This window comes from Gasterosteus aculeatus, chromosome X (genome assembly GCF_964276395.1).
Source record: "Gasterosteus aculeatus chromosome X, fGasAcu3.hap1.1, whole genome shotgun sequence".
Classification (NCBI taxonomy): domain Eukaryota; kingdom Metazoa; phylum Chordata; class Actinopteri; order Perciformes; family Gasterosteidae; genus Gasterosteus; species Gasterosteus aculeatus.
The window spans coordinates 9,148,171-9,289,125 of record NC_135698.1 but is presented as its reverse complement, the minus strand read 5'-3'; the positions used below and the strand labels follow the sequence as shown (position 1 = coordinate 9,289,125).

Below are 140,955 nucleotides of genomic sequence, written 5' to 3'. Positions count from 1 at the left end.
AGCGCAGTGATGGTTCAGCCTGAGAGAGCACAGACTACCTGAGCAGGCCTGAACATGGATTAGCTTATTACAGGTCCTGCGCTTACTCTCGCCCTGCAGATGTAGGGGAGGGAATCCAAAGGGAGGCCAGGTGATGTTCTCAACGGGACATTTCTTATTTTAAAATTGGTCTCACTGTTGTCTTTGTTTTTCCTTTCTCCTGAACTTACTTGTTGAACCATCGACTGAGTGATTTCCGTTATTATGCGGAAGTAAGCGTCCGCGTGGTTTGCTCTCCGTCACCATCACTTACGCCTAATGTACTTACACACATGCATACACACATACATGCAATTTTAAATATTTATCAAAACAAATAACAATCCTGGGGGTGAATAACAAAAGCATCTTGCCAACCCCTCAAACCTTTTTGAAAAAAACTATTATGAAAGCATACTAATGCCCAACCAACCAGTGCAGTTGATGTCTGAAATGTTGTGTGATATGTGTGTATCAGTCTGTGTGTGTGCGTGTACCTCGTTAGGCCCACAGCAGAGGATAGTAGCCTTGCCAATTACACCAAATTCTTCTTTGTTTCCCTCTCCTTCCACCCCCCTCGCTCTCGCTGCCTCCATCCTTCCCCAACCTCCCCAAACAAACACCCTGATTTGCATATTGCTTAATGGATTGAAAATCATGGTCCCCCACCCCCCCAAAAAAAAAAATTAGCTTAATTGAGGTAATGCATCATATTGTCGGCTGGTTTAGGAAGGACAGTCATTTTCTTTGTCAAACATTTTGCCTTTCCTCACCCATATGCTCACACTGAGCGGAGGGTCCATGGAGAAGGTGAAATCCAAGAGCGACGGGAATGTCATAATGGAGTTTGAGCTTTGTTGTATTGTGTGTATTTCCAAACTAAAGAGCGCATTCTGTGTTTCAGGTGTTCTGATACGAGGCGGCATTACCCTCCCGCCTGGCGATGGACATCAATGGGGAAAATCATGAGCTATAAAGCTTCCTATGTGGCTCAAAATGTGGGGCCAGTCCCTCCGGGGGCTTTAACACAGGTTAAGGCATGTATAGCTGTAAACCAGTTGGCAAAAACAAGTGGTGCTAATCTGCTGAGACGGAACAACTGGGAGAAGCACCATGTCACACTGCAACCTCTGATGTGTGTGTGTGTGTGTGTGTGTTTGTGATGAGATGAGATGGCCAATGGAGACCCTGAGAGAGCAGGTTCCCATGACCCGTACAGTCCAATAGGAGGTCCCTTCAACACCACTTTGCCAATGAGTGCACACAAATAATCACACAATCATCACACAGACACACACGCACACACACAATGTGACCACACACAGACTTGATTCAGTCAATCCAATCAGATCGCAGACAAACTTGGCAAGCACCATCCTCTCTATCTCTGTTCTCTTTTCATGCTGCTCCTGAAGATTCTATCTGCCCCCAAGAGAATTCCCAGGCCTACGCATGTGCATTGCTCAAATTAAACCGCACACACATACAATTTACACAAAAATTGAGCAAGCGTTGAACAACAAAAGACGGAAACCCACCAAGAATGTATTTCGACTCAAGTGCAAAGCAGTTTCTGACATAACATTCCACCAAATCCTCAACATTTAATGAAATAAGTTCAAAGAAACTTTTAAAGATACGTTACACGTCTGGACAGCAGAATCTTTGACAGAGAAGCTGTCTGGTTTGAAATCTTCTGAAGTTATCATCTGAAATAATGTGAATATTTATGAGCTGAGAGGAATGAGACACAGTCTTGTCTAAAATATGAATTTCCTAATCAGAGCTAATAAATATTTGACTTGTGGGGTCTATTGCGCAGATTAATAGATATTCAGGGATAAATTCTTAATGTGTAGTAGGCCGTACAGTATGGTTCCCCATTAGGACCCCAGTCATCTTTGTCACTTCCTGATGACGTTGTTGCCTGTCCATTTCGTTTCAGAATACTCCCATTTAAATCAAAACATTAAATACAGAATGGTACACTCTTAATCCACTAAGTTTAGGATGAATTGGAAACTTTTGCATGAATGGCTTTTAAGGAGTTTGCAATGACGAGTCTAAGGTTATTGGGAGATATTCTGCATGTGTGTTCTGGCTCAGTATTGTTTGGGATGCAGTGAGGTTTCCTTGATATGAGACGTCAGCATCCCTCCTTCTCCTTTCTCTGCAATTTTCTTCGATTAAATTGAATTACCTTCCTCTGACCATCAATCACATTGTTACTCCGGCATGGGGAGAACGTTAACAGTCCCCTCAGTGTCCGCTGGTCAGCAGAGAGACGGAGATGAAGGAAAGAATAAGATCTATGAGGTTTTATCCCTGTGATTGTGATTGTGAACAATTGTGATTGTGAACAATGGGTTTTAATTAATGTTTCAATATCACTGACGGATCAAATGACTGCATTTTAATTCAAAAGGTGATGCTCATGATCTCAAACTCACAGACAGTCAACAGCTGACTGCAGTTCGTCTACACTTGTCGTGTGTATCGGTTCTTTGTTTTAATTGTAATGATTGTCATTTTACTATTTGGATTCTCTTCTACCACATCAATCAGCAAAAATTTCGACGCAGCTTGTTTTCATAGAAAAAGCTCTGCTGAACCAACCATATGGAACACAGTCGAATTTGGCCAGTGACATAACAGGACATTTAGTAGAAAAAGAAAAACATTTCTGGATACAGTGGATACAGACCGAAGCAGAGACGGAAGAAAAGTTAATACTTGACTTGTTTCCTTGTGTCTGCTCATGATGTAACCAGCAGCTATATTCCATTCTGAATGCTATATTATGTAGATGATATAACAGCTTTTTTATTCCACCTCCAAGTGGCCAAAATATCAATGTGGTCAAAGTTGAAAAACACATCGGATTGGACGCATTGTCCCACTTCTTCTTTTGGGAGTGCGCACAATGGCATACATTTCTATTGTGCATGTCCACGAGCATGTTTGGTTATCAGCAAGTATGAAAACAAAATGATTTGAAATCAATAGAACTATTGATATCAATTGGACTATTCACAAGTAATAATTATGTATCCTTATGGTATCCAAATCAGTCCCATTCGTAATGTATGGACACAAAATTCCAGTAGGTTATATTGGGGTTAAATTAGGGCGGATTTGGTGCCTCCTGTAGGACAAACCCTTTTATTGCAAAACCGCATGATTCCCACATTTAAAAGAAAGGAGAACAGAGACTATATGATACAATTTATTTTTATTTTTGAGGGTTTGGGGAATGGTCAGGAGAAGTTCCATGCACGTTATCAACAAAAACAGCATTGTGCACACAAAAACAAAACATTATGCTGCAGGTATGACATGACAGTGATCAGCGGTTGTGCATTTCTAATTCCGTCAAATTTACAGCTGCTCTTGTCCTTAAAACACGTAGACATACATACTTACATGAACACATTTGATGCCGTGCACCACGGCTGCTCCGTTTTAAACAAGTGTATTTTAACAGCCTTTATCTCTTAAGTAGAGAGGAGGGGGAAATAGGAGAGGGGGAACTGAGAAAAATGTAGTCAGGAATATAAAAGAGAGGAAAGAAAGGTAGCCAATCTCCTCGGGTCTAACAATAGAAACCCAGAGCCAGAGCCGAGTCGATTTGAAATCCCTCACAGGCCGCCTATAAACAGGACCACATGCTGAGAGTGATAAACCGGTGGATTTATTCATCCACCTCATCTTCGCCGTAGCTGTCCACATGTTTGCATCCATCCCAGCGAAGATGGGAAAAGAAAGAGGCTTCTTTCACCGTGTGTGTGTTTGGTTTTTAAGGCAACCAACACCAATTATCGTACCGACTGAAACACAGGTAACATGGACTAAAAATAGTGCACATGTAGAGTACATGGAAGTCACAACAAGGGGCCCCACCTCAGAGGAGTCTTTCCAAAGTCATTAAAGCGCGTGTGGGGAGGCGGGGGGGTGTAAGCCAGGGACAAGAATGAGACCAGATAGGATTGAGGAGAAGCATCTTCCCTTGGCTGACCGTTTAGTATTCAGCTCAATAATCTAACATTGAATTTAATATATAATAAAGGTGTATTGGATATGTTAAGTTTAATCCTCCACTCAAATTCTACTTGCTGGCCATACCGGCTTTGACAATGAGACACCTCTGTAATTGTGCCATAATTGTACTGCAGGAATAGGTTGAAATTTTCGAAAATGAATGTTTAGCCTTGTCAGGGATGGGTGGAGGAGGCAGGACTCAAACGCAGACTTTTTAGAAAATAAAATACTTTAAAAGTCAAAAAGGCAAAAGGCCAACAGGCAAAACCGCACACAAACCAGGGGAAAAAAACGGCAGACAGGAACTACGACCATCCACGACGAAAGACAATGACGCGACAAGTGACAAAAGAGACACACTGCTTAAATACACTAGGGAGGTGCAGCTGATTGGACACAGGTGGAAACGATCAGACAGTCACAGGGGATCACAGACGATGACAGGACAAGGCAGGAAGTGAAGTTACCAGGGAGACAAGAAGCAGAAAACTACAAAATAAGACAGGAAATAAAACCACATTTTGACAAGCCTATTGCTTTCTGGCAGAGATTCTACCGGATCCTAAGATGAGGAGATCAATATACCTCTCTTTATTTAATGGAAAATATAAAGTGACCACAAAAGCTCACTAACTTATCCATTATATTTTGTTTTAAATGACTGAATCTGTCACAGTTACTGATACCGGAGTACGGGAGAACCCAAATGCACGACTCGTACACGATGGACAAGACAGGAGGGTTTTAATCAAGGTTCAGGCAGGGTCAAAACCGGGAGATCCGTCAGGAGGCAAACAAGTCCAGAGGGGCAGGCAGGTAATCCGTAGACGAGGACAGGCAGGGTCAGAATCAGGAGGGCACACAGACAGGCAGACAAATCCAAAACGGGGCAGGCAGGTAAATCGGGGTCGAGGAACAGACGAGGTCGGAATCGAGAAAAACAGGATGGCTTCGGGAAACGCTGGAAAACTTGGTAGAACACACAAGACAATCTGGCAGTGAGCAACAGAATGTGACTGGCTTAAATAGTGAGTGACTGACGAGGGAAGGCACCACAGGTGAGGGTGAGGAGAACCAGGTGCAGGAAATCAGGTGACGAGGTGGGAGGATCTGAAATGACAGGAGAGTTAGTGAACATGCAGTGGAGATGAATAGACTATGATGTGAACACCCAGTGAAGATGAAAAATAAACTATGATGTGGACGTATGTGTGACAGAACTCCCCCCTCTAGGGACGGCTCTCGACGTCCCACTGGGCTGGTCCGGGTGTGCTCTGTGGAAGTCCCTGATCAGGGAAGGGTCTAGTATGTGGCGTGACGGGACCCACAAGCGCTCCTCTGGACCGTATCCCTCCCAATCCACCAGATACTGCAGCCCCCTACCCCGTCGACGAGACTTGAGTAGGCGCCGGACCGTGTAAGTTGGGCCCCCGTCAATGAGCTGGGGGGGCGGAGGGGGTCTGGAGGAGGGTTGAAGTGGACTCTCCAGGACAGGTTTTAGCCTGGAGACATGAAAGGTGGGGTGGACCTTCATGGCCCGCGGCAACTGGAGTCTGACTGCTGCAGGGTTGACGACCCTGGAGACTGGAAAGGGACCCACAAATCGAGCCGCCAACTTCTTGGACTCCACTCTGAGTGGAAGGTCCCGGGCGGACAACCAGACACGTTGTCCCGGGACGTAGCAGGGTGCCGGGGTGCGACGTCTATTAGCCGACCGTTGATACCGGTCCGAGGTACGCAGGAGCGTGGAGCGGGCTTGCTTCCAGGTGCGCCGACACCGCTGAATGAACGCCTGGACAGAAGGGACGCTTGCCTCCAGTTCCTGCTCCGGAAACAGCGGAGGTTGGTATCCTCTAGAACATTGGAAAGGTGAGAGCCCGGTAGCCGAACTGGGGAGTGTGTTGTGGGCATACTCGACCCATAGGAGTTGCTGGGACCAAGAGCGGGGGTTGCGGGAAGAGATGCAGCGTAGAGAAGTCTCCATCTCCTGGTTCATCCGCTCTGCCTGACCGTTGGACTGTGGGTGAAATCCAGACGATAAGCTGACTGTGGCCCCCAGTAGCCTGCAAAACTCAGACCAAAAATGAGAAGTGAATTGTGGCCCCCGATCGGAGACCACATCGACGGGCAGACCATGCAGGCGGAACACCTTCTGTAATAGCAATTCTGCTGTCTCTTTAGCAGAAGGCAGCTTAGGTAGAGGGATGAGTTGAGCAGACTTGGAGAAGCGATCAATTACCGTTAGAATAACTGTGTTACCGTCAGATGGGGGTAGGCCGGTTACAAAATCCAAGGCAATGTGGGACCAGGGACGATGAGGGATGGGCAGGGGGTGAAGAAGACCGGATGGAGCCTTGTGAGAGGGCTTATGCTGAGCGCAGATAATGCAGGCACTGACGAATTCTCTAGCGTCCTTCTCCATGGTGGGCCACCAAAACCGTTGTTTCAGCAGAGCTAGCGTGCGGATCACTCCCGGGTGACAAGCCAGGCGGGAAGAGTGACCCCACTGCAGGACCTTTGAGCGCAGATTCGCTGGGACAAACAGAAGGTTATCGGGGCAGGCACTCGGTGCCGGTTGCGCTGTATGAGACTGTTTTACTTCCTCTTCCACCTCCCAGGCCACTGCCCCAACAACACATTCAGGGGGGAGAATGTTCTCCGGACTCTGAACGCAGCTCCTGGACTGGTACTGACGGGACAGGGCATCAGGTTTGGCATTCTTCGTGCCCGGCCGGTAAGTTAGAGTAAACTCGAAACGGTTAAAAAATAGAGCCCACCTTGCCTGTCTGGAGTTCAACCGCTTGGCAGAGCGAATGTACTCTAAGTTTTTGTGGTCAGTCCATACCATAAACGGCTGGTCAGCTCCCTCCAGCCAGTGTCTCCACTCCTCCAGTGCAAGCTTTACCGCCAATAACTCCCGATCCCCGATGTCATAGTTCCTCTCCGTGGCAGACAGTTTCCGGGAGAAGAAGGCGCATGGATGAACCTTCTGATCTGTAGACGACCGCTGCGAGAGAACTGCTCCTACACCGGTGTCCGACGCATCCACCTCCACCACAAACTGGCGAGCAGGGTCTGGGAAAACAAGGATAGGGGCAGAGGTAAAACGTGTTTTCAATTCCCCGAATGCCCTGGCCGCTACCGAGGTCCACTGAAAGGGCACTTGTGGGGAGGTTAGAGCGGTGAGAGGAGCAGCCACAGCACTGTAGTTCCGAATGAACCGCCGATAGAAATTGGCGAAGCCCAAAAAACGCTGCAGTTCTTTGCGGGTGGAGGGTTGGGGCCAGTCTGCCACCGCCCTGGTCTTCGCAGGGTCCATCTGAATATTGCCGGCTTTGATGACGAAGCCCAGAAAAGATACTTCCGAGGTGTGGAAACTGCATTTCTCTGCCTTAACGAAGAGGTGATTCTCAAGGAGTCTCTTGAGGACTTGCCGTACATGTATCACATGCTCCTGTGTAGACTTGGAAAAAATCAAAATATCGTCCAGATAGACAAAAACACAGACATTGAGCAGATCGCGGAGAACGTCGTTTACCAGCCCCTGGAAAACAGCTGGGGCATTAGTGAGGCCAAATGGCATGACCAAATATTCATAATGTCCACTGGGAGTGTTGAAGGCCGTCTTCCACTCATCCCCCTCTCTGATCCTGACCAAATGATACGCGTTGCGTAGATCTAGTTTGGAAAATACAGTTGCCCCTTGTAGCAACTCAAAAGCAGATGAGATGAGTGGAAGTGGATACCTGTTTTTGATGGTGATGTTATTGAGTCCCCGGTAATCAATACAAGGTCGCAGGGATCCGTCCTTCTTGCTCACAAAAAAGAACCCCGCGCCGGCCGGGGATGACGACGGTCTAATGAGACCGGCAGCCAAGGAGTCGCTGATGTACTTCTCCATAGTCCTAGTCTCAGGGGCCGACAGAGAGAATAGTCGCCCTCTTGGGGGCGAGGTGCCCGGAAGGAGGTCTATAGCACAATCGTACGGGCGGTGAGGCGGTAGTGAGGTGGCCCGAGCCTTGTTGAACACCTCCTTTACATCGTGGTAATCCTCGGGTATGCCCGTGAGATCTGGGGACTCAGGAGACACGGAGCGGCTAATGGCAGACGCCGGCTTTAAACAAACCGCGTGACAGTGAGGACTCCACCCAAATATAGTCCCAGTAGCCCAGTCAATGTGCGGATTATGCCTCCTAAGCCATGGAAACCCCAAAATGACTGGTTGTTGAGGTGCATGAAGTACATGAAAGGTGAGTGCTTCACTGTGGTTACCTGACATCTCCAAGCGCAGCGGGGTGGTTTGATGAGTCACCCTGCAGAGTAGCCGACCGTCCAACGCCGTGGCCCGGATGGGTCTTTCCAAAGCGATTTGCTCAATCCCCATCTTGAAGGCCAGGTCTTGGTCGAGGAGATTGGCGTCTGCACCCGAGTCAATCAGAACCGGAACAGTGTAGCTCTTATCCTGGAAAAACAACTGGGCATGGATTTGGGGTCGAGAGGGCATTTCTAATCTAACTTCCCGGCTCACCAGCGCCCTCTGGTTGACTGGTGAGCCCTGTCTTTTACTGGACAAGCGTTCACATAATGACCGCTTTGACCGCAGTACATGCATTGGTTGGCCTGCAGGCGGCGGTGCCTTTCAGCCGGAGCGAGTCGAGCCCGTCCCAGCTGCATTGCCTCTGGCCCCGCGATAGACTCAGAAGGTCCACCCTCGGTTGGTGCCCGTCGCGGTTCCGGCCACTGGCGCGGCGGTGATCCTGAAGCTGCGCAAGCGACCCTCTCTCTTCTCCGCTCCCGCAGACGGCCGTCGATCCGAATGGCGAGGGCGACCAGCTCGTCTAAACCAGCAGGGAGATCCCGAGCTGCCAATTCGTCCTTTACGCGGCTGGATAATCCGTGGTAGAAGGCATCGCGAAGCGAGGCTTGGTTCCAGTCACTCTCCGCTGCCATGGTGTGAAAGTCAATGGAATAGTCGGAAACGGATCGTATTCCCTGCTGCAGACCAAACAGTCCCCGGGCCGCCTCTCGTCCGGGAGTGGCATGGTCAAAAACCCTCTGCATCGCCTCGGAAAACGACGCGACGGAGGAACAGATAGAAGTCTGTTTAGCCCATTCGGCCGTTCCCCAATCCCTTGCTCTCCCTGTGAGCAAGGAAACAATGTACGCTACCCGGGACCTCTCGGTGGGAAACGCGGACGGCTGGAGCTCGAAGGCGAGCGAACACTGTACCAGGAACGGACGACAGGAACCGGGAGCGCCGGAACAACGCTCGGGTGGAGGAAGACGTGCGTCGGACATTGGAGCGGAGGTGGGTGCTTGGGCAGCAGCGGGGGTGACGTCCGGAGTACGCGTCACCACGGCGAGGTTCCGCAGGTGGTCGCGGAGGGACTCCATGCTGCTCTCATGGCGGGCCGACATAGACTGCATGGCCTCAGCCATGAAGTGGAGCTGCTGCTCATGGCGCTGCAACATGTTGCTTGGATTCGGGGTTTCGGGCTCGGTACGTTCTTGGTCGGCTGGGTTCATGTTTGGCCAGATTGTACTGTCACCGTTACTGATACCGGAGTACGGGAGAACCCAAATGCACGACTCGTACACGATGGACAAGACAGGAGGGTTTTAATCAAGGTTCAGGCAGGGTCAAAACCGGGAGATCCGTCAGGAGGCAAACAAGTCCAGAGGGGCAGGCAGGTAATCCGTAGACGAGGACAGGCAGGGTCAGAATCAGGAGGGCACACAGACAGGCAGACAAATCCAAAACGGGGCAGGCAGGTAAATCGGGGTCGAGGAACAGACGAGGTCGGAATCGAGAAAAACAGGATGGCTTCGGGAAACGCTGGAAAACTTGGTAGAACACACAAGACAATCTGGCAGTGAGCAACAGAATGTGACTGGCTTAAATAGTGAGTGACTGACGAGGGAAGGCACCACAGGTGAGGGTGAGGAGAACCAGGTGCAGGAAATCAGGTGACGAGGTGGGAGGATCTGAAATGACAGGAGAGTTAGTGAACATGCAGTGGAGATGAATAGACTATGATGTGAACACCCAGTGAAGATGAAAAATAAACTATGATGTGGACGTATGTGTGACAGAATCACTTAAAATGGAAGTCAAATCCCTGTCTAAGACTAGATCTATTTAAATTGAAAGAACCACTAGTCTCATGTTGACGTAGTTTACGTTTAAGTTCAAGTAGGTCTATGAACCCTCAGGATGAGATCAATATATGATCAAATTAGATAAAGAAAGTGCTTGTGCAACACCTTCAGCTGTGACACAGTGGATTGAAGTCAGCCCTCAATCATGGATCAAGGTTATGCAAAAAGAGCCCCACTGTGCATAAAAGTGCATGCCGCCGTTGGGAAAGTAAATCAGTTGAATATGAGAGCATCTCCCCCCTCACTCAGACCGTGTTCATGAACTCAAACTATAGCGCATGACTCATCTTTCCCCAGCTGAAGCATAAAAATATATTTACTCGCAGATGGAAGAAGGATTCCGTAACATTTTACTTTCTGTACATAGGTTTGACATGCCTTGATAAATAGAAGAAGAAGAATTTATATTAACAATGTAGACTAATTTGAAAAATGTATTGTGTGAGACACTCCTCCTCTCTCTAGGCACAAGGACAAATGCAAAGATGCATACAGATGTGCAATAAACGCGCGCATGCACATGGTCAAACAATCATGTCACAATCCCCTGGACATCTTTTTTACAGCAGATCTTAAGATAGAAGGAGAAACACGTGGCACCCATACAAGAAACACACACACAAATATGCACACGCGCTTTTCAGTGAAGCCTTGACATTCCTGCAGTGAACCCACAGAGAAGAGGTTGCTGAGAGAGAGATATGTTAGCAAAAATAAATTATTTTTTTTTCAGACAATATCAAGGCCAAACACTGGCTTTTATTCATCATGTTATCAGCCAATGGAAAGGCGCACATGTGTTTGTAGGACACTTGTATCATTTGAATTATTAAACTTTCCTGCTCATCAATAGGAGCGCAACATGAAAGGCTTTCTTTTTCAAAAGCAGGATTTCCTTTATTGTATTTCACCATCCAGTCAAATTTAAGCTCCATTTCTCTGTATTTTGCAGGACAAGATCCTTTACTGAGTCATGCGATACAGCTTGTAGACCTTTTGTTAACGGCTTTCATCCCTCAAAACAAACGAACACCGATACCAATTCCATACCGGTGTTCAATTAATAATTTTTCATTGCATTACATTACTTTACATGTCATTTAGCTGACGCTTTTATCCAGAGAGACTTACAATAAGTGCATTCAACCATAGGGATACAAACTCAGAAGAGCAAGATGTTCATGTTAATACTTCTATTTGGGGTTTCTACTAGAACATGTTTATTAATGTGTTAAAAACTCTTTATTCTTCTCATACTGTCCGTCTCACTATACCTGTATTCACCCCCTTTATGAAAAACTGCATTTAACCGTGTTTCAATGGAATTGCGTTGCTAGGCAACAGCTTGGGTCTATTTTAACTTCCTGCCAGCTACTGCATTCACATACACTGCAACCGGAAATTTACTGGGACTCATTTACAATTTTAAAACTGTAAAATGAGCAATATATTATATAGCTGTGATGTCACAACCGTACAGATTACGACTGTTAAAATGGCACAGTTTGTGAATATGTCCTGTATCTACAGATCAATACAGAATTTTTCAAGGTGTTATACAGTAATTAGACCTGACTTAAATAATAAAAGCACAAGAATCTCACCACCAATACTGTTACAACTACTGATGATAGTTGATGGTCCAATACCAGCTGGCCCACCTCCATCCCCTGACATCACGGACCTGACTACAATCTGTGCAACGCGCTAAACAGCAAAAGCATCCTCCCGGGATCTCTATTCACACTCATGGTTTCCATCTGTTTTAGTAATCCAATCTCCGCTGTCAGTCTAACTTTGTGTTCAGTGTTCAGCCCGCGAGTAAGTATCATGTCTATCATAACTAATACAACGCACACGGCTGATACTAAAAGTCCCAGAAGGCATTGCAACAGCTACACGCGACATGACTAGCGACTCTCTGCTGGAGAAGGAGGCGGGGCTACCCAGCGGGTGCCCTCATTGAAACATCTACCCATACATTTGTATTTATTTACACAGCTGTCCATCAATCCGTTCTTCTTTCAATCTAGCAATCCATCGATCCGAACATCTATCCATCCAATCTTTATCTTTGGATTCCATGCCGGCCTGCTGAATATGTTCCATTTTTGTTCATCATTCTAAGAATAACACCATCACAGCAAGGGCAGATGTCCATTGTGTGTATGTAACAAGGCGATATTATACTACGATTGTGAATTTTTTGAATAGAATTCTGAAGGCAATTTAAAGTCCATCAGCTTACTGTAAGTATTCCTTTGGTATTACTTAGCAAAAATAAGCAATGTCGGGCTTTGGTCTTTTATTTTCCTCTGGAATTTAACATAGACACATGCGGACGCGTATGTACACCCACATGCACAAACATACAGATTCCTGAAGAACGGTCCTATCTAGATTCCACTTTTTGAAGATCAAACCCCTTACGTCTCTGTGAAGAGACAGTTCTCTGACACTGCCCTTTAGCGAGGAGGAGGAAGAAGGTGAAAATAAAGAACGAGCGCTCAGGCAGAGGCAGGAAGAGGTGAAAGAGAGGTGGAGAAGACAGGGGAAAATAAGGTGATGTTTTTCTGTTACCACTCAAATATATATATATAGATATATATATATATGGTCATATATATGTATATATATACATGTATATATACTGTACATATAAATAATGACAAAAACATTCTAGTCAGCGTAAAGAATCCATCCCAAAAGTACAGTCAGAGCTGCATGCAGCAAAAGACTTGACTTTATCTATAGATGTCCTTAATTCCTGCAGATATTTTAAGATTGATCAGTGCTGTGTGACTAATAACCTCCATCTTTGCCTCTTTGTGTTGATACTTCTTGTATTCTATTGTACCCAGCTTGCATTTTAACGTCAGTTTGACTGTTTCCCCTTAAGCTATAACAAAGCGCCCCCCCCCCCCCCCCCCCCACACACACACACACACCTTCACATGTAGGTGGCCTGACAGCACATTGAGATCCTCAGACAATAATAGTGAGAGTTTTACTAAAAAATGTTAAAACAAAGATAACCGATAACCGCGTTTTGTTATCTATTGATTAGCAACAATTTAACAGCATTGTAATGCAACAAATGGAAATTATTCTCTTCCACCTGCATTGTTTAAACAACACGGAAAAAACTCCAGCCGCTCTCAAGCTGTGTGAGGCTGGTCCAAAATTCAATGGGGCTTTAAAAGAAACATAACATTTAGGATGATTAATTGTTTTTTTTGTTTTTATCAGTGTATAATCACCTGAAACTGGGAATCATAGAGTTTTTGTATGCCGATGTATCACAGCTTTAAGACAGATCGATCCCACCATTTTAGCTTAGAATGGGTGTATTTGCTAATTTGCAAAAGGTATGGAGAGCTGTGATAACCGAAGCCATTAAGGTTCATCGTGTGGGAGCAATTAGCGTCAAAATTGCATGGCAATCCATTCCATTCTAGAGTTGTCAAAGCATTTCATTAAAAGTAAAAAATCTCAACCTGCAGATGGCCTAACGTATAAAAATCATGTGTTTCCGATAAAAATCTTTGAGATGTATCCGTTTGGATCAAAGTGGTGGATGAAATTCCCGTCCCGGGAGCCACTCTGCTTTTATGACTAAACAACCAGATAAAAGCCAAAGACTTAACGAGACTATGTAAATGCAAGGCGAGAAAATGTGAGTGAGACGGTCCTTGAGTGAGAAAAAATAGACAAAGACATAAAGCTCAACGGGAAGACACACAGACTCTTTTATGCATTTGTTTCCACTTGGCCCGGCTAAGCAGCGTCCTTTTTGACTTTTTGTTTTCGCCCATAAGAAGATTTGCTGTAAGAGGTGACGCAACACTCCCAGATTACAGTGTATATTGTCGTTTTGATGCGTCGTTTATCACATCCTTGGCGGCCTTATTAGATTGGCACTCATCCCTCGACTGTTTTACAATAGCTCTCTATTTGTGGATCAGCTCCTGCTCTTTGAATACTGACAAGCTAAATCTATGGATGGGAAATGCCCCTCGTATTCTTACACTAAAGGGACAAACATGTCGATCAAAAGACAAGTATCAGTGAACACAGGCAATTAGGGTGGTCCGATTGACCCGCGGAAGACAAGGTGACTTACTGTGCTCCGTTAAGCTTTTCCTGGGTTACTGTCTGTGTTCCCTGGATTGACTGTCACCTGCAAACTCACGCTCCCCAGCATTTGTGGTACGATTCCTGTGTAGTATCATCCATACTTCATGGTACATCATTTGGCTTCATACCCTGTTCCACTTGTTTATGTAAATGCTGATATGAGTATCTGTCACTTCACTCAATACGGTTATGATTAATATATGCTGCCCCACATACACAGCTAAGAGATCTCTAAGTCTGCATGGCAGATGCTGCCAGTGGTTTGATACAAACGCGAAAACAGGCTTGATTTTTTTGTGTTCATGTTTAGCAGCAAGCATGAGGATTTTAGGTGTTTTGGAAGCCTGTTAGAGAGAGAGATTTAGATGAGATGAGTCATGAGATGACTACTGCCGCATGAGCAAACTGTAGATGGAAGTAGGTTTTACTTTCACACGTGTGTATCTTCATTGGAATAACGGATAACAGCATTCTCATGATTGTCATGCGAATACGAATGCAAAAGAGCAACACCCGTGTGTCGTCGCACACTGTGCTCCACGCAGGCACATATTCACACTGCCGAGGTATAATCCAGGTGTTTTCAACACGCTAATCTCCCAGAGAACTGTCTTGTTCCTCTGTGCCTTATTGTCAAGGTAGCAAGCTGCATATAAATATATATACATGTTCGCCTGAAGCATGCAATCACCTGTGTGTGTGTGTGTGTGTGTGTGTGTGTGTGTGTGTGTGTGTGAGAATCACTGGTGGCAATCACAGTGCTTGGATGATATTAGCGCCAGCAGGAATGGCTGGCATCTCAGTGCCGCCATAGGGCTGTCTAACAGTGCAGAAAATAAAGGCTGGGAAACTCATTAAGACTCATTTACCACGTGTCGCTATACCGAGTGGCCCGACTTAGACACGGAACTCACTTCAGATGTGCTCCCGCACACAGATCCGTGACCCAGCGTAGCTTGAGCCCTTAAATGGTCCACTTGACTACAGGAGGTAGAGGAGGTGAACCATATGTTAATGGGATAGATAAGGCTGGCTTGTTTGGAGGAGGTGTTATTGACGTTGATATCAATATGAGTAAAGATGTGTGTATCCTATAGGTGGTACATTCGATCATCTATTTTAAATGTCACCCTTACATCAATGCCTGGCATCCAATACAATACTTTTAGCATCTGTTCTCTGGCTCACCTGCTGCAGCCCCATAACTGGCTTGTTTAACTTGATCAGTGAGGATGCCTAAAGCCCAAGGCACTAAGACAAGATTTACACATATTCCCTCATCACACACACACACACACACACACACACACACACACCGGAAATGAAGAAAAAAAAATCAAATGGGCTTCAGTAAAATGTATGTACTATGTGTACCTATGCACACACTTTCATGAATACAATGGATTCTAAACTACATGTACTTTGTCATCTGTAAGATTATGTGGAAATGGAAATGATTTATCATCCATGTAAATTTGCTTCACTCGTGGTAAAACGCCTGTGTATGCGTAAGCCGTGTGTTTGGGATTTGAACGTATGCACGTGCTTCACTCGAAAAGGCTTCACTTGTATACTGTGTTTGTATATTTATGTGTTGTGTGTTTTTGTCATCAGATTGTAATACCAAAGATGTGGCTGTTATATAGATGCATAGATTAATCAAAGTCATTGAGGTTACTATACATGTGTAGATATATTTAAATATATATCATATTGCCAATAGAAGCCAAAGAAATTACAAATGTATCTTTCTCTTCCTGGCCAGCTATTACTTCATTACAACGTCACTTTACCTCCATAGTATTGAAAGTTGTGAAGGACAAACCGTAGACGAAGGATCATATTTATTGAAAAACAGTTTGAGATACGTTGTTGAGACCCATTAATGAGCTCAGAGGCAACAAAAACGCATTCCCCCGGGAGGGAACGTCCTTTAAAAATAAAAAAAGAGGAGAAAACCGCAGCTCTGAGTTGACATTTAGTGCATTTTGTCACGGTGTGGTTCACTTCCTGTCTTATTTTGTAGTTTTCTGCCACTCGTGTCCCCGGGTAACTTCACTTCCTGCCTTGTCTCGTCATCCCCTGTGTTCGTCTAATAGTTTCCACCTGTGTCCAATCACCTGCACCTCCCTTGTGTATTTAAGCCATGTGTCTCTTGTGTCACTTGTGGCGTCATTGTCTTTAGCCACGCATGTCCTGTCTTTGTCTTGGATGCCCATAGTTTCATGCCTGAGTGTTTTTGCCCCTTGGATTTTGGACCATTGACTATTAAAGTCCTCTGTGTTCCTGTTGAACTCTGCGTCTGAGTCCTGCCTCCCACCCTTCAACCCTGACAGAATGACGCGACCAAAGAAGGGCTCAGCAGACCCACTGCCAGACTACGGTCCGGACTACCTGGACGTAAGGAGTCCCTTCTGGCAGCGGAAAACAAACTGTGTTTTTGGTCCCAGGAGCTATCAGCTCGCCTGCCTCGAGCTCAGGGACCTCCTTAACCCTAGGAGGAGCAAGCGGAAGAAGCGATCTCCCGTTCCCGCTGGGCCGCCGCAGCGATCTCCCGTTCCCGCTGGGCCGCCGCAGCGATCTCCCGTTCCCGCTGGGCCGCCGCAGCGACCTCCCGTTCCCGCTGGGCCGCCGCAGCGATCTCCCGTTCCCGCTGGGCCGCCCCGACTCTCACCCATGCCCCCGACCCGACCAGTTCCGGCCCCACGCTCCATGCCCCCGACCCGACCAGTTCCGGCCCCACGCTCCATGCCCCCGACCCGACCAGTTCCGGCCCCACGCTCCATGCCCCCGACCCGACCAGTACCGGCCCCACGCTCCATGCCCCCGACCCGACCAGTACCGGGCCCACGCTCCATGACCCCGACCCGACCAGTCCCCGCTCCGAGACTCATGACCCCGACCCGACCAGTCCCCGCTCCGAGACTCATGACCCCGACGCCCCCAGTCCCCGCTCCGAGACTCAGGCTCCCTCCCTCCCATCCCATGGTCCTCTCCCACCCTCCCGTTGGTGATTTGAGGGCCGTCTGGGATCCGGCCCTTGAGGGGGGGGCTACGGGGTGGGTTATGGGGGGGGCTGAGCCGCCGCCGACTGCGGAGGTGTTCCGTGTCCCCGAGCCGGACCCGACTGCGGAGGTGTTCTGTGTCCCCGAGCCGGACCCGACTACGGAGGTGTTCCGTGTCCCCGAGCCGGACCCGACTACGGAGGTGTTCCGTGTCCCCGAGCTGGAGCAGACTGCGGAGGTGTTCCGTGTCCCCGAGCTGGAGCAGACTGCGGAGGTGTTCCGTGTCCCCGAGCTGGAGCAGACTGCGGAGGTGTTCCGTGTCCCCGAGCTGGAGCAGACTGCGGAGGTGTTCCGTGTCCCCGAGCCGACGACGACTGCGGAGGTTTCCCGTGTCCCCGAGCTGGACCTCACTACGGAGGTTTCCCGTGTCCCCGAGCTGGACCTCACTACGGAGGTTTCCCGTGTCCCCGAGCTGGACCTCACTACGGAGGTTTCCCGTGTCCCCGAGCTGGACCTCACTACGGAGGTTTCCCGTGTCCCCGAGCTGGACCTCACTACGGAGGTTTCCCGTGTCCCCGAGCCGACGACGACTACTACCCCGGACGTTTCCCGTGTCCCCGAGCTGCCGACGACGACTACTAACCCGGACGTTTCCCGTGTCCCCGAGCTGCCGACGACGACTACCCCAGACGTTTCCCGTGTCTCCGAGTCTGCCATTCTAGAGACGTTCCGTGCCCTGCAGTCGCCGCTCCGGAGCCGGATTGGTGACCGCCCGCCGGGCCGACCCCCCGAGGCTCCCCGCTCGTCTGGCCGCCCGCCAGGCCGCCCGCCAGAGTTTCCAGGGTGGTCCGACCAACGTCTCTGGTTTCCCTCCCCACCCACCCCTTGTTCGCTCTAGTGTTGGCCGTCTGGAATTCGGCCCTTAAGGGGGGGGTACTGTCACGGTGTGGTTCACTTCCTGTCTTATTTTGTAGTTTTCTGCCACTCGTGTCCCCGGGTAACTTCACTTCCTGCCTTGTCTCGTCATCCCCTGTGTTCGTCTAATAGTTTCCACCTGTGTCCAATCACCTGCACCTCCCTTGTGTATTTAAGCCATGTGTCTCTTGTGTCACTTGTGGCGTCATTGTCTTTAGCCACGCATGTCCTGTCTTTGTCTTGGATGCCCATAGTTTCATGCCTGAGTGTTTTTGCCCCTTGGATTTTGGACCATTGACTATTAAAGTCCTCTGTGTTCCTGTTGAACTCTGCGTCTGAGTCCTGCCTCCCACCCGCAACCTTGACACATTTTAGGAGCTCCTCTGAGGAACTGTCAAGTCATGAGTTCACTTTCACTGCAACTCATTCGTGCACAGTATCTTTGAATAGAACAGCACAAATAATTGAACACATATAATTACACATCCACAGATACAGGCGCATATGGTCTCATCTGTAGCCTGCCGATGTTTGTAATGATTAGAAGGAGGGAGGTGAAATTAAGCGAGGATGGGAAGAAGAAACAAAGAGAGGGGGACTCGGAGAATAGTTTAACTCTCCGGAGAAAAATCAACAGCTAAAGCACTTCCGTTTTTTTTTGCGATGTGTTTGAATTGGTACCGAGGGAAAGTTTCACGCCAGAGCAATTGTCTTGCGCTTTTTTGTTTAGTCGTAACATGCAATTTTAATACATAAAGGAACTGAGTAGTGTGTGTGTGTGTTTGTGTTTGATCTTATTGTGCATTTGAGTATTACCCATAACACTGCAGGGTAATTAGAGTCCCTGAAGGGCTCTCTGTTGTAAAAGAGCAGAAAAAGCTCTGCCGTAGCCAAGCTTTCACCTGGACTGCTCTTCAAAGTGCCCCTCTCAGAGTAGCCGTCCTGGAGCGACTGGCACCGGCAGAAATAGCCAAAGACACGTAGGTGGAAAAAGCTGAAGGTATCCACATAAAAAAAAAACAGGGAGGGGGCTTCAGATTCATCTGATGTCACTTCTCAGGACACCAGTTCTTCTTAGTTTTGGACCTGTTCCCAGGCAATGTGATCAATGAGTCTTAGATATAACTTCCTGTTTTCTGTGCAACCGTCTTGTTGCCACGTTGCAAATGGCAACAGAGCAAAGAAAGGGAAGAGAATAGAGAGGAAGAAACAGACCGAGGAGGTCTACTTCTGTTGAAAGGTTTGTAATTAGCAACTGTGATAATTAACCAAATGGGGGATTTTTGGGCGATTATTCGTGTGCTATTTAAAGCATACATGCAAAGGCAGATAACAAAATACCAGGCGTGAAAACGTTGATTAAAAGATGAGCTGAAAATACATGTTGACAAGTGAAGATGTGGCGTCTTCCGAGTGGACCGAAGCATACAGGGACGAGGCATGCAGAAGTTTCAGTGCCACTGGTTTGAGGACTCTTGATATTCAGGGATGGATCACCGCATTAATAAAACATCCTCTTTTATCAAATAGCAGGATTAAATATTAAAACGTGTGATAATGAACTATCGAGTGTCAGGAGTTGAGACAGACTCTACGACCACAGGCATACAAACATTCACGCTCATACTTACACACACCATTAGTTGATGTGAGAGGGGTGAACCTGCCCTTTTGTCATCTTGCCGCACTTCTTGTGACTGACCGGCCCCCAACAAATCCTGGGAAGTTTCATCAAAGCTGACGGAGGAGACGTCTCACTTTTCCCCCTGGCTTGACTCCAGTGAGGAGAAACCCAGCTGCTATTGTCACTGTTAGATGACTGTCATTATCCTAATTGTCACTCGGATGTCGGAGTCAGTGTTTAAGTGTACGTGTGTGTGTGTGTGTGTGTGTGTGTGTGTGTGTGTGTGTGTGTGTGTGTGTGTGTGTGCGTGTGGCTTCGATGAAATTTTAACATTGAAACAATACATTTGTTTTGAATAGCTGACTACTGAATTCTATTAAGCAGTAATATATTGTTGAAATTACTTTTTTATGTACTACTTGTGTATTCTATGTATTCTACTTGTGTATTCTATGTATTACTTGTATGAATGGAAAAAAAGACAGGAAATCATTGGACATACTAAAGTATATTCAGCACGGCTTAATAGCCCCAAAACCCACGACGGACTAAGTGCCGGGTGAACCTTCGTATCAATGATCATTGTGCTTCTTACTATTTCAATGTTTTTGGGAGATTTATGTTTTTGTAACATAATCAAACTGTTCTGAAGTAAAACTCCCAGAAAACAATGTTAGCATTTTGTTTCATGAATACTTTGATCGAATTTTGAGTCACAGTTGTAATTAAAAGCACTGAAAGACATTCAGGAGCACGTTAATCTTAATTGGATGTTGGTTTTAATAGCGATAACGTCTTTGCAATTTTGATCAGTTTACCTCCAATGATTCCTTATTCCTTATATATTCCTTATCTTCTGACCTTTAAAAGGGAACCAGCCATTCACATCATGACTTATGGTTGACCAACTATTTTTAATTCATTTCAGTTTTGTTATCTTAAGCAATTCTGCTTGGGTACGGCTTTAAAAACCATTGTCAGTTAACGTAAAACTTAATTATTTTTCTCACACTAGCCTTGTCTTTTTTGAAAGTCCAATCAGCGTAATGACAGATTACTTTAATGAAACGCTGCATCCACTTTCAATGAGAAACCCCCATCACTAGGGAGGCTTGAAGGCTTTTAAGGCAAAAACAATCAACAATCTGATGTCATTAGAATCGGCCAATTTGATACCAAGCACAGATACGACCTGTTCCCAGACAGGCCGAGATCTCCGACAAGACAGTTAAATGTTTAAACATCCACCCCTAATTCTTTTAATGCTTCTTGCCACTTGAAAATGCATATGAATCAATCTAAACTACTACTGTTACTAAATTCAAAAGCAAAAGCAGAAAATGGTTTTGGATTTTTGTGTCGGTTTTAGAAGCCACTAAGAAATTCCAATATCCTGGTGAGAAGGGGGCAGAAAGGGTTGCAGAGGTGCGTATTTACAATCCATCATCCTCAGCATTTTTTATTCATCTTTTTTTCTGCAACCTTGCAACCAATCCAAAATGTCTCATAAAAAAAAACAAAGCATGAGTACCTGTTGGGACCGACAGACGGCAAAGTGTTTGCTCAAAGAAATTGTTGGTGGTCCGTCTAAAATGAGAAACAGCCTCACCCTTCTGACACTGGCTACAACTAAAGGTGAAATCTTAAGGAGCACAAAGTTGGTGACATTATTCTTCAATATCTAGTTCAAAAACAAAGCTTAATAAAAAGGCTTTTTAATTATTGTTTGCAAGACAGTATGTTTACACATTCTTAAACAGTCTCCACTTGACCAGTGAGTTAATGGTGAGTGAGTGAGATATCATCTTTGTGTTTGTGTGTGTGTGTGTGTGTGTGTGTGTGTTTGTGTGCGTTGGGGCCTCTGCTTACTGTCGCATTGATTCGGCCTCTCCTTCCTCTCACCCATGTACACTTATTGTCAGAATGCTGCCGCAGATCGCCTCATATCATTAATTAATTATTCACCAGTAGCCTGTTAATGTTTAATGAGTGAGGCTATTGCGGTCAATTACTAATGAATTGTGGTCGCGGTGAGAAAGCTCATAGGAGAGACCAAATCAAATGCTGTTTAGTCTGTATGTGTGTGCACACATGTGTAGATGTGGACACACACATATGCATACAAGGACACGTGTGCTCTGGATTTGCATATATAGTAAATAATTTACACTCATTATTTTATTTTTTTTAGTGATTTTTACCCCAAAACACCCAGATTTATTCTAAAGTAATTCTCAGATTCCAAAGGCTGCTCCATTCTGTCACAAGTAACACAATCCCCTGTTATTTACAGTAGTTTACATATACTTAAAAACCTCAGACAAAAAATGGGGGGGGGGGGATACAAATTTGCTCCTGATTTTGCACAAGTCCTTCAAAGAGAATTATTATTGAACTTTCTTTCCACTGTAGCACATAGAGTCATTTTTAATTAGGATTGTTGCATGATTATATTGGTTTTAATTCAAATGTAACCTTTTTCTCTATTCAAGTTTATCAAAAACGATGAGCCAGAGGAAAAAAAAAAAAACATGAACTTTCGGCAAGGCAGCAAATAAAGCTGTATTGGAAAAAGGGTTGCGTGAGGTGAGTCTCTGCTCTAGTAGCAAATTATTTTTCTGCATGTTTGTATATATGTGTTTGCTCATTTGTGTGTGTTGGACGGGCGAGCAGACGAACAGGAGTCAGGTCAGTGCACGTCCTATGAAGAGCGTTTGGCCTGCGGTCTGTTGGACATGCCTCTGTAACCAAGATAATTAGAGACCAACCCCCTATTAGGAGCCACAAACTGCCCAAAACCAAATTACCAGCAATATGTTATTCACACACGTTTGTTCATGTAGCAGAGATTTGATATGCGTCAAACTTAATTTCCAGACAGCCGTTGTTTTAAAAATCCCTTTATTGATCTTATTGATCATAATGTTTTTGCTATTCTCAGAGCAGGCACAGTATGTGGCCATGGGTATGGCTGGTTCCAGCTCAGATGGGTGAGCACGTTAACCTTTAACTAAGAGGTTAGTGGTTAAATCCACGGCTGGCTGCAGGTTTAAGTTTCCTTGAGCCCACAGCTCCTGAATGGTGGGTTGATGCCAAGTAGCAATGTACATTATTTTCATTATAGAAATTCTATAAATTAAAGTCCCTTTAACTTCAAAAAGATTATATACAGGTGGGCAATGACACGGATCCTATTAGACTCATTTGGGAAGGAAAACCATCAGGGTATAGTGTAGGACCTTTCTTTTGATATCACATATGCAACCTGCTGATTTTGTGTTGTGTGATGAACCCATTTAACGTTAAAGACTAATCACTAAAACATATAACATTATGTTTAATGCAGTTGTATAATCCTTTTCTAAAATGTGGCTCTCAGAAACGTGGTCCAAAGACCCGCACACACTACTCTCAAATGATTACCACTGTAATTTGCGATGAGGCAAATTCAGCAATCATATTTTGTATAAAAATAGCTCAAAATGGGAATCATCGACCCAATACAGAGGATTTTTTTGTCCACTTGGCCACACCACAAAGGACCATACTGACCAAAGCAAATGGAAACTAGCAGTTGTAACCAGCCCCGTTGTCCAACCAACACTGGGCACACTTCTAAGCACACTCACTCCTCTGTGTGAAGCTCCATCCATCACCAGGCCACGACGGGACAGAAGACCATGGGAAATGAAGCCTGACTAATTCTATTAGCGCGGGGATACAAACAATCTGTGGGGAATCAAAGGAGAAGGAAAAATAATCCCAGTGGACCCACTTCCTGCTGCATGACCTGGAGCAGTTCGCTCCAACAAGGCAAAACGTTACATTCAGGCACACATTTCCAATACAAGCGCTCTCTCACTGGCCATTACGCTGTCCATCGTTTCATATGGCAAGGTTCAAGCTTTTGATCATATCTGCTCTCTGTCACATTGGTTCCTATCTCTCTCCCTCAATCATTCTCTCACTCTTTCTTTCCCTTTCTTTCTTCCTTGTTGTGCTGTGGCTTGGTCTGTGGGGAAAGGCCAGGCACAAAGCTCTCTCGCTGAGGGACCCTTATGGGACAAAGCTGGCTTTCTGGGCTTTCTGCATATATGCATGCCATGCAAACAATGAGGCCTTTGTCAGAGCAGCCAGCATCTCCGAGCTAGAACGGCAGGGTTGAGGGATGAAGTTTGGGAAATTTGTGACTGACACTGGGCACTGGAGTGTGTGTGTGTGTGTGTGTGCACTTCCCACCTCATGTCTGTGCATGCATGTGTGTCACAGAGGTGTGAAATGGATGCTCTTACCCTTACTTCTTCAGCCGTCTAATCAATCTCTGCCCATCCAAGGCTTTTCCTCAGAGACAATCTTCTTACGCCATGCAGTGTCACACAGTAGACACGCGTAAAACATATGAGCACAACGTTCGGCCTGGAAATCTGCATGTAAAACAGGCAAAAACAGCATGCAGCGGTCTGCAATCAAAACAGCTTTAGCGAGGCCTCAGGCCGAGTATCTCTGTGCACTTGACCAACTTTACAATACGGAAATCAGGCTTCTAGACTGAGTGCCTCTCTCTGTGTTGTGTGAGCTTGTAAAAAAAAACAGTGTATGTAGCCTGCATTGTGTGCGTGCGTGTGTTTGTATTGTGTAGAACGAGAGGACACTCTGAGTGAAGAGGATTTTTCTGTTTAATAGGAGCTGCATACTTGTATTCTAATGACGCCGTGTGCACTCAAAAACACGTGTAGATACACATGTCTGTGTGCATGCACTGATACAGACACGCACACCCACTGACACACACCACTGAGTTCCACTGTTTCTGTTCTGAGGATGGACAAAGGGGGGAAATAGGCAGTGAGGCATCTCTCTTGAAGAAGATTGAGAGTATGTAGGTGAGGTATGTGTCATGCATGATATATGATGTCTGGCAGGCTTCGGGTGTAGAAATGTAGTCACCAGTGTGAAGGTGTTTGGATTTGGATGTCCCGTATCGCTCTGCAACAGAGCCGCCCATGCCAAATTCATCATGTTTAATGCTGCTCGCAGTCTTTCTTTGCCAGTGACATCGTAGAACGCAATATTGCATAAAAGTATTGATGAGGCTTGCATCAAACAACACATTATGTATAATTCTGTCTTTTTCTACATACATGCACTTTTTTAAGTGAGCTTGATGGATCTGTATGTTAGTGCCATTCTGTATGTCATCCCCCCCATCCCCATTTTTGTCTCACTCTACTGTGTCTTCACTCAGTAAAGCTGGAGTTGTTGCTCTGAGTGGTAAACATGTGCTATGGGGGAGGTCGGGGGGGGGGGGGGGGGGGGGGGGGGGGGGGGGTGAATGGCTAAGTTTTCTTTTTATCCAATAAAATTGTCTCCTTGCCGGATCGATTGTTGTTGCTAGGAGACTGAAGCATCCTTTGGCAAGGGGCTACGGCTCTGCACGTCTGTTGTTTCCTCTCTCTCTCTCTCTCTCTCTCTCTCTCTCTCTCTCTCTCTCTCTCTCTCTCTCTCTCTCTCTCTCTCTCTCTCTCACGTGCACGCGCAGTAACACACGCACTCACACATAGACGGAGCTGGCGCGCAAAGCAGTGGCGACCATCCTGTCCTTCTCTCTCTCTCTCTCTCTCTCTCTCTCTCTCTCTCTCTCTCTCTCTCTCTCTCTGTGTGTGTCAGTGACTCCTCCGAGCTATCAGGAGTAGACTAAGTCAAACTTCCACCGTCCGGAGATTCGTGTGCAACCTTCGAAGGATCCAAGTCGTCCAGGTAGGTCAAAATATAGTACATTTTTTTCCCGGTGCGTAAACGTGTTGCAATGTCATATTACAGGTTCGGCGACAGAGTGCAGAGAAAAAACAAATTGTCAGTCCGGGACCGTTCGAGTGCGCGTCAGCCAATCCTGCTGTGGGGAATTTGCTTTGAACTTTGCGCAGGATTTAAAAAGCCCATTTGTACATGCATGCATGTTCCATTTTTACAGATGTTCCTTCCGATCGCATGTTACGATAAAGGATCCAAACACCCAGCTAATCTCTACATCGGATGCACGAGAAAGATACAGAAGGTGAAACAAACGACTATTGCAATTGCGTATTTTACCCTGAGTGGAGAAGTTATTTAGGTTCAGCCAGACCGATCAACAAGCCATTTGTGCCACGGCTTTTAAGAGATGGGGGGGACGATGTGGCGTGTGGTGCGTGCCGGAGATATAGGGCATACAGGTGGATCTGATGGCCGCATGCAGTCAGTGCTTGACGGCAGAACGACTTTCTGTTCGCTTCTCAGCACACACACACACACACACACACACCTCTCCGCAGGAGCCGAGGCACGTGGCATCTACATTGAATTACGTGGACAGACTCTTAGCACCAGCAGTTTCATATTTTTCACAAACAGTAAAGGTTTTAAGATGTGATGGAACTTTTCTGCTTCCCAGATTGTTTTTTGCCTTTGAATCACACACGTAACGTGTTTGAATAGTGAAGGGGGGGGGCTTTATTTCTGCAGGCTGTTCTCCATTAGACTCAACAGTGACCATGTATTCTATTCAGTTAAATTAGTTCCTAATATTGTAAAAAAGAAAAGGAAGAAAAATAAATTACGAACGAAACACATACATAATATGCTAAATCTCCTTCATGATCATATGAATTACACCTCAGATTAACATATTTCCTTCCACATGTTGATATTCATTGCTATAACTATACCTATGAATAACTTTATTTCCACGCACATTTCTTCTCTTTTCCAACTGAAAGAAATGCAGCCAATTATGATGAGATCCTGTTCTGTGTTACATCATCAAAATTTGCATTGAAAACAGATTAAAAAAAACACATAGTGTATTTTTCTCTGTGATAATTATAACTTTATCGAATCAACATCAGAAGATAGTTTACAGCAAGATTAATGAGAATTTCAAATTAAGAATTTTTCTTGGAATGATCTATTAGAGAAAGAACAAGCATTTACTCGGAGGAGAGGCGGGCGTGACTTGTAATGGTAAAATATATTATAACATTGTTTTGTGCTGAAGCCGTGTCTCAAGTGTCCTGTATTTGACCCTGATGTGCAAAGAGCAGCATGATACAAAATGTTAGTTTGCAGCTGAGCCCTGAGAAGGGGGGGGGGGGGGGGTCGACTCAATCTCATAGAAGCTTCAAAACAAAGGACTTCTGTTCATGGCCTTAGTTCATATCTTATTCGGTACGAAAGTTCCGGATCCACGTTTTACTTTATGTCAATTAATTATGATTTGCACCGGCCACTGAGGAGGATCTTGTGTGTGTGTGTGCTACCCTCAGCTTCACCTGGGTTCTTATCTCAACCTGCTTTGCAGCTTCTCGTAACTGGCACGGAGAATGTCCTTCACATGTGTATAAAAACTCAGCGTTCTTACTGCTCGGAGATGCCATTTCCACAGAGCACCGTGATACGTGCCTGTGGATTTGACCTCCTGCTTGCAAGCAATAAATGGACTTTTTGCAACTTTGATCATTCATCGAGACTCTGTTTTATCAGACAAATCATTCTTTTCTACCGAGCTTTTATTAAAATATTCCACAACAGACTACTGCTAGATATTTGAGAGGCTGAAAATGGATTAAATGGACTTAAAATGACAATTTTATTGATGCATTTGTATGGTGTCAGTAAGAAATGGAATCATTAGAGAATGCATTATCTGCATTATTTTTAATTTCTTTACGGGTGGGGTGAACCCATATTTATTTTGAATACTAATACATTTTAAGAACTCTGTATCTAACGTTGGTTTGTCTCTGACTTTGTTTGTCTCTAACATTACTGATCCAATGCAAAGTGTTTGTGTGTACATGCAGATTGCACATGTTTGTGCCCAAAAGAGTGTCCGACCTGTCGCGTCATTAAGTGTAATTGTATACATGTGTTCATTCAGTTTGAACATTGATGATTGTCTCTCTCTTGTCTGTGTGTGTGTGTGTGTGTGTGTGTGTGTGTGTGTGTGTGTGTGTGTCTTTGTTTTGTGCACGTGTGTTCAAAAAAATGTTCATCTCTGTGAGATTCAAGGAACAATCGTCTGTCAGGGATTTGATCTGAAATGTAAGCATTTTGTGCTGGTGAATGTGCGTATAAGCTTGTGTCAGTGCATCGTTGTGTGGTTTTGTGTACGTGCACGGCCTTGCAGCTTCCACTCAGCACCACTCACTAGACCGCCCACAGTACAGAACCTCATTGTTAGCATTGTAGTAGCTCTGTGCACACAGGAAAAGGGATACGGTGATGTCCTCTAGTCGCAGACGAGTTATGTGTGGATGTAATGTGTAAACGTGTGATGTGACAGAGATTTTGGAAGCAGAAGCCGTGCTGATCGTAGATTATTGCGGTTTGCTGATGGTTATCTGCGGTTGGTTTTATCTGTTTTGTAATGTGTTTGATACATACAGAAGCTGTCGACCTGTGCCAACATCACACAGGGAGATACGATCAAATGTGTCTCATTAACTTCAAAGCCCACGTTTCAAATCCTGAGCCTGGGCTTAAAGTTACAGAACGAAAACATACAGTCGGGTCCTGGGGTCCTTTTCAAGGAGGTTTAACAAACTCTGAGTCAAACCCTAAACTCTGAGTTGATTTACCCTGAGATGGGAAACTCTGAGTTTTCACTTAACCCGCTTCTTGAAACGGACCGCTGGAGGGCAAAAGGCTGCGTGTTTCTGTGATGGACATCTCTCTGGCTACACCTTTGTGTTTTCACATACTTTCATGAAAAGTTTTAGTTTGATGTGTCCTTGATGTGCTCCAATGTCCAAAGGCTATTTTTAAAGATTTGATTAATATATTTACCTGACTTTGATATAGTTATTAAAAGTATGACACTTTTAAGTAAACTTGCATAAGAACTTGAGTCTACAAACCTTTTTGTTAATTCTTATAGTGTATTTTAATTCATTATTAGTACAAGGAGTTAATTGTGAAATGTACAGTTACACTTTTATTCAAATCAACCTGTGGTACAAGACATTTTCATTGTAGTTTAAAGAGTATTTTCATATTGTTACTTTTTTTATTGTAATTTAATTATTAGTTTTACAATATACATTTCACTGAATGTTTTTCATGTAGAACGATACAGCAGCTTGTTTAAAGTCTACTAAATGACTTCTGAAAGTATAACTCAAGGCAGTGCTAACATAGCCAAATTAAGATATTCATTAGATTTTATATCTCAATAATCATGTATTTTGTTTTTTGGTCAAATCGATAATAAATACTATCCATAAACAATATACTGCTGATCTGAAATGCAACCAATGGTTTTACATTATGTACTGTGAATTAAATACTTGCTGAGATTTAGTTTTTAGTTTTTCAGCTACTTCATAGTGAAACTGGATCTTTCAGATTATTCTGGATTTCTGAAAGGATTTTTTAAGAGAAGAAAATGTATTTCACTGATTATAACCACAGTGCAAAAAGTGGTGCAGTAAAATATCTATAAAGCATTACAGATATTTTACACAACTATTTTGTCAATATTAACGAATGTTTAGCAAAACACTTGACTTAACAGTGGTGGTGATGTGCCTTATTCTCCATAAATAATACATTTAGTTATCAGTGCACTCTAAGCGTGTTAATATGGAAATATACTGAAGATCAGCAAGAGTTTCTTGATGCTGCTGTCCATGGTGCTGAATACACTTTAAAGTAACTTGACTGATTTGGCATTTTGTTAGCAGTTGTCCGTTGAAATTAACATCAGACTAAACTCAATGCTTGGAAAGATTCCACTTAAATACATTGTCGATGATTTGGGTTCTTTCACTTTCTGATTTTATGTGTTTTGTCAACGCTGAAGACAAGAAGAGTCTAATGCACAACGAACAGGTAACTTCTGGTTTTGTGTTCGTAACAACTGTATAAACAAATATATATCATAGCTTTCTCGTAATAATCTAATCAAATCAGTCCAAAAAAAGAAAGCCTCCCATGGAGCCTTATTTTCATACATCCTTCCTAAAGCTTCAGACGCTAACATATCATAATTACACCTATCCATTTTTTATCCTTAGTTACGTAAACATCTTCAAGTAACTAAAAGTTTTTGTCCTTCACACAATCGTAAAATTTAATAATAAAACTTCCAACGGCTTTACTTTGTTACAGCCTTGTTCCATAATACCTTAGCGCTCCCAACTTCCAAGCAATTAGGTGTCACCCAGTAGGACGCTCAGTAGGACTTTCATTAATGGTCAAACACGTAACTTGTCGACCTTTTCCCCCAAATAAAAGCATTTTTCACATCGGCAACAGTGACGCTTATTGTAACAGTAAAGTTCCTTTCTGCTTGTTTTCAGCGCATCCCCGTATGTTGGAATCTGGGAGATGAGACATCAAATTTATCCCACTGACTAATCTCCCAGTTACTAGGTGCTTGCTAGTTACTAGTTCTCATGTTTCAACTCAAAATATAATTCTTTCTTATTTTTAAGTTGCTGGTATAGGATGTTTTATTAAAATGAACAAAATCAGTCACTCTATATATACAGTATATATATATATATATATATATATATATATATATATATATATATATATATATATATATATATATATATATATATATATACACTATTGTTAAATGCTGCTGATTTTGTCAGCAGGATTTCAATTATCGCAACATGCATATGTGGACTGTTTTAGCCGTGTGGTAAAATGAAACTAGTGTGTTGGATTGAGATTCATTAAAACAATCAAATTAATATCACAAACAAAGTCCTTCATTCCAGGCCTCCTGAAGTTCTTTTGGCTTTTGAAGTTCTTTCATTATAACGGCTGCTCCGCTCCACATGTTTCTCATGCCGTTAGGCTCCGCTGAGGAGACGGTCTTGAACACACTGGCTTCCTACAACTCACCTCTCATCAGCAACAACAGTCACTCACAAAACACACCGAGGCGTGCACACACATGTACGCACACCGACACGATGAGCACTGCACTCTCTGTTCACTGACATTCATCCATCCCTACATGCACAGACTGTCTCCGACACACACACACACACACACACACACACGCGCGCACGCTACACTCTGGGGATGAGACAGTGAAAGGGCAGTGGAATGTACAGCTGTGATGGTGTGTCTCAGGGAGGGATCAGACTCTTTAATAAATGATGAACTTGAGAAGGGAGACAGTGTGTGCGTGTGTGTGTGTGGGGGGGCGGGGGGGGTCTTTGTCTGTTTGTGTGGCTCACTGGTCAACCACTGGCTACATTAAAAAAACACCACACTGAGAGCAGGCGACTCAGCGGCATCACGCCAAGAAACTTATAATGTCTGTTAAAATGCGCCCGTCTATTCTGTTTTAACTGACTAACTGTGCAACAGTTGAAGTATCTAATAATTACAAAATGTCTCAGTCTTTCCAGACAAACATTCAAAATAGCAAATCCACAGTTCAATTATTTTATCCATAGCACTATAAATACAAACGTTCTGTTGCATAAATCAAAGAATTAAATTATTTATGTTTTTGTGAAACCCTACAAATGGCCCTATTGCATAACCTCTCCACAGGTTGTGATTACATCACAGACACATAACTTTCCATCAGGTAACTACTGTTAAAATTCACGCCTAACTCATGGGTTGTGCGTTCTGGAACCGACCACACAGCTTTTCCGTACTCGGTGCTGTGCTCAATCACACCAGCTTGTTTTAGGGGGTTTCCTTACCTCATAACCTACAAAGTGATACATACGGATGTCCCTTATGATTAATATATATATATATATATATAATATTTTGACAATACACAAGATAGCAGACTTTGATCAGCAACTTTGATCAAATCTTGTAAACACCACCCAACCTGAATCAACCATTAAGAAGTCTCATGTCTCTGTCCAAACCCACTCGATTGATTCACCCATCTGGTCTGAGGTAGTTAATACTCTCCATTACTCTCTACCTGTTCGTTGCAATGCTCTGTTCACCTCAGGTTTTGACTGCAGTGACGACGGACTAGTGGGAGGTGAAAATGAATTAAGTCGGATGCAGCAGCACCTGTGCCACAAAGCGGTTGACTGATGCTACGTGATGATTCCCAGGGTCATTACATGACTGTTGATATATTGAAGTTGATCTATGCCATCCACGGAGAGGTAATTCTCCTTCTGACAGGCCCGCCGCCCTCCACAGAGATGGAATGTGCCTCTAATGAATGCCTTCACACAACCCTGGTCTGTTTTAGGCCGAGTAGCCATTTTTAACCAGGACGTGATTTGTGCACCACCAAAACTCTGGGAACAACCACTGTGAGGTCGATGGCGACATAAATGAGGGAAGGCTTTACAGTGCTGAAAATAACTATATTTACTTTTCACTTCATGTAATGTATTAATTTCTCAATTGTTTTTTGATTTTGATCATATTGCAGACACTGAAGCCAGATGTTGTCGGAATCATTATTTAATACAAGATTAAATTGTGTTTCATGAATGTAACATTTACCACACACATATCATGTTTCAAGTCATTTTGGAGGTCTCGCAGCCTCGCAGTCTCTGAAGTAAAGTGTTGTGAGTGAAATCAACCACAGTGCTTAGCCCTCCCATTGTAGATTTAGTGTGTTGTGCTCAAAGGTTAAAAGCTCTTTTAGTGTACAATCCCTTTGGAGTGCCCACTGAACATGAGAGCACAGTCTACTCTGTGTGCACCTGAAGCGCACCTCTTCTTTTGGAGGTTAATTCTTTTCATTGCAAATGTACTTCTTTATCTATCACAGCAGGCAGATTGCACGCTATAAAACGTGGAGCTGCAGTTCTTTTGTCGAGCAAAGATCAATGAATGTGTGGTTAAATCTTTTCAATTTTCTGCTGTCCAGAAAATCAATGTCTGTTTCAAACATGATAAGGCCTTTGTCCTTTGAACCTAATGCAGGTCACAAAATTGACTGATTGATCACATGTTTGATGCACCAGTAGTTATCTTACATGAGAACACTAACCACTATTGGAATTGGTAAAGGCCTACAAAAGCACTTTAACCCAATTATTATATCATTATTATATATTATTAGCCATTGTGATCCTCCCCCTCAGTCATTGTATAGAACCTCCAGAAGTTGCATTATTGTTTATCCAACAGTAATTGGTGTGCTTTAAAAGGGACGGTGGGATGTGCATTGTTTCTTGCTGGATGTTAGGCTGTTGTGTTTTGTCCTATTTATGGATCATCAGTCTTTCCTGCCTAAAATGCATTTCGTAAATAATTGATGGTCACAGCCCCTTTTAACTGCGAGACTGTCAGAAGTCCGGGACACCGCGTGTACACACACACACACACGTGCACGTAATTGCTATCGGAGGGTCAAAGAACAAGTAGTCCGCTTTTCGTACATCTCAAGAATGAAGATGGAAAGAAAACACACACACACACACACACCGAGAGAGCTGGGTTGTCTGTCCTCTCAGTGTGTTGCGGTCCATCGACCCTGCATGGCTGCTCTCAGCTGGATACGTGTCATCCACAGCAGCCCTGCCGGTTAGGGGGGGAGCGAGGCCTGTGGAGGGAGTTGGAAATAAATGGGAAGTGCGGAGAGGAGCACCAGACGGTGGGAGAGGGGGAGAATGCTGGGGAGGTTTCCTGAAATGAAACGGGATGAACCACGAGCAGCCAAAGAGGAGCGTGGCAGCTGCCCGCTCGCATACTTTACAGCGGGGTCAGAGGTGAAACGGGGTTGTCTGTCCAAAGTTACTGTGCATCACAGCTCCCAGGGAGAAGGTTCAGTAGGCAGCCTCCCCTTTTATCGGATGCTCTCTCTCCTCTTCTCCGATTGACAGGCGTGTTGTTTTCTGCCCGTTGTTTACTTGCCTCATGTCTGTCTCCCTATGTGTCTTTAATAGGTGTCTGTGGTGATGTTGCCATGTGCCAGCTGCCATCTGCTCTTATCGTGCTTTATTCAGGTAAGACACTGAATGCCTTACTGTCTATATGGTACGTATATGTGGCTGTACGGAACCACTTTCTTGACTCATCGATTAACTTCTCCAAGAATAACGAAAAAAAAACACCACTTTATATCTTGTGTTTAACAGAAAATCGCTCATATTTTGGGGGGAAATAAGTCATTCAGTGTGGAAACAACATGGAAAATGACTTATAAAGCTCAGTAAACCAAGCACAAAATGACTGATGTGTAATAAGTACATGTAAATGTGATCTTCATACCTGAATTAACTGACAGAATAGGAAACAAAAACCTTTTTAAAGAAATTGCTATTCATGCCTAGTGTTTTTAATATAAGGATACAACCATCAGGGGGTCACCTCAGGTTACCGTAACAACTGGAAATAGGGGGAAAGAGCTGGCCTTGCCAGTGGTAAAAAATAGCCGCCTACCTAAACCTGAAGATTAAATAAACCAACAACAGGCTGAGATAAACAGTAACATGACATCATTGGACCATAAGCACCACAGAGTATAAAACAACCAGCTTTAAACCTACGGGGAAAAATCAGCTTTCTTTGAGTCAAGACACTTAAACATGTGAAGTTTGAGAGGTGGTTTCTAAGCGCGAAGATTTACATGCACGGGGTTATAATAATTTCACATTCTAATGCCCAGCCTATTAATGTGATAGGGTTTGTAAACCAGACCTCAAACTCTTCTCACCTATTTGAATGCTTATGTTTCTCTGGCAAAAGAAAGAATGTGCACTCTATGAACTAACATCATCTGAAACCAGAGCATCAAAAAAGAGAAAAGGGCATTCGGAAATATAATATACTGTAAGTTGTTTCATTCTTAAGATATAGTTTACGTGCTTCCCAACAAAGAAGCAAAAAAATTCAAATGAACAAGCCTGATTCACTACTGTACTCTATCCTGCTTGGCTTGGCAGTATTATGGCCAAAAAAAAGGTTTAAAAGTTTAAAAAGTGTGTTTGTGTGAAGAGTGTATTTTCCAACAGCTTTTCAGTAGAGTATTGGAAATCATTCAAATGGATTCTGCTTTTTCTTCACAAACATACTATAGACTCACCCTCACAAACGTTGAGCATGTGTGATAGCTTGGAGAGAGGATATAAATCTTTCATAGACACCCTCTACTTCCTTTCCAAAAAGAAATATTTCCAAGGAATATTCATCAAATACATGTCAGGTAGTATCCCGTGGGATCTTGACACAAAACAACTTTTAAAGCAAAATTGTTAGGTACTAGAGTGACTTTAAAAGACCGCACCATATTTTACTTTTTACTTTTCCTTCAAATGGGGTAGTAGCACTAAAACCTATTCTGTAAAAAGAATGAATTGTACATTCATCGTATATATCCTGATTACGTGTCTTCTACTTGTTTACGGAACACAGTAACGCAGATCTTTGTTCGTTGGGAGGGAAAGGAAACATAGAAATAGTCTATGCTTTTAGGTCAATCCCCTCCAAGCAGCGGAGGTGGAGGTGTGTGTTTGTGCCAGTGTGTATGGCTGTGTGTGTGGGGGTGGGTGTTTGTCTGGGTTTGTGTGTGTTGTCTGTGTGTGTGTGTGTGTGTGTGTGTGTGTGTGTGTGTGTGTGTAGGTGTGTGTGTGTGTGTGTGTGTGTGTGTGTGTGTGTGTGTCATATTACAGAGCAGAGTGGTAAAGGCATGGCAGCCGCCTGCAGAAATATCTGAGCTGCCTGCATCTAAGAGAAGCTTTCATCCTCCTACCTGCCCACCAAAGGGTGGGGGAAAAGGGGGGGAGGGTACACAGTCTCTCTCACTCAATCACACACACACACACGCACACACACACACACACACACATTGGTCCGGCCGGAGATGCCAGCAATCAACGGAAATTTCATAACTCGCTTTCTCCATTATCCCCGTCTTAATTCTAGGGAGACTTGAGAAGAAAAGAAGGCTGCTTCCCACTCTGGGCTTTACCGTCTTAACATTAGCTGAATAGAAAAATGTATCAACACAGAGAGAATAAGAAATGGAATACACTAAGAACAGGTTCATTATTATATCTTACAAATAAATCTTTAAACAATTGCACATCTGGCACTGCATTTGCATACAGCTGTAGCCCATTTCAACATGGTATAAACGTGCAGTATATCTTGATTTATCAGCCGGATTATACCTGGAGGTGATATGGATTGCGTTGTAACCGGATGTGTATTTTGTCACATTCAAAGGCTAAGAATTTACAGCCTTGCTAGCAGCCATTTGAGGGTATAAAACACCCATTGGTGCTTTGAGTTGATTCTCAGCATGCTAAACAGGTTCACAGAGACCATGTTAACATATTGATGTTCAGCAGGTGTACTGTTCACTCTCTTAGCGTTTGCATTTTAACATTTGCTTATTTACAAAATTCAAAGTATGACTGTTTCTTATGTGAATATCATTGTTTTGTAGGTTCATACAGCAAATTATTGGAATGAAAAATGTATTTGATGATGGTTTTGCATGGAGATCAACGATATTTAAATTCATCCCTCGGGGACAATCCTTTGGTATCATACAGGACCATTATCCATCTAAAATATGTCAAAAGACCCTATTAACCATATATTCCTTTCTAAATTGTTCCCTGAGAAAGGTTTACCCAAAGCATGAGAACACACACACACACACACACACACACACACACACACACACACACACACACACGTCAAAACATGATCGCTTTAATTGAGTTGTAATCTATGATAATAGCATGAGCCGCTGTTAGCCTCATTGATGTCGGTTAGCTTCTTTCATGGTAAATATGGATTCAGTCTGCACACTGTAATCATGCAGAGAAGAGAGGAGCAATGCATCTGATAATGCACACACAGATATACTTGGGGGCACGGAGAATTGTTGAAAACGGGGATCAGATTAGAGAAGTTTTTCTGATCTGTAGCATGAGAAGGCTGGGCTCATGTATCAACCAGCCATCTAAGCTGCCTTATCCTGAGACAACCAGGGGCAAAAACACACATACACATTCACAAGAAGAAAGTTCACTCCGGGATGTAGGAGGGGCGGGACAGCAGGGGGGTACCAAACAACTCTATATCCATTTTAGTCATGGCCTGGCTTCGGCGGAAACAACTTTAAACCCTTTTAAACAGTGTGCCCAAACTTCACTGAAGGGCTTCCTTGCTGTTTTTTAACACCTACAAAAGGTATTTCATCATGCTAACTAACTCCAGTTAAATCTTCTCTCCTCTCCGCACAGGAATGATGTCCAGATGGTGTCTCCCTCCATGTGTGGTCCAATTCACCGCTCCCTGACCGCTTTGTGGGCCACAAACCAACCTAGGCACCCACGGCCACTATTTGACTCAACCCCACTGTGCACCGCCCTAAATCCCTCAGTCCCAACCTTCACCCTCAGCCCCCTACATCCTTCTGCCTCACTTTCTGTTAAGCCTCTCCTCATATTCTGACGACCGTATCCCTCCCCGAGCCCAACATGTCAGCCCGCGTACCCGCTCTAATCTTAGTCATGATGTTTCCCGGCGTTTTGCTCTCGGTCGGAGACCCTCCTCCGTCCCGCCGGGAGATCCGCATCGAGGGAGATCTTGTGCTGGGTGGTCTGTTCCCCGTGCACGAGAAAGGTGCCGGGATGGAGGAGTGCGGGCGTGTGAATGAGGACAGAGGGATCCAGAGGCTGGAGGCCATGCTGTTTGCAATTGACAGAATCAATGAGGACAGCGCTTTGTTGCCCGGGGTCTCTCTCGGAGTCCACATCTTGGACACTTGCTCCAGGGATACGTATGCATTGGAGCAGGTACACCTACCGTGCAAGTGTCACAAAGGGGGGAGGGAAGGAGGCGGGGGGCATTACTAAGTTTGAACACAATTTGTTTAGTTAGCTGTCGACTTGAACTTTAGCTATATTTTATGTTTTAAAAGTTGCACCGCAAAGTAAGTTGTGCAATAAATGTTTTAAATTAAATAAAGGCTATATGGTCTCATTAAAAAAGTAAATGTACTCAGAAATTCTATATCAGCCACGATGGAAAAGTCAAGAAAAGTCCTTGATTGAGAAATAGAGATGGAAGCCATTCGGATGTGAGAAATGAGGCAGATTTATATTTAAAAAAAGCCTTTTCCCTCAGGGTTTATTTACAGAAAATGTTTTGCGTCTTTGCTGATACAATGAGCTCTTTGACTGATGGTACAAACCCTGAATTCTGTAGGTGGCAGCTTCATGGCCTGGTTCTCCACATCCCAGCAATATCTTATAATGTGGCTTGATGTCAGGGCTTGCTCATTTGCAATCTGGACCCTGTTCCGAAAGCATCTAAGAGCTGCTAGTAATGGGCTAGTTACATGAAGGCAATGAGCTTTTATATATTCACTTTCATAGAGATTGAAACGTTACATTATAGAAAAGTATCAATCAGTCTTTATTTATGTTGCAGATTTCTTTGAAAGAACATATTTCAAAGTGAGTTAGAGGCCGAATAAGAGCAGAAACATGGTATAGATCATACTTTTTGCACAATATTTGCGATTAAATCGACGTGGGTGTGTTTCCCATAAGGCTCTGGAGTTTGTGAGAGCCTCCCTGACCAAGGTGGACGACACAGAGTTTATCTGTCCGGATGGATCTTACGCTCTGCAGGACGACAGCCCGCTCGCAATCGCTGGGGTCATAGGTGGATCCTTCAGCAGCGTCTCCATACAGGTAACGTGCAGCGTGCAGGTACCGAGGTATTTTTCCAAACCGACTTTAGCGTCATCATCTAAGTTCGACTTGGTGGCTTCCTCTCTCGTCTTTAACTCATGACCAAGCATGCAGAACCTGACTTGCATTGATGTTGAGGGGCGAACCCATGTCTGTCTGTCTGTCTGTCTGTCTGTGTGTGCGTGTCTGTGTGTGTGTGTGTGTGTGTGTGTGTGTGTGTGTGTGTGTGTGTGTGTGTGTGTACTTATTTCTTAGCATCAGGTTTTCTATCGGCGTGTTCTTGCGTGTCTCCTCGGCTCATGCAGCTCTTGTCACAGATCTGGGTAATTTGCATAGTTTAACATAAAACCTCCCTCTCCCTTACTCCTATGTGACTACACAAAAGCATCCTCCTATCACTTCTTAAATCCCTGATCTCTGCAAGTTTCTCTTCTTTTTTTTCATTGTCTCTTTTCCTCTCTATCCCTTTCTTATGTTGATGTCTTTTTTCTGTCCCTTAAATATTTCCTCTCTTCTTTCTCATCACAGCCTTTTAGTGTTTTTTTGTCCTTCTCTATATGCATTCAGAGGCATCCCTTGCGGCTATTTGGGAAGAGCTCAGTCTATGCTGACCTCAGCCCCCTTCTTCTCCTCCTCCTCATCATCCTCCTCCTTCCTGGGGCAGCCATTGTTAACACATCTGCTCTGTCCTTCATCACACATAATTACCCCTTGCTTCCTCGCAGCTCATTCTCATTGCCCCTCGTTGCTGTTGTTTCTTTACCTGTCTTTTTCCCAAATGCAGCACTTTTCTTTTTACGAGAACCAAACTGTGCTTTGCATTCTGATCTCTTTCCTGAAAAGCTAATCCGGACGCTCCTCCAGGAGACTCTACCTGGCCAACCTCTGTTGCTTCTAAATGAAGTAATAGGGAATTATTTATGTTTAACAATGCACAACTAAACTCCACTCTGTTGAGGGCATTCACGTAGCAGGCATAATCCCTTTCCTTCATACGTACACGTGTGTGTGTGTGTATGTGTGTGAGTCTCTATGTCTGTGTGTGTGACTTGCATTCCAAGCAGAAAACACACAGCAGCCCTCCACTGCACCAATTTTTTCTCCTTTCATTTTTTTATACTCGTCTCTCATACTCAACCCATTCAGTACATCTCACTTCTCCCCCTCACTCTCTTTCACAGGAAGAGAGCAGCGTTTCCCTTCCTCTGCATGTACCTGCACGCAGGCCTCTTAGTTAGTTGTAGTCATTGCTCAGTGGCAGGTGATCGAGCAATGTGGGTACATTTTGCACCTCGACCTTCCCTGACATTTAAGTCAGCTGGCACCCTAAAACCCTAAAACCTACCTAAAATACTCTAAGCAGGCATCCATGTGTGTGTCATTGCAGGGGCCTGTGCACATGTACAGCAGTTCATGTGCACATCAGTGTGTACAAGTGTGTTTTTCTAATCTTCTACATTATTAGTCTCATGAGATTCTGACATGTTGTCAAAACAGCTCATCAAATGAGCTATGAATGGAATATAGAAAAGCCCAGAGTGATGCGCTCTAAAAGGATTAACTTGAGGCGAGAATAGGAGGGCTAATAGGAGGGCTATGTAGTTTCTGTTTATTTGTGCGTGTATGCATGTTTGAATGTGAATGTTTACACGTCGTTGTGTGCATGAGGATGTGTAGCAATTATATTCGTGTTGGCGTCTGTGACTATAATTGTAATTAAGGGAACATGAGCGAACACCAATCTGCAGTAAAAGGGAATAATATATGGACATCAGTAGACCCTAGATGATGTCCATCACTAATGCATGAGTCAGGGATTTATGGAACTTCCATGTATGTGTGTGCATGCGGAATGTGTGTGCGGTTTTGTGTTTGTCCATGCTCACATGAGCCTAAACTTTTGTCTTTTTTCTTTAAATAATCACATTATGCATGAAGGAATCCCTGTCAGCACAAACCTTACAAATATGTTCCCGTTTTTAATTTGATGTTCATAAAAATTAAGTCCAATTATTTAAGTGTTTTGTTCTTACACACAGTCAGTTGGTCAAAGGAATAATCAAAACGGTGATCAAAATCAGTCAGTCAGTAAATTAACTTCTCAGTCTAGCTTTGCCGAATCCAAAAGGCTTATTTAGTTCTATGCAAATAATATAAAAATATTAATTATCTCAAGAAAATTTGCCATATAATGGGTATCAAGAATGAATAACGGTTAAATCAATACGTTCATTCGTTAAAAGGGTTTAATTTGCAAAAAGGTTTAGAATTATTTCGGATGATTTATTCCTCATTTCACTGCGTCTCCCCACAGGTTGCCAATCTTCTCAGGCTATTTCAGATTCCTCAGATAAGCTACGCTTCGACCAGTGCCAAGCTCAGTGATAAGACCCGCTACGATTACTTTGCCCGCACGGTGCCCCCCGACTTCTACCAGGCCAAGGCCATGGCCGAGATCCTCCGCTTTTTCAACTGGACGTATGTGTCCACTGTGGCGTCAGAGGGTGATTATGGTGAAACTGGCATAGAGGCCTTTGAACAGGAGGCACGCATGAGAAACATCTGCATTGCTACTTCAGAGAAGGTAAGACGTGAAATAGAATACGAGTTTTTCCCAGCATGACAATTAACAACAATTGCTCGAAGCAAGTCGCCAAAAGACACCACTTCCACTTGTGGCGCTAATGCCGAGTGTGCACCCACGAGGCCCTACTCATGTCTTATCTCGTCCTACACACAAATGGAGGTGATATTACACTGGCGTAATCACTTGTGAACCAGAAAATGAAAGCATATCTAGGTACTTTCACAGTCACTTTGCTACAGATAAACACAGAGGCGGAGGACGACTGACGACCTTTATGTGCTTGTTTCTTCCCTTTGGATGGTGCTGATAAATCGCGAACCAATTGACAGGAGAAGGAACATTTTACAGCACATCCGTCATGACACCAACACCTCTTTCTCTCCAGGTGGGGCGTTCTAACGCCAAGAAGTCCTATGAAGCCGTGATCCGTCAGCTCCTACAGAAGCCGAATGCCCGCGTGGCCGTCCTCTTCCTGCGTAGCGACGACGCCAGAGAGCTGTTGGCAGCAGCTGCCAGGCTCAACACCTCCTTCATCTGGGTGGCCAGCGATGGCTGGGGGGCCCAGGAAAGCATCGTCAAGGGAAATGAGGTGACCGCCGAGGGGGCCATCACACTCGAGCTGGCAGCCAATCCCCTGCCGGAATTCAACCGCTACTTTCTCAGCCTGAACCCGGTGAAAAACCATCGAAACCCCTGGTACAGGGAATTCTGGGAGCAGCGGTTCCAGTGCTCCTTGGGTGCGGGCGGAGCAGGGGGAGGAGGAGGAGGAGGAGGAGGCGGAGGTGTTGGACTGGGAGGGACGTCTCTCCCGCCGTGCGACGTGGACTTGTCGTTGGACAAGAATAACTTTGAACCAGAGTCCAAGATCATGTTTGTGGTCAACGCCGTGTACGCAATGGCTCATGCGCTCCACTATATGCAACGCAGCCTGTGCTTCAACACCACCAAGCTGTGCGACAGCATGAAGGCGCTGGATGGGCGCAGACTCTACAGGGATTACATCCTTAATGTCAGCTTCACAGGTAAGGGAGCCGGAGCGAGCGTAGAGTCCGAGATAACTTGTTCACGGCGGATGGATGGAGGGTGAAAATAAGTGGATGAGAATGAGTTGAGGAGGAAAAAGGGACAGAGAGAGAGAGATAGCCAGGGGAAAAAAAGCAGGAATAGTGTACCCACTTAGCAGTCCTCTCATGAACGACACCAGGATGTTGTCCTTCCGCAGTGCATAAAAAGTACCGGGACAAATCTGCTTAATTGCTATGTATTGTCTGAGCCAGCCGTGCTATTGACACCCATTACCCATCCGTAATTGATACGCCACTACAAAGTTGCTTTGAGGGATGAGAGTTGCAGCTAATCCGTCAGCCATATTCTTGTGTCTCGAACTAATGAGATTGTGTGTGTTATAATAGCTCCTATAGCCGGCTGCCTGTCTGCATGTCAGTCTCTGCAGAGTAGAGAGAGGAGAGACAGCGGATCGGCTTGACTGACAGATGGCGTACAAAGGCAGCGGTATAAATAAACCGCTGCGTCTCGGGGACTGACACAGGTTTAGAGGTGCTTATTCCTCCACCAACCGTGACCAGGAGCAGACATCAAAACGGCCTAACAAACAGCGCTAACGCGGCAGCTTTGCTCACGAGACGCTGGGGAGCGAGCAGCAGGGATGGGTGGAGGACGAAAGAATGATACCCCAAATTAAAGGAAGGGGGAGTGAAGCTTGCAGATAAGCAGAACGACGGGTAGACTCAAATGAGAAAATGAGAGTTTCGGGGTAAGGTACGAGGTGGAAAGACAGAAAAGAAGTAAGCAAGGGAAGAGGGAAAGGGGAACACTGAAGCAATGCCAGAGTGGGACAGCGCGCTTCGGCAGAAGATGAGGATTCTCTTTGAAATTCCCCATCTTCATTTCTGCCACAAATCAAAGGACTTGGAGCATTTCTGCATGAGAGAGACCTAAAGAAGGATAGAGGACGAGCGCTAGTAAGATAGAGAGGAAAGGATGCATACAGAGAGGGATTAAATAGATATGCAGATTTACCCACTGAAAGTTCAAAATGTGAGCAGTAAGTTGCAGAGGAGAGAGAGGTGTGCACCCAGTGCGACTTCCTCACATCATTATGTCTGATCACCCCTCTTACTTACATCCCCCTCTCTCCCCCCCCCCCTTCTTCTCGCCGCTGATGCATGTCCACGAGGCGCGTGTCTTTGCTCCGCAAAGAGAGTAACAGCATGTCAAAGGATCTCGAGCTCTTCACAGCTCACTGTTAGTGTCGCCGGCGACAGCATGGCCAACAGCTTTATTGGTTCGGCCAAAAATAAGGCATTCAGTCTGCGCCGCCGAGACGATGAGGATGATCGTCCCAGATAAACTGGTGAGCCGTGGCAGCGGTTTGCTTTTAAGTGACGCTCTCACGCTGCCGCTCATACGAATCTTTCCATCTACAGCATGTAAGTAAGCTGAGGTGAGTTGAGGTTGGATGTGGGGTATAAATACTGCGGCATCACCATCCGCAGTGCTCTCAGTCTGAACTGTAGCAGACAGAAAACCAACACTGCTGCACTCTCTGCCGTCTCCCTCCCTCTCCCACACACACACACACACACACGTGTTCATATGCATTGCATATCAAAGTTGGGTCTCGCTTTAGTTGATAGCTTCACAATACTGTCCCCTGTCCTAAACTTTACGATCACAACAAAGGCTGTGAAAAGGGCGGGGTTTTTTTGTGGTGTGCTACTGACAGCGCATGTGGTGCACTGAGCAGCCTGTTGTGTGGTGAGGATGGTGTTCTCTCATCTGGTCTCATCTCGCCAGTTGCTATGGTAATGAAGCCGACGCTATTGCCAACTGTTGAAGTGATCTGATGGATCATGGGAACTGCTCCCTGCCATCTAGCAACAGACACAGAGGCACAATTGTGCCCCGCTACCCCGACTTTCAGCACAAAAACAAACTACGTCCTTGAAAGAGACACATGCTGTCAGTTGTTTTCTTTTTTTTTTTACAAAAACGTGGCTAGAAATACTTTTTTTTTCTAGTATAAAATTGCAGACACCCCCAACCCACACACTTCTCAAAGCCATCATTCAACTCCCACCCACCCACCAAACCGATCTGCAGCAAACATATCAGTATATACACCATGCAGGCAGTCTTCTGTTCAAATACTGATGATAGATGTGATATTCCCCTTCCCTAAGCTTTTGTGCGCGTGTGCGCGCGTGTGTGCGCGTGTGTGTGTGTGTGTGTGTGTGTGTGTGTGATACGTCTGTGTTAGCAGAGGCGGTGTGCCTTCAGGGCCATATTGAGCAGTGAGCTTACTGCAACGTTTAGATCCTAGAGAACAACCTTCCCTCCTTCTCTCCCTCGTTTTCTCTCCATAGTCTTTCTTCTCGTTCCCGCTGTCGTTCTCTGTCCCTCTCTGTCTTTCTGTCGCTCTCTCTTTTGTTTAAACTCCATTCTCTCTCTCTCTCTCTCTCTCTCTCTCTCTCTCTCTCTCTCTCTCGCACGCTTCTATATCTCTACATTCAAAAACAGCACATCCCACTTGGACTTCACAAGGTTGCTTTCCTGCCTCCGCCGCCTCTCTGCTCCGCGTCTGTTCCTCCACTCCTTCCCTTTGCTCATGCCTCCACCCATCCTTCACCTTTTCTGTATTGATTCCTCCTTCCAAAGGCTCTCCTCCATCCACCTGTATCTCTGCTGCTGTCACACCCCATTCTTTTCTCCCTCGCTATCTCCTCTCTTTTTACTCTATTTCGTCTCCCTTTTCTCCCTTGTCACTTCCCTGCTTTCTCTGCTCTTATCTTGTCTCTTGGCTCATCCCTCCTCCCCGGCTCCTCCTGCTTTTGGCCCGCCATTTCTGTCTTTGTCCCCCTGTATCTCGCCACCTTTATGTCCGTCAAGCCGCAGCTTTCGGCTGCTGCCACCTCTCCTACCGCACACGTATGCTCCTTGTTCTCGACTTCCTTCTCTCCAGCCCGTCTCTCCTCTGTTCCCCCTGAGGCGCGCCGGACGTGGCCTCAGCAGCGCCTCGATCCCCAGCGACTGAATCTACAAGGAGAACAAATAGAGCTAATGGGATCTGTTTGCGTGTGTGTTAGGCACATGTGAGTGCATCCCCCGTGTCCGTATCTTCATATGCGGAGGGACGTGTGTCTGTGTGGGTCACAGGTGTGTAAGGTCGTGAACCCTGTGCAGCAGGAGAAAGAGGGATATGCAGGTTTGGTTACATCCTTTTTAATGCAGAGCAGTTGTGTTTTACCTGGGAAAGGTGTGCATCGTGTTTAGTTTGTCAGGACAGAATCAGTAAGTAAGTTAATCAGCAATTCAGATGAATTGACACTTGGAAACAATTATCTTTTTCCTAGACATTACAGCTTTTGCATTTTTGGTCCCACAGTCATGAAAACATGTTCCCTCCATCTCTCTTTCTCAGATGACTTATTCCTACTTATTCCTCCCAAGCCTCTTAGCCCCTCTCTCTCTCTCTCTCTCTCTCTCTCTCTCTCAGTCCCTGCCTTTAATATCCACAATCCCCTTTGGGCTTCGCTTCAGCCCGACATGGCCGAGGACATAATTAATTTCACAGCTTCTGAATGAAAAGCTTGTTTTCACCAAGCTTCTAATTAAGTTAGAATAATAAGGTGTTTCTCAAGTTAGTTGGAATGCTTAAAATAAATTCTTACAAAAATTAGGGATCTGGCAAGGCTGCGCTGTAATCTCAGTTTGTCTCACCTGACTTTATTTACATTCATTCATTTGTTGTTATCTGTTTGACATTCTGTGGCACCAGCTGTTTTTTTTAATATATTGAGTAGATTTCCGTCAAAAATTTGATAATCTAAAAACAGCGTTGTTCAATTGTTGTTGTTTTTTTTTTTTTATCGTATCCCGTGTGCCTCTGCTACACGTGGTGAGTGATTTGGGGGAGAAAATCCTTCGGAAGGTGTGGTCCGCAATTGGATCTCGGCAACACTTGGCAGGCGTGGAGAGTCCCGTAAAAAGCTGTGGATTGTGGGCGGAGCTTGCAGGTAGCCTCAGCTGGAGTGGACCGGGCCAGTGGGAAGGACTGTACGGATGAGGTCAGACAGAATTATTAATCATCACTGTTTCGGGGCTAATGTTGCGTAGTGGTTCAGACACAACAAGAGAGCCCTTAAGCTGCTGAAAGGGAGCAGGCACCACATTCAATTCTTAGAATGATGAAATTGGATCAGTCCTCGGTTCATCGGAGTTACATCACATAGAAAACCGATGTACAAAAGGCAGCTGCGGGAAAAACTTCCTGTGAGCTTCCCCGTCCATGGCTTGTGTTTCTGACAAGATGAAATTGCTTTTTTGTATCGCCGTATGGCAGCGCAATGTCAGTGTAGGTGCACAACCTTGACTTGTGAAATATATACTGTTGGATGGATCATCATGATCCCAGAAAAATCTAACCCTGCTTAATTTCACAATCCTCTGACTTTTCCATCCTCTGGGTATAAACTGACCAGATTTTTGAATTGTGAACAGGACTGAGGAGAGAGAGTGGTATACATCTTGTCTCAGCGCTCTGCGGTCTTGGTGGCCTTCACAAGCTCTATCGTGCACTCTCAAACACTTTTTCTGATAATCTGCTCGCCCTGTCATGTCAGCAAGGTCTCTGGTGTTGGATGAAGGGAAGTAACGTCAGTTCTCTGGGTCTAATGCTTCAAGAATGTGATCTATTACAGTGAAGTCAGGGACAATGGGTCTGCGTGTTGTTTTTGTTTGTGTTGTGAACGGTCAGCTCTTTACATTCCGTAGGTAGATGCTGAACAACCTTTGTCACACACAAATCATTACCTCACCTGCACAACCTACGCCCTGATATACCTTTTGTTGACCCTTTGGGGTCAACCAGAAACATGTTCAACCCGACGGCCTCCAGTCACACAGAGTTCAAGTGTGTGTGTGCGTAATCAACAAATGTGGAAATCTATAATTATGATCATTTGTGTTTGAGAATGCTCATAAGCTGATAATATTACATTCAACATTATCTATCCCAACATGCATATTCAGGAGATATAAAATAGCTCCACACTCTTTAGTCTGTATTACATGTAATTACCATACACAGTTAATTAGGCTTGAACCCACAACTAAGGCCCCAATAAGGAGCAGTTGTGATAATTAGCTGACGGCAAAATGTTTCTGAAAGTGTGTGTCTGAGAGGACAAGGGCCGGTTTGTCTTATTGCTCAGTGTTATTACCAGACTTTATTATCTGTCAACTTGCAATATAATGGATCCCTATTTCTCCGCTGTCTGTAGATATTATCGCCATGTTATCGAAATCATTTTCATTTAGCTGTCACCGAAACTTTTATCCCCAAAAACCCCAAAGAAGGCTTGACACTTGAAATTTCCTGCTGCACCGAGAGAGGGTTGTGCTGTCTGCGTGATTTATGGATTTCATAAACCCTAACCCCCCCCCCACTGCCTACGTTCTCCTCCCAGCGCACGGAGCTCGCACTACAATCGCATCGCTTCAGCCCTCGCCGGTGTTGCGTGTCGCCAACAGCGGGGTCCGAGCTGTGGTTCTGTCAGCACAGCCCCCCACCCCCCCACCCCCCCACAGAGCTCAGAGCAACGCCTCAACCATCCCACTGTGACGTGAAACCTAATGGAGCTTCCAAAGGCACGCGCGTCCCAAAATCTGCATTTTGATTCACTCCCCTGATCCCGAGCTGCACTGTTTGGCAGGTTGATTTCTTCACTCACCCAATGACACAGAGGCACGAGGAAGGCGGCGCAGTGTCGTCAGTGCTGCTGTGCACCGAAGGCCAGGAGCCTTGTTAGGCGCCGGAGAGCCATGTTTTTGTAAACCAGAGCCACATCATCGCTTGACAGCGGAGGCAGCGGCGCGTAACACTCGGCATTACAAAGCGTGTTGCTCGCTCCGCCGTGAGGACAGAAGCTGCTGTGCGGGAGCGACGTGCGCTGTCTGTGTCACGGCGATGTCCGCCCCGACGGTGCCTGCCACGCATAGAGAAGTTTCTCTTCTCTCTCAGTCCACGGTCGCTTTTCCCCATTTTTTCTTTTTGTTGTTGTTGTTGTTAGTTTCAGCTTCCTGCCAATTTTTTTTCGATCTCTTCTGTTCCCACATCCTCGGGGTTGATGGTAATCCTTTCATAACAGCTTGTATACAAACCAATTTGGCAGTTTCAGCAGTGTGCCTCCCTCACATAAGAGACCCAGAGGCTAACTCTATCAATGTGTGGGTTGCTATATCAATGTCCTGGGATTCAGTCTTCCAACTTCATGCCTAGGCTATATCATTTTATAGGCAGTTTATTAATGATGCATTTGGTAATAGACTTTGTGAGATTTGAATTCGTAGTAGCGTTTGGTCCGTATGTGACCTCAGGGAGGGATGGGAGGCCATTGATACACGCAGACATCACCAAGCATACCAGGCATTTATAGCCTCTTAGCAAATACTTTAGCAACTGGCCGGTCTTCAGCGCTGAAAGGACTATTTGAATGGCCTTCGCCGTCTGCTCTGGCCTCCTAAGGCTTAACTGACCACGGCTCATTGTTCCTGTCCTCACTGTCGCGTATATGAGGCATCAATGAGGCATCAATGGAATGATTGTTTTCGTGATTGTTTAGCTTTAATCTCCTTTTTTTTCCCCCTCCATTTGCCTCATCCCTTTATTTGCCGCTCTTTTGTCTCCTCTCACCCCCTGCAGCCCCTTTCTCTCCTCCAGGCAGTGAGACAGTAGTGAAATTTGATTCCCAGGGCGACGGCGTCGGCCGGTACAACATCTTCAGCTACCAGCGCACAGCCGACCGCTACGGGTACGTGCCAGTGGGGGACTGGGCAGAGAGTCTGACCCTGAGCAACGATCTCATTCACTGGCCCAGGGTTGCGGTACCCACCTCGCAGTGCAGCGACCCCTGTGAACGCAATGAGATGAAGAAAATGCAGGCAGGTAGGAGACTGGATTCACGACGATGTTCTCCCTGGTCACATCATACCACACCCAGCAGCAGCGTCTTTTGAGAAAATCTCAAGACCGACAAGTTCTGCTCGTTCGTGTTACTGCTTTTCCCAGGCGAGTACTGCTGCTGGATCTGCACAGCCTGCGAGCCTCATGAATACCTGGCCGACGAGTTCACCTGCTCGCCCTGCGCTCCTGGCCAGTGGCCCACCGAGGAGCTGACGTCCTGCTACGACCTTCCCGAGGACTATATTATGTGGGAGGATGCCTGGGCCATTGGTCCAATCACCATTGCCTGTTTAGGGTGAGTGATATAGGGCTGTCAACGTAAAGACTTGTGTGTGTGTGTGTGTGTGTGTGTGCGAGTGTGTGCGTGTGTGTAAGTGTGTGTGTGTGCGTGCTCGTAAAGTTTACGCTGGCTTGGAGGAGGGGAATCATCCGTTCCTCCATGGAGTGACTTTCTTCTTCCCCAATTTGCGAAAGTTGCTCCCGCATGCCATAGCAGCCTACGATAACATTAGCAGGTCTCTGGTGCTTTTTGTTGGATTTGGCGACATTAGTTAGTCGTTATGATCCTAACGCATTTGGTCCTGTGATGCTAAAATGTAATTAAAACCTCATCACACAACTTTGTTATTATAGCTACATTACTAGAATTACACAGCGCTACACTGCAAAAATCAGCAATGCAGATTTTTATTGTTCTTTGGATTATCGACTGGTGAGGATACTGAATTGAACATGCAGCATAACCGTGTTAGCGTGTTGTGTACATGTATTTAAGATCCCCCTCCCGGACTCATGCTTTTCATACATAAACATGTACAATAATGTTAACAGATTTTCATGTGATTCGTTATGTATAGCTCAGCCCTTCTTGTTTAACAATATCAGCACCTATTAAAACTGCGTCTGTGAACCGCTTTACTCCACAGGTTCATGTGTACCGGTCTGGTGTTCTGGGTGTTTATACGACACAACAACACGCCGCTGGTGAAAGCTTCGGGCCGAGAGCTTTGTTACATCCTCCTCTGTGGAGTCTTCATGTCCTACGCCTTGACTTTCCTCTTCTTGGCCAAGCCCTCTCCGGCCATCTGTGCCCTGCGGCGCCTCGGCCTGGGCACTTCTTTTGCTGTCTGCTACTCGGCCCTCCTCACTAAAACAAACAGAATCGCCCGGATTTTCAGCGGCGTGAAAGACGGAGCGGGTGCGGTGAGGCCGCGCTTCATTAGCCCATCTTCTCAGGTGAGTGATCGCAGCATCACGTCCATCCGTCTGCATCACTCACATGACCGGACGGACGGACGGACGGACAGACAGCCGCACGTTCATGACCTTACCCTTCGTTCCTCTCTCCAGGTGTTCATCTGCTTGAGTTTGATCTCCGTCCAGTTAGTGATGGTGTCGGTGTGGCTGCTGCTGGAAGTTCCCGGGACGCGGCGCTTCACGTTGCCGGAGCGACGACAGACCGTCGTCCTCAAGTGTAACGTGCGCGACTCCAGCATGCTGCTTTCACTGGTATATGACGTGCTCCTGGTCATCCTGTGTACTGTGTAAGTGGGTCATCGATGGTTGCAATCGCCTCCGAGAGTTTTGTAAAAAGAAAAAAAGGTTCCAATTAAAGTGCTTTGTGTTCTCCAGCCTGAGAACTTTGTTCACTGTGTTCTGTGCAGCAACCGTTTTTGTGTCAATATGATTATGTCCCTCTAGGTATGCCTTCAAGACCAGGAAGTGCCCGGAGAACTTCAACGAGGCCAAGTTCATTGGATTCACCATGTACACCACATGTATCATCTGGCTGGCCTTTCTTCCCATCTTTTATGTTACATCCAGTGACTACAGGGTATCTTCTTCCACACACATGCGCACACACACACGCTTCTCTCTGGCTTCTACAAAAGAAATTGTTAGACAACATTGAAGACAATATAACTGTGTTAGCATTTCGTTGTTCTGGCCAACGTGGTAACACAAGCACACAGGTCACGGAGCAGCGACATCACAGGTAGAGAAACGACTTAAACAATTTCCAATCCAGCTGGCGAACGTCGCAGCTCTGCAGTATTGGCATGACAGACAGACAGGCTCCGTCAAAGTGCTGACACGTGTCCGGATTTAACAGCAAAGGGGGTGAGGGGGTGAGCGGAAGAGCGGGGGGGGGGGGGGGGGTGTTCATTTGATCTTTAAGATCATGCGCACACACCTTAAGAACACGCTCCGGCAAACACACACACTCTGTATTGAAGGGCATAAGAGAGGAATGCTGATGCCAGGGCAGCTCATTTGATCCCTACAAGAAAAAATGTCTCTCTCGCTCCCTCTCCCTCTCTCTCTCTCTCTGGCCTTGTAATCTGACTTTAGTCAAGGAGAGGCACAGCACCAAAGCCCCCCCCCACACACACACACACAAAGTATCACTCACTTTCTTCTGTGAGTTGATGTTATTGTGATAGGGACCGTCACGCACTGCAAACACAATTTCAGACCGTCCTTAGATTAGATTTAGCATTGATGTGGTACAATGTGTCTCAGAGAATGAAGTAAAAACCACCACTGAGATACTGTTATGCTCGGCCTCCGTGGTCTCTGCTGATTAAGTCGTTTATTGATCCATCCTGTGATTGTTATCCTTTTAACTGTAGCAAGCTGACGGCCACAAACTGGTTGTGATTTCTATTCACAGGCCTCATTGGCATCTTCACGCTTTACAAGGATCCATTACACTTTTTAACACTCATTTAAAAAGTCCTTTTGACAGATGTTCCTTATCACAGATTATCATCACCAAATTAGCTCTTAAAAGCAATTACTCTGTACCACATTAGCATAAGATGTATCCATCACAGTCTGGCTACTAATTACCGCCCCATCCTCTCTGCTCTGCAGGTTCAGACCACCACCATGTGCATCTCGGTGAGTCTGAGCGGGTTTGTGGTCCTGGGCTGTATGTTTGCTCCCAAGGTCCATATTATCATGTTCCAGCCCCAGAAGAACGTGACCAGCCACAGGCTCAACCTCAATCGCTTCAGTGTCAGCGGGGCCGCCACCACGTACGCATCTCACGGTAGGTTACATCCAGTTACCTCATTTCAAAAGAGACCGGGGTTTAGAGCAGCACTGTCTTGCTCTGCTTTTATCATGCAAATAGCATTAGGTTTGACGCATTCAATATTTGGTCGCCCTGCGTTGCACCTTTTGCCATAAGGGACACGAAATCTTGAACTATAGACTATTTAGGTGTTTGCTTTAAAAATGTATTACAGCCAAGTTACAATATCCAGAGGCAACATAGGTCTCTAAATGTGCAATGCTGTTCCTCTAAAGCTGTTACCTTTACAGTGGGTTAGGATTGACAGTTTCAAACGTAGGCGGGTCAGACTGCAGAGAATGGCGTCCTGTTTGACGGACCAGGATGTGGTGGTGAACGGTACAGTGAAAGGACCTTGGATCAAATAGGTGACCTAAAATTGAAACATATTCCTGCCCAATTTACCTCACATAAAAGATCAACTAAAGGTCTGGTGGGATTTTTTTTTACAAATTACTTTTGCAGAGTCGCCATATTTATTACCATTAACCACCAGGCGTCTAGACCCTAATCACCCTTACGATTGTTTGACATTTTGGTGATGTGATTTAAATATAATGGCATAATATGATACAAGTCGATTATGAATTATTATATGGACCAATCTGATGTCTTGTGTGTTTTTCCAGCATCTGTCAGTGCCCACCAGGTCCCGACCGTGTGCAACGGGAGAGAGATTGTCGACTCCACTACTTCCTCTCTGTGACCACATCCAGTCCACTCTCTGAATTTGCCCCTGCGACTGTTAGCCAATCCATGAGCATTATCCCCCCTACAAACCCACCATTCCCCATCATTCCCCCCCATTCCCCGATTTACACACACAAAAACATACGCACACGTACACACACACATGCACAAACAAACAAACAAACAATCTCCTTTGTGGACTTAGAAGTGTATTGTTTCAAAAATGTAGAAAGTGTGTAACTATAATTAAATTATTTTCTAGGGATGTACATACATGGAATCAACATTGGTGTAAGTAGAGAAACAAAAGAACAAAAAAAGTTTTTAGGAGGAATTTTTGGAGCCTTTGTTTTTGATAGCTTTGTTATGATGCGGTGTAAATAGACATGTGCGTCATCATGGTAGGAGGGTGTGTGTCCCTCAGTCTGGATGCACATATGTGGCTCTGCTTGACTCACCTGCAATATCCCACAGACTTTTTATTCTCATGCTTTTTTGTAGGTCTCATTGTAATAACCAATTATGTACGTATTTCTATTGTGTATCTGTACATTTGTATATTATACTACTGATGGTTCAAACAGCACAATGTTGACAGTCTTGTAAACCTTGAATGAATGTGGGCAAAAACATAAAGTGCACGGTATAGGATGGCTGGAACAGACGTGTACGCAAATCCACCAAACTCATCAACTTACTGTTACACTGTGCCGGAACAATTTTCACTTCATCGACTCACCTCCTGATAGATTTTCTTTGCATCCTAGATCAATATAAAGAACCCACGGTAGCTGTTTTTGCAGGGAAAAAATATGTTTTGCTTTTGATACAAATGTTCATTTTTCTATTTCTAATCATGGAATCCCTTTATCTTAATGACCAGAGTTCCAGACGTGTGTTCACCAAGGAAACAGACTCTCAAACTGCCTCTTTATTCAGAGGGTTGTTGTATTGGATTTTTAATAACAACTAACAACAGGACTGAAGAGATACAACACATCAAATGTGTTTATTTTGCTTCAAAACTGTCAATACAGAGTCAGTAAACAAACAAACACAAATTGCTTTCTTACCCAGTAATTATAAAGTTGTGCTCAGACAGTTCAACCACTAATGGAGGTAGAAAGTTCTTCTTTGCTGAACACATTTAGAATTTTTAAATGTGAAAAGTACAGGGGAGTGGTAGCTTTTTTTGTTTGTTGTGCCCCTCAGATACAGTATGTGGTGATGTTTTTAATATGGCTCTGTGCCTTAATGTATGTTTGGTAGTGCTCCAGGTAGGGATTGAAAATAGATCAGTTTTACATTACGGGATGGAAATTACTGGAAAGTGTAAAAGTGACCTCAGTGTAGAGCACTTGTTTAAAGGCAACGCCAATTAGTTTTCTTCCCTAGTAAGCCTTCTGCTATTGATTGTTTACCTAAGTGTTGAAACAGTGAATCTGAGGAATTTAGGTTGAAATGACTTTCTCTACCCCTCCCCTTCTTTGTCCAGCCTGTGATTAAAAAGAAATACGAAATGGACATTTCTGACCGAAAACCGATCATAATGAGTTCACTTTACTTTTTTTTTTTTTACAGCTCGGCTGCACCGATAAAGACAGGAAAGGGGAAGAGAAAAGCTCACATACCGATAAGGTGAAGTTACTGAGTTGTCGACTTATTGAAGTGTGCAGTTTACATGCCTGTGTTAAATGTGTTGACGTTGAGAGGCACAGCGGAGCAGCTGGCCACGGCTCACCAGAGGAAACAGAGCACACAATGTCAGCTGTCTGCAGATACTCCATCTAACAAAAGGATGTTAGAGCAGAACTCATGCAGAACATGCATTGCATTTATCAGAACATCCCACCCGACTACAAACAGTAGCTGGAAATACAAACAGACTCTTTGCTGGGTGACAGTTGTGAGGGGGCGAGATTACCTGACAAAAATATTTATTGTGTTTTTTCCAAGAAAGTCTAAATAGCCTAAACTACTTTAGCACTGGGTTACAACATCTCATTGCTAAAAAATAAAAAATATAAAGTGGCCTCTCGGAGGACAGGACAAACCGATCTTAAATGAGAGCATACAACAAAATACTGTCTCAAATGTTTACACATTATACGTGTCAAAAGAATCACCTTTTTTTTTTCGTCTCCGGACAAGCATTGCAGATGTGGTTTCTCCATGTTAAAATTCACAGAGCAGGCACCGGCAGAACGGTCATACATTCATCTCCTGTCCGGTTGGCACCTTTTGCACCGCCGTTCTCCAACAGCACCCTTGTCATTTTTACACTGAATGACAGATTGAAAGAATTTGAGAGGATGCGCCAAGATGAGCCAACCTGCATAGGGGTGTGTGTGTGTGTGTGTGTTTAGGTGCAGAGAGCATAAGGAGAGAGTGATGTGGCAAAGCAGAGGGGAGCTGCTGCTAGATTATGTAAAGCACTCCCACAGCACAGAAGTCACAGCGCTTCTATGGAGGCTGAAAGCATCTCGGAGATTCACAGTCTTTGTTAGCAGAAGGCTTAGCCATTCACTCAGTGGTCCTGCTCCCACAAGATACACCCCGCATGGCAGGTTGCTACGGACAACCGCCGCCACATCCGGAATGTCTATTTGTCCGCATGTAGAGGAGGGCGGGAAGAGGGGTGAGGAGAAAGCGAAAGACGGGGGAAATAGAAAAAAAGCTGGTCGCTGGTTGTGATTCAAATTGGCATCTAGTGATGAGATTTGGCTGAGCCGTGCCCAGCACTCTACTCCTAGCTTTTAATGGCCACACAAATAGAGCACTTAACCCGGGTTCCCCTCTCATTTAGTCCAGGCTACTAGTCTCGGACAACAGTCCCACACTCTTCCACTGAACCCGGCCTCTTTAAACCCACCTCGCCCCTTGAACCCTCATCTCCACTCTGTGTGTGAAACTTACTGCTGAGTCAGCCTCAGCCAAAGACCACCTGAAGCCAAACCAACCGATTGGGAGCCCGGCCCGGCCCCCACACTTAAAGTCTGACACTCGTACCTGGGTGCCCACCGCGGCACATACCGATGAGGCCGACCTGAGGAAGTTGGAGGAGATAGATGAAGAATTTAGAGAGTGTATAGAAAAAAAATGAAAATCGCACATAGAGAAAACGGCATCCTGTTCAAATTCATTCACATTTCTCACTCCGCTGTGCTCAGTTTATCACATCATGTACACAGTGACTCTCAGTGGAAACTTTTTTAAATGGCTTCACTCATGAATATCCCTTTCATTCGGCAAGCCATCCACTACGGACGTTCTTCCTCTATTCAGCCTCTGCCAACTGCCATGTGCTCCACAAGGGTCTCTGTGCTGTAGCCCCTTGCTATGTAACAGAATGTGTCCTTTGGCCTCTCGACTTTGAAACAAAACGAGATCTCTGCGGCAAAAATGAAGCTGAGGTCGAGCTAAACTCTGGAACTGATCAATCAAAGCAATAGTTCCGTGTTTATGATACATGCAATACAGAGGCTGTGATTACGTCATAATAAATAACAACAAAACAGCTGAGGTCGTCTGCTCGTCCTTGCGTGTCCAGTGTCTCCCGCTGACGAAAAAAAGTGTCTCAGTGTGTTTAGGAATCTCATCCAGAATCGAGATGGTGAAGAGTACACCGATTTGTCTCCACAGCATCATTGACAGCCACACCGCACTCATTCACACACCCACACACACACACACACACACACACACACACACACACACACACACACACACATGCTCTATTCATAGCGTGTGCTGGCAAATGCTGAAAGATGTCTTTAACACTTGTGCGTAATCTGTTCCCTAAGTGATGGCACTCCAATTAAAACATCTACTCGAGTGTTCACTGCCTTAGGACAATGCACTCCGGTGTGTAGCTCCACTTTCTTCAAAAAAGAATGAAAGACAAAAAGAAAGAAAGCAACAGCTAAGGTGACGTTTGTCAGAAGGTTTTCATCCTACAGCGTCAGGTTGTTGATTCATGAGATGATAACACATTGCAGGTACTGGATGTACGCACGGCAATGCTACCCTCGTCTCTTATTTTTGGCTCCATCATACTGCATACAGTTCTTTCTTTTTTAGAACTACATGGTGACTCTTTTCTTAAAGCCTGGCAAAGCTCGCTACCTGGTGGTAGAGTTAGGCAATTACATAAGTTACCAGGAATAATGAAGTACCTCAACAGAAAATGGTATTCTTTTTATTTTGATCTAATCTTTGCTTTTAGTGAAAAAATGTATACATTAACCTCTGTGACCTCAAACTGTTAAGTTGACTGCAGTAGCTGCATATATGTACTTAGTGACTTTCCACCACTTAGTACTTAATAAATCTTAAGATGGAAAGAGAACTACTACTACATTACAGCAGTTTTTACACATAATGTATTTCCTTTGGTCATTAATTAGGATGTATGGATATTTATATATGCTTGAGTGTAATAATGCAAATTCTGACCACAACCCACATACTAACTTTTATTGTTTGATTGAAGAGGTCTTTACCAATAACCTCAGCAACATTTGTTGCAACAGTTTCGCCTCTGTGGAGAAGGAGCTGCGCCCTCTAAACTTTCTTATTTGATCAGAAAGATTTCATGGGAATTCTTTTTTTTCACTTCATTTTTCTGGAACACAGATGCAACATTAAGTAAAGGCTTCATTCAATAAGGTACAGGCACACATAAATCAAATGTGTTACAATAACCTGTTTCAATATGTTTTGTTGTTAGTGCTTGATAATTAGTTTCAATGTAAATTAGTGAGTAATAAAGTGAGTATAAAAGTGAAACTAAACTTTCACAACTATTTACAGAAGACAAAAAATGTGGGGTATATCATGAATATAGTTTCAAATACAAGACAACTTTTAGAGGGTATTGAATTCTGACACCGAACCAGTGATGCGACTTGTGCTGTGATCATTTTGAAACTATACATCATGTTAAATTAGTATCAAATTGCTGAGCCATTTGCTTGTAGGCGAGGACATGTGTACTATATTTAAATCAATACAATCCTTTTGAGACTAATGAAACTAACTTGAAAATAATCAGTAGAGACAAATGAATCAAACTGGATCCACTTATACATAAATACATAATTTAATCAACATAAATAGACAGTCAACAACAAAACCGTATCGGTGTAACATGACGTCTTCATGTCAACTTGGTCAGCAACACTTCTACCTGCTACAATAACTTCAACTAAGCAAATGAAAAAAAACAGATGAGAAGAGAGACACACACCTATAGAGGCATTAGGCACTCACACTGAGATGAATAATGAAAAGAGAAAATCAATCAAATAGCTATTTGTCTTACCCTGAGCTCTAACAGCCTTTCTGACATCAGTTTGAATCAGGATATTAACAGAAGTGTCCATCACACACACACACACACACACACACACCGGCTTCCCGGTACTACGCTCAGAGTTGGACAGCTCCGTCTCGTCGAGCTTTAAGGCCACCGTGCTCTTGCCTTGTCTGGACCTGGCTATAGGTGCGTGACGTTTGTGTGTGTTTAAGTTTGCATAAACACGTGTTGTTCCAGGCACCAGAGCTCCTAAAGGGGGGGGGGGCGGGATGTTTAAAGGGGGTTTCTAGGGGTGAAAAGTCTTTCGGGGGTCCGATCTCTCCCCTCACTTTACCACCTCTCTAGCTCCATACCAACGCTTTCGAATGAGAGGAGTTTAGCTGCACATGTTCGTAGTGCTCTCCGTTTCCCTGGGAAAAAGGACAAAGCACGCATTATTTCTGCAGTGTATAAAATACTTTTGTCAAAGCGAAATGTTCCCAATGCTAATTTAACGATGATCAGACTCGCACCTTGGATGCTATGGCTTTGAGTTTGCCAAGTAGAGAAGGTTTTGTGTACACGATTTCATCCTCCATGTCTCCCTCGTTCTCGCCCTCCATCACGGCACAGCTGTCCGCTCCTGGCATCTCACACTCCTTATTGGCAGATATAACCAACCGCGAGTACTTGTACTCCAACCTGGCAAAGAGACAAGTGACAGAATCAATAGTGTGGGTAAAGAAACGACGAACATTGGCAACATTTGCAATGTGACCAGGAAACCCCTTGCAGAAGGTGAATAGATAAAGCAAGAAAGGAAACTAATGGGGAAAGTAAGGAGAGAGGAAATGTGGTAGGCATGAAGGAGGAAAACAGGAAGCGTTGTGGAGTTTGGATGGCGATTAGTGGGACAGGAAGGACGGCGGCAGAAAGTAAAAGAATAAAAGATTAGGAAGGTTAGGAAGGAATTCGTAAAAGAAGTAGACACAAAAAAGCTTGCAGGAAGGAGAAAGGGGATTTGTACCTTTTGTTCTTCTTCCAGAAGTAGCAGGTGAGCGAGACGAGCAGCACCGCAGTGAAAGCTCCCAGACCGGCACCGAGCCGGACCCAGAACTCCACGCCCTCGCATGGCAAGGTCTTCTTTTCAGGCAAGGACAGACCTCCCACGCACAGCTTTGGTTCAGTCCACACATACAGCAAGTCCTGAGGTAGAACATACATACATACATACATATGGCAGCAAATAAGCAAAAACACACACTGAATATTGTAAAAACTTTCCTCACAAAATTTTAAAAGTCAGCTTTAAGGGTGTTTTTTGTCCATATGGGCCAAGGCTTTATAAAATAGCCTTAAAATGATACACAGTCAGTGGGATGTGGGTGAAAACCCCTCGAATTAAAGCTGCCAGCGCATCGTTTCATTTTAAATCCATTGTGTTTCCCTCAAGAACCAAATGAAATTCCCAAATCCTTGAGCAGTGAATACGTCCACACACACCCACACACACACACACCTGGTGTCCTCCTTTGCAGGCTCCCTCTATCTGATGGTAGTCTCTCTCTGTGCAAGTAGGACACGCTGCTGAGCTCTCCCACAAGAAATGGAAGGTGCAGCCATCGCACGTCCCCGCCGGGCACTGACTGCAAATAGCAAAAACACAAGCCGTCACCTCAACAACGACCACCATCACAGCACAGAGCACAGCGCTGCGGCGCGGAGACAGGAAACCGCCTCAGCGACGTAGTACCTGGGAACGGCGAGCTCTCCTTTAGTGCTCTTCTCTGCGTTACAGCGAAGTGTCACCACCGCGCTGCGTCCCGACTCACAGGAGGAGGTTGGCTCCAGGGACCTTCGCAGAGAAAAAAAAAGGAACGCACAAAAAGACGAGAGCGCACGCACATTACTTGTAGCGCTCTCAGGTTAGATCGATTAAATTGAAATCGTGAAAAGTTACCTGTAGTAGAAGTTAACGTCGGGGACTTTCTTGGTGGTTTGGGGGTACAGCTCTGGCCTCGCCCTTATTCCATCAAGTGTACTAGCAACTGTCACTCCTGTTAACGACATACAGCGGCATTGTTTAATGCGTGTGTGTGTGTGTACAATTAATGCGTCTTTTATTTTCTCTCTCCGGTCTTATTATTTGATAAAAGACCCACAAACAGAAGCCCAAACGCAGTTGTCCGTCTGCGTATCGTGCTCACTAACCGAGTAACGTGTCGGCCAGGTTAATGGACTGGGAGGCGAGGGCTGTGTGGAAGCCCCGCCCAGTGGCTGGGATTATTGTTGACTGACAGATGAAGGTCTTGACAGCACTGATTCCTTCGCCTTTCTCTCTCTGGGAGTCGGCGATGGATAGGTCTGTGACGTTGTCTGTGCACACCGCCATCTGGCAAAAAATCAATCGGCAGGGGCGTCGCATTGAGATACAGAACCGCTTTTTACGCTGCGTGTGAGTGCATGTTTTGTCTCGTCACACCTTTCCTCCACACAGGCCTATTTTGAAGAGGTGGAAGTACTTGGTCCCTTTGGAGGTAAAGCTCGGCCCGTTCATCAGTGACCCAACAGACCCGAGGAGGCTCAGGTCATAAGTCAGAGTCACATTGCCCTCAGTGTGGGTGAAGTGGCAGTCACTGTAACATAAACTGTGGTCCTGAATGAAAAAAGAAAGAGACAAGGACACCAGTATATATGGCCGTGTGTTATATGACTAACACCAAAAACAATAGTCTGATTCCGTTCCCCAAATCAAACCTTGTCGCTCCTGCTAGCCGGCCCGCAGGGTTTGCAGGCGTCCGGGCCCGGCGTGGCGTGTGGGACGAGGTGTGTGTTACGGGGGCACTCTGTGCACCGGCTGGTGCGTGCGTTGATGTAGTGTCCCGGTGGACACGGCACACACGTGGAGCTGGAGGGCCGGGTGCTGAGGGCGCAGGCCCGGCACCTCGAGGCCACGCCATCCACCGCGTTACTCACCGAGACGGAGTAGATCCGCACCACGTCGTTGACATACCGGCGTACCTGAGAGAGAGACGGGTACAGAACAAGATTGCTTGTAGGTGTTGTGGACCTGCTGTGTGAGACTGACAAAAAGCTCTACACACGTGCGGATGGTAACATAAAGTACGTGGTGCATTATATAAGATGTCGTTCTGTCTTTACTTTAAACCGCCCACATTCCTGCTACACGGGTGCTTTAAAAGACCAAGTTAATGATTCAAGCTACACTGAAGTGGGCACAGAGATAAAATGTCTGTTCGATTTGTGGTTGAGTCTAAACTCAAACACCACGGCGGAGTGTATCGTCATTAGCAAACAATAGGGAGTGTTCGGTGTACCAAGTGGGGAGTGGATTTCCAATAACATACTGAGAGGAAGTCTTGTTTCTGTGCTTGAGGGAATCAATCCAGGCAGGACGCCTAAATCTTAAAAATGATAATACTTTCATTTTATATAGCGCTTTTCTAAATGCCAAAAAGGTGCTTTACATCAGGGCAGAGACAGACAGAAGCAAGAAAAAAAAAAAAAGAATCAAACAGAGCAAATCTTGAGTCCGTGGCTAAATCCTGGGTCAGTATATACTTTGAGCAGTGGACTCATACTTACATCTGAAGGTTGGTTTGTCCTCTGGAAAGCCCACGTGTAGGACACAGAGGCATTCTGGGTCATGACGTGTGTGTACGTCTGTCTCGTTTTCGTTCCCTCCCACGACTCCACCACCGTAGTACTCTTCCTGTTTACATCCTGAGGAACAATCATTTCCACTGTACTTACTGTAATTCTCCCCCCACAAAGTAAAAATGCACTTGTAGCGGCAAACATCAGTCAAGCGCTGCCTCACCATCATGAAGTAGAACTCGCAGTCAGCAACACACACGATTTCAAATTCAAATGTGATGCGACCGAACTCGGTCCCAGAATGGCTGGACATGGACGTAGGAAGCCTGGCGGCGAAGGAGGAAAACAAACAGGAGTCCACCACAAAATCAAATAGCCGAGCGAAAAGAAGGATCGAGACTAAAAAAAATAAATTAAAAAACAACAACAACATGACAACACTTACTTGAAGCCAGGGATGTGGATGTTGAGGATGAGGTAATCGTTATCCGAGCTGCCTGCTCCACTCTGGATGTGATCACGCGCCACCTCCCAGCCTTAAGTACAGGACACATCCAAATTACTCAATCATGTCGATATGTTCCTTTAATTAATTCATTCTTGCTATTTTATCTTGTGGCAATAAATGGCTTCTGATTGTGATTCTGAGACACGTTCAGAAACAAAATGACCAATGAGAGACAGAGAAATAGCACATATTGCCAAAACACACTCACCATTCATACCATCACATTTGGAGTTGCCAACATTGAAGCAGGAGGTCTTCATGTTTGCAGGAAGAATGTTCCACCATTTATACTCGTAACCCAAGGTGGGCTCAGTGCCTGCTGGACACCGATCACATGCTGGGGGACAGACACAATGAAAAGACCAAGTTGAAGGCCGCCTGCGGCAAAAACAAAAGAAAACTAAACAGGGAAATGACAGGCGGTACAAAAAAATGTAGAAGTCAAGAAAGTTCTCCGTACGTTTCATCCCATCGGAAAAGGTCCCAGGTGGGCACGGTGAGCAGATGGCGGTGTCATTGTTGTAGAAACCAGGGTTGCAGGGGGGGCAGGGCTCCTTTTCTCCACTTGGAGGCAACGGCTCGGCTCCCGTCACTCCGTCCAGACAGATTTTAGGCTCGATCCACTTGTATATGACATGCGTCTGAAATTACACAGCGATGTAGGGTGATGGACAAGAAACTGGGATTACAGAATTGGATTTTTCTTTGTGTTATATTTCACTCACCTTGCCTTCATTGTCACATGCTGTGTGGAACTGGAAATAGTCCTTCTTTGAACATGGAGGTCTGTACTTACAATAAGCAGATCCCTCAGCTTAGAAAAGGAAAAGGGTTGATAAGGCAAAATGAGATGACATGAGCCGAAGAGGAAAAAAGGTGATTAGAAGATTTTATGCAGAACTCAAAATCAATATGTGAATGCAGATAATGAATAAAACAATCAGATACAATAATGTGCTCATGGAGAAAAGCATCTAACGTGAAGCACAGGAGTCTTACAATATGCATCAAGAGGTTAAATTATTCAATATGTTATGAACACTGTAACCTTATTACAATCAATTCTCATCGACTAAACAGGAAACGCATTAACAGCATCATCTGAGGACGTGAAGATACGTTATATCACAGCAAATTAAAGGAAGAAAAATACTTTGCATAACTTTCATTTCACGTTAGAATATCAGAATTGTCAGGTCGGTCATATTTCATAATAACTCATTTACTACCTTCTCTTGATTTGGAATAGCTAGCCTGTGTAAATGTATTATAGTACATCCTTTTAAAACACTCCAGGAAGCATAATACTTCTATCTTTACAAATAGCATATTACAAAAGAAAATTGTAAAATATATAGAAACTTTAAGAAAACACAAGAGCACACTTTCTACATCATGTGCCGAAATCTGCATTTCCCTTGACATCACACCAGTCCTCCACACAGATCTAACCAGCACGTTCCTCCTCTCTGAGGTTTGAGTAATGTGGCTGAAAATAGGACGCGTGCTCTGTCTTTCCTCGGGCTGCTGTTATCTCTCTGCGAGCGGCGCTGATAACAAGAAGGCTTCTAACCTGACTCTCTGCCCCTCGTTGTTTCAATGATTCAGCGCTCTACGAGTTCAGAACGGAGCGCAACACGTGCACGTATTTCCTACCTGCGTACTGAGTGGTGGCGTTACAGGGGGTGCAGGAGCTCGCTCCGTGCCCGGCGTAGGTGTCCCGAGGACAGGGCTCGCACGCAGTGGACCCGGGAACACGGCTTAATGACCCCGGCTTACACGGGAAACACTCCGACGTGTACGCCACTCCTGGTACAAGGAAATGAATAAACATTGTTTAATCGGTGCATTGATTTGTCATTGAAGTTGGGATAAGAGGTGGGAGTTTCTTGCTGACCTTCTATTTGAACATTTTTCAGCAAAACAGGCTTCACCCCTTTGGCCATCATCACTCCACCGGTCCTCCAGTACAGGATGTTGGTGCCAGATTTGAGGTTCACCTAAAACGCATGTTTCCATGTATTATCAGTCATGCTGTGACAGTAGAGAGCACAATAACGTGAGGCTTTTTTTCTGATGTAGAGCCAATTAACGAGGCATAACATCTTACAAAATGCACCAAAACACAAAGATGATCTTGGATGAATAATAATTAGGTCTGAAATTAAAACAAAAACACAATCGGCGCTGCTTCCCTGAGTTTAATGCATTTATATGCATGAACAGGTAGCTAGCGGCAAAGATGTCCATCTTCTGGCATGCATCACTTACGGTGTGGGTTGCCCATTCACCATGATTGGTGAGCTTGAGCCACTTCGCATCCGCTGACTGATCCATCTCCTGACATTGGTCATTCTGGATCTAAACACACAGAAATAATCAATGTTCTTCAGCTGAATCTCTCGCCTCTTGTACGGCAACCTAGAGTTGTATGACTTCAATATTCATTTATATACACTTGCACCAAAAGTGTTCATGGGATTTTTAGACATTTTTATTAGAAGTACAAAACGGATTGCATATTTGAAACTCACAAAGAACTCAAATAGCAAGTTGTTGTCTGCATACTGGTACTCGAAGCTGACAGAGCCTTGTTTCTTCAGATGAACAGCATAGATGAGAGAGACCGTGCATTCATCCCTGTTGGACTCCAGATAGCTTCCCTGAGGCACCCAGGTAGAACTGCAAGGGAACACATGTGTAATTGGTTTTGCACTTTCGATTCCGATTTTTTCTCGGCGTCTTTAACTGCCCACCTGTTGCAGGTGAGCCTCTCATCTCTGTGGGCGTTGTACTCCAGTGAGGTTGCCAGGCTACTGAATCCAGCAGGCATGGAATCCCATTGGTCAAAGCGGATGCCGCTGCCGAGGGAGTAGCTTCCCGCTGCGCACGGGGTGCACTCCTGAGCCGACATCTCCAGGAACTCCCCGGCCTCGCAGGAGAAGGCTGGAGGACACGGAGTGGCGAGGCACAGCGGGGGGGGGGGGGGGGGCGGAAGGAAGAGGAACACAAGTCAAAATGTAGAACTGCACAGTGTAGATGAACGAGGAGCAGCCGTGCAAATCGCTGCTGCTCTCCGTATAATGCAGCCACAGTGATCGGGGACTTAATCCTCACATCCTGTTACACACTGGGTCTGTCTCAGCGCGTTTTGCTCCCCCAGCAGCCCTCACATATCCTGCCAATGTTTCACAGTCTTTTCCTCATACCTGAGCTGGTCAAGATGCCATTGTGAGGCTCCACTGTGAGTTAACAACCAGTGCTAGATGTGTGGGTGTGCAATTTGTGCAGCAAAACAAAAGCACGTTTGTTCATGTGTGCAGCAGGAAGGGATTGTAATGTGTGATTTGACATAATTTGATGTGGCACTAATTTTCCTTAAAAAAAAAAAGAAAAAAGATCTTTCGATGCATTACATCACAGGCACAGCATCGTCATATCTGATGCAAGATTCTCATCCAATTGCTATGCTGAAATATATTTCGGCTGTCCTTTTTAAAGAAATCTGTTAAAGTTGAACAAGAAGAAGGACATAGAAAATGTTTAAATAGCTAAAAGGTGAGGTACATACAGCTAGAAGCAATGTGGACCAAAGAATTCTCATATCATCTTCCTGATCTACTGTTATCATGAGAAACACCAGCTTTCAATCAACATGAAGCCCATTTTGTGAGTTATCTTTCCCTTTCTTAACACGACGAATTCCCCAGTGATCATCTCAACTGAGACACTGGTGAGGTGGTAATGTCACAGCGCAGGACAATCCTGTTCAATAGGGAGCTCAAATCTGCCTTCCTGGAGCTGTCACGATGAGGCACAATTGAAGTGTCTTTGAGCACCCTCCTCTAAACAGAAATATCTGAGCCTCTGTGACTCACCTTTTACTAGCAGACCCGTTTCCATGGCAAAACACCACCACTGATCTGGTTATTGAAAATGGCCTTTGAATGTTTTTAATAGACACTTACTGCACTCTGTGCCACGTACTGGCTCTGGTAGTCCAGTGCAAGCCCCAGGGCTTTGTGGGATGGGTACCCTCCAACGAGACCCCGTGCTGTCACACTCGGTGTACTCGTAGTAGTAGTCCGTCTGCCAATGAAACACACACAGACACAAAACATCTGCATAAGAAGTCTTAACAATTAGCAAATGTAGGCCGGAAGCAGGCCACTAAACAGAGGCCTCCGCCCTCATCAGAGCCCGGAGTCCTTTAATTGTGGAGGAGAAACATCAGAGCAGAATATCAGTCTGCTATCAGAAACCAGCAATGAATCCAACTTCCGTTACCAGCTGCTCACCGGCTTTTAAAACACAAGCCACCGGCACACACTGTGTCATCTCTTTAGCCGCAGCCCCTCTTATGCTCTGGGAGGCACAAGCACAACACACCATCTCCACGGCGACGGGAACAAGTGGGGTGACAGCTGGCAGCTCTTCTCACATGTTCTGTTTGACCCTTTAGACATTTGATGAATATAATTATGATCCATCATCTGGAGCAGAAGCCCGTGAACTTGATGTTGCCTCCCCAGGACCCCTTTCTGTATTTATATCTACAGAGCAGGGTGGCCTGATTTCTGAAAGTTTACATAATGTTGCTCCTTGAGCCAAACCAGATTTTGACACTGAAGCACATGCAGGCTGTTGTATGTGTGCAGAATGAACTTTATGTCTGTGGGTCTGGACATGGAACTCTGTCTCACTACTAATAATAATAATAATGAGGCGGAATTGAGCAACTGCCAAACAAAGCACAGCTGCACTTATTCCAGATACTACAAATGTTTAAGAACACAGTCGCGTGCTGAAACCATCTACCGGGGATCCTAGAAGAGCTGTGATGTCACACCTTTGTCATCCCAGAAAATGTGTCACCATGAAGCCCTTCACTGGAGTGCTGCAGCTATCTCTCAAACAGCGCGACAAGAGAGATTATGCCGACAACTGGGAATGTGGCTGCTCTCTATCGTGGGACCGTGTGTCTGCTTAGAGCCTGGGCCCGGGAGGTGCTGAGCCGAGCTGAGCTGAGCCAGACCAGAGGGAAGGAAAGGCCGGGGTCCATGCAGGAAACTGATAACAGCCTGAACAAACACTCCGGTGGTGAAGTTCAACAGAGCTCATCTGCTATGTGCGTTGTTGCTGTTGTTGTTGTTGTTGTTGTTGTTCTCTTAGCAAAAGACAGCAAATGTATAAAAAAAGGACGCACTCGTCTTCGCGCAAGATGCGCATACGATGCCATAAATTGACCCGGAAACGTGTCATCGATTGTAATCGTATTGGACGTGGATTACCAACCCACTGTCAGCGTGTGAAGGCGCAGCAGCCCCAATCTGTGCGCGTTTCCCATCCCCGTTCCTGCGCCTCTGACGGGTCGGGCAGCGCCATCTCTCACCTCGCCACAGAGCCGATGTCCTCTGGTCCCGTCAATCAACCGGAGCGCGCAGAGGATGAGGAGAGCGTAATTGGCGACGAACCAAGCCGAGGACCGCATCGTGGATCCTCGAGTGGGAGAAAACAGCAGCAAGCCACGACCCGGGACGGATGAAGCGAAGCGAAGCGGGTCGCGGAGCCGAACCAGCAACCAGTGGGGACCGTCTTCCGTCGCCTCCCGTGGGCAGATTGTAACCCCACTAACCACCTGCGATTATCCCCGGTCTGTGCGCCCCAGTGCTGCCTCGGCGCGATCAAGCGCAGCAGAATAACGCACTACTTCCGGTGATCTTTTATTTTTTCAAAGTAAAACCCGTGATGGAATTGTCAGTCACCGATTTAGATTTTCCGGCTTGTTTTTTTGTGTTGCTTTGATTGCATTAGGATTCTGTTTTTATGTCGTCCACACCCGTTTCCATTTCCTCATTTTCTTAAGATTAACCATGTTTGCTTTATTTTGAAGGTCAAACTGAGAGTAATTCTGTCTTTAATGTGTGTAAGTGTGTATACTGGTTCTGACGCTCTTATCGATCAGTAAAAAAAATAAATCAATATTTCGATCATGATCATCATCATAGATACTGCGCATTCCGTCCCGACGCTGAAAACCAGCCTGGTTAGATTGGATCGAGATCATTTGCAGTCCACGTAACTGAGCGCCAGAGGGAACCAGAGCTCTTCCTCATCATCGCGAAATGGATTGTAACTAAACTAATAATATGTCCCTTTCTAGTATTACTTCATTACTTATCAATGCAACAGCAATTATATCAGGTAAGCTTGCTGAGCACATTTTGGTATCAGGTTTATATCTATACAATTAATGTGGGTATGACTGCAGTTGACCCATATTTCCGGGTTTCCCCATTTGTTTCTATTTCTTTCTCTTCGAACACATTCTTTAAGTTACTTTTAAGTAGCCTATCATTATAAGCATGTTGGAGATGTGTATACATGACATAACAAAGTTACCATATGCGTATTTATTAAAGTCTCTTGCAACCTAATCACTTCTAGGGATTCCCAAAGGCCGGTGCAAACTTTCTCTCTGTTTACCTGGGACTAAAGAGCTCATGAATTTTTCATTATCACACCGTGGTTTAATTTTTCGGGGTGTGTTACACTCACAGCGCGGAGCTCTGCCTCTCATTGAGAGTATATGCAGGAGAGTTTGAATCCTCAGAGACAGAGATTATGGTTTAGGTCTATCAATTGAAACATTACTCTTGGCAATCAATCAAACAACAGCATAGAATGTATTACTGTATTCAATATATATACAAGTTAAACTCAAATTAATCACATTTAGTCATTTTTGTGGTTCTCGAGGTACAGGATGGAGGAATGTCCTAGGGGTCCCTGTGGTTTTGGTTGTCTCTGGCAGGTGCTGATTGGAGTGTCAGCTGGATGAGCCACATCTGAGTCCAGGTGTCGCTGCCTTAAATACATTCTCCATTTGGCACCACGGGGGGTTGGGGGGGAGATGAGCCTTGTGTCTGGTGATACCTCCACATTGCATTGTTTGATTGCGTTTTCTTACAATAAATTGTTTCCTCATCGCTTGCTCGTTTTTCTCCCGGTTTTGTTGCAGTCTGAGAGCCAGACTGTGTTCTGGACGATGGGTCTTCATCTATTTGTGGTGCTTTTTTAATTGTTTTAACATTAAACTGAGGAGAGTTGTTGCTTCAAGGACCTATTTTTTCATATTCACACAAAACCAATGACAAAGTTCTTCAGAAAGAAATATTTTTCACAAAATACTAAATGATTAAATACACCAAATTAATTGAATGAATAAATAATAGGTTGAAAGTTCAGTTGTAATAGCATTTCATTTTTATCGAGAGAATTCTTTTGATGTTTTCTACAAAGAAAATCCCAACAATTTACATGTTTTCCTATATAGCTCATATTGATCATTTACATCATACTACATTAATGTGTGTCACAACCGCTGTCCAAGGTGCTGATCCTGGGAAGACGTTGGCTGCAAAAGCGGTCAGAGTGACTTCCCTTTGTTGATACAGCAACAAGCAGGATTCCTGAGAAAACTATTGCGCACCGTTTTTTATATTTTGCTTGAATGTCAGTCAACTCATCAAACTGGAGCTGACTTTCCTCTGGGTGTATTAGTTGGAGCAAAAACATGTGTAATTCATCTTGCACAACAGTTGTATGTGGTTTTTACTGTTCCTGTGAGGGTTCCTATTAAGTAATGTTCCTATTTACTTTAATGCCGAGACATAATGTTGTGTTGTACATTGGTCATCCTGGGCATGTTCAATGGCATGATGTTCTCTTAAGAAAAATACATCACCAGTAGACCTGGCTCGGTGAACTTTTGATGCTCGTCTGCGTAATGTAATGTGTGAATATTTAAGTATTTAAGGGGCAGCTGAGTCTTTTATCTCTCCCGTCCTTTCTCTTTCTCATCTGATGCCTATCGCTTACAGGGTTTGCCTGTAACTTGAACTCTCATTTTCAACGATCGGCTGCACTTGAATTTTTACACTCTAAGCCTCTGCTCTGTGATCAGATGATTAATTAATAGTAGTGAGGTCTATTGGGGAAGTATATTAGCAACTGACCCTGAGTCAGGTGGTAACCAGAGTGCCTGTGGCCCAGCCCCTGCCCCCCCAAAACACAAGAGACCAGGGACTACCGGGTCTAGATATTAGACACTCAGCTCTGACACACTGCAGCTCACGCATCCTGAGACTCTCTCACACACACACACACAAGGGTTTTTCAGGAAAGGTGAGGAAACCAAGAGTGGTCGAAGCCACTAACAACCAACCAGGCTGGGGATCTATTTTCTTTGAAAGAGAGACAGAAGATGATGTGATCAGAGATCAGCTGACCGAGGGGTTGCCTACACAATCCTATTACAATCCGTCATGGGGCGGACAACCGATGCTTCACATAACGAGAAGACATGCTGAAATGGAGGACAGGTATTGAGGACACTTGTTGGCATGGATCAAACTAAATGTCTTCCCTGGATAAAGAGGTGTCTTCATTTCACACGTAGTTTCAAAAGTGTGGGAAATAATTTGCACGTTGATGTTAGTGCAAGCTTTTATTTCACTTTTTGCTTTTGTCAATTCTGAATTCCCCAGTATGCACGGACTACCTTGTGCCTCTCTGGGACACTGTTTTGGGCATCCATCTGATGTTAACACTGATCCAGCACCTGCTCAAGACTCTAACTACTCCAAACAAAACAGAAATGAAAGCAGACTTGCAGCAGCAGACCCAGTCACATCCCAACCAGACGCTGCACCATGCAGCGCACAGCAGCAGCAGCGCTACAAACACCCTCAGAAGAATGTCAACTATATCACCGACCACTCCACCAGAACCCTAAAAGTTACCAACTCTCAACACTCTGTCTGCCACCGGCAAGAAGTAGATGAAGACCCATCCTTTGAGTCTCCTCCGGCCTGCCACAGCCCGTCCCAGAGCTCGGAGGTTGATGAGGAGGGGGAATCCCGTCCAGAGACGGAGCTGAAATGTCCTCAAATTCCCAGACCATCTATTATTATCAGACCGTGTAAGGTAAGATGGTGGTGATCAGTGAATTTGGTTTTCATAATATTAATTAAATAACAAACAATATAATGACATAATATGACAGGAGGTAAATCAGCTATAATATATCCACCATTCTAATGCAGTTGTTTGATGTAATACATTATATCACCACAAGGTGGATGTAGATCCACATTGAACCTCCTCATATGCCTGTTGGGCACTTCAGGATTTAATAAATTACCTCTCATTCGAAAACAAAACATTCTAATCAATGAGATGTAAAGCTCTGAAAGACAACACCTGTTTGCGGTGAGAGAAGACATTGACTATATATTGGATGTCAGTGAAATGAGTCCTGATCTCCTGTTCAACACGATATGTGAATCCTGATCCCTCTAGTCTAAACACACACACACACCAGTGGCTTTGTCTGTGTGTGTGCTTGTACATATGGGTCAGCTAATAGATTTGAAGCCCAAAATGTGACTCCCCACTCCAAGAACAGGATGACACGGTTATGGAAGCTGTGGCTGCCTGGTTTTGATCAATAATGCTGATCAGCAGTGGAAACTGCAGAAGAATGAAACGAGGGAGGGGCAAGTTTTAGGAGGAATCCCAGAATTAACCCTTTCGATAACCTAATCCAAAGGGAGACGTTTCATCACCAGATGTTCAGACATCTGGTGGCTTGATTGTTTTATACCAGAGGATTGTAACCGTTTCGATCTGAGTTGAGTATTACAAACACATGGTGTATTTATTGTGTCGGTTGGATGAGAGGATTCCTTGAGCCACTAAAAAAAATTGAGCCAACTGCAATCATTGCTCAACAATCTATGTAAAGGCACCATTTAACTAGTTTGCACCAGCCCCCCCCCCCCCCCCCCCCCCCCCCCGTAAAACTGTACTGGACACCTCCCAAATCGGAAAGAGGTTTTCCAATGCTTACTTCAGCTAAATACATATCAAACATGCTCAACGCCCAGGGGTTGTTTCTTCATCGAAGTGCAATCCTGGCGACAGGATCTAAAAAATGTATCCAATGGAGAACAGGCATGATCTGAGCGTATACGTTTACCGTTCGTAGGGCTCCATCTTCTCATCAGCTGACTCCCTTAGAAACCACAACCAAGGTTCTTATCAATGCCCTCTATGTTGAAGGGCTCAGACCGCTGAGTGTGAAAATACAGTCATTTCACAACAGGCATATTGTGAAACGGCTGTACAATGGGTCCAGAAAGAGAAACGAGTAGGAGTGCGTGAGCACGACAGTCCGGCGTGTCATTCAACATTCTGCAATTGCTGCGACTTAATCATTAGTGTATTTGTTAAGATATCCGGCGCTGCAACAGATGTAGCTTTGATCTCCTGGGCCCTGAGGCTTTATCTATCTGCATGTCCGTATCAGAGTGTGACACGGTTGTTGACCCATATCTCAAAGCCGGACGACTTTATGGGACACTTCCAAACCCGGAACAATGGTTAACGGAATGTTCAATCGTAAACAAAACATGCAAAGCCTTCAGTTTTACTTTCTTTGTTTCACACATGCCCACACACGTACAGAAGTGAAAGATTACTGTTATTATGCAAATGTGTGGGTGGTTTGAACAGGACAACAGGTAGGAAAGAAGACGAACATTGCCTTATGCAACAAGCCTTGTCTAATGTATAACAGGGGGTTTTACTGTGTGTTGCATGCAGGAATTTAGGAGAAGGTAAAAGACTGATTGGCCCAACATTCTTTACGCTATGCAACGCAATAATGTGTGACATCCCCTGTGTCTATATTAGCCACTGTGCTAAGATCTTTGACCTTACATTTTTTTATGGCCCCATAATTACAACTTGCTTTGTTCATGTTTGAGCAGGCATGCATGTGTGACTTGTTATGCCCATTAGATGGATGCGTGTTTGTCATGCATGTCATGATGGGACTGACGGTATCTCTTTGTGTTCCCTTCCCAAACACTCCCCTCAGGAGTCAGCATTCCAGGAAACAGCGTCTGACGGGTCGGACGGAAGGAAGACGGAGGACGGAGGGTTATCAGGTACGGAAAACAACACCGGCTTCCTCCTCTTTTCCCCTCTGCGCCCCCTTTCTCCACCTCCCGCTCCTCTGGTTGAGCACAGATTTGACAATGGAAAAAGTTTTTGTCTGGAACCGTCCTCTGCTGATGGAAAAACAAGTGAGATTTTTATGGGGAGAGGAAAATGTTTTGGAAAAGAGTCGCTGTGCGTGTGAGGAAACGGTTGGGTTCACACAGTCGTGCCTCCAATGTGTCGATGTGTCCTTGCGAAAGAATAGTTGTTCCATAACTTCTCTGTTCATGAGCGATCAGAGTCTTCTCTTCAGAGAAAAGGACGGGCGTTCTGTGTGTGTGTGTGTGTGTGTGTGTGTGTGTGTGTGTGTGTGTGTGTGTGTGTGTGTGTGTGTGTGCGCAGTGTGTGTTCACTCACCTTGCCGGTATGTCTGGGAGGAACTGAGTGCTGGCGGTTACCTTGGCGATGAGTCTTGGGGCAAAGCGCTGGGAGGGGTGGAGGGCTACAAACGGGTAAAAGGATTGAGCTGAGTGCCGCGATTAATAATGTGATTGGGTGTGTACTTTGTGTGTCTGCGAGAATGGCTCAAATGTGAGCAGTGTGTGTTACAGTAGACAGGAGAGGCTGAGGAGCCCCGTCTGCAGTCAAGCTCACTGCCTTTTGTCTGCCAATCCTGTCTGAAAATGTTATAAGGAACAGATTTTAAAGGGCAGGGATGGTAGATATAACCATCTACCAAATAATGAAGTCCATCGTAAGAGAACATGTATCTATAACTTTAAGGTACAGGGACGTGGAATTTAAGGTGAAAGAGTGAACTCCTCTGCTGTACGGCGGATCAACAGGCAGATTTAGTTAACCAAGCGCTGATATTAATGCTTTACTAACCCAGTATGGCGGTTTAGGTGCTTTTAAAGGATTAACTATGCATCAAGCACACTCACGCACACTAAAAGGAAACGTGAGAACATCTGCTCCAGGAGGTCCTCTAAGAGTTGTAATATCCACACAAAGGGCACAACTGAGGTCTTTTTATTCCAGTGACAGATATTTTAACAATGCATGCCGCTTTTGGGAAAGATTATGATGCACCAGGGGGGTGATGTAAGTACAGAACCTCCTCTGTCTCTCTCTCTCTGACACACACACACGCACACAATTGTCACACTGACCTTGTTTTCCTGTGGTCGTGGTGTGCGTGCGTGTTTTCGGAGGGCCTTCCTGCTCTCTGTGTTGTAAGTCCTGCTTATTCAGCTTATTCACACAAACACGCAGACGGGCACAGACACGGAGAGGAATACATGGCTGTGTGTCTCCTACAGGAGCTCACCCAGGCCTGCTCAACTCCTACATTCAAACTTTATTATTTGTGTCTCATTTGTTTCCACATAGTTTATGATTAACAGCTGAATTCGATTAAAAAAAATCTAAAAGCGAACAAATAAATAAAGTAAGCATGTCCATGCTAGGAGGAAGGTTTTGAGTTTGTTTGCACAGTGTACGCACGTTCTTGGGAATAAAAAGCATTTATGTCTTTATTTAGAAATGGTACTGGGAGTCATAAATTATTCAATTTGTGTATTCATGAATACAGTGTTCCTAATTGTTTGAACATATGTGTGGTTTTTTAAATTCTACAGTCTCCAGCAAAAAAAACGTATAAAGTGGACATGACATGGCAAGTATTGGGCACTTTTGTCCAACTCTGTGGCCATTTCAGCCTCACTGTACTGTAACGGAGCCATCTGCTCCGGTTCCTGCTGGCAGTCATCAGAGTGAGGGGAGAGGCTCTGTACAGTAAAGCTTAATAAATCTGGGTGGCTTGACCAGTAATAACAGCCTCTGCAACAACACATGAGGACTGCAATAAAATGATTGTAACTCGATCTTTTTGTATCTTGCATGACATTCAAACACTCACAGGTACAGTATGGATAAAGTATAAAGGCAGGAAATGGCAGTCTGTCTTTTTATCAGTTACTCTGAAGTGAATCATAAGTCTTTTGAATAGATGGGAATTCTTTGTGAAATTGGCCTCACAAACAGATAAGAGGAAAATAAAACTGTTACTGTAAAGTAAGGCTACAACCTGCCAAATTATATTTTTGATTACACAGGCCCTGAAAAAGTGATCATGTTAAATGAATTTATTCAGATTTATTAGTCACCATAATAATTATGGCTCTATAGGGTGGGATTTATGGCTTTCTCTCTGCTAGCACAGATAGTCATAATCAGAGAAATGTCTGGGTTGGTATTAAAAGAGACATCAGGAAGTGAGAACTGCAAAGAAAAACTAAATGAATAAAATAGCATCAGCTGATTAGAAAAACAGAAAGAGAAGGTTATGAAGCTAAGGAACAAGAGACTATTCGCCTTGAGAGGCTGACGCAGTACTGACTCCACGAACCTCATCCAGCCAGGCGTCGGGGTGTTTTGTGTTTTGTGTGTGTGTGTGTGTGTGTGTGTGTGTGTGTGTGTGTGTGTGTGTCTGCATCTGGGCAGAAAGGGACACTGGGGTGTGAGTCATCCAGTAGTGATTGAATTAGCTGAACTTTGGCTGAACACTCCAAAGTGAAAAGAGGAACACGTAGGAAAAAGGGAATGCATCACGTTCCCCCAGCTGGTAAACCCATCTCGGAGAGAGACAGGCTGACAGTAGGATTATTTAAAAAATCCTTCTGCTTTATAACAGAAACAAGAGCAAACATCCTCTTTGTTATGTGCACACATCTCACAACATTTCTTACAGTTACCTAATGGCAATTTTGTCCAAAACAAAGGTTATAGTTGCAGAATCTTATTTGAGTTTTATCTCGGGGTTTCTCGCGGTGAGGTTGTGATCAGTCACGACGGAGAAAACACAGTGGAAAGAAAGCATTAAATGTGTTTGGGACGATTGAGAAAAAGAAAGAAAATGGTGACTTAATGTTAAAAAAAGAAGGGCCGACGATTTCAACAAATGTCTCAAATTCAACCATGAACCATTTTGTGGGTGAACTGCTAGTGTAAACCCACACTCATTCACAACTAGGTCACATAGGAGGGGGTGGCGTTTATGTAGACTGCAACTACATTACTGTATTTACAGTATCTACCTGGTTATTGCGCTGCTGTGATGCGAAGTGGGGCTTTACATTCTTCACAGGTGCAATGAATAGATAACTTCTTCAATTGACCTTTTCCTTGAGCAAGAATCTCTCTCAAAACTCAACATAAGGAAATTCACAATTAACGGGAAAGCCTCTCTGTCACCATGGCTTTCAGATAACTTCCATTTCCTGTTTAAAGTGGAAGCCCTTCGAGGCCTGACAAAGAAAAAATAAGAGGGGCCTCACATGCAAGCCTAGATGCACACCTGCACACACATGAACCGTAGGAAACCCTGGAGCGATAAAAGAAACATCTGTCTCAGATATTGCACTTCAGATAGCAGCAGTGTGAGATAGCGATGGGGGGAAGGGAAGTTTTCCACTTTACAGGACGTGACACTGATCAAGGAAACTCCCCCCCTCTCCCTCCAATCAAGGCAACATGCCCTTCAGGGGTCAAACCTGTCCTCCTGCACACTAAATGTTTGCCTACATTCAGACATGCGTCCACACAGGTCAGCCAAGGGACATATTAACGTTTTTGAGCCGTCATCCCATCGGCAGCATGCCGGTCAGAAAAAGAGGGTGTACGAGGGTAAAAAGCGCAGCAGTTTTTGTGTCTTTTCTGGAGCAGGAAACCAACCGCTATCTATGTATCTGTCCCTCGCAATCTCTTCATTGCAATAGCGGTGTGCGGAAAGAAGTACGAAACTTAAATGGAAACCACTGAGGTCGCTGCACAAACAGGCCTGTTGCCATAGCAGTTAGGAAGTGCTTTCTCCCTGTCATGGTGAAGGTTGTCTGTTTAAAATACGTCTTTAAGTCTTTTTTTAAGGTTAGTCAAAAATAAATCTGTCAGGACGCGGTTACATCAGTATATTACCGTATGTTCTTTTTTCCGTTCAAATGTGGTTTCACAGTTTGTAAAACACTTGGCAGATGTTAGATGTCTCAATTGCTGTATTTACATACTACTTTTTGAATTTATGCAAATCGACAGAGCAGGGTAAGTATGACTTTACTCTGACTTTTGGGTTTCTCGTACTTGTATGTGCACTGCATGCACATCTGTTTCCTGCTCGGTGGGAGCTCTGAAGGGAGTGTCCCGCCCGAGGAGGCGACCCTCATATGACTCATCCTACTGTGTTGCGCAACACTCTTAGTCATTACACTCCTAAGTTATGAGAAATCCATACAGATGTTACCCCCACCTCCCACGTGTTTGTGAATTAAAGCTAACCCCGCGGTCCTTTTCTTTTGTGTGTCCTTTCCAGTAAGCCTGCATGGTAATATTCCAGTAAGCCTGCTCTGGTAATATGTTGGCAACTTAGGTCCTTAACTTCATACAACGTGGATTGAACCCAAAGAGATGTAGAGGAGAAAGACGTGTGCTGCCTGAAATAGGCAAAGCATCTGAGGAGACACTGTGAAACTAAACGAGTTTTGGTGAGCCGATTTAACAGAAGGGTGGTGGATTAGGAGATGCACTGACCATAATCAGATTATTTTTCATCCCAAAGAATGCCCGGGATGTTCAGTCTGGGAAAAGAGCAGATAATAGAGGTGAAGTGTTGTGATCAAAGGGATGAATTAATGATCTTCTCTTAAGGGTGGGCTGCAAACTGATCTTGTATTGTTAGAGAAATCGTTTTTGAAGAACACTAGTCACAAGTAATTACAAAGGCCAGATAGCAGACACAGAGCAGCGCTAGTTTTGGGACCACCATCATGAATAAAAGTAAAAAACAATGCTGCTTTTACCTCTGATTTTGTCAGCTCAAAAAAATTAACAGATTTTCTTTACCGGCTAGTCTCGCAGGATCTATTGGTGGGGGATTTTCAGTGTGTCAATCATGACATCAATCAGCTCATCAATCATGATGAGCGCAATGAAAGTGAACCCAATTGCCTTAAAACCCAAATCATTCATGGTGCTGCTTACTGGAAGGTAACGGGGTAAAGTATGTTAAAGGGCCACAGTCATAGCTGTGTAGTTAAACCTATAGGTTAAAACTCCAGCAAACCATATTCAAGTGTTCAAATAAATTAAAATATCACAGGAACTAAAACAACATTTTGGAATATATGAGTTGGGATGTTGGGATCAGGCGAAATAAAAAAATCACTCACTTTTATTACAGGCGTTTTTCAGCCATGCACAAACACCCTCGACATGTTTATTTGTGTGTGTGTGTGGGGGGGGAGGCGGATGCCCCTCTATCCACACCCCGCCCTTCACTCGAGGAGTCCCCGCTCGTGTTTTCAGCAAGTGAGGGCAGAAGAAGGAGGAGGAGAAGGAGGAGGAGCCTTCACGTGACGTCACTCCATCCCTCCCACCCATGTGAAATTTACATTTTCTATGGGTCCTGACTGAGTGAGCGTGTGCGTGCGCGCACTACAGTTACTGAGCAGTCCACCAAACCAGAGTCTGGCGGACACACCTCGAGCCGAGAAGTGACCCCGAGACCCGCCGATGAAGCCGGAACCACTTTGCCATTTTAAATATTAAACAACTCGAGTTGGAGAAGTCGGGTCGAGGTCGACTTTGAGGTAAGGTGTGTACGTGTGTGTCTGGAGCGCGCGCGCGCGCGCGTGTGTATGTGTGTGTGTTTTTTCCTCCACCACTAACAAAAGCAGCACGTTTCAACTGGTTTCTTCTCGCGTCGGCAAAAGCAGCAGCTTTTAGTTGTTTTAAACTGAAAAAGTGACGACGAAAAGAAAAGACAGAGGAGAGAGAATGAGAGAGAGAGAGGATGAGATTGCAACAAAAAAAAAGATACAAACTCTTGTTTCATTGTGTCCTTTTGTTGGGGCGCGTGCATGAAGCCGACGGGACGGTGAGGAAACAACACGTTGAGGCTGTTGTTCAGCGTGGACACACTTGGAAGGACACTATTCATGTCACTCAGTACTCCCGTACGCTCGGACAAGAAACCAATCAGTGTGTACGGTTACTGGGGTTCGGAGGGAACCATACCGGTGTTTATGGTGCATGTTGTGTTCACGCGTGTTAATACAGTTGGCAGCATCTGCAAAAAAAATGGTGTAAAAAAAAAAAATGAAACCACGCTCTTGTTTTTATACAATATTCATCCACCCCAACGTCAGAGTGCTTTACGAGCTGTGCAACTGTGCTATTGTCTTACGTGCTGCCACAGTTAATAGAAAAGTTTAATTTCCAAGACAACGTATTGTGGGCACCATATTGTATGGATGACTTGTATCTGAGGCTGTGTGTGTGTGTGTGTGTGTGTGTGTGTGTGTTGAAGCACATGGCCTCAGTCAGAGCTGACACACTGGCCGCTGCTGTCACCAGCCTCAAACCCCACCTGGCATGTCAAGCTGTGTGTGTGTCTGTGTATGTGTGTGTGTGTGTTTGCGTGTGTCACATTTCTGAAGTGGCAATAAGTCTCCCCGGCTAATGGTGTTTATTTTTCACAGTGCCATAAACTTGGCGAAAAGAGAAATGCTGTCAAACTTTAACAGGTTGTCGACTTCCACCCGGGGTGTGTGTGTGTGTGTGTGCTTTCCGGGTGGAGGCGGATGGGGGCCCCCCCTCCTCTCCTCTCCGCTTTAACGTTTTGAAATAGTTCAACTGTTTGTCACGTGGGCTGCAGTGAGGGGAGAAGGTGGCATGAATGAGTGTGTTCTAGGCATCGAGGGTGTGCAGGGGGGGGAAGGTGTCTCGCACACGTGTGAGTCGTTTAGAACAGAGCTTCGGTTAAACCATTTACATCTGTTCTCTGATATTTGAACCCCCCCACCGTCCCTCCAAATCTCGTGTTTCTCTCTCCCGCTGTCTTCTTCTCCCCCCTGAAAAGGCTGATGCTGTCACCGCGCGTGTGGGTGTGTTTGTGCTTTTGTGGGCGTTGCAACTGGAAGGCTCTCTGAATTATTATCGCACTCAAAGGCCTTTTAAAAAAAAAAATGTGAACGAAATGTCTGAGTTTCCATCCAATAATAGCACGAGTCCATTTGTGGTTCTGGTGCAATTTCTCAGATCTATCATTAGAAGAGTCTGAGTCCACGTCAAGGCCTGGACCTGACCTCAAGAAAAGCAAGGTATTTAGGTCAGGAATGTGTGTGTGTGTGTGTGTGTGTGCGCCCAGGAGGGTTAAATGGCTGCCACATGCATGTTGACAGTGTTATCTCCCACAGTCCTGCTGCTCCTTCTGTGGCCACAGAATCTTCATTACTCAGCAGAACGCACTGATCCTTTAGGTCCACGAGGCGGTGTGTGTGTGTGTGTGTGCGTGCGCTTGTGCTTGCGTGTCACTTAGACAGTTTGTTCTCTCTCGGTGGAAGACTACCTTGTTGCAAAGAGTCTTTTCCCCTGTAAGGCGCCATGTAAGCGTAGCGTTTCACAGGGTCTCTGCACCAAGACGGAGGTGCTTGTGGTTTTAGTAAACACAGCTTCCCCCCTGTCCACTACGGGGGAAAAAAAGTTAGTTTATGTTGACTCAAATTTTCTCTCGATATACCTTTTTTTTTTCCTCACGGCTCTGGCATGTTTCTGAGGCCTTTCACACAGTTGTGTCGATGAACTCGTTTTAGTTCATGGTTCTCAAAGGGTTTGCGCGTGTTGCAGAGCAATTCACCGCCAGAACAATAGGTGGAGGAACGTTTTTGTTTTTTGTTGAAGTCGACCAAGAGAATGACCTCTTTGTGTGTATGTGTGTGTGGAAGTCGTTGGTTTGTTTATTTACCCGGTCTTGTTGTCCACATACACCTTGAAGGACCCAAAGTCCTCCACAACTTTGTTCAACCCCTCGACCGCCAATCCGACTTTTGCGGAGATCCGTATAGTCCGCCAACGACTGCTTGTATAAGTGGTCATATTTCCGGATTTCTTCCGACAACATCTCTTCAATCAGATTATTTCATTCTCTCTTCAAAAATCTTCTTTGAAAAAATGGCGGTATTATGCTATGAAACCGGAATAGTGAGACTAAAGGATGTAGTCAGCAGACCAAACATGGCCTTGCAGGCTGCGTGAGGCTTGCGTAGCTTTTGACGCTAGAGAAACTGGTAAAAAAGCACACGTGTGCGTGTATCTGCGTTTCTCTGAAAAACGCATAACCATGAACTAGGCTTTACTCCAACAAAACAAATATGGCAGTGTTCAGTTTTGTCTGAACAAAAACGACAACAAGCAAGTAAATTTGCGTCACAAAAAGGTTTGAGTGTAGAGTTTATAACTAAAACCAGAAAAAGCTAAAGAATATGTCGAGTTGACCCAGGGTTTCCCTCAGTGGAGCTGGGTCACCTCCCTGAGACAAAGACCGCCATTACGAGCATGGGAATTACTAATCCATGGTCACATGAATTCACTTCAGAACAAACCACAGATCCATCAATGATATTGGTGCTTGTTTTAACAATCTTTTAGATTTGGTTGTTTTTGTAAAGAGACTTGATCATTGGAAGACATGTTATGATGCAATGTAAATCCAAGTGATGCAACCTCAGACAAAGGATCTGTTTTTAAATTGTGCTTTTGTTGCCATGGTTTTATATCATGATATCACGATTCAGGGAATTGACTTTCTTGAAATGCGTGTGTGCGTGTGTGCTAGGTGTTGTGTGCGTTGACACTTCATAACAAAGTCAGACATCCACAGGCTTGACTTTCGTCTGAGCAGGCTTGGACGTGATGTTACAATAACATATGCATACCAAAGGCTAGAACACACACACACACACATACACACACTAAGAGAGATCCAGCTTCTCAAAGCAACTCATTGATTTTCCTGCTGTTATGCTGGAGCTTCCATCACAATAAAGCACCACTACTGTGCTGACCACTTTGCATAGTCTTCGAGAATGGATGACACACACAAATACAACCACACCGGCTTTACAGGCCCTCCTCCTTGCGTCTCGTGATGTTGAAGCATATAGAGGTTGGAAGTCTGAGCCGCATGAATTAGATTAAGCTCTTTGTAAGTCGGTATCGCGATACACGATCCTGCTGTATTACAACACAAATGGTAATGTACGTCAGAAGAACGGCGCCAAGTCCCCGTCACAGCCTGATAATCCGCATGTGTGCAGGTTTTTAGAAACATCCATAAGATGATGAAATCACATGATTGCCTACTATCCCAACTAAAAATATGCATATAGACACTGATCATTTTGAGTCTTGTGAAGCATAGAACATAGAGCCAGATAGAACAAAGACTTGTGTGTGTGTGTGTGTGTGTGTGTGATGATCATCAGCCTGCTGCCCCGTGTGTCTGTCTGTGGATTGTCTGGTTGCTCAAGGTAACACTTGTTATTGGGGTTTTCTGTACTAGCGTGTAAACAAAGGAGAACCTCCTAAATCCTCCCCGGTGTGCCCTCCTTACCCCCCCTCCTCCCACACTCCCCTGGCCAATGAGAACTGAGCTCCCAGCTGGGCTGCCAGTAGACGAGGATGATGAGGAGGAGGAGGGGCGTGACGGTGCTCCAGAAGGGTTAAAGCAGCAGTAAAGCACAAAGCTTTGAATGTGTAACTGTAGCAGACAGCAGAGCCGTAACAAAGACTCCTCCTCCTTCATGAGCGAACGCCACTTCACGCTGCTGAGCAAGACCGAACCGCTGTGGCCCTTTTTAACTGTATGGCTTTTACCCCACCACGGAGGCAATAATCGGAACTTCATTTTAAAGGGCTTGGCGTGTGTGAGCATTGGGCACATGTTTACATCTCAGTGAGGACGAGCCACTTGCAACACGCGTGTGCTCCGTCTCGTTGGGCGTGTCTTCGTGGCGAAACTGCGTCAGCCCACCTGTTCTCAAAGGGCCCATACGTATAAATACAGCGCCATGTGTCTGTGTCAGCTGTGAGAGAGTATAGAACAGCCTTTTGTATTTGACTGACAGGTGCGACACCAATCTGTGGCCCCTCAGACTGTCAGCACATGTGTTCAGAATTTGGTTGGCGTAAGCGCTTTGATTTTTAACCCATTTTTAAGGAGAAATGCAAATCATTCTCACTCAGTGTTCGTGGAGGAATATATATGTGTGTGTGTGTGCGCGTGTGTGTGCACTTTGCAGGTTCATCACATTCCCGCTGCGTGACTCAAAAGTGGTGTCTGTGTCTTTTTTTTTCAATGCAGCCCATTCACTGTGTAATCTGCCTCAGCCTGTGGCTCACAACGCGTGGCGACAGGACGGCGCATGAGCCACCGCGGTAAATACCTTCAGTCAGTGGGGTGTATGAGTTGTCAACACTTGCATGTTTTAAGTCAAAAGGGGTTCAATGTTCAATTTGGGATTATCTTCTATCCGGTTTGAAAAGCAAAATGTTTAATCTTCATCCAAAGACGTTGGGTCACGTCAACCAACACGTGTGCAGCTGCTGTTGCGATCGATTCTCAAAGGCCAGATATGGAAGCAGTGAAACTGTCTTTAATCTAACAAAATAAAAACGGCGGTGTTCAGTGTTGCCGTAGCAAAAAACGCTGTTAAAAAAAGCCCCCAAAAAGGTGTACAATTGGAAGGTTTAGAACTTAGACACATCTGAAGAACTATGGACACCATTGTTCATACAGTTGTTTTTAAACCGTGTTAAAAAGCAGAACGTGTTTCTGCGCGGCATACGAGAAGTTGTCTTGCAACGGTTCCTCTATTTCATTATTCCAAATGAAAACATCTGTTTAAAAAAAAAAAAAAATTAAAAGGTTGTTTTAACCAACATGTATAATTCACAATAAACCTATTTGATTCGGATTGACTGGATTTGTTTCTGAAGAGAACTGCTGCTTCCTAAATATCAAAGCTGTTTATGCTGTGAGTGTGTGTGTATACACGCTAACACCAATATGTCTAACTAACTAATCCATCAAGATCTGCTGGTTATTGATATTTACTCAAACTGTGAAGGGAGAAAACGTTTTCACCCCAATCATTGGGCAGCCAGAGAGATAAAGAAAAGAGCCGCGTCAATTCAGATGTTTTTTTTTTTAAATAAATATTACTCCTGGCATCAAGGCGCAGTAATGAGTTTGGGTGTTTACTTTTCATTATGACATCCTACAGAGCAACAATGCTCCCACAATGACATCTGGTTTTTAAACACACACACACACACACACACCGCTTACACCTCCCTCACACGTGTTTTCCTTTTTTTTGGGCTGTTTGTTTACGGACTTCATGCGTGCTGCATGAACCCTGATTGTAGATTCCCACAGTCCCGCGCCTCCCCTGTGACATCATCACATTGTGGGTGCTTTCAGAGGTCGGTGAGACATGAGGCCCCAGAACTCCCCAGCTCCTCTTCTCCTCTCGCTCGGAAGGCAGGAAATACGAAACAGATTTCAACCCCCCCCCCCCCCCAAACTCCGGAGTGTACATTGAGGAACCATTTCCCTCTTCGCTGTATCCTCCAATGAAGTCGTCTTTACCCGAATACTGAGAATGTTAAATGTATTTGACTAAATGCCACATCTTCATCGTCTAGTCACACTATTGTGTTCTGTGTGTAAGTTTACATTTGAACTACAGTGACCGCTTTGTGTCCAGGCTGATTGGCTGCTTCTTTCTGTAGTGCTGCTGCAGGTTAGTTATTGCTTACACACACATTTTTTTTTTTATACTGGCTTCAGTTGTGTCTGAATGACAAAGAAAAACGGTGGTTCTGCCCTTTGATTAAGTTCTCTTCCGTGCGTCTGTACGTCACCGCGCTGTCCACCGTGATTCATGACGTCGTCACCAGTGGAGGCTCATAAATGACCACGTACACGGGGACGGCCGTCCGGGAAATGAGCTCATTGTCACTGCTGAGCCCCCCGCCTCCTCTGTCACTTTCTCTCGCGCACACACACACGCCTCGCCCTCCCCCAATTGCCCCGCAGCTGTCAGTTAAAAGCTTGTGTGTGTTTTAATTAGGGCGTCCACTAGTTATGGCTGAATGGCCGCTTCATTTAGAGGCGCGCTAGGAGACGCATGCTCAGATCTGTCCAGCTTGTAACGCGCAGTGAGGGGGGTGGGTGGGTGTGTGAGGGAGAAAGAACTGGGTGTGGGGGATGCTTAAGGGGTATTGATGACGCAATATCCCCTGAGGGGTGGACCTCCCATCTGTGAGTGGAATAGACCGGATCTTGCCACAGAGAGCAGCTAGAGGAGCGATGTGGGACAAGAGCGCGTATGGGGTTTGAGGTTTTAAGAAAATGTTAAGACATTTCTTTAGAAATGGACTGTGACTCAAAGCTAGCGGAGCTCATTGTTTTGTTATGTATGTCAGAATATGGGGTATTTATGCCTCTTTGGGGAGTTTCCGCTAGCGTGTCCGTGCTCCAAAACCGCAACTAGTGAAAGTCTAGTTTAGTTTGCAACATGTGCTCACTGAGCTTCCAGGCAGAAATGTCTTCCTCTTTTAAATAATGAAGTCCTTTTCTTAATGCTAGTGTCCATGAACAGCATACATATATCGATTTGGATAGTGAAATGCTGACGCGTCGTTCTTCATAAGACTGTGCACCACAGTGGAGAACAAACCCCGATGACGGAGTGGATGTCGTCGGCCGCGTGTTCACGACCAATGACGGCGAACGTCCCGCCCCGTGCAGAGCTCTGGATGGTCTGTGCCCGTATCCTGCAGGAGGACGGGGGATGGCGGGGGGGGAGGAAGAGTCAGATGGTGAAGCAGGCCACCAGCTGCTCTCCTCGCCTTATTTTCTCTCAAAGGGGTCTGCGGCAAAAAAAGATGGCTGCTGTTGAGTCACAAGACCTGGGTTCTCTAAACCCCCCCCCCCCCCCCCCCCCACACACACACACCCGTCCTGTGCTCTTCACAGTTGGGTCAGATGAAGGAGAGGTCTTTTCAAGCGTGCATGTCGAGCTCGTTAGTCTGTAGATGTTCTTCTGTGTTTTGCAGCTTGTCTTGTAAACCAAGTGGCACAGAGGGAGTCGTATGCTCCGAAACCCCCCCCCGCCCCCCGCCCCCCACCGAGAGGAAACAAAACCACCAATGTACGGCCCTGAAGACAACACAGAGCTGAGGGGGTCTGCGTAGTCGGGTGGTGGTAATTCACTTCACTGGACTTGCCGCTACAAGCAACACCTTTCACATGACACATAGAGATTTGGTCCATTATTTGCACTATTACTTCTTATTTGGGCTGATGCCCATTAGAAGGCTTAAGACTCTCTGTGTTAGCTGGCAGCAGCTTCTTCCTGTCCCTGAATGCTGTGTCAGGGCGGATGGCCGGTCTCCATGGCGACTTGGAGAAGATGACAGTTGAGGGGGAAATTGAGAAATCGGTCGGTGGCATGAATGTGTGTTTGTGCGTGGTCACTCTTATTTCTCAACTATAAGTCATTTGATCAGCTGTGATTCAATTCAATTCATTTTATTTTGTATAGCCCATAATCACAAATTTGCCTCAGAGGGCTTTACAGTCTGTACACATACAACCTCCTCTGTCCCACCCATCGACACAGGAAAAACTCCCCAAGTTGATGCAACCTGCCACTGTGGGTTCCACACCCTCTCACTCTCTCACACACACACACACACACACACCACTGCAAACATGTTTGCCAACCACGTATGTCCTACTTCCTTTTTTAAATTTGTAAATTTTGGCAGCTTTTTTTTTTTGTGTGTTACTGTGAGTGGTATATTATTCAAAATGTTTTGGTGGATTTTGATATTTCCTTAAACTGCAAGATTATAAACATCATTTCACAGCATATGAGCTCAGTCATGAGGATAAGGGGGAGTGCGTAAAGTCTTCAACGCCATCTCCGTCTCTCTTTGTTTCTTGTACTACTAGATGCATCTTTGATTGACAAGTTAGGTGTCCATCGACGCATCTGACCCACTTTCTTTTCGTTCTTCCCCAATGTTTTCACCAACTTTCGTCTCATTTCATCCTGGAATGCTTGGACGTTTAGATGTTACATGTGTGGGTGTGTCTGCTGCTGGTATGTTTCCACAACCAATAAACAAACCGTTTTAATGGGATTCCTTGAAGTTTTGCCCCGAAAGCTGTGTAACCATATCCACACGTGCTGGGAGGTTTGCTTCCACAGAATACAATGTGCAACATTCCAGATATTGATGCATAAAATCTGGTATTTGTTGAAGTGGCTGGTCGCCACATCACTGTTGTACCTCTCTGAAGCCCAAGACACGTGTAAAAGGACAGATTGTGATGCATTGAATGCCGTCCTCTATCCGACCCACATTGGAGCATTTTAACTTGTGTATTCGTCTTAAGGTGTTGGACCGTTTTTATCTGTAGTAGTGTAAGATGTTCTTTTATATACTCTCTTCAACCTATAGAGCCCCCCCCCCGTGAAGAAGCCAAATTGAAGGGGCTGCGGGGCTCCAATTTGAGGTTGCAGGCTCCCTCTGAGCTCCCTTTGAACTCCCTGTGTCACTTCCTCTCTCCCTCGGGGCGCAGAGGAAGCAGGAGCAGATGTGTTACGCTGACGGACACTTTGACAACACTGCCAGTCTGTAAATTCCTCCACCGGCTTAAACATGCACCACCTTTGCTGCGCACCGTGCCTGTGCTCACACGCAGCCCTCCTCCACAGCCTGAACCCGACCTGGTCCACCACTGCCCCCTCACGCACAACCGCTGTCACCGCGCAACGACATGCCCTGCTCACAGCATCGTAGCCTGTGATGTAGCATGTGGAGGGAACGCACAAGAACACCTAACTGAACTGGTAGTGGCGTCTTTTTAAGATCAGATTCATGAATATTTTATTTTGCGAACCTGGCCCTTAACTCGTGTCACTTTAAGCTCATTATTCCATGTATGTACTGCGCACCTTTTAAGATACGTGTCGCCCACGTGGGTTAGTAAACAGATTTTGTTTTTTTGAAAGGTGAATAATCTGCGATTTAAAAGGGATTACCCACCACTGTGACCGTAGATGACGACCAACTGGAAAAGACATTATTTGCATACGTCAACATATTCAGCTCCATCCAGCGCACCAGCATGTGGTGTTTTTGCCCCTTTGTTCAGTGGTGTGCCGCCACACACCACGTTTATCTTCTTTGTTATGTAACTGACATGGTTTAGTTTCTGGAATGCATGAGTGTCGCCCTCCTGTGGTGTCTTTAAATCATTGCAGAGACCCTCTGCACGTATGTTTTGCTTCTGAGGACACACTCCAACCCCCCACCTTTTTTTGTATTTAGCACGTGCGGTAAAATGCGACTCTGATGCCTGAGACCCACTCACAGGCATGTGAGGACGTGTTTATAAATATGAGTCATTCCTCAGACGGGGGGGGGGGGGATGAATTTTGTGTGTGACGTCCTTTCCTAATATGAGACTATATTACACGGTAAACATGTCACATAGTTCCAGTGGCGAGCAAGAATTTTCATAAGTCGCTTATAAACTCTTGGTCTCAAGATGTACATTCAGAGTGCGTAGGAGGGAGTAGGTGAGGGACGGAGGAGGGGGAGAGAGAGGGACAGTGTGTGCGTAGCTATAAAACAGACTCTGGTCTCCAAGCAGCTCAGTAGCAGACAGCTGTGCAGGAAAGGACAGCGCGTTTCGATCGCTTTTTCTGGAAAATACATTCAAGATCAAACTATCAGAGATGACGACCGTGTTCAGATACGCCGTCTTTCCTCACCTGCAGGGTGAGTTCAGCCAAGAATGCATTTTGTGCGTTTCTTGTCTTAAATGTTTTGACTAATCTTTTGTCCAATATTCTCTTTTCAGTTGGTTGGATCACTTTTTTTTCTTCTTTTTTTTAAAAATAGAGAATGTGTGCAGACATGCATGTTGTTATTATTTTAAAACTATAAAGGTTTCCTAGCAGTAAGGTATTATATGTACCTGTGATTAACATGAGAATGGGTCAAACTTGCTCAGTTATTTCTCAGCTTAATGAGGACCTGAGAAAGTATCTCGACACATGAGCTGGTCGAATGTCTAATAATTAAAGGAAATACCAAACAAATAAAATGACATGTAATAGGTTTCTAATGTATTAAGGCAGTTTGCCCACATTTTAGGGGGCCAATTATGAATCGCATCGATTTTTGAGGTCATGGAAATCAGTGGATTGAAACTTCTGACATGTATCGAAATATTGACATAACAATATGCCTACAAGATATTGACAGTAATGTTCTCACTCATTTCACTCATTGTGAAAGGGAATAAAATGTTCCTCTTCACTCTGTGGGAACAATTATGTAATTCCAGCGCTGTCCTTCTAGCACTATAGAGACAATTAAAACGCCTCTGAGCTGGTACCAGAGGATCAGTCGGATGCTCACATCACAGGTTGAAAGAAGAGATAATAGATTAAAAATGCAAATTACAGACTTTAAGAGTTCTCTCCTCGCTGCTTTCAAGCCTTTCGCGTTATAGTGACGAATTGGTCAACTGAAATTGAGCTTCTCTTGTCTTTGTCCGTGCAGATCCGCGTGAGCCTGGTCTGTCGCTGTCACCAGGGAGGAGCGTCATGGCGGAGCCCGACTACCTGGACGGAGACTGCGATGAGCTCATCAAACCTAAAAAGCTGATCAACCCTGTCAAGATCTCCCGTAATCACCAGGACCTGCACCGAGAGCTGCTCATGAACCAGAAGAGGTCAGGAGAAAAGAGAACAATACAACGTTAATACCTTTTCTGACACTCATTGGGATTCCTCGTTTACTTTTATGAGAGGATGGAAGATTCATATTTCACAACTAGTAACCAGAAGCTTACAAGATATGGTTGGAAATGATGGTTTATTCATATATTAAGTGGCACAAAATAATTTTCATGTCCAACAGTTTTTACATAATCTACATGATGTTTGCGGGTCGGACGGAGGGAAACGGTACGGTGTCCAGATCCAAGCTGGTTTATGTACTAATGGCAGATGAGTTAATACAGCAGCCCTCCTGCTTTCTTGTAATTGGTCTGATTGTTTCCATGCAGACTCTGCTGATACTTGTTGACCACACTGGTCCCTTCGACCTCCGGCAGCAGTATCACGTAATGTTCAGGAAATACAAATTTCACAGTGATGTATTATACAAAACGATATGTGCATTAGTGTTTTGATAGATTGGCCATGTAAAGGTCACACACACGTATACTCCACAGATGGAGGAACCTAATCTGGCTGCTGATACTAATACTGCGTCATACAATACAGGACATTATGCGGTTTGTGTGAGCGTCCATGCATCAGCTTGAGAAAACCCTTTTGACACCAAATGTTTGTATTTTCTCTCACCAAACAGCGGCGGGCCGCTTTGTGCCTGAGCTATAAATAGCTACGTCAACACGCATGGTGTTGGCAGCTGTTACATCACAGCAGCACTGATGCTCGGTCCTAAAGGGATCAGAGAGCGAGGCGCTTTCGCAGTGATCGAGGGAGGGCATTAATGACTAATGCGAAGAGGCAGAATAAGGAGGTCAAACAGGAAAAGTCTTCTTTTATGAGAAAAATTTCAAAATGCTGCAGAATAATGTCTGTAGTCGTCTAGACGGAGAATGTCCGCCAGTATCAGTAGAAGTCTGAGATAAACATAGTGGGCTTTTGGCGGGAGGTACTAGGTTTTTTTTTATTAGCATTCGATCGTGTACTGAAAGGATGGAAAGCCAGTCTGCATGCATGGTGGATTAGTCACGCTGGGGGGGGGGTGTGGATGGAAAAAAGGGTTATGTAATCAAGATTACAAAACATTCCTAGCTGAGGGCCTTTCACTGCCTTTGCTTCATTAGCTGTGATGACTCTCTCTTTACACACACACACACACACACACACACACACCGAGGAACATCAGGACTTCAGCCACCAATAAACTGGGGAGGCATATGAGATATTGTGTGAGATTTTGATCACACATTCTTGCCAGTCTGCTAGAGGTGTGTCTTCGTGGGACGGAAGTCATAGATGGGAGGGTCAGTGATTTATGGAAATGACGCCGAGCGTGAAAGGAGAGCAGAGTAAGCGTATTTTATAGCCTGTCGTAGTATCTTGGTCGACCTTTAGCCTGCTCCTTTCCTTTTCTGCTCTCAAAAACAGCCCGACTCCGTCCGGTCTTTTTGGAGGTGCCTGGTTGTAAACGCCCCCTCCTGCTTGGTGATGTAATCTTCAGGATTTAATACTCCATTTAATTAAGACATTGTTGTTATTCAAATGGGGCAGGCCGGCGATGTTATGTTTTCTTTAAAGAAAAGAGTCCAGCTTTCACGGAGAAGGGGAAATGTTTAACTACTCAGAGAAAAAATGATCTGGATAATAGTAGTTTCAATTAAATTCATCATCAAGTAATCAAGGGCTGCAGCATGTTTTTGACAGACAGAAAGTGTCTTTCCTTTTACTGCTCTTCAATGATTTTCTTTTTCTTTCTTGTGTGTGGCACATTTTTGTGCCTACATAATCCTTTTTGGGCTTTGCCGTTTATTGGCTTTGGCTTTTCCAGCGGAGTCCAGCTCATCTCAGCTCAATACGTCTCCTGTAGCCCTTCTCCCAAGCCTCATCCTCAGCCCCCGCCCTTCTCTCCGTTATCCTTTTTTTGGCATTACGTAACATTTAATATGTTTTGCTCTTCTCAAGGCTTGCTCACACTTTATTAAGATGTCCCTTTTTGAATGTTGCTGCACAAACCCAGGCAGTTGTGCAACAGTCTATTTTTGTCACTGACTTGATCACCCAGAGACGACGTCCAAATGAGAAGTTTTTTATTAGATATTTTAGATATGGGATTGTTTTGTTACTCGAAAAAAAAAAAAAGTCTCTTTTCCTAAATCTGTCCAATGCTGCGTACCAATACGTAGTCAGACATGTGGAACAAGCTGAGATTGGGCTTCCAAATCAAGACTGACTGTTTAATTCGGAAAAACAAATAAGGATCCGCGCGTCAAACTAGAATGAGGTCGTGGTTGTCACGTTCTATGCATGAATGTGAACGCTAATCTCCCTCTGAGTGCGGCGCGATGCCATCGCCAGAGGTTTACTTCAGTAACACGGTCTCTCCCGTTGATTCTGCACAGGGGTCTGGCTCCTCAGAACAAACCCGAGCTGCAGAAGGTTATGGAGAAGAGAAAGAGGGAGCAAGTTCTCAAGGCTCAGAAGGAGGAGCAGGAGGCTCACAAGAAGAGGAGTGACCTGGAGATTGAGCTCATGAAAAGACAACAGAAACTAGAGCAGGTAAATCATTTGAAAGTCTCTATATCTATAGATATATATGAGATACGTCACTTGTATGAAAGTTACTGCTCGGACCTTTTGCAAGCTGAAACAAGATGCAGATTATCGCTTCTACAATGTCTCAATCTGAATTTGCCAATGTCTGTGTTCTTGCAGCTGGAGCTGGAGCAACATAAAGATGAGGAGGAACAGGAGAACACCCCTGAGTTTGTGAAGATGAAGAGCAACCTGCGCAGAACCAAGCAGGAAGCTGACGGGGAGGAACGGACCACCTAAAAACCAGTCGGGGTGTCTGGGTCTGGCTGATTGTGCGCGTGTTTGTTAACACAAAGACTTGTGCGTGTTTGTGTGTGTGTGTGTGTGTGTGTGTGTGTGTTGTCTGTGGTGCACGGCGGTGCCCTGGAGGCGGGTCTCTGACGCACTTCCTGGTTTTCCCCCGACCTAGTTGTTCCTCCCCCGCAGTGAGGAGAGACTTTACAGACTAAAGACCCCCTCCGCCCGCCCGCCTGCCGTGGAGCGCCAGTACTCACCTCTGCTCCCCGCAACAGTCCAGCAGCACACAGCACCCCCTGCAGGAGGGATGCTGACAGACATGTTTCGTGCTGAACGCCTTCCAACGAGGGCGAAACAAGCTTCCAATGAGCTCTGATGGAGAAAAAAAACAAAAGAACCGACCACACACACACACACACACACACACACACACACACACACACACACACACACACACACACACACAGAGGAGTTCTCAACCCGTCTGTTTTCACTCCTCTCACCACAGAAAGCTGCCGTTTCTCTTCACTGTTGTCAATGTTGTTATCTGTGTTGTTGTTATTTCTGTTCTCATCTTCAGAATGAAAAGAGGAAAAGTGGACACTGGATAGACTCTTGAAGCTGTGTAATGTAAAAGCCAAACAAATGTGCTTTTGTTATTTATGTTTGTAGCTTTTAGCCCCGGTAGGGGAGGACACTTTTAGTCGTTCTGCATTTTAGTTTGTTTACAGCATAGTTTATTCAGCCAGAACAGGACAAAGGGAGTCGATGGTTTTGTGAAACACCCACATTTGCTATATATATATATATATATATATATATATATATATATATATATATATATATATATATATATATTTATATATATATTTATATATATATATATATATTTATATATATATTTATATATATATATATATTTTTCTTTTCATTTTTTCTTTTTTTTATTTGTAACATGCCATTCCTCACCAAATGCAATGTTGAGCAATAGTAGAACTCCCGGGCAATGAGAGTGACCCTTTGTCTCAATATTCTGTTGTTTTTGTATGGATAAAAGTGTTACTTAATATGTAATTTAAGTTCTTGTTCGGGCGGTCTATAAGAGTAATGAGCCCTGTCTGACCAGTCTTCGTGTGCTTTCATGAGCAAAGGACTTGTTGGGAAGCATACACACGGAGGCCACCTGTCACAAAAAGGTATAATCAATCAGCAGTTTGTGGGATCTGTGTGGGTCCCGAAACCGCTCCAAGTCCTGGACCCTAATCACTGCAGTATTTTGTCTTTATAAACAATGGAGCCATAGATGTGCAGGCAGATCATTTAACTAAATGAATCTGACCAAAAGTGGCTGTTAACTGAAAAACAATGTGTGGGTCTCCAAAGGATTATAGTTTTTATTCTGATGGGAAGAAGCAGATTTATGACCCGGTGTTCTTCCCAAGAATCTTCTTTTGAATAAACATAATTTTAACAGATTCATTTATTTTTCTTTATTTTGTCTGAGGGTTTGTTATCAGCCCTAAAAGAAGCCTTTATTTTCGAATTGATAAGCGATCCAAAGATACCAGCCAAGCGGAATGCCAATCAGACGGCTTATTGCTTTGATATTTTTTACTGTAGATGGTGTTGGCTTTGCTCACAGATTGCAACAGTCAAATGTCGAGATTAATAGTATTTGGAACGGAGTTGGTCGTATTGCAATGTAGGGCACACATTGTGTTCTGTGGCAACTTCAGTGCACATAACAAGTGGTGGAGTGACAAAACCTAAAGTCAATGGTCAGATAATATAATTTTTGTTAAATGAGAGGAATTTAGTGAGCTTAATACGCAATGTCGATACATAAAAGGAGTCTGCTTGATCTTACATCTTATATGAAATTACATTACTCCAATATGTGAGAAATAAACTAAGACGTAACTTTAGGTTGTTAAGTTAAGTCTTATGTTAAATAAACATATTTATCCTGTTCGATTGCTTGCTAAAGCTGGAATGTTGCAAAAAAAAAGGGAGAATACTCCTTTATTGAACTAAAACATTGAATTTATAGTACTGTTTAATCCAAATAGTAGCCGTAGCATTCTTTGATGGGATAAATATGTATAATATCTTATGGATGGAGAGGCTTCTGATTCTGAACTGGAGGAAGGGTTTTTCATTTAAAGCCTTTCAATAAGAACGATTCAAGTAAACGTGATATCTGAAATATCCAATCCTTGTAAGTGAGAAAATGGGACCCTTAAGGCGAGTGACATAAGTCCTATACTATTCTTCAGATTTAAGATGTTTCTTAAAATGTAGTGCTGGAAAGATCATGATTTGCAGATGATGGGGCGTTGTTGGAAAAATGGAGAAATTTGGTAATGAATAAATAAAGAGTAAAGAAATAAATTAAGGTGAAATGCAAGGCGGGGACTTTAAGTTTAGACAATTAGTGAAAGTAATTTGATACTGTTTGCAAATGATATCCTTGAATCCCATATATGAAGCTATTGAACCATTTTAAAACATTCTTAAATTTTATGAAGTGCGTAACAAAACAAAGTTATTGTAGCGTTTGCCTTAAATCAGGTACATCCAAATATGGCCTTCTTTTGGCCTTTTTTTGAAGAAAAAAAATAGCAAAACATGATTAACACAGAATCCAAAGATATGGCAAACCTCCAACCTGTCTTTTTCGACATTGTTGTGTCATGTACCGTTATTTTTAAGCAAACTCGGGTGTGTTGGTAATGGACAAGGGACGAGACGATTTGTTCAGCTTCTTTAAAAGAGTAGTTATGACGACGAGGTAATAAAATGATATCCGGACACTATGCGTGTTAACTTACTCCACAAAGTGCCTGCACAGCATCACCTGATTAACCTCAAAGAAGAAGAAGAAGACGAAGAAGATCCCCGGAGTGCAAATCCGCGAAGAAGAATTCGGTGCCCTCATCAATACGCGACAAAGATGGCCGCCTGTGGGCTGTTCCGCTCCCTGTCTTCCAACTTTTTCACAGTTTTGCCTGTACTTACCCGCTCGGCAACACTTTCCCCGTTGCGGCTGGCATCGCAACCTTACTTCGAAAGGACACTAGCCACTTCTTGTCGATTAACAGCAGGTATTACCCCGCGTGTGGGTTTTATTGTAGCATGTTAGCTAACGCTTGCGGTTGCTAGAGGGTAACATTAGCTTAAGAAAGGACACGTACGCTGACGACCCGGCTCTACGCCTGTCTCTGTTTATTCTGGTTGTCATACATTACAAAAATACTCGTGCAGTGAGGGGGATCGTTGTGGTCTGAGTCTGTTTTTGTTGTTGTTTTGCAGCACTTAAATTCACAGACAAACACGAATGGATCCGAGTAGAAGATGACGGAATTGGGACTGTCGGGATCAGCAAGTTTGCTCAAGTAAGTTTCCTACTGCGTGATCGCGCGCAGAAACGCTCACACGCGTAGGTTATCTGCACTAGCGAACAAAGTACATACTTTTGCTCCAGTCTTTGACCTTGCTTTCTGAAACTTGCAGGAGGCTCTGGGAGATGTGGTTTACTGTGGACTGCCAGAAGTGGGAACGCAGCTGGTCCAGCAAGGTATGAGGGTGGTGTGGCTCACATGTAAAAAACAAACAAACTATGGAGGAATACAACCTTGGCATGGAAGAGGACATTTAGGCTGGAAACTGTATAATTGCTGAAGTATAACTGAATTTGTAATTCCAATTTTTGGGATACAATTCAATGATTCAATATTCTTTTCGAAAGGCATCTTGACTTTGCATCTGGACATTGTTTTGGACAAAACAATTATTCCTCTACGTTTTTGATTAACATGCTAATGATTATCTTGTTTCGCATGTGACAACGGTTTTTACTTTAGAAATGACAGTAAGATCGCTACCCTTCTTTTGAAATGCTTTTTCTTCTGCCATTATGAAAGATGGACTTGTACGTTTGTTTTGAGTTATTTTGCCTTGTGGTTTAGAGGAATATGTCTGAAAAACGCACGAACATTTTTTGGTGTCCAGATATTTCGAAAGCAAATATATTATGAAGATATTCAAATTAAATTATTCTGCATCGTAACGCAGCGCTGCCAAATTTCTTCTCTGATGCTGTGTTGAGAAACAACTTTGCTTTGCTACTTTCCATCCATCATTTAAAAAAAGTATTTTAGTAATACACTGAATATCATCTGTTATACTGGTGAATAGTCACCGTGCCACAGAGCACCTATCCTAGTTAATGTTACACTTTCTTGTTTCGTGTTCTTCTGGGTTTGTATCCTTCTGGTTGAAATGCACTTTTTTAGCTGCCGCTTTGGATAGCGGCAGCTAAATGACATGTAATGTAACGTCAACAATATTTGCCTTTTCTGTCTTGGCAGTTGCTATTCTGAAATGACCTAACGTATATAAATGCACTTGTTTCTAACATCTACTGTCACAGATGAGTTTGGAGCTCTGGAAAGTGTGAAGGCTGCCAGTGAGCTTTATTCCCCTTTGACTGGAGAAGTTGTAGAGGTTAATACACTACTGGCCGACAATCCTGGTCTGGTGAACAAATCTTGCTACGACGATGGTAAGCACACACATAGGCTAAAATACTGAACAGGATAGAATTTAAAATATGATATGTCTGTTGGTTCCTTGGGTCATTGGTGGGTTTTTTTTTTTAACCGACTAGTCTTTAACGTCCAAAAATGATTACTGCAGATTGTTGTTGTTAATGCATTTGTTAGAACACATTAGATAATTGAAGTGGCATTGATTTGAAAAATATAAAAAAAAGAATACATAAGTACTGACTACTTAATGGTACTGTGTGAAAGCAGTGGGCTGTGAAGATTGAAGAAACTGCTCTTACTTTCTTTGGACAGTAGATGGCAGTGATGCAACATTACATAGAGATGAGGAGTGAGATGAGGAGATGATTCCGATCTCGTGCCTTGTCAATCCGTTTTGTTGGTAGAGTTAACTTTTTTATAGTATATTGTGTCTTAAAGTGTGAACCATCTTTCTTCCTGACTGGCAACTTTGCACGTTTTTAGCGTATTCTCTACATTTGGAAGTACTTTAATTACTACTCCAGTTAAAGACTTAAAAGTTGGCTGATATAGTTACCCATCACCCAGAACGTTCCAAATGTTTTGCTATTGTCAGAATTCCATCATCACTACATGACTCTGCAGTATTTACCCATAACTGCTTTTCTGTGCTTTGGAAATGGGACATGTAAAGCCAAACCTTGTTCATTGTCATGCTTAATTCTCCATACTGTAATGAGCAAAGGGGTGTAACACATATTTGACTCGTGCTAAATGGTATGCAAAACTGTTCCTGAAATCACAGGTTAACTGATTTTGACTCATTCAATGTAGGTTGGCTGATGAAGATGACCATTGGCAACCCTACAGAGCTCGATACTCTAATGGATGAAGCAGCCTATGAGCGATATATCCGCTCGATCGAGGACTAATCTAACCCGTCCTCTTAAGTGCTACGCGCTCCTCCTTTTCAAACGATACTGGCAGGAAGATCGAGTTGTGCCTGTGTCAGCTCCGATGAAATGCTTAGCGCCCACCAGTGGATCTCCACAAAGCTGACCAGTGTTGTAAAGCTGTGAACATTAGAAATCCTTTATCTACTGCTAAGACTGACTTTAAAAAGCACTTTGGTCTTCAATTATCAAAAATAATGTTTGTCTACTGCATGTATGACAGAAATTGTGGCTGCGGTACCTTTTTTTTTATTAGAAAATAAACAATTCCTGAGACTTTCTTTTTCTTTTTTTTTATTAAATCCCAAAGTTCAGGCTTCATATTATAAAAGGTCAGTTTTTATAAAATGATTTTATTTAGAGTCCCCCATGTGACAGCACAAGATGTTTAACATTACAGCTATTAAATAGTTCTTGACACTGTCAGACAAATGTATACTATAAATATTTACACATTTAATATTTTTCATCACTTATTTTTAGTAAACCCATGTCATATCCACACGCATTGTTGCAACCAAACGTATTCACCCAATGTACAACAATATAAAAAAGAACCAACTGTAAAACATACGGTGGAAGCCTTTTTTTGTAACATGCCTCGGATTTGTCCGAATTTGCTGAACACTAAATGTACGTCTCTTGCGAACTTTGTCTCAACAAATTTCCCTCACATTTTAATTTAAGGCTTTCCTTAAGATTTTTGTGCATTTTACGGCTTGTAACTGGTCACTTCACTTTCCGTCGTGGTCTCTGGATCACCTGACTGACGAGACCGCCCCACTGGGGGCCACAGAAAACTTGTCCTTGGCGGTTGGAGTTCTTCTGGCTCTGCCCCGAGGCGCGGGAGGCTGAGGGAGTCCCTCCATTCTGCGATAATTGCTCTCCAGCCTCTCCCTTCTCTGAACGCCCTCGTGCATCACGCTGGCAGTAAAGTCTCTCTCGTTAAGGAAGGCGACCGTGTCGTCCCGCTTGCGACTCACGTACCCTTTCAGAACAGCATTGTAAGGATTTGAGGCGGCGTCTGCGTCTGGATCTTCCTGTTGGTGTTTGAATTCCATGCGCGTGATAACGGGCAACAGGAACTGCTTCCCTTCCGCTACCAGACCCGCTGAGCCCAGAGCCTGAGAGACGAGGCGCGGCGGCAGAGGCACCAAGTCGCAGCCAGAGTGCTTGTCCACGTACTGCCCGAACTCTCTTCGCACCAGAGCCACATCTTGCAGGGAACGACTCCTCCGCTCCTCCAGGTCTGTGACTATCCGCTCGGCGTATGTCTGGCCAAAGACCACACCTGACCAGTGACGGTAGCAGAAAAAGCAGAATTGGGGGTTATGGTGAGGATATTCTGGCAAGTGGTTGCCAGAAATTTGCTTTGTCATGACTATCGCCTCACCTGCACGTCGAAGCATGGATGGCGGACACTTCCAGGGTTTGTGAATGAGATCGTCGGGCAGATCAGCAAGTTCAGGACACCATTTCCTCACGTAGCTTCCGTAGGGGTCGCAGGTCATCGCTGCATCAACGGGGTGCATGACAAAGTTCCAATGGTCCAGACCGCACATGCCCCCGTTCTGCCACATCATAGCGTCTATGGCAACATCAGCATCCACTAGGGTGTCCTAAACACCGGCAAACGTTGGACACAAGGTCAGTAATTACTACGTGTTGTCGCTTTGGGGACACCTGCGCGGGTGCACTTCCGTCCATGCGCGTCTCACCTGGAACCAGCGGTAACCCTCTTGCCAGGGCAGGTAGAGATATGCAATAAGAAAAGATGCCACCACGTGTCTCATGTAGTTGTTCATCCAGCCCGTCAGCCACAGCTGCCTCATGGCGGCGTCCACCAGAGGGTAGCCTGTCCGTCCTCGCTGCCAGGCCTTCAGGTGGCCACCATCACTGCTCCACCGCAGAGCCTGTAATAAATAACGCCTTGTAATAAATACAAACTATATAAGGCCGTGAGTAAAGTGTACTTCAGCTTAACATGTTTATTCGTTTTGTAGGAAGTGGTAGCTGTCATTGCGTCATCAACGCGCCTGTGGCCAGTTTCTACCTTGTATGGAGGTCTGAGGGATTCCCAGGGGAGGTCGGGAAACATGGTCAGCTGCCAGTAAGCCAAATCCCTCCACGCCAGTTTGCGTTGGAACTTTGGGGGTCGACAGCGCGCCCCTTTGGCATCCCACAATAGCCAGCGTGGGCTGAGCTGACCAAAGTGAAGGTAGGGGGACAGACAGCTGGTATTTGGGGCATCTGCCCTGCCGGACTCTTTTTCGTAACGATAAACACCTTGGACGCATGGCGGAATCGTAAGGTCAACGTCACGCTCGGCATTCCTTCAAGTACAGACATGTTTTACGTGAACACAAGGTCTCTCACCATCATTCAGAAAGGCCTCTAGCCGGTCCGACGCGCCTTCCTCACTGAAATCCCAAGATTTACGGATGTTAGCTGCCCAGTCAATCTGAAGGCCAAAATGAACAGAGAAATTATTGAAAACCTAATCTTAATCTGATCGTCATTTCAAAGATTTTATTCCAAGCAGGGGGGGAGAGGGGATGAGGGATGACACGCAGTCGTGCCCCCTCACACAACATCACAGCTAACCCCTCAAGGCTCATCTGCTGTGGCTACTGACCGTTGTGCCATCTTTCCTGCGGGGCATGCGCGCCAGGCCTAGCGTGTTCAAAGGGACACCCACAGGCCAGCGGGCGGGTGTGGGGAGAGATACAGGAGAGTCCAGGGGGGCCCCTAACGCAGACCCTGGGTTCTGTCTACAGCAGGTCATGAAGTGAGAGACTGAACCTATTCCTATACCGAGAGAAAAACAAAAAAAGAGATTACCTTATTTTTAATCCGCTTGTAGATTGAGTTGTTTTTGATATTTACCAGAAATATTTAAAGCAAGCACGATTTAAATTTAGTTGTGACTTACCTCTGAGTCCGACCCCCTCCGTGCTCACGGAGTAAGGGTCTCTGAGACAGTACGAGTGGAACGTCTTGCAAACCACACCATCTTTCTGAAGGGCGGACACCACCGCGTCGTCCCTCTCCTTCAGCCAAGGCTCATACAGGGCATTGGCCAAGACAGTTCTCGCCCCAGTCTCCTTCACTAGCTCCTTAAGGGTATGCAAAGAAGATGTATTTGCCTCCAAAAACACGAGATGGCTGCCAATGCGCTCCAGAGATGCAGAGAAACAAGACAACGCTTGATGAAGCCAGTATTTACCTGTTGACAAAGAAACAGGAGACTTGAATAGGAATTCACATGTATCAGCTGTAGTTCTATGCACGGTGTTGTGTGTTGTGCACTGACACACTGTGCTTTGACAAAGATTGCCAACAATCAGTATTTTCTCTGAACTTACACGCTCCCCCCACAGCCACCGTGATCCCAGGTCCCTCCTCCTCCTCGGGGCTCCAGATGAAGACGGGGATGACAGGTGCACCGACCTCCAACGAGCCAGTGAGAGAAGGGTTGTCCCCGAGTCGCAGGTCCCTCCTGAACCACAGCAAAACCGGCGGCGGCGCCGACGGAGAACGGGGCAAACCTACGACTTGCCGGCCGGCGGCTTTACGCCGCTGCCGTCTGTTCTTGGAGCGCTTCGGTTTCTCTGACGGGCTCAAATTTGCGTCGTTCATCATTGTGTCGCTTTCTTTGAACGCGTCTTGTTTGGAAACTGGCCTGGAGACACGCGCGGCCTGACTCGCTCCCGGTTTCTCCGTTTCATATTCGTCATTTTGCTGACGCTCAGGCGTGTTGTTTGTCTGTGGTGAGTTGGCCTTGACCGAGGCCCCCGTTTGTGGTGAGTCACGTTTTTTCCCGCTGGCGATTACACCTGCTCGCGGGACGCGGCTGCTTCCCTGAGATACAGCGGTCGGCTGATTCGGCCCGTCTGCAGGTCGCTGAGGTCGGGACTCTTGGCTGGTGCTGGACAGCCGGTGATCGTCCATTTCCACAAGAGACAGCGACAGTGCAAGTTCCAGCTCATCATCTTGAGTCTATGATTGAATTAGAAACATCCATTTTTATAATTAATGATGAAACTACTGCGTATAGTCATTGAGGGAGGAGGGGGGACGACAAATGCATTTACAATATTTGCAGATTATTGAACAAGCACTACTACTACAACTACTTTTTGTTAATAAGATAAAACATTTGTATCTTCAGATCTTTTCTTTACAAATAATTATTTCCTAGTTGCCTTCAGGACCTAGAAACAAAATAACGTATCTATATCTACCAAAGAATTTGATTTGATTTAGCAACTATACCCCCACAGTAGATGCTAAGCTAACACAAGCTAGCTCTGACGTTGCCTAACACATTTTGAGCGCAGGTGACGTCAGTTAGGTTGTAGGAGACGAGCAGTTACAGGAAGGTTTTTAGTGAAGACGTTAGCGGGCTCACTAAGCCTAAGAGTCGGCAACTCATAACAAGTTAGACAAAACGAAGCGAAACGCGACCACGTAGATGATTCTTGTGCGGGACGGAGACCTTGGAGAAGTAGTCCGTGTGGATGGAGGTGAGGGCGGCGTGCAGCGCGCCGTTGGCCGTGGACAGCGGCTGGATGAGGGGCAGGAACCGTGAGCTGGTCTCCCGGTGGCCCAGAACCGACACACACATGGCAAAGAACCCCTCCGGATCCTCTCGACCCGCCAGCACCTCCACCAACATCCTTCTCACGAAGACCTTACTGTCTTCGCCAGCCGAAGGAGGCATCTTCAAACGCGAGGTGACGGTCGAGTGTAGCTATTTAAAAAATGAAAAATGTCTCCGAAAGGTTTAAGCAGATGTGCACCACGCAAATGAGCCCCGTCGTCCCGAGCACACTCTTCGGTGTCGGTTATCAAACATGTTCATGTGGAGTTACACAAGCCACGTGTTAGTGTTTTGTAACCTGCAGGCGGCGGGTTGTTGTAATGGCGTCGCCTCGCCTGTAGGCGTCGCACCAGCCCAACAAATAGGACGGCGAGGAGACGGCGGTGAAACCCAAGGGGGCCTGGCTGGGGTTTCTTTTTTCCCCCACGGCATCGAAGACACATTTGGGATTCCCTGTTTGCATTTTATTTATTTGATATAAGGGTAAAGGGTCAAATATATGATCAATGCTCTTTTCTTTTTTTTTCGTCGGAGGTTTCTCTCTCCGTCTGCACTGATGATCACTGAAATGGTAATGAAGGTCTCCCAGTGTAAACGTGTAATGAAAAGGGCCCACACAAACAGATCTTTTGGTCATTTTCTTTGACGTTAAAATTAAGGGGGGGGGGGGGGGGTCGTCTCCCTTAAGACAATCAATCAAACATCTTTGCGTAGCTTTCATCTTGACAGGAATATGGTCCTTTTGAAGTTCACCCTGTTATGTGAGACAAAGCCAGGAGACAGCGTACGCGGCAGTGAATACTATGTCATAGTCTATATTCATGCCGTAGAGGGCTAAGGAATTGATTTTGTTAATGAGACCATGCATACGCGTTTGAATGTACGCAGCAGGGAATAATATTTGACATTTGTGAACCAAACTTGGAGAGGCTTTGAAGACATTATAAGCTCCAGTTACATTACTGTAGTCCTGGAATTAATCAAAGATATATTTTGTTCATTCTCTGAAGTAAAATACAAAATACAATTTGGGGTTCCACGTACAAGCCAAGTCTATTACCAAGTCAATGATTTAAGCCTTGATCTGATGAGAAGTCTGAGTGTACGAAGGGAATATGTGTTGAGAGCTATGGTATGTGGTGAGAGCGAGACAGAAAGAGAGGTAGAGAGAGAAAGAGATTGAGAGAGAGAGGGAATCAATAGTGTTTAGACAGAGAAGTGGAGTCTAAGTGTGTGATCAATAGAGAGCAGAGAGGAGAGATTAGCTGCTTTTCTCTCTCAAACTAACACTGACAAATTGGTGAATTGGTGTATCGGCCCTTGGGCTAAACGGATTGACCTGCTGTTTCCATGTTCTGCCGTGTACTGTCAATAAAGATCTGTGTTCATTGTGGCTCTCAATGACGAGAGTGAATGAAGCACCGGGGAAAAAAAGGCGAAAGGAAGGAAGGTAAACCGGGAATTCTGAAGAGAGAAAAGCCAAGTACGGCTTAGATGCCCAAATGGCCTCGATTCTCACAAAATGTCCTCACCTTTGTCTCATTAACACATACGTGCACTCACATGTGCATCGTCGCGAACACTTTTATAAAACCATAATAACGTCTCCCGGAAAATTAATGGAAAGACAGATTAAAAACTAAGTGAGGAGAAACGGGCCACTGGTGTAGCTATTTGCAACTCATAAATCATTCTGACACACCCACGCGCATGTAGACGCACACACACACACGCGCACACACACGTACTGTAATTAACCACAGGCTATTTACTCTCTCCTGCTGTAAATTAGACATGCAGACACAGTTATTACATTAGGGGGATCTGCCATGCAGAATACTAACAGGAGGAGGAGGGGACACTGGTACACACAACAAACTGCTGGTACACATATAAACACACATACAGATACACAGAAAAGAGGCTATGGAAGAATCATAGACTGACGGTGGTGAAAATGAAGCTGCAGCACAGAGAATAGGGGCCCCCAGCTCTTTGTTCCCTGCTGCATTTCATTATCTGAAACGCCAGCCAACACACACGCCACACACACACACACACGCACACAACGCACCTCCCCCTTCCCTAAAGCTGTCTGCCTCCCCTCCATGCACACAGCACAAAAAGAGGAAAATAGAGATACTGCGTCAGTGCCATTCACTGGCATCTGAACTCGGTCATGACAACCACGTCTGCATGGTCATTCCGAGCAGACCGGCCCGTCCAGAAGCCGCTCGCGGTTGGACACTTCCATTCAGCACGCGCTGGCAAAAAAAGCACTTCCACTTACGTTCTATTTTAAGCCGAACAATAGGAGATACGGACTTGATTAAAGCAAGTATTGATACCCTGTCTTCGGTAGCTTGTCTCCATTAATTTCATTTGAAGTTTTTTTTTTTTTTCTTCCTGTCCTGGCAGTCCCTCTCCTTCTGTTTGTGTGTGTGTGTGTGTGTCCTCTGGTTCCCCCTACCTCCCTTACCCCTCTCTGTCCCTCGGTTTTCCCACGGTGATCGATAGCTCATTACAATCATTGACTGCGGCTCATCAGCACCTGTTAGGGTCTGGAGAGACAGAGGGACGGCGCATGAGCGTCTGACAGTTTGTTACGTGACGCAAGCCCATTCATGTAACGTTTCAATACTCATTTAACGCATTCCTTGTTGCGGGTTTCTAGTTTGTCGTCGCTTTATGCTCCGTGGTCTTAGAGAACATCTTATTATGCAACTCACGTGGGTACCGTGGTTTGTTGCTATGGTGATTGCCAAGGGAGCCAGAGTATTATAGGTGTTTATCCGAGACAGGAGCGAGGCAACTCACCGTCTATCAGGGCGAAGCTTGAATTTACCACACAGTTTGGACCACACGTTAAGATCCATGCAGCAGAGGGACAAAGACAAAACACAGCATCCAAAACAGTCTCAGTGGATAGATTATTCAGTATTCATATTCCTGGAAGAAAGACCTTGTTCAAACACTCGGTTGTTGGTTTAATGCGCCACTGCAGGGTTTGTTTTTGGAAAAGGGGGACTGTGAGCAGGAAGAAGCAAACATAGAGACTCTTAGAGACTATTATACACTTCAAACCATGGTTAAAGGCAAGGATAAATGTGTTAAAACCAATAATAAAAGAGATAATGGTGAGACCTCAAGAAGTCCCCCCATGGATTCACAGTTGGTAGTCTAAGAAAAGAGGAAAATTGGAGTGTCAAGTTATAAGGAAGGGGATATACATTACAATGGAGGACTGGAAAGAGAACAAGTCTCTCAGCCTGTGCGTAGATTACACACATCATTTACATATTCATTATGTTTTGTGTACTAATGAGAGTGTTGGGTTAATGAGTTCCACCACCACTGGCGGCTTTTGTTTGGCGCAAGATATTATAAATAGGAGGAAGAAGAGACGAGGGTCATTTTAGAAGAAGCGGGTGAGGTCAATGGTAACCAGTTGATCTTAGTGATAATCGGATGAATTGTGTTCGTTTATAGAATGTTTGTGAACAAGCACAACATCTCTAAGGCTTGTACAGATGTAAAAAAGAAAAGAAAAGGCACACATGATGGGGGTTGGTAAGAGTTAATTAAAACAACCCAAACTCAGGGCTCTCTTCGTCTTTCTCATCCTGTCTCGGTGGAATAGGTAACTGCTGTGGTAATTATCGGCAGGGCATCAACTGTTCTTTCAGGTGCCAAAAAACTCTTCCAAACGACGATAAAGACAGGCGATTCGCGGCGCGCATTTGAGGGAATGAAAAGTTGTACGTCTTGTCAATTCGCCAACGTGTTCATTTACAAACGCAACACGTCGTAGACAAAGAGAGTAAATCATTCAGAAAGTGGATAAACGAGAAGAGAGGGATCGAAATGTAGGCACAGGGGGAAGGGCAACGGAGAGATGAGCTACAAATGAGAGCGATGGCGGTGGCAGGTTGGCACAGTGCCATCCAGTCAGGACTTGAGCGGGGGCGGGCATGGGCACGGGCGAAGGGGTGAGGACAATAAGAATAGAAGAGGAAGAGAAAGAGACCTCCATACCGCTGCCATGGTGCCACGTTGGCACAGTGGCGCAAAACGCAACAGCAGAGCGGGCAGAGAAAAGGAAGATAGAGAAGACATTCAAGGACAGCAGAGCGTAGAAATTACCTAAGATGCCAGAAGACACATGACGACTCAGACGAAGCTGGAGGAAGGGAAGCATCGGAGGAAAGGAGCGGAGGATCGCGTGAAACTGTGACCTGTAACTTGGTGACGACCGTCGATGTCGATGGACTAGCCCACATTCCATTCATTTTTCAAATTTGCATTCGCTCAATGCCAGCCACGGCGTGCCATCCGCAGCGTGCCAGCCGGCGGGCGCCATGCCAGCCTGCGGTCGTGGCACTGCCGGAGCGATCAAAGCGCACGCCGGAGAACTGTCTTAGTCAAAGACAAGGGGGACTCACCTCTGAGGATTTGCAGCTAATCGCCGTTTGTTTGCTTGGACAAAGCCAAGAAGACATGACCGGGCAACGGATGCCAGCGATTCGGGGATGGCACCTTTTTAAGGGCGGCAAGGGCACAAGGAGAAAGAATGGCGCGCTGCCAAGCCAACAACCCCGCACACATTGGCGAACTCAAACCTCCATACGGTGAGCAGGACATTTCGGATGCCTTAAATGTTTTGGCAACGACATCCCCTCAAGGGAGAAGCCAGAAACATAGATGGCATCATGCCAAACAGACAGAGGGATTCGCGTGCGGCACCAGAAGCTGTAAAAAAAAGCGAAGTAAATGGATACAATAAATAGCAGCAGAAGGGTTGAACCGAAGCCAAATTCAACAATGGTAGGAGTTTTCGACCAAAAACCTTTCCTCGATGCCAATTGCTGCAACGAAAGGAAGCTGGTGGCCATTACAAAGACCTACAAGGGATCATTCCAATTTAAAGAGAAAGAGTGTGTGGAAGACGGGAAATAACAAGCAAAACGAATAAAGGATATTGAAGGAGAAGAAAGTGGGAATTTTGTGCCTAATGAAGAATAGCAGGAGTGGGTGGACAAGGATGATGAAGAGCCTCTTTCCTGCACATGCACACCTGGGCCATTCTTAAAGGGATATCCCCTCAGACTGCTGAGTGTGTTAAAGGGAGGGATGTGTTGGCATCATCTCCAGGGTGTCAAGCTGTGTTTCTGCATTGCCAGTCAGGGAGGGTGCTGCAGTCGTCAGGGGCGGGCAACTGTCTGGGCATCTCATCTGCAGCTAATTAACAGCCACACACTAATTCTAACAGCCGATCATAATTAGAGATTTAATCGCTCGTCAACGCTTTACTCCCCCCTTAAATTGTGCCTCCTATTTGGACACGTGAGGATAAGCTAAGGAACGCCGGATCTCCCCTCCCCTTCTCCTCGTCCTTCTTCCCTTCATCCTTGGCTCCAGACTCCAGTGGGATCTTAATTAAGCCTGGGCTTCATTATGCAAATGGAGTACAATAAACGACAGCGGAGGTGGAGTTGGATACAGACTGAAACGGAACGGTGGGAGGGGAGCACTGGAGGTTGAAAAGGAGGAAGGTTACCAAAATCGTCCGTATAATGTTACTGCATTACAATATTTGCACGCCGTTGTGACGTGTGCGTCTTCAGTGCACCACAAAGACATGCGGTTTGAGGATCAACAGATTTTGCTCAGATGCTCCACCTCTGCTGCCATTTGAAAAACTTCTCCGAAATGACACTGGATTCGCGGAATCTTATCTCTCACGAAGCAAATTCACAGGGGAACGGTGACAATGAAACCCTTAATATCACCAGTTGGCCGTTGTCGTGGATACGAAGAACGATGGTTGAGATAGGGAGAGAAAAAGGACGCAGACAGAAGCACTGACAGTTGCAGCAGCATGGCAGCTAATGTCATCTCAGTTTAATCATCGCATGGGATCATGGGGTTCATGAAAATTCATTTGCATATCATTAAATGGAGGGAGGTTATTTGGTGCGGGCCGCCGAAATGGGATTGGATGAAGCAAGAAAAAAAAGGCAAATGGTGGGGCTCGTTATTAAACAGCAATGTTTTATAGTCCGCAAGCCAATTCATTTAATTTGGGCGTAATTAAAATGTGTCAGACTCCATCAATCATTCCAACAGGGATACTATCGGTCTGAAAAAAGAATAATCATTGAATATGCGGTTGGACATTTTCCAATAACAGTTTAACTGCTTTAGTCTACTGTGAGCTTGACCCATCCACACGTTTCTCTAATTTATCTGAAGGAGTGTGTCAAAACATTGTTTGTGACTTATCTGTATTTTGTCAAGACATGTCTATCTATCTGACAGGTGGGGATGCCGCCTCATGTTAGTCAATAAGAGAATAGCTAACACTGTCTTTTTGACCTCAGTAGTAAGCTGTCAGTGGTGTGTATGCACGTGCATGCATATGTGCATTTTATCATTTGCATAAGTGATGTAATTAGACTGCCCTTTCACATGCAGATCAGTTTGACAACATGGCAATCACTTCAACACACACACACACACACACACCGCCATACACACACGCGTACACACGCGACAGCACGCGCTTACTGCCGTGACCATCCCCATATCATGGGGAGTCTGTTGTCTGTGAGCAGAGAGTGTAAAGATTAACATAATCCAGCTAATAAGTGTGAGTAATATTCACACAGTGACGCGTGGCGTAGACACCGTCCTGCTGATGCGTATTTGTATCTCATTATAGATGTAAAGCACTGAAAGGGAAGGGGGGAGGTGTTGCACAGTGGAAGGGGGAGGTGTCATAAAAAAAAAGAAAAGAGTGTCTGAATAGGGAGACACCCAAGAATGATAATAAACACAAGCATTTTTATGAAACTATTCAATCCACCGTTTCTACAGGTTGAGAGTGCAGCTATATTCAATAAAATATTCCAAAGGGTACCTCATATCTAGGATGCTGGTGATAGGACAAATAGTATAGGAGGTCTTTCTAATGTTTCCTGCAAAATCAGAAAGACAATTTCACTCTTTTTCCTGGTGGTTTCCAATTCTAGGAGTGTCAGTTTTTGTAGCAAAGAATTATAAATAGAGTATATTTGCGCTTGCAGGCTAGCTCTGCTACATGATTGATTAAGATGGTGTGACGACCATTAAAAAGTCATTTAAAAGATGGATAGCGACCACATTTCCAAATAAAAACCACTTTATACCTGATGAAGTGCTGAACAAACTCTCCTTCAAAGACATTTACTGATTACTCTGCCTATGTGTGTGCGTGTGTGTGTGAAGGTGTGTGATTGTAAATCAGCTGTAGAAGATACCAAAGCAATCTTCAGGACACAGTTGGGCAGTGGGATTTTCTTTAAAACTAAAATTAGATCTCACATTTTTTAGATTAGTAGAAGCGGAATAGTGTTCATTTGGACGTGGACGTAATCTAACTGCATGCAAAACGTCAGAAAGAGGCCAACAGACGCACAACTGAAATGCATCTGATAGCAAAGCATTGCGTAGACTGAAGCCTCAGAAGCCAAAGAATCAGAGCTGTGTCTAAATGTGTGAATGTATTTCAGCTCTGTCTCTTTAACTCGGGGCTCCACCACAGCGGCGTGCTTTGGGATTCATGCATAAACATGAGCTGGCCTTTCAGCTCTCTCCTCACATAACCAATCTAAATCTAAATGAGCCCCCACTACTGATACACCAGCAGGCAATGACATTACACCCCCCCTCCCCCCTGCCCCAGCCCAATCCCCTACTCTACTCTCCTACCCCCAGCAACACATATACACCAGCAGGCAATAATTTCACGCTATCCCTCAAAGCCCCCCCCACCCCTCTGCACACGCACTCGTACCCCTTTTTGCCGCAACCCCACCAGCTGCACACTACTCATTTGATTAAGAGGGGGAGGACAGCGAGAGAAGGAGAAATGGTCGGGGATCACTTTATCAGGATGACTCTCTGAGAAGGCTATCGGCAGCTACGAAGCTAGCTCGAGGCCTCTTCGGTGTTTACTTTGCCATTGTTCTCCCCGTGTATCGGTCTGTCGGTTCCCTGCCACCCGGATGAGAACGGCTTCCTCTGCGGTCGCATTCATGTATAATCGTTAAATGACTGGCTTGCTGCTTGAGAACAAGAAGCAGATTGTGAATGGTAGTTTTCATTCTGAGGGAAGTTGTCTGATCATCCGCCGGAAAGTTTTACACCAAAGAAAACAAAATAATAAAAATGATCTCTACCAACCTACGTTGTGGTCTTTCAGATGTTGCACATGAGAATCTGTAAATCTCTAAATGTGCAGTAGTGTGCAATTTTACTCCCCTCTCTCCCAGACTCGTAAAACACATTATCATCAGCAGCAGGAGCAGCAATGTAATTCATCCGAGGTCGTTAATATTCATCATATCATTTAGTTACAAAGGAAACTCATCTGGCTGAATGTCACAGATGTAATTAATGAAGTGACCCCAGGAGGTCAAGGCTCCATTCACCAAACGCCTTCCACACACTGCTATGCTGCACACATACACGCGGTCGCACATCAAAAGCTTCCACACACACACACACACACACACACACACACACACACACACACACACACACGAATATGAAACACAGAACAGACCCTCGCATACCACAACATTCCCAAAATGGCTTCTCTTGGTTAGACCAGGGATGAGACCAGAGCATGCACCAAAGCAGACTTTATTTAGCTCAGTGGAGTATGGGAAGGGAAAGGAAGAGAAACACACACAAGTAGGGAAGAACTTGGGCAGGGGGAGAGTATAGAGACGCACTAAACCACTGGAGCAGGACATAAGGACAGGTGCACATCACAGGTATCTTTTTGGTCATCACTATGGCAACAACATATCCAGAAAAAATTAAAAGAATAGTTTTACCTACAGATAGGATAACGGCGTCTCATCACCATAGAGGACCCCAATATGTACATCTTACAGTCAATAAGATCAAGAGAGTATGACAAATGAAATTTTAAATAATCAGCATACAAAAAAACTGCCTTTGTGGTATTTGGAATGCACATTTCTGTACAGAAGAAAGCTCATTGGTATTGTCGTAAACATTGGTTAGTTTAAGAACAAATCATGACAGAGTAAATCAGTCCACATCCTTTGGAAAGTCGGTAGTGATGTCAGTCTGAGACAAGTTCAGCAAAAGCTGTTTGCAATGGGCAAATGGCTAGAAACTAGAGACATTGCAACACAGAAAGGCTGACACTACCAGTAGAACATTTGGGGCTGAACTCCTTCAAATAGCAAATGGAGTACCAAGGATTGAGAAATGAATGCCCCAAGCAGGTTTCTCTAAAAATGATGCTTGAAAAAATATTTCTGGTATTCTGAAAGCCATTTTTATCTTCTGAGTCGGGGTAATTATTGGGATACTGAAAAACAAACCTGATGGAATTGAGCCCCACATATCCATTTGTTTACAACGGAATAACATAGGAGCAGTTTATCAACAGCATCACAGGTATCATTACAGTTTGTAGTCATTAAAGCCTAGTGGTAAAGCGATCAGAGCATGCATCTTTCTACAGTATCATTAGAAACTACAGTACATTAGCAGCAAACTGGACATCCTTAAGGGCTGAAGTTCAACACTATGGTAAAAAAAAAAAGAAAGAAAAATAAGCTGCAACATTTCTCAAGAGAAGTAAAACTCTTTAACCGCTATATTACAGACTGCCATGGCTCTAGTTTGGGGTTTTGGTTACAGTTTCCAGTGTGCTTATGAGAGGCAGAAAACAGTAGCTTAGATATAGGGACTCCTTCCTTCTTTAAAAACAGCAATACATCGTCAAGTAAACAGTAGCGCTTATTTTTGTAGGTCATATGGTTAAAGTATTATCACGTCTTTGGATTTTTGTCTTAAAGCATTAATTATTGTTATATTATCATTATTACAGTTAGAATAAAGACTGGTTGCAAATGAACAGGAGGAAAAGTCGATAAGGTAGGAGGAGGGAAAATAAATTAGGTGTACAAAAATAACATCAATAACATCCAAAGTTTTTCTCAGTTTTGCGCAGTAGCTCCCTATCGGTAAGTGGACAAGGGAGCTATGTCTCAATCATCCAATGAAGTCTCGAGTCAACCATACAAAAGCTAAATACTGTACATTTACCCCTCACACTATTAAACACTTTAGTTTCAATAAGGTTTTTGTAACAATCTATTACTCAGTGGTGAAAGCTCAGATCTTTGAAATACAGATGTTTTTGTAAATATCTTTTAATACTTAGTCTTAGGTTAAATGCCTTATCCGTTTCAAAAACAGAAAAGTACAGTATCAAGACCACAATTTCAGCGGAGCCATGTTGAGCCGTTGACCTGAGCATAGAAAGCTTTACATCAATCAAATAACATTGGTATGCCATTGGTATATTCAACTAGAACGGAAAGGCAGTAGGTCACCTTGCCTGAACAGATCAAAGCTGTCATAATCGTTTACTAATCATGACACTATTATATCGAAGCAAGACAGTTCATCTCAGTCCATAAGATTTATATTAAGAAACTATTACTAAACACACACACACACACACAATGTAAATTTCAGTTTGGTTAAAGTTTTCATATACAGTATAATGGTTGAGTGCTATAAAAAATAGTTTGCCCCGTTAAGGACAAACTGGCCTTTTCGTTCTGTGCTATTTGGGCTGTTATCCAGTAAAGGAACATAGAAGGTGTACATATACAACAGAAGACTCATCATTGGCTTGTGGGGGGGTGAGGCTGCATTCTGGCACCGTGTCAGTCTATTGGTACCCGGCTTAATTTTGCCAGCTGCAGATTTCACCCAATCACCGTACAGACGTCAGCTCTGCAGTTTGTTATTGAAAACAAACATGTTGAAACTAAATTCACAGACATGAAACATTTTGGTTATGAGCTTTGGAATCTGAGTCAGTCTTTACAAAAGCTCTATGCGAACACCTCCATCTCTTTCAAGGATATTTTTCCATGTTCTTTTTTGTTTTTTTTTCACCCAACTCTTCACTGTGAACTGCTTGGTTTTTCTTCAAGTTTATCTTTTGGAGCTCTCTATGTACACTAAAATCTCTTTGACAATTTCTTTTCCAGCCTCTTTCAGAGTGGCACTACATGCTACACAGCTAGTCATCTAGCTCTGGTGGAGGGCCCACTGTGAGTCTGTCATGCAGACTGAGAGGTAGACTGCAGGTCTAGCTGGGCAGTGAGGTCACATACTTGGAGAATGCTCTTTGGCCTCTGTGGCATCTGGTTGGTTATTTTAATCAAGGTGGTGTTTGGTTGTAGTAAGGTGTCTCGACGTAATAGGGAGAGGAGCTCTTTTCGACATTAAATGACAGACCGGAAAAGAGTTTAACAACGATATGAAAAGAGGAAAGCTGTATCGAGAGGACTTGGTTTGGGCTCTCTCAGTTAAGAGAGTTTCTCTTTGGGCCACTGTGGCTCGGCATCTTTGGGGTGTTCAGGTTTCAGGTTTGGCAGCAAAGTGGACAGGGTATACGTTTAGAGATCAACAGCAGGTGCAGGGGGTGGTGTGGGGGAAGGGGGGTCAGGGGGAATGTTGTAGAAAAAAAGCTAAACGGCCGTAGTCTGCCTCTCTAAGCTCTGTCTCTCTCCCCTGCCCCTGCTGACAGCTCGGCCTGCTCCCTCTCTGCAGAGTCAGAGCTCAGGCTCCTGGCCCTCTTCTCCTTGGCTCTGGCATTCTGGAACCACACCTGTGGGGGGAAAAGATAGATTTTAAAATACCTAATTGTTCTGAAACAATACTTTTTAGTCAAAACAAATGCACATTCAACCTGCATTTTAGAATTTATGAATATTTACCTGCACAACTCTGTGAGGCAGTCCCAGCTCCTGGCCCAGTGTCTCACACTCATGTCGGTTGGGGGTGCGGTGGCTCCTGTAGAAGTCTCTGAGCTGGAGTACCTGGTAGTGGCTCATCTGTGTCCGTTGCCGCTGCTGCTGATGTTGGTGCTGTTGCAGACTCAGCGTATCACCCCAATCTGAGCTCGGACCCCCGGATCCCTCTGGACTGGGAGAACCTTGGTCAACCACACTTGAACCCTCCTCACATGGGTACTCCTCATCATCTTCCTCATAGTCATCATCCTCTTCTGGGTTGTTCAGATCGGTGGTTAAAGAGGTAACAGGTGGCTTCATACTCAACTCTTTGTTAAGGATGACATAGCCATTGTTTGGGATGGGGTTGGAGGAGATAGACGGGCCTGGTCTGTCCATGACAGAGGACATAGCCATCCCTATTGGCCCATTGGATCCATTACTCATCGATAAGTTGTAGCCTGCTCTTTCAGCCTCTGCCCAGTGGCGTGACCTCATATGGGCATCAAGAGCACTCTTTACCTTGAAGAGAGCCCTACAGAATGGGCAGCGCAAGTGGTTTAAACCCAAACTGAAACTGGATCCTGGACCCATTGACCGGAACTGTCCTTTTCGCTCTCTGGCTCGTGTATTCTGAAACCAGACCTGTGAAGAAAGGACCAGCATGATTTAAAATTTTTGTTACAGAACATCATTACATAATTTTCTGTACCTTTCTTTCCATCCATCTCTCCAAAAACATTCACACATAATTAATTACAACAAACATCCATAAAATACCTGAACCACACGTCTCGTCAGGCCGACATCGCGTGCAATGCCTTCCAGCACTCCTCTTGTGGGGTTGGAGTCCATACTGTAGCGCTGATACAACACTTCAAGCTGTTCTGGGGTGATGGTGGTTCTCTGACGTTTATCCCTTCGGTGCTCTTCCTCAATCTCTCCAACGCCCCTTTGGCCTTCAAAATTGGTTTCCGACATGAGCTTTGAGCTCTGCTTCATGGGTGTTAGGGAACTTTGAGAGAGGTTAGTGAGGTTGTTACTCGAGTGATCAGAGAGCGTGTTATTCATTTGTATGCTGTTTAAGTGTGAAATCATGGAATGTGTGGGATTAGAGTGCATTTGGGACATCATTTGGCTAGCCATCAGGGTGTGGTTCGGATGGAGCATCATGTAAGGCATGGTTCGGTCTGTGAAGCCAGAGTGTAGAAATTGGACCTGGGACTGAGCTGCCAGGAGGTGCCTGGTCTGATGTTCTTGCCAAAGTTGGAATGAGGGTAATGACACTGGGCAGAGACTGCACTGAAACTGAGCCTGTGTTTGGGGTTGTTTTTTTTGTTGGGTTTCCGTGGACAGACAAGAGGTGGCATCCGGCAGCCGAATGTAACTTGTGTCAGACTCTGAAGCAGCAGGGAGGCTTGGTGATGTATCAACAGGCTTTTCAACAGCTGGATCAGAAGGAGGGTTGCATCTATTGCCCTGGCTAGAATGAGCTGTGGATGCAATGGCCGGAACATCTTTTTGTGAAGAGGAGGAGGAGTGAGGGCGGGGTCTTTCTGGAGTAATTTCTGGCTGAAGGTTGGGCTCAGGTGGTGGAGTGGACACGGTTTTCTTGGCTTTAGCAACTTCCATACATTGGATGTCTACATCTGAAATTTCATTTGGAGTTTGAACCAGAGCAAGGCTCTTGTTAGCCCGAGAAGAGGTTGTTTTGTCTTCTTGTTTACTAGTAACAGGTGGTGGTTCACCATTAACTGTTGTATGCTCACTTTCCATGCAGGAGGAGGAAGGATCAAGAACAGGTGAGTCAGGGTTGGTGTAATACTCATAAGTCAGATCCATGGAGTTTTCATTCGGAGATTCACCTTGTGCTTCATCACCACAGCTATTATCCTCATCATCATTCTTGTAGAGGCCAGTTCGCTGTCTGTGTAGGTTGTCATGTTGGTTCTTACCCTCTGATCCATCATCAGTCCCCCGTTCTTGATTTTTACGGGCTCTCTGTCTTGCATTTTGGAACCACACAACAATGACTCTATTAGGGAGGGACAACAAAGCAGACATTCGATCATATTCTTCCTCTCTGGGATAGGGAGTCGCCTCAAACACCTTCTGCAGGGTCTCCAGCTGTTGTTCCGTAAAGCGGGTTCGGGAAGAGCGTCGGCCCCTATGGGGCTCTCCTCTTGGGAGGTCTGTTGTGTGGGCCTGTGGGGAGGTATGGGCTGGAATGGCTGGGGACAGCGAACATGGGGAAAGTGACAGAGGCTGGGTTTGTGCTACTTTTCTGGGCTCCTCTAGGGCTATAGTTGGGGGGTTATTAAAATTGTAAGGGGAATCCTTGTCTCGCTGGCGCTCTTTAAATAAGGTGTTGCGAAACCAGTGTTTGATAACTTTATGAGGCAACCCAGACAGACCAGACATCTTGTTCATGTCTCCATCACTGGGGAGACTGTTAATATCAAAGTGTTTCCTCAGGACAGTCAGCTGCTCCTCAGAGATGCGGGTTCGGGTTCTCTTACCCTGATGTTCATGTATTGTTGGGCTGACTTGGGGTTGCTGTCCTGTTTGGATAGGGCTGTGTTGGGATGGTTGACCTATCAGCGTAGAATTGATCTGGGATGGCTGACCTTGCAAAGCTGGGCTGAGCTGGGACTGCTGGACAAGCAGAGAAGGACTGAGCTGTGGCTGTTGCCCTAGAAGTGCCGTGTTGAGTTGAGATTGGTAGAGTTTTGCCAACTCAGGGTTCATACTTGAGTCTAACCAAGGTTGGGGCTGGAGACCCACAGACTGCATCACAACCGGAGAAAGGAGGGGTAGGTCCATGGGAAAAGGAATGTGGGGTAGGGGAAGGTTAGGTAAAGGCCGTTGGGCAATGGGAAGCTGAGACAAGCCTGGAGGAAGCATAGGTATTTTCTGTAAGGTAAGAGGTGTGGCCTTCGCTGGGGTTGTTGTTTGAGAAGTAGCTGTTGCAGCCGGGCTTGTGGTGGGTGACTCTTGTTGCGGATATTCTTGAGATTGAGGAATTAATGGAGGAGAAGAAGAAGGTGTGGGAGTAGTTGTTGATATATCTGTAGCAAGAGCACATGCGTTTGTTATGGGATCTGAAAACGACGGTGCAGGAGAGGGCTCAAGACTTTTAACTTGAGACATAACCGGTTCCATTGCTGGTTCTGATTTCAAGGATGGGACAGGAGCAGAGGCAGAGTCATTTGGATTATCTACAGATTTAGGTTGTGTGAGTGGGTACATCTGGTCATACTGCAGCCTGTACTCCCTGGAAAATCTCTCCAGTGCAGGAGTAGGAAACAGTTTCCTATGAATGTACTCCCGGTGACTTTTCAGAATCAAGGCATCTGAAAAAAACTTGCCACAGTCTCTACACTTTTCTCCCTTTCCACAACAACCTTTCTCTTTCTTTACGGATTCCTCTTCTTGATTTGTTTTGTCATGTGGCAAACTTTGGATCTCTTTGTTGCCTTCTAATTCTTTGTCATCGTTGATACAGCCTTCTGGCTTTACATCCTGTAGTCCACTTAACTCAACTTTTTCTTCTTTTGAGTAACCCTCCATCTTGTCATTATCAGAGCCCCCTGGTTTATCTGGTATCATATGGATTGGTATTTGCTGCTGGTGTCTATGTCTACTTTGTATGTATTGCAGTGCCAACTCATAGCCATAGCTCTGCAGCAGGGCCCGAACAGGCTCGCCATTCACAGCTGCATAGGGAACTCTGGGAGGAGGACATTGCAATCCATGGCGAGTAAATGAAGAGGAATCCGTTTCTGCTTTCTGACACTTATTTTTAAAACTAGGAACAGGCCTTTCTTCTTTTCCTTCGTCTTGATTAGAATTGCTGTCTCCTTGTTCAAACTTGTTGTTGGCGGATCCACTGCCGCCAGCTTCAACATTGGCTTCACACTGCACACAATCCTTTAATTGGCTAACAGTTGAATTTGAATGTTGTCTCTGGGTTTGGTTCTCATCTATTTGAGTTTGGCACTCCTTTTTAACTTCCACCGTAACTGGTTCTTTGGGGATGGAGCTGGCACATACCAACTGACTAAGTTCTGGGTTCTTAACACTTAATTCTGGGTTAAAAGTCATGTCCCCTGACAAATAAAAGGGCAACAGAAGTTGCTGCTGCAGAGAGAGCAAGTTGTCTGGTGCCAGGGAGAAGTGTTGTTTAAGGAGATTTTCTGTCCCTAAGGGAAGGTGCTGCATCAATTGGGACTGGAGCAGAGCTGTGTGTTGCTGTAGCTGAGCGTGGGCCTGTGCCTGAGCCTGGGCTAACTGCTGCTGTTGTATTAACATTAGCTGGTTTCTTGACGCTATAAGTTCTGCAACTCTACTTTTAGCCTGCTGGCTTTCTGTTGGGATAGAGAGGGTTCGCTGGGCGTCAGTTGCTACACCAGGGCCTAATAGTAAAGAGGTTGAAGAGTTTCCTACATCTGGCCTCTTGGAGAATGGTAAACCCTTTGATGTTTCTTCTTTGTTGGGAGCCGAAGTAAGCGTAGTGGGGACTGAAGCCCCCACACTTGATGCTGGGGTCTGTGGAGCTGAGTTCTGGGCAGCACGAGCTCTAGTCTGATGAAGAACAGAGCGAAGATGTATGTCCAGCGTGGAGCTCTGGCTATAGCCCACTCCACACAATCGGCATCGGTAGGGCCTAGGATCTGGGCCACGGGGAGCCTCGAGGACAGCAACACCTGTGCCAGAGTCCTGTAACGCCCTTCTGGCCCGGTGGAGATGGGACACAGAGTTATAGTGGACCAGAAGAATGGTTTTCTGGGTAAAGGATTCAGAGCATATTGTGCATTTGTAGGGCCTGGCTGGATCCAGATAGCGATCCATTGAGGGATTGGAGCCCTTTTTGACCAGGAAGCCTGAAGTAGGTTCTGTTACGATCTCCTCATTTGACCCTTTGTCTGGCTCAGTCGAAACTTCATCCTCTCCATCAATTTCCCCGTTTACGTCATTCTCTTTCACCTGTACTTCCTCCTTTTGTTCCTCCTTTCCCTCCATGCCTAGGGCGTCTTCCTCCATCTCTTCATACTCACCCTCTACTGCTTCTTGACCCGCTTGAGGTGATAAACTAAAATCTTGTTGAACTGAACTCTTATTTTGCTCCATGTATTGAGCGGTGTGAGGCGGTGAGAGTGTATCCTGTCCCAGTGTGTTGTCCAGCTGTGAGTGTGTGTTCTGCATGTGTCTCTGCAAGGCCTCTTGACTGCGGCACCGGCGAGCGCAGAGCGGGCACTCTGTTGCCGCCCTCATGGCATGGTACTGCCAGTGCAGCTGGAGCTTCTCTTGAGTGGGGAACGCCAAGCTGCACCTGCTGCAACGGAACCGGTAACCATGGCGATCAGAAAAGGGAGGGGGGTCGCCGGTTGGCGAGGAAGGGGGGGTCTGAATTGGGGACTGAGGAGCCAGTCTGCCATTGTAAGGGTGAGTGGTGTTGTCTTCTAGGGGTGGGGTGAGTAGAGCTGTGACATCTTTGGGTGTGGCTACATCTCCCTCAGTGCTCTCAACTGAAATGCCTTCAAAGTGCAAAAAAGAAAATAATAAATAGTGCATTTTAAATAAAATTTGTGAATTTTAAATACAATTTTGAGCCAAAAGGTGTGTGTTTTAAACAAATTACAGTAACATGGTGACTCTTAATCTCTAAAATAGGCTCTTTTTTAAAGTGCATTTTAAACCAACCTTGGTTGTTCTGTAAATCAACACAGACACTAGAATCTTCTGTCTGTGGTTCTGCCTGCAGCTTAGGCTGCGGTTGTTCCTTGGATAGTGTGACCTGCAAGGGAAAAAAAAGGGACGGTGTGTAAATTTTTGTTGTGTATTGGGGTAGGGATATTGCCAGTAATAATCAGTGCCGTTTTACCAATTGAAACTGAGAGAAATATGGGTTATTACCATATTTCCTCGATCCTATATTATGAATAAAACATTTAATTGTACAGAATAACAGCAAGCAAATATCCAGTCGTATAAACATGACTGCCTGCACACCCTGTCCTAATGTCATAAAACATTAAAGTGGGAATCTGCGAGTGTATCGTTACATCTTGCACCTGCTTGCGCAGCAGTGTAGACAGCAAGGCACATCAATTTGGTAATAAGTGTATATGGTGAGATATGTGGGTCTGCCCTTCAGCCTCGTCCAGCATGCCCCTAGGGTTTAATAAAACTTTACTGAGCTGAATAATGAATTTATTTAAAATCATTCTTCATACAGAAAACCTCCATCTCCACAGCTTCAAGCACTGAGAGAAATATACCATATCTATGCGAACAGCTAGCTACCCTAAGGTAAGGAAAGACAGCTAAAGATGAGATTTACATGACAAGAGTCTTCTCTGCGTAACAGCTTCATATGAGAGAAAGAGAAGAACAACCACACACACACACACACACACACACACACACAGCAGAGAAAACTGAAGGTCAGGCTTAATCTAGAGAACGTAATTGGAAAGCAAGGTACATAATGGCCATCATCACCTCAGTCTGAATTAATGAACCTCAATTACTATCTGAGAGCGAGGGAGGGTCGGAGGGGAGGAAGATGGTGGGGGTGAGGAGGGGTAAGGGGTATACAATACGAGGAAGGGAGAGCATGGAGAGAGGGAGAAGGTATGGGGCAATGAACAAAAAAAAAAAAACGGGTTTGGAGAGAGAGAGAGAGAGAGAGAGAAAGGGAGGGGTAACCCATAAGAAATTGAGAGAATGCTTGGGAGAGACAGAAAGGGAGGGGCAGGGACAGGGACAGGGATTGCTGAATAGGAATGATAGGAGTAGGTGAAGGGGGGAGGGAGGGACAGCAGAGGGGAGAAGGGTGAAAAGCAGTCAGTCAAGTGGAGGCGAAGAGCACAAGAGACAAAGGCCACTTAGCATACAGGCCAGGGAGATGGAGGATGGTGATGTGGATAGATGACCAGTCTTTGTTAGTTGGAGAGACACAGTAAAAAGCATTGGGGCCCCTTTTTAGCTTGACTGCACTTCTGGTAATAGAGGGCTACTTAAACATGCATTATAGAAAGACTGGCTTTTCCCTCACTCACTCAGTCAAACCCTTCTCTCTTCCACTCTAACACACGTGCATACACATACACGCAGAATTCACGGCTGCATCAAAGATGATAGCGGGGAGCTACTTAAACATGCATTAAAAAAAAAAAAAAGCAGGGGCTTTCTCTCTGGTGCCTTCTTAATGGAATTGTCTCCCTACATTTTACTCTCCCCCATCCCCCATTGCTTTCTCGTTTTCTTTTGCTTCCTGACAAAACACAAATACAACAAACAAACACTTGCATACACTTACTGTGCTGATGAGCTTGTCTACACAGTCCTGTGCCACATTGTGCACGTGCGTGAGATGCTGCCGAAGGTGTGTGTGTTGGAGTTTAACCTGGCACAAAGGGCACTGGACAGTCTTATAGAGAGAAGTGTGGGGGGGGGGGGGGGGGGGGGAAATGGTTAAAAAACAGTTGAATTAGAAGGCTGGAAGAGAGCCTGTGTGTGCGCATGGGTTTGTGGGATTACACGATGTCCGTTTATGCTTTACATTAACGAGGACATGCTTAAATCATACAAATGTCTGTCAACTGCTCACCTGCTGGTTTGGATTTTGCTGGTGTATTCTGGGACGTTTGGTTGAGATGGAGTTTTCCATTTCCTCACATTCAGAGGATGGACGCTTGACTGATGAAAACGACTCCCTCTTTTCGCTTTCCTCCTCCCTAGTCGGTTCTTTAAGTGAAAAATCATATGAAAATGTAAATGAATGGATATTTACCATGTGAGTAATATGTTATCACGCCACCATTTTTGACCAAACTATGAATTAACATGCCTGTCTCTTTAGAAATCTGCTTTGTCCCCAAGTTACAAGTGTCTTTGGTTGTGTCCAAAGGACCAGCGGTGGTCTCACTGGAAGTTTCAATATCCTCACTGAGCTCTCCTGGAAGGGAACGTGAATAATAGTTATGTTACACAAACATTGTGCGTCATACAATTATATGTACAATATGTTCCAAGAAAATGTTAATTGCACTAATTGTAGTTTATATAATCCTCTAGGTAGCATCCTGCAAAAAGACCAATGTTTTTGGACCTCACTCCATTCTTCTCATTTGCCTCCGTACGCTATTGATCAATTATTGATTCTCCATTAGATTCTCCTCGGAGGTGAGGTGGAGGTAATATGGACTTACAACTCATCAGTTCACCTCGATAAGTCTTAATCTTCACATAAACAAATCACAGGATTCACTTAATTTACAACTGAAGTGTTGAACGACTAATTTTAGATTTCACACACTCCAGACAATGCATACTGAGGATTTTATCTAAAACAGATGGGTGAGCCTTTACTTCCCTTATCCAAGGAATTAGTATTGTTCCATTGATTAGCAGGTGCTAGTTAGCCGTTGTCAGGGGTTATTGGGGGTATAACAAGGATGTGTATCGACAAATCAATTTACTTGATCAATATCTCAGCAACGGACATGACTTATTTTCTCCCTCTTTTCATCTCAATCCCCTCAATGACGCCAGATATTACAAGCAACATAAAGCCAAATACAGCCTCATAGTTCATAGTCTCACCTGTGACACCGTCAGGGCTTTTCCTGATGGTAAAAATGGCTGCCAACTCCTCTCCACCCATTGGCTCCAGCTGTAGCAGCCCTTCCCTCTGCTGATGGGTTGGGGTTTGACTGTGTTTCAGTACTTGTAGTTTAGAAGAGGATGAGTGGTTGCATAAGAGACAATGGAACAGCCACGATCCCCCATCAACCTCCCCGTCATACTGCTGCAGGAACTGAAAATAATGAAGCAGAAAGGAGAAAATTAAGATATTACGGTTGATAGTTCAAGCTGAATACATTTATGATTGGACTGCTGCTTGCATGCCATAAGATGAATGTGTTGTCAATGACATTACTCACTCGGTAAACCCGGACGCTGGCCTTGTGGTGGGAACTGAGGGAATGTCCTCGCAGCTTATCCAAACTGCCGGTCACGTAGTCGCACAGGTTGCACCTCACCTGGATGGGGTTGCCCTTGGCAATGAGGGCCGCCCCCTCCTCGCCCCTATCCCCGCCCTCCTGGAGGTGAGCGGCGAGCTGGTAGCGGGTGCGGTGTCTGTCCGTCTGGCAGTGTAAGGAGAAGTTAGCCCTCAGCTGGGTGGTGTAGCCGCACAGCCTGCAGTGGCAGCCGCCAGCGACCAGGGAGCACCACTCAGGCTGGGGCAGAGATCGAGGGGCGTTCAGGTGCTGCTCCACGGACTCTAAGCTGTCAGACGAAAAGCAGGAGCAGACAAGGCATTGAAACACGCCCCCCTGGGAGAGGGGTTCAGTGGGGGACAGAGACGGGGCTGGAGGAGGCGAGGGGGAGGGGGAGGGAGAAGGAGTCAGCGTAGACCCAAGGGTGACTGGTTGATCTGCGACTTGCTGACTGGTCAGTCGCATATTCAAGGAGAGCTCTGCACCTATAAAAAGAGAGGGATCCACCGTGACAATTACCAATTTAAATTTCTTTTGCCGTGTTCTTTTTTTTTTTTTTTTTTTTGCTGAAGGATTGTGGCGAGGGATGCGTCACTCACCTGCGCTCTGTAAGTGTTTCAGCTGAGGGGCGAGACTCCTACAGTGCGACAGGTAGTAACCTCTCTGGAGCCGCAGCATGTTGTGGGTGTGTTTCTCGCTGGTGGTGTGTATGCGCAGGTTGCGGGCGATGCTGGTCTCATAGTCGCACACGTCACACCGCCACCGCTTACCATGAGAGTGAGTGTGCGCCGGGGGTGTGAGCTTGGCGGGCTGGGTGGTGGCCGTGGGCGTAGAGAGCGGGGGCTTGTACGTGGGCTCATCCGCCGCGTTACTGTCGGAGAAGCTGCTGCTGCTGCTGCTGCTGCTGCTGTTGTTGTTGTTGCCGGTAATGTGGGAAGTGTGCACGCTACCATTCGATTGTCCCCCGTTTTGGACGTTATTAAGGTGTTTATCCGACTGCATGTGTATGCTGAGGTTGCCTTTCGATGAGGTAGCATAGTCACACACCTCACAGCGGTAGGGCTTGTAGCCACAGGCATAGGTCTCGCCACGGGCCAAGCGAGGATGGGGTTTTCCCGAACTGCAATATGCACACACACCTCGCGTCGCAGCGCCACACACACACTTTACCCCGGAGGCCGCGCACACACACTGGCCTCCCGTCTCTGGGTGTTTCTCCTTCATGTGGACTTGCAGAGTATGTTGGGACTTGTAGTGCCAGTTACACTTGGGGCATTTCAGCGTCTTGCAGGAGTTGCGGGAGTGCATTATGGTCATGTGACTGGTCAGGGAATTAGGAGAGAGGTCTTGGTTGAGGTTTTTAAGGACAGCTTCTTTCTGTTCTTCTTCTTTGTCTCTCTCGTCATCCACCTCTGTGTCCAGCTGGCTGTCATTTGGTTCTGGAGCTTTGGCACCATCTCCATTGGAAATGGAAGAGTGAGAAACCCCCGCTGGCCCATCATCCTCAGTAGCTGCACTGGCAGGCTCCATACCTGCCAGTGGAAACGCCAGGGTAGACTGCTGGGTTTTAAAGCTCTGAGGAAACTCAGAAATCCAGCCCTGATCTCCCTTAATGTCTTTTACCTCGGTCTCGCTCAGCAGGGCTGAAAAGGAGGACGGACAAGTGAAGTGCTTTGGAGAGTTGGAAAGAAGAGAGGAGGGCTTTGGAGAGGTGGAAGTAATGGGGGAGGGCTTTGGAGAGGCGGCAATTTTGCTGTTGAGTGTGCCACTGGCCTTTGCAGTGCTGGAAGAAGAGCTGTGCTGGCTCTGTTGAGGTAATAAAGAACATTTGGATTTGGTTTGGCTTTGGTTTGAGATGGCCTCTTCCTCTTCCTTCGCCGCCTCCTCCTCCTCCTCCTCCTCCTCCTCCTCCTCGTCATCCTCCTCCTCCTCTCCTTTGCTGCTAAGGGCTGCTGGGAGGCCCCCTGTAACTGACGCCTCTACTACACCTACAAGCACCTCCCCTTCTTCCTTCCCTTGCGCTGACAAATATGCCTCCCCGAAGTCTTCCTTCATGCCCTGCTTTTGACACGCTCCATTCTCCTTTGAATGTCGGCCTCCTTCTTTCTGCTCACCTCCCCGGGTCTCTTCTCTAGCCTGGGACCCCTCTGCTTCCTCTTCCCCCTGCTGTGGCAGGGTCAGGGGCTCTTTGGCAGGGGCCATGGCTGAGGTATGAGAAGATGACCCCTGCTCGGTACTGACCGCTGGGGTCAGGAGAGGAAGAGATAAAGCCCGGGGACTGAGGTCAGCATCTCTCTCCTCTCCTCCCCCTCCGTCCCCTCCTCCTCCTCCCTCACCGCTGTCCATACCAGAGGCTACAGCTGCCAAGCATTACTCCCCCACCTGTGTTTCAGATACAGGGAAAGAGGAGGAGAGCACAAAACAGACAGAGAGACGGGAGAAGAGTGAAGGGACGAGAGAGAAAAGGAAATAAATCAGTTATGTAAATAATATTGCATAACAGTGGAGGACATTGATTACAGTCCCTAGATAGCATCTGTTCAATATGGCCTTCACAGTGCGCAATACAGAGGCTGGTTACTCAGGGGTTAGCGTTAGCCCTTAATGGGAAAATCAATAGCGTGAGCGCTAAACTAGGTAGAGGAATGCGGGTGAAGGCTACGCAGGAGGTCTCTAATATTTCTCAGGGGACGGGATTAAATAAAGAGCGGAATGCTTCTGAGCTGAAGGGCTTCCACTAAATTGCCACACTTTGATACACTGGATTTGAAAACTGTTCTTTTATCTGCTTCTTCCATCTATCGCCGTGCGTTGGCGCGGAAATATTAGGAGGGGAAACTGAAGCATTGTTTAGCACGAGCCATTTTATTACACGCAGTGCAAACATGGGGTGGTGACGATACAATAAGCACTTGTGTAATCTAGTTTAGTCCAAATGCAACAAATACTTTTATGTGGCTTACAAAATGCTTGTTAAAATTTTAGAAGGGTTTTGATGAAAATCTCAGATATTTTTTAGGCAATAGTTTGTGTTGCTGCAGTGCTGTGTATTATTTATCTCCTCTTCTCCTTGTGTAGAAGATTGTGTACGCAAAGTCCCACAGCTTGCACACTACGAACACACCCATACACATGAACAATGAAGAAAGGGTGAACATAAAAATAAATCCCTTCCCCCTTAATTCAAACATTATACATAATGCAATTATAGTCAATAATGATGTTTCAAAGACAAATCATTTTAAAGCAATGTTTAAATGAATGTAAGACTGCACTTCTCTTGTTTTTTGTTAAATAATCTGGTGTTAATGAAACTAGCAAAGAGCTGTGATATATTGTCATACATGAATTAGCATACACATTGCTGTCAATAATTAAAAATTCATAAAACGTATCAAGGATATTTAAAAAAAATAATAAATCAATCATACATCAAGACAGTGACTCCCTAAAAAAATAAATCAAGACCCTCCTCCTTGTGTGTTTTTTAACTGACGGATGGACACCAGATGAGACAGATACATCTCTCTTACTCTGTGCGTGTCCCACAATCTCATTACTGACCTTTTTTAATCAAGAAGAGACCTTAATGTACCCTTTCACCTTCTACTTCAACAAACCATCCCCCTCCTGCTGCTGCTGCTGCTGCTGTTTGAACACCGTCTCTCTCCTGCAGCCACCGCCTCTCCCCTCTGCACCTTAAAAGATATATGGCTCATATCGGCACTCTGATAGTGCTTTAATGTACTGTGTTTATGTCACAGGCCACAGACCCTTGCCCACTGCAGCTGTCCACTGTCCCGCTGCATAGTGTTGAGAGGCTGAGCCTGACTGCCAGCAGCTGAGAGGAGTCTCTAATCTGATAAAGATTTTCATTTACACTGCAATCAATAACCCGGGTCTATCGGCAATGTAACTATTTATACAAACATTCCTGGCTCTCTATCGATCACAAGTGCGGGAAACCATCATTTAACAACGTGGGTGTGTGTAGGCTGAAACTATGTGTGTGTTAATGTGAGTAAATTCTGATCCTGGTGATGTCAATTAAACACAGGCATCCGAACGCCTGAAATGTGACCTTTAATTACTGTACATATTAATACACATACATGTTTATTATTGGGTGTGAATACAATAGAATTTGCAATAAATATTTCTGATAAGAAATGTGTCCCCCGAATATTTATCTCAGGCTTGTGTGTGTGTGTGTGTGTGCGTGTTTTGTGTGCGCGTGTGTGTGCGTGTTAACAACGGAGAGAGAGGGGTGTGAGGGGGGTTGAGAGAAAGACCGTGAGAGTAGAGTTGTGTTGTGCTAAACTTTTAAGAAAACGCATTTTGTTTGTCTTCCCAGGACGGAGACACTATACGACCGGACGCGGACTAACACCGTTTTGAACGTTCCGAGCTTTTACGCGAGGACTCATTCTGCACGCACCCGTCCAAGGTAACAGCACCGAGCTGCATTCTGCACTATTCTGGCTGTTGGTGAGAATAGCGGACGGGCAGCGACTCGAAGTTCACTCCCCGTCTCGGTCACCGAGCCGCCGACCAGCACGCAGCCTCCGGACCACTTGCGCCTTTGTTTACAGTGCGATCGCACCGTCCGACACTCCCGGTTCAGCTGAAGCAAGAGTGATCGCGTCCGGTACTCAGTAACAGGTGACTCGATGCACAAGCAGATAAAACTAAAGCTCCATTTGTGCGATTTTACGCGATTGCACAGTGCAAAAACACCCCGTTTTCCTCCGCGCCGCCCGGGGTCGCTTCCCCACGTCCCTTTTTAACGTCGTAAACAAACGGCAGACTTACATTTATGCAGCGGCTCTGGTACAAAGCTCCGTACGCCGAATGGGTAGTAGTCCAGAAAACAATCGCAGCGCAGAGAGACCACTCATTCCTTGTGAATGATCCTCTGCGTTTTTGACGGAGCTAGGAGGAAGGGAAAAAAAAGGGGTGAGGGAGAGAGAGCAGCGGGGTCCAAGTTGTTGCCAAACAACAGTGTAATTAAAGCTACATGTAGGCCGTGGTGAACAGACGACAGGGGACGGAGGGGTTTGTGCGAGCTCCAGAGGTAGAATGAGTTCTGATCACTGTGGGGGGAAAACACTTGGCTCTTTATTCCTGCTAATTAGTTTCCTTCAAAAAATGGCTGAGATTGCGCCTAGTGCGCATGTGCGTAATTGCGCAGACACCGCTAATTAGCCCGTTTGGATCAATAGGATTCCGCGAGAGACAGAGAGAGGGAGGGAGGGAGAGAGGGGGAGAGGCTACAGGGGACGCATAGAGAGGACGCGGTGAAGATACACGTTAAAAAAAAAAAAGTACGACAAAATTCAGATGAAAGGTTTTTTTTTATCGCAAACCGAATGCTGTCGCTGAAAGATTCTACTTTAGATGGATGTTAAGACAAATCCCAGCGGATGTAAAATAAATATATATGCATATATTAGAGAGAATACAATATTGGAAAAAATAATCTCTAAATACAAAAATAATCTGAAATATGATAAAATACCAACATCAATGTCAAAATTTACCAAAAGAAAGACACAATGGAATTTTATAGGAACACTACGACGCCAGGAAATCTCACACAAAACGCCTCAGAATCACCGCGACTCACTATTGAGAACAAAAAAGCACATTCCAGGGCCTTTGAGGATTGTTTTAGCAATATTATACAGCCGTTCTCTTCGTGTTAATTCATACATTTAACCCTCAAATATAAGCATCGAGTCTTAGACATAAATTGCATTATTTCCATGAAATGTTTACATTGGTGTTAGATCGCTCACCTGCTTTGGACAAGTTGTGGGATGTAATTGCAACCTTTCTGGCAGGCACATATTCCCATTTAATTAACAAACAAGTGAAAATAAGAATGTTTATAACAACAATGGAAGAGGTATCGTCTGTGCTTGAATATGAAATGAGAAAATGCACTCTTGACTGTATTTGGACGGAGGTTGCAGGTGCGTTGCGGACATTGGTTTGCACACTAATTTTCTCCATTTGGATAAGGTTAAAATACTTGAGCCTCAATGTGTGATGTGTCCACCTCTGTGTTTGTCATCACATAAGACCTTTGGGGTTTTTCCTCTGCTCCGGCCGTCCCATCCTCTCCACTCGGTCCCATTGTTATGATAATACTATTGTGAATTTCTCACTGGATGGGCAATCTGTCGATCGTCCATTTTCAAAGAAGGTGCAGAACTGCATTTATTTGTAAAAATAGAATATTATATTTCATACTTACTTAGGTGTCGATTGTCCTATCTGACCTCGCCCTTATTTCAGACTTGGATAAATATACATTTAGAAAGGTGTGAAAGGCTACGATGAAACAGAGAAAGTCACAATGGGTAAAAAGGGGAATATCATTGTACTACTAAAAAAAAGGGCTATAGCATCAACTGCAGTCAGGTTACTATCAGCTCACTGTTGCGTGAAACTACCGCACTGCAAGGCCGTATCAGAATATTACATGAATATTAATGCTATTTCGATGTGTTGGTTTTGCAAGGACTGGTATTTGGATTTGTGTTTGTGTTGTTAGGTGGGATTATTGTCTTGCATTTGTACATATATATGTGAATATTCTTGAAAATGAGTGGTGATATGATTTTAACCTTAGTGTGTGTGTGTGTATGTATATATATATATATATATATATATATATATATATATATATATATATATATACATATATGTGTGAGTGTGTGAGAGAGACAGACAAGAAGTGATTGATAGTTAGGGTGTGTCTGTGCGTGTATGGGTTAAAATGCTAAAATGATAATTGAAGTTAAAATGTGTTGTTATTCTTCATCCTTATTTGCATCATTTTCTAATACTATGATGTATTCATACGATACTAAATGTTTGCTTCTTTGAATAACCTAAGCAGAAATGCAATATTAGGGAACAATTTGCTTTGATTTAAGACCAATTATGTAGCATCTTTGAAATTTATCATAGACAAAGGATTTCACATTTTACTCTACAGTGATCGGAAGAGATAATAAAAAACTTTCAATTGATCCCTCATATTTGCATTGCTGACCCTTGATGTAAATATCCATTTGATTAAATTGCATATTTTCTTTCACTATTTAAAACAATCAAACCGGCATAACATACACACTCATATCAGCTCTACTTTGATATGCAAAGAATCCATATATACAAAAACACACATTCTTCCCTAAAGTGGTCCTCACAAAAAGCAAAATAGAAACATTCTCTTGATTGGTTATTAAGTCCAGCACAGAATATGTGAGACGCTCTCCCTGAGCAACACTTTGAGTCAATTTCTGTTGTGATAAATAGAGAAATTTAATATTCTACTGATATCAAAGCTCTCATCTGAATGTACATTTACAATTTATGAAGACACACACTCTCCTTTTCAAACACACTTAAACATGCACAGGCGGTACCATGCCCTCACCATGCCCTCAGGTGTATGCCAAGGGGTTGTTGTTTTCACTGTAATATATAGTTAGCCCTACCGCCAATTTACCCTGTCAGTGTTAATGGGGCAATTAACCACCATGATACCCCCCAGGCAGAAGGAGACCCAAAAGCTCCCCAACTCCAAACTCGTCTTTATGACATTTATATGACAATATGTGGGGAAGCTGGGGACCCATCGGACACCTTGGAGGGTCCTTAATGTCACTCCCTCTCTTGCCCCCTCCCCTTTCTGCCCTGGGGTACGGCACTGAGCAGGAAGTGTAATACATCATGTACGGGAGAGGCCTCGTCCAGCAGGGATTCAACTTTGTTCTCCAAAGCTTCAGTGGGGCCATTCTGATTTACACACCGTGTCCACTTCTGCCCGCTTCTGGATGTAAACCGACTTCCGCAGAAAGCCACACAAACACAAACACACTTCCAGCTAACACACTCAGACTTGACCTGTCCCTTCATTCATGTCTATAAGTCCCCCTATCTTTGTCTCTGCTCACATTCCCCCTGTCCTTCTTAAATCCCCAAGGAGGCAATAACCTCCCTAGCAAGTGCCTCCCCTTGAGCCGTTGTCATAGTAACTTGCGGACCGGTCGACATGACAACCCCACCGTGGTCCAGAGATAAATGATAGGCCAGAAATGGAGAGGGAGAAGGCACGGGGGGATTTGCACCCCCTTTAATTTGGTTCGGCGGATTCTGATTCAAAATATGTGTTTTCTCCCTCATTCAACATCAACCTGCTTTACATTTAAACAGGTATTTACAGAAAACGTCGGCCTCCGAGCATCTCAGCGCGATTGGCCTTGCTCTACGGCGCACAGATGGACATTGTGACAAATTTCAATTCTAAAAATGTTTTGATGATAGTGCTATTTTTCTTTCCTCTATCCTTACAACGGATGTCAACAACGGTATTTTTTCTTTCCAAGCAAACAAATAGAAATGATGGGTGCAGAATACCTGTAAGTTTTTACACTTTCATCTTTTGGAGTGTTCAACCCAGATTCTTCATTCACGGTTACCACCCAATTCATTCGGAGGGAATGCAGATGTATGAAATACCCACAGCATAAGGATATCTACTTATTAGCCGTTGTCTTTCTGGACTCCATTTCCGGATACCGAGGACAGTAATGTGACCGACCCAGCACCACTTTATTGACAATGTCATCCCACGGCTCGAACGTCCCCTCTGAAAAAACAAATGCAGAGAATTTGCCTGGATATTTACTGAATGATACACATGTGTAAAAAGCACTAGCGTGGTGTATAGCTGACATAGTAGATTTGCAACCGTTTTCACAAATTTATTCCATCATCCATTTTTCACAACGATCCTGTTTTTTATTATTGGAGCGGTCTTTCAAGAAGAGCACTCGGTGAGAAACGCAGTCCTGAGCGAGATGATGAATCGATAACAGCCACGGTGGTTTTGCGCCTCAGCTTTCGCCGATCTCTGACCCCTCTGTGGCAAACTTGGAAGAGATATGTCCTATGAGGATCAATATGGACTGTTATTAATCAGGACTGTAGATACATTATTTTTAATAAATCAAAGGTTTTTGCACTTATTACATATCCTTAACAAAAAAATACCAAACTAAACATTATAGTTATATTATACATTATATCCACTCGCACATTCAGAGGCAAAATTACAACAACTGAAACAAGACAACTGCATGATAAATGTTACCCTGTCATCCTAGAGGCTTCGTTGTTCTATTGGCAAATCATTTCATGCATTAAACATTGTTCCCCAGAAATTTAATATAATATTAATTTGACTATAATTAGATATATGCTGTTTGCTAAAATTCAGTGGCATAAACAAAGTACATACCGGAAAATGACTCACTCCTTAATAAATCTGATACTGTGATGTATGTATAAAACGTATTTGACTTATACACTTTGTCTATATTATTTAAATTTGAGTTACTTTGTAATTTTCTCCTTAAATGTGTGTCTGTAATAGATTTGCACTCACACAAATTTCACTTCTGTACAATAATAACAGCCCTGGCAAACAAAGCTAAAAAACTCACATCATCAAACAAAATGGTTCTGGTTTTGTGCAATTTTTTTTTTCCTCCGTATTCTTTACTTTGAATATGATTCCGTCATATTATAAAAGTGCTCCCGTTTCTTTTTTGTTAAGGATATGTTTGATGTGGGTGGTTGTTCTAATTTTTTGTTGAATCTTCCTTTGACGGATGAATTTCTCCTTAGGGATCACTAAAGTGTATCATGTAATTTCATCTCGTCTCATCACCTCTGCTATGGCCTCCTGCAAGAGAACATTAATAACATTAATGTTAGATGTGAATGAGTCTGCCTACAGATAGCCAATATTTAGATTCAATCAAATTTGACCATAAGTTGGATGAACCGACGGACATGGAGATAGAAAGGCAGACAGACAAGATGGATGGATGGGTTGGATGAATAGATGGGTTGGAGGCGCTATATTTAATTGTTATTCTTTCTATTTCAAGTTCACAATAAATGGCTTTGCGACCCGACACTCGACAAAGAAAGAAACTGAGCAACAGCGCCCCTTGTTGTTTAGGGACGGAACTGCAAATATGCCATGTAGAAAAAATAAAGAAACATAAAGGGCTTCTCGGACACCGTACATTCGCGGAAGTTGTTCATGTAGTGTCAAGAGAGCGAGGAATGGGAGATTTCTTTCGATATAACGTGAATTAAAACGATTATTTACGTGTGTTTGTTCCGCTCCCTTTTATTACAGGGTTTTCCAAATGGAAGACGAATGGGAAGAAGAGGTACGAAATACCACCATCGCACGGTTGCTTATCGTTTCCCGATACCCAGATTACCTTCATGCGGCTAGCACCTTACTAACGTTACCACGCTTCATTTAACCTAATTTAAACGCATCTAAAATCTGATTCTCTGTTGTGCTTGTTTGAGAAATCGCGTCTCTGTCGCTGTTGTATTTTGCTTGTTTAGGAGCAGCTCGTTGTGGTGGAGCTCTCCGGTATCATCAACAATGACTTCATGGCCAAGTGTCGGGGTAAATGCAAGATACTGGTGAGGGTCGGATATCTATGGGGGGGGTTGCAATGAGGGCGAACAGGTCTGTAGCTGTCACTGAATACCTTCTGTCCTCGTGTTCCAGGGTATTGACAGTGAGAAGCCCATGATGCAGGTGGGACAGTATGTGTTCGCAGGGGAATATGAAGGTAGGGAGTAACCTCTGAATATCAATAGAGAGAAAGCATCTAATTAAACCAAGTTGTCATGATGGAAATATGTCAAAAAATGTTTCGAATTTTGTGGTTTGATTAACGATGAATGGCCCGACCCCCTGTCCCCCTCACACTGCCCTCAAAAGTCTGATAGTCTTAATAGAAGGTATGAATATACAACATGTTAGATTTAATATCCGTACCTTGATAAGCATGATTAGTGAGTCGTTTCAGCGTATTGCTTAAACCATTATGGATTTTATCATAAAATAACCTGCGATCCTTTGCGCTTCACAGACGCTTTGGGAACTTGTGTGCTGTTTGAGGAGACACCTCAGAAAGGTAGGTAGGTTCCTTAATGTTTATTGTTGGCTTTAATCTTTCTTTTTTGTTGTTGTGCTTATTGTCCATTTTTATATGTCGCCAGAAAAAGCAGGCAGTGTTCCAGAGCTTAAGTACATTTGCCACACCGCGAAAAAACTGATGATGCAACGAGTGTTCCTTGTTGAGAAGAAAGAGGGTGCAACCAGCACAGGTCAGCAAGAACTCCTTTACTCATTATGCTGCAAAAAGATCACTTTGTTCCAATGCAGTTATAATCATTCTTTTAAACATTTTAAAGTGGTGCTCGTCAGGAGAAGCTTGGCGCAACTCCTTTTTGGATTTTATGCGGTTGTACAGACTTCTGCATTGCACAACATTGTTTAAAACGTGAATATGGCTTTTTGTGTTGTCCCATCAGAAAGTGGTGAGCAGTTGGACGGAAGCTGTCAGCCCAACCAACCGGGAGAGACAGCGGGCAATATAGACGGCACAGATTTGGAAGACGCAGCAGTGGGCTGAATTGACCTTTCTGTACTAGTGAAGGGACGACAAGCTGTGAAGAACTCCATCTCTAAAACAAACAAGATAAAGACAGTGGGACTCATAGTTTACTCACAGTTTTGTAAGAAGGAAAATTGTCAGTATTTGTGTCTCGTGTCTCGATCCTTTTCCAGAAAAATGTAACCGCCCTTCTTCACTTAACCTCAAAAGTACATTTGATATGTAATGCTTAGTTTAAATACAGTTGAATATCACTTTTTAAATGAATCGGGTGAATATATCTCTATATTTCCAGAAAGCAGGGTTCATGGGAAAGGCAGTGCCAAACCTTGTTGCAGCGGGAAGTCCTGTCATTGTGCTTTGTGGGGTTTTCCACTTGTCATCTAACCAGCGGAGGGAGAGATATTTGCTCAAATTGCGAGGAGACCGGAAAGAGTAGGGCATTCAAACTTTTTAAAAAGTGAGTGGAATACTTCATATTCAGTATTTAGGAACATTTTTTTCAAACTTGTGACATTGTTCCATCTGCACTGACTGTTGATTTACTGTTGTGAAGCCAACTGAAATAAAGGCTATTTATTTTTTATTTTTTGAGTTATTGTGTTTTATGTTGTTGCTGATGATTTGTTTTAGTTAAATATCTGCCACAGAATATGTGTTAATTTGGTTTCAAAACAGTTTGTTAAATGGGCAAAGCTGTTGTTGATATGTAAATTAATGAAATAAAGATAATTTGTAAGGTGTTTGCCATTGGTTTATCTCTATAATATACGTAAAAGTGCCTATTTCTTTTTTTTTTTATTGTGGCCATTAACTGTTAGAAACGCTGTAGTTTCGTCTTATGAATGAACCAAGTTTTGTTGTCTTTGAGGACGTGGCGCTTCTCAGCCAATCCAATCACCGATGCACCCTTGAAGGGGACCAGTCAGCTGGCGACATCGCACTTGGCGTCTGAGCGCCTGATTGGTCGGTCGCGTTGTTCGTCATCGCAGCGCAGGAAGTGCCTGGGTGTGTTTCCGAGGGGAGGGCCTTAAACTGTATCGACGAACTTCCCTGAAGACACCGGTGAGTTCTCTTAAAAATTCTGTTTTAAAATACAAACAAAAGTAATTGAAAATTGTCTCTTATGTAGCTGTTGTTTAACAACAACGCAACACAGACAGTTACGTCTCTGCTTATTTGCATTCATCAGACGAGCACAGTTGAAGGTTCGCTGAAGAAATAACGGTACGCTAGGTTAGCCAGTCTAACGTTAACGTCAGTCCTCTGGTTTTGGAAGGTTAATTAACGGGTGACGTCACGCTTTCAAACTGTCCTAATTCATCAAGGGGTGGCGAGTTTTAACTTCTTGAGACGTAACGTTAACTTACTAAAGTGAGACTACCGACACTGTCCTGTGTCATACGAAAACGCAATGTTGCATAGTCGATGATGATGATGATATGATATTTTCCTCCCAATACTGCTTTAGAATTCATGCTAATCAGATTAAAGATCATCTTATAATGAAATAATTCTCAAAGTTTAGCTAATTGCAAGTTACAGCACATTGCATCACTTTGAAAAAATGTGCAGTTCAATTCTAGCTAGAATTAGTATTACACGTCTAAAATGGGGCAGAGTTGAGTTTTGCTTATAGTCCAGGTGTTATTGTGTGGTTTGTGTTTTTGATGATTGTAATTTCTATGTACTCTAACATTTAGAGTTGAGTTTCCCTAATTCAAAACCCCCGGTCAGCTGAGATTGGCATGCAATACAAAACTTAAAGCAGATCGCCCCGTTTGAGCGCTGCAGTCATCACAACCTTCTCTGTGTGTCCTCTTTGTGTTCCCGTTGCCCAGACGTTGCTGCACATACGCAGGATGGAGCTGCGACCACTTGTTATGTGCTTTGCTCTCTGCGTGGTTTACGCCACCAGTAAACCCACCGAGAAGAAAGAACGCGTCCACCACGATGAACCCCTCAGCAACAGAGATCACGATGATATAGAGAACTTTGACTACGACCACGAAGCTTTTCTGGGACAAGAGGAGGCCAAGACCTTTGACCAGCTCACACCGGAGGAGAGCAAGGAGAGACTCGGGTAAGACAACCTGTCAGGGAAGTTGTTCATGTCTGCTCTTAAAAGACTATTAAAAGTCACCGCGGTAATGACCAAGTTTTTCCCTCAAACAGCAGTGAAGTTTGTCTGAGGTGACCCCATATGAACGCGCTGCATGTTTGCCATATTTCTTTCATTTACCCACAGCATGTTAGTTGAGCGTATAGATGACGATAAGGATGGCTACGTCACTGTTGAGGAGATGAAGAAGTGGATCAAGCATGCGCAGAAGAAGTGGATCTACGATGATGTGGATCGACAGTGGAAGAGTCATGACCTAAATGGGGATGACGTGGTGTCCTGGGAGGAGTACAAGAACGCCACGTATGGATACATCCTGGGTACAGCTGCAGACATATTTTCTTTTCACACAGTTGATGTATTCCCTGTGCACGCAATGGACACGGAAACAAATTTGCCACATACGCATCCACACACTATACAAAGATGTGACCGCTGACTTGCAGATGATCCCGACCCCGATGATGGCTTCAGCTACAGGCAGATGATGGCTCGCGATGAGAGAAGGTTCAAAATGGCCGACCAAGACAACGACTTGAAAGCCAACAAGGAGGAGTTTACGGCCTTCCTTCACCCTGAGGAGTACGACCACATGAAAGACATTGTAGTACTGGTGAGTGATTTACGCACCCCGCTGTTAATTGATAACACCAGCACCGTTGCACTTCCCTTCTTACTGCTCTGCGTTCTCTTTTCTTGCAATAGGAAACTATGGAAGACATCGACAAGAATGCAGATGGTTTAATAGATTTAGACGAGTACATAGGTAAGTTTAAGTTCATTTTTTATATAAGCACCATCAATTTACACCTCACACCTTTATTGTATTTGGTGAAAGCGCAAGATGCAGGAAAGCGTATTGAGTGTGGCAACACAACAACACCCTCCTTCTGTGCTGTAGGTGACATGTACAACCAGGAGGGAGATGCCTCAGAGCCTGAGTGGGTGAAGACGGAGAGGGAACAGTTTACAGAGTTCAGAGACAAAAACAAAGACGGAAAGATGGACAAGGAGGAGACCAGGGACTGGATCCTGCCCAGTGACTACGACCACGCTGACGCCGAGGCCAAGCATCTGGTCTATGAGTCCGACGCAGACAAAGTATGTACTGGAAGATCTGTCATCGGATATGCATTGTTCCCCCCCTTCCTTGTTCATCGGTGGGGGGAACACTGCTCTTTGTGTACTGACACAAGTCTTGTCGTGTGTTGTTCTCTCTCCATCAGGACGGCCGTCTGACCAAGGCAGAAATCGTGGATAAGTACGATCTGTTCGTGGGCAGTCAGGCGACCGATTTCGGAGAAGCTCTGACTCGACACGACGAGTTCTAACACCCGCCCGCCTCCAAAGACTCTGCGTTTATCTTGTACACCACCGCACTCCTCCAACAGCGCATGGAGTAACTTCAACAAGATGAGCTCACCTAATCCAACGCCATGAACAATAATTTATTTGATTTGTTGAATGTGTCCCGTTATACACACACACATCAATATTAAACACTGAGTTTGTCCTCATGCTCAGTTCTGTGTAAAATTGGGATATATTGCCAGCGTGTACTCTGCTTCCACACACGCTTCTTCCCTTTCCCAGTTCGGGCAAAGAACAAATAGTGTTGACGACAATTTAGTTTTTTGTTTTGTTTTTTATCTGAAAGAAAGATTTTATGAAAAGCAATGTTTTGTAATGAAAACCTAAACGAACAAATTTCAGTTGGCACGATACAGATTAGTTTATTGCACCATTTTCTTTTTCCAGTTCATTGAGCTGTGAAAAGTGAATCTTAATTTCTCCTCCATCTATCATGTCACGTGTGTGTCAGTGATATAATGCGGTAACTCTGGAGTTCAGGGGACGAGGAGTAAATATTAGATTCCGGTGACGAACACTATTTGGACCAGTGCAATAGGGTATCATCAGTGGTGTCTATACTATACTTGTCCCCAAAGCATCCATGTTAACACAAGCTGTGTCCCTGCACAAAGGCAGGTTGTGTGTTTGGTTAAGAAGGAATCAAGAATTCATAATTTAGGGATTGATGGACGCTTTGTCCACAAAGTTTCTTTTTTTTCTTTCTTCTCATCAATCACATGTTTGTACATGGGAATCTTTGTATACTTGTCTTTTTGATTCATCCTTTCTTTATGTTACGTTTTGTTGTATTTAGCTCACTTATGTGCCAAGCAAAATACCTTGTCTGAATTTTTTTTAAAGTTTAGATTTGAAAAAGAAAATCCTTTTCCCATCAAACACTTTACCCTCCTAAATATGATTAATGCTTATATTATCCTTCCCACCATTTATAACCACTGCAATGTTTTATGGTATACTATAATGTATATGATGTTTTTTTACAGGCTCACAGCACCCTTTCACTTGTGTGACTTTAGTGTAAATAAGTTGTTGGTCTGCAAACTGAGCACTCTTACATCAAGTCCAGTTTTTGTGATTGAGAGGAACGTTCTCAATAAAAACCAACTAAATTATTTGTTTGCCAACTTCTTTTGACTTGTACCAGTTGCCAGGTGTTTTCACGTGGCAGCTACTATTACAAGTGACAGGGTGTTCATCGCACTCAAGCTATTCTTCTCAGGAAGTTGCTTTTGTGTAAAGAAAAACAAATGCGTGGTTTTTTTCTCTAGTCCAAAAACATCCTCACATTTACAATAACTGCTTTTATGATAATCTCGTGTGTTGGTACTTAGCGGTTTCAAATGATCTGTGTTCCGTTAGAATCAATGTCCATCTCCGCTTTCTTCCTCTTTAGGTAATGCTGTTTCCTGCTTTCCTTCAGGCTGTTGACCCTCTGATCTCCGGCCTGTTGTTTCACTCTTTTTCCTCTCGCCATCTGCTTAAGCAGATCTATTAGCCCCTGTTGACCTTCCCATAATCAATCAAACATGGGCTTTTTAAAATCTTAACAAGTATCACAAGTGAAATCTTTAGATGTTTATTTTCCAGGTCTGTCAATATAAGCAACTGAAGCTTGTATGAGATTCTTCTTACCCCTTAACAAGTAAACATACTCTAACCAATTTCAATTGGCCATTTAGTTGCTTCAATGACCCAGTTAACTCTTCGGGCATCAGCTTATCTGATCTGCAAGTTAATATGTTTAATAATTGTGTCACAATCCTTTCCGGTTGTGTGTTTATTAATATGTTTGCGTGCTAGTTCTGTACTCTCATTCTGGCCAGGCTTGCCAGTCACACTGCACTCTATGGAAGCCCATACTTTACTAAAATGAAGACTTATCTTCAATATGAAAATGTATTTCCACAAAAGCATAACGGTTGCCCACATGTGTATGTTTTATTTGAGTAACATTTCAAATTGTTTTTCAAATTCAAAAAAATAAAATGTAATATAAACAACGTTTCCCGACTTTCATTTATGCCAACATTCATTCGTAACAATTGGGAAATTTAAATTGAATGCATATTTATTGCTGTCATCCACAATTCAATTAAGCCCCCAAAGTACCCCCAAGAAAGCAAGTATTGCCACCAGGTACGCCGCACTCTGCATGCACCCACCAATATCTAAGTAGGGGTTCAAGTCAAAAGTCATTGCACA

At 44.7% G+C, this 140,955-nt stretch overlaps 9 protein-coding genes across 18 annotated transcripts in view; 5 read left to right on the top strand and 4 right to left on the bottom strand.

Moving 5' to 3' along the window:
• The first annotated feature begins 25,455 nt into the window (after positions 1 to 25,455).
• On the top strand, positions 25,456 to 56,412 carry LOC120808768 (metabotropic glutamate receptor 3). 2 transcript variants are annotated; one of them, XM_040161910.2, is made up of 13 exons: positions 25,456 to 25,653; positions 33,786 to 33,845; positions 37,098 to 37,652; positions 38,412 to 38,555; positions 40,870 to 41,139; positions 41,528 to 42,164; positions 48,866 to 49,108; positions 49,232 to 49,421; positions 50,053 to 50,362; positions 50,477 to 50,670; positions 50,828 to 50,960; positions 52,004 to 52,181; positions 52,835 to 56,412. In XM_040161910.2, the coding sequence occupies exons 3-13, from the start codon at positions 37,335 to 37,337 to the stop codon at positions 52,909 to 52,911; spliced, it is 2,694 nt and encodes an 897-aa protein (XP_040017844.1). In that variant the 5' UTR covers positions 25,456 to 25,653; positions 33,786 to 33,845; positions 37,098 to 37,334; the 3' UTR covers positions 52,912 to 56,412. The 2 variants fall into 2 exon arrangements, with proteins under 2 accessions (XP_040017844.1, XP_077938678.1); XM_078082552.1 differs by lacking the exon at positions 25,456 to 25,653 and adding an exon at positions 25,866 to 25,951.
• Positions 56,413 to 57,980: 1,568 nt separating this feature from the next.
• Positions 57,981 to 68,196, bottom strand: LOC120808766 (endosome/lysosome-associated apoptosis and autophagy regulator family member 2). The gene is made up of 22 exons (XM_040161908.2): positions 67,710 to 68,196; positions 66,286 to 66,406; positions 65,074 to 65,263; positions 64,852 to 64,999; positions 64,589 to 64,678; positions 64,215 to 64,317; positions 63,974 to 64,126; positions 63,043 to 63,131; positions 62,778 to 62,958; positions 62,526 to 62,654; positions 62,255 to 62,345; positions 62,033 to 62,135; positions 61,798 to 61,935; positions 60,949 to 61,212; positions 60,674 to 60,847; positions 60,403 to 60,583; positions 60,152 to 60,248; positions 59,945 to 60,046; positions 59,711 to 59,837; positions 59,219 to 59,397; positions 58,725 to 58,893; positions 57,981 to 58,622 (listed from the first exon to the last, which is right to left on the bottom strand). Exons 1-22 carry the CDS (start codon positions 67,806 to 67,808, stop codon positions 58,554 to 58,556), a joined length of 2,997 nt encoding a protein of 998 aa, XP_040017842.2. The 5' UTR covers positions 67,809 to 68,196; the 3' UTR covers positions 57,981 to 58,553.
• A 4,976-nt stretch (positions 68,197 to 73,172) lies between these two features.
• Positions 73,173 to 94,289, top strand: LOC120808792 (protein FAM107B). Of its 6 annotated transcripts, XM_078082549.1 has the most exons (5): positions 78,828 to 78,966; positions 83,520 to 83,593; positions 89,810 to 89,981; positions 92,385 to 92,541; positions 92,698 to 94,289. In XM_078082549.1, the coding sequence occupies exons 2-5, from the start codon at positions 83,581 to 83,583 to the stop codon at positions 92,815 to 92,817; spliced, it is 462 nt and encodes a 153-aa protein (XP_077938675.1). In that variant the 5' UTR covers positions 78,828 to 78,966; positions 83,520 to 83,580; the 3' UTR covers positions 92,818 to 94,289. The 6 variants fall into 6 exon arrangements, with proteins under 6 accessions (XP_040017893.1, XP_040017896.1, XP_040017897.1 ...); XM_040161959.2 differs by lacking the exons at positions 78,828 to 78,966; positions 83,520 to 83,593 and adding an exon at positions 73,173 to 73,332; XM_040161962.2 differs by lacking the exon at positions 83,520 to 83,593 and having other exon boundaries at positions 78,755 to 78,966.
• Positions 94,290 to 95,668: 1,379 nt separating this feature from the next.
• Positions 95,669 to 98,572, top strand: LOC120808790 (glycine cleavage system H protein, mitochondrial). Its single transcript, XM_040161954.2, has 5 exons — positions 95,669 to 95,918; positions 96,127 to 96,209; positions 96,328 to 96,391; positions 97,247 to 97,378; positions 98,178 to 98,572. Exons 1-5 carry the CDS (start codon positions 95,768 to 95,770, stop codon positions 98,273 to 98,275), a joined length of 528 nt encoding a protein of 175 aa, XP_040017888.1. The 5' UTR covers positions 95,669 to 95,767; the 3' UTR covers positions 98,276 to 98,572.
• A 1-nt stretch (position 98,573) lies between these two features.
• LOC120808772 (deoxyribodipyrimidine photo-lyase) lies at positions 98,574 to 104,248 on the bottom strand. Its single transcript, XM_040161914.2, has 9 exons — positions 102,795 to 104,248; positions 101,662 to 102,295; positions 101,229 to 101,522; positions 100,932 to 101,104; positions 100,673 to 100,757; positions 100,350 to 100,582; positions 100,015 to 100,209; positions 99,690 to 99,915; positions 98,574 to 99,587 (listed from the first exon to the last, which is right to left on the bottom strand). Exons 1-9 carry the CDS (start codon positions 103,017 to 103,019, stop codon positions 99,055 to 99,057), a joined length of 2,598 nt encoding a protein of 865 aa, XP_040017848.2. The 5' UTR covers positions 103,020 to 104,248; the 3' UTR covers positions 98,574 to 99,054.
• Positions 104,249 to 111,568: 7,320 nt separating this feature from the next.
• LOC120809181 (zinc finger homeobox protein 3-like) lies at positions 111,569 to 129,019 on the bottom strand. 2 transcript variants are annotated; one of them, XM_040162820.2, is made up of 11 exons: positions 128,557 to 129,019; positions 124,344 to 126,126; positions 123,688 to 124,229; positions 123,347 to 123,560; positions 122,592 to 122,699; positions 122,352 to 122,488; positions 122,061 to 122,171; positions 120,440 to 120,533; positions 115,517 to 120,273; positions 114,722 to 115,381; positions 111,569 to 114,612 (listed from the first exon to the last, which is right to left on the bottom strand). In XM_040162820.2, exons 2-11 carry the CDS (start codon positions 126,088 to 126,090, stop codon positions 114,496 to 114,498), a joined length of 8,487 nt encoding a protein of 2,828 aa, XP_040018754.2. In that variant the 5' UTR covers positions 126,091 to 126,126; positions 128,557 to 129,019; the 3' UTR covers positions 111,569 to 114,495. The 2 variants fall into 2 exon arrangements, with proteins under 2 accessions (XP_040018754.2, XP_077938672.1); XM_078082546.1 differs by lacking the exon at positions 122,592 to 122,699.
• A 4,386-nt stretch (positions 129,020 to 133,405) lies between these two features.
• On the top strand, positions 133,406 to 136,000 carry LOC120808794 (general transcription factor 3C polypeptide 6). 2 transcript variants are annotated; one of them, XM_040161966.2, is made up of 6 exons: positions 133,406 to 134,006; positions 134,194 to 134,274; positions 134,363 to 134,426; positions 134,730 to 134,774; positions 134,860 to 134,967; positions 135,175 to 136,000. In XM_040161966.2, the coding sequence occupies exons 1-6, from the start codon at positions 133,983 to 133,985 to the stop codon at positions 135,273 to 135,275; spliced, it is 423 nt and encodes a 140-aa protein (XP_040017900.1). In that variant the 5' UTR covers positions 133,406 to 133,982; the 3' UTR covers positions 135,276 to 136,000. The 2 variants fall into 2 exon arrangements, with proteins under 2 accessions (XP_040017900.1, XP_077938673.1); XM_078082547.1 differs by having other exon boundaries at positions 133,841 to 134,006; positions 134,194 to 134,257.
• A 111-nt stretch (positions 136,001 to 136,111) lies between these two features.
• calub (calumenin b) lies at positions 136,112 to 139,865 on the top strand. Its single transcript, XM_040161949.2, has 7 exons — positions 136,112 to 136,322; positions 137,099 to 137,340; positions 137,506 to 137,699; positions 137,826 to 137,992; positions 138,085 to 138,145; positions 138,281 to 138,480; positions 138,606 to 139,865. Exons 2-7 carry the CDS (start codon positions 137,120 to 137,122, stop codon positions 138,708 to 138,710), a joined length of 948 nt encoding a protein of 315 aa, XP_040017883.1. The 5' UTR covers positions 136,112 to 136,322; positions 137,099 to 137,119; the 3' UTR covers positions 138,711 to 139,865.
• Positions 139,411 to 140,955, bottom strand: part of LOC120808769 (cadherin-related family member 5) — a 9,241-nt gene continuing 7,696 nt past the window's right edge. Inside the window, exon 16 of one of the 2 annotated variants that reach the window (XM_040161911.2) lies at positions 139,411 to 140,955. This exon is cut by the window's right edge and continues 1,539 nt beyond it. The gene's annotated coding sequence lies outside the window, so the exon portion shown is untranslated. The other variant, XM_040161913.2, reaches the window with a different exon arrangement.

What these genes read in the sequence shown, in the direction of transcription:
- LOC120808768 (XM_040161910.2), top strand. Translation starts at nt 37,335, where the DNA reads ATGTCAGCCCGCGTACCCGCTCTAATCTTAGTCATGATGTTTCCCGGC. An exon ending in ATACGTATGCATTGGAGCAG is followed by an intron (nt 37,653 to 38,411) that starts GTACACCTACCG and finishes GTTTCCCATAAG; the next exon opens with GCTCTGGAGTTTGTGAGAGC. An exon ending in TCATTAGCCCATCTTCTCAG is followed by an intron (nt 50,363 to 50,476) that starts GTGAGTGATCGC and finishes TCCTCTCTCCAG; the next exon opens with GTGTTCATCTGCTTGAGTTT.
- LOC120808766 (XM_040161908.2), bottom strand. Translation starts at nt 67,808, where the DNA reads ATGCGGTCCTCGGCTTGGTTCGTCGCCAATTACGCTCTCCTCATCCTC. An exon ending in CAAATGTGATGGTATGAATG is followed by an intron (nt 62,346 to 62,525) that starts GTGAGTGTGTTT and finishes CCTGTACTTAAG; the next exon opens with GCTGGGAGGTGGCGCGTGAT. An exon ending in TCAAAGCCATAGCATCCAAG is followed by an intron (nt 58,623 to 58,724) that starts GTGCGAGTCTGA and finishes CCTTTTTCCCAG; the next exon opens with GGAAACGGAGAGCACTACGA.
- LOC120808792 (XM_040161959.2), top strand. Translation starts at nt 73,173, where the DNA reads ATGCCCATTAGATGGATGCGTGTTTGTCATGCATGTCATGATGGGACT. An exon ending in CTGCTCATGAACCAGAAGAG is followed by an intron (nt 89,982 to 92,384) that starts GTCAGGAGAAAA and finishes GATTCTGCACAG; the next exon opens with GGGTCTGGCTCCTCAGAACA. An exon ending in GACAACAGAAACTAGAGCAG is followed by an intron (nt 92,542 to 92,697) that starts GTAAATCATTTG and finishes GTGTTCTTGCAG; the next exon opens with CTGGAGCTGGAGCAACATAA.
- LOC120808790 (XM_040161954.2), top strand. Translation starts at nt 95,768, where the DNA reads ATGGCCGCCTGTGGGCTGTTCCGCTCCCTGTCTTCCAACTTTTTCACA. An exon ending in AACGCAGCTGGTCCAGCAAG is followed by an intron (nt 96,392 to 97,246) that starts GTATGAGGGTGG and finishes CTACTGTCACAG; the next exon opens with ATGAGTTTGGAGCTCTGGAA. An exon ending in CAAATCTTGCTACGACGATG is followed by an intron (nt 97,379 to 98,177) that starts GTAAGCACACAC and finishes CATTCAATGTAG; the next exon opens with GTTGGCTGATGAAGATGACC.
- LOC120808772 (XM_040161914.2), bottom strand. Translation starts at nt 103,019, where the DNA reads ATGCCTCCTTCGGCTGGCGAAGACAGTAAGGTCTTCGTGAGAAGGATG. An exon ending in GGTGGCTGTGGGGGGAGCGT is followed by an intron (nt 101,523 to 101,661) that starts GTAAGTTCAGAG and finishes CTTTGTCAACAG; the next exon opens with GTAAATACTGGCTTCATCAA. An exon ending in AGGGTTACCGCTGGTTCCAG is followed by an intron (nt 99,916 to 100,014) that starts GTGAGACGCGCA and finishes GCCGGTGTTTAG; the next exon opens with GACACCCTAGTGGATGCTGA.
- LOC120809181 (XM_040162820.2), bottom strand. Translation starts at nt 126,090, where the DNA reads ATGGACAGCGGTGAGGGAGGAGGAGGAGGGGACGGAGGGGGAGGAGAG. An exon ending in GCAGATTTCTAAAGAGACAG is followed by an intron (nt 122,489 to 122,591) that starts GCATGTTAATTC and finishes TTTCACTTAAAG; the next exon opens with AACCGACTAGGGAGGAGGAA. An exon ending in TGACGAGACGTGTGGTTCAG is followed by an intron (nt 115,382 to 115,516) that starts GTATTTTATGGA and finishes CTTTCTTCACAG; the next exon opens with GTCTGGTTTCAGAATACACG.
- LOC120808794 (XM_040161966.2), top strand. Translation starts at nt 133,983, where the DNA reads ATGGAAGACGAATGGGAAGAAGAG. An exon ending in GGGGTAAATGCAAGATACTG is followed by an intron (nt 134,275 to 134,362) that starts GTGAGGGTCGGA and finishes CTCGTGTTCCAG; the next exon opens with GGTATTGACAGTGAGAAGCC. An exon ending in AGAGGGTGCAACCAGCACAG is followed by an intron (nt 134,968 to 135,174) that starts GTCAGCAAGAAC and finishes TTGTCCCATCAG; the next exon opens with AAAGTGGTGAGCAGTTGGAC.
- calub (XM_040161949.2), top strand. Translation starts at nt 137,120, where the DNA reads ATGGAGCTGCGACCACTTGTTATGTGCTTTGCTCTCTGCGTGGTTTAC. An exon ending in AGATTTAGACGAGTACATAG is followed by an intron (nt 138,146 to 138,280) that starts GTAAGTTTAAGT and finishes TCTGTGCTGTAG; the next exon opens with GTGACATGTACAACCAGGAG. An exon ending in ATGAGTCCGACGCAGACAAA is followed by an intron (nt 138,481 to 138,605) that starts GTATGTACTGGA and finishes TCTCTCCATCAG; the next exon opens with GACGGCCGTCTGACCAAGGC.